This window comes from Hordeum vulgare, chromosome 6H (genome assembly GCF_904849725.1).
Source record: "Hordeum vulgare subsp. vulgare chromosome 6H, MorexV3_pseudomolecules_assembly, whole genome shotgun sequence".
Lineage (NCBI taxonomy): Eukaryota > Viridiplantae > Streptophyta > Magnoliopsida > Poales > Poaceae > Hordeum > Hordeum vulgare.
In genome coordinates, this window is record NC_058523.1 from 247,669,388 (window position 1) to 247,813,566 (window position 144,179).

Genomic DNA, 144,179 nt, shown 5'->3' on the forward strand with positions numbered 1-144,179 from the left:
AGCAAGGGACTCTCTCTCAATTCTCTTGTCCTGGTGCTCACGCTCAGAATGGCGTGGCTGAGCGCAAGCATCGTCATCTTCTTGAGACGGCTCGTGCATTGATGATTTCTGCCTCTCTCCAGCCTCATTTTTGGGTTGAGGCCATCTCCACCTCCACCTATCTCATCAATCTCTAGCCTTCCGCTGCTCTACAGGGTGGTGTTCCTTTCGAGCGTCTTTTTGATCGTTCTCCCGATTATTCGATGCTTCGCTTGTTTGGTTGTGTTTGCTATGTTGTTCTTGCCCTCCGCAAACGCACCAAACTGACCGCTCAGTCTATTGAGTGTGTCTTCTTAGGCTATAGTCATGAGCATAAGGGCTATCATTGTTGGGATCCTATCGGTCGTCGGATGTGTATCTCTCGGGACATGACTTTCGATGAGTCTCGTCCCTTCTACCCACGCCCATCTTCCTCGACCTTTTCAGTGGATGATATCTCTTTGCTCACTTTTCCTGACACACTGATGCGTCTCCGTCGTATCTACTTTTCCAAACTCTTTTGTCCTTGTTTTGGACTCTAATTTGCATGATTTGAATGGAACTAACACGGACTAATGCTGTTTTCAGCAGAATTGCCATGGTGTTGTTTTTGCACAGAAATAAAAGTTCTCGGAATGACCTGAAAATTTACGGAGAATTTTTCTAGGATTTATGAAAAATACTGGCGCAAGAATCAGCGAAGGGAGTGGAGCCGTGAGCCCACAAGCCCACCAGGCCCCCCTGGCCGCGCCTCGCAGGCTTGTGGAGCCCATAAAGCTCCACCGCCTCTCAATCCAGCTCTATATAGTCTGTTTCGTCCAGAAAAAATCAGGGAGAAGGATTCATCGCGTTTTATGATACGGAGGCTCCCCCACCTCCTGTTCTTCCTCTGGAGGGCAGATCTGGAGTCCGTTCTGGGCTCCGGAGAGGGGAGATCATCGCAATCGTCATCATCAACCTTCCTTCATCGCCAATTCCATGATGCTCTTCACCGTTCGTGAGTAATCTCATCATAGGCTTGCTGGATGGTGATGAGTTGGATGAGATCTATCATGCAATCGAGTTAGTTTTGATGGGGATTGATCCCTAGTATCCACTATGTCCTGAGATTGATGTTGCTACTACTTTGCCATGCTTAATGCTTGTCACTAGGGCCCGATTGTCATGATTTCAGATCTGAACCTATTATGTTGTCGCCAATATATGTGTGTTTTAGATCATATCTTGCAAGTTGTAGTCACCTACTATGTGTTATGACCCGGCAACCCCGGAGTGACAATAGCCAGAACCACTCCCGGAGATGATCATAGTATGAGGAGTTCATGTATTCACCAATTGTTAATGCGTTGGTCCGGTTCTTTATTAAAAGGAGAACCATAATATCCCGTAGTTTCCATTAGGACCCCGCTGCCACCGGAGGGATGGACAATAGATGTCGTGGAAGTTCTTTTCCCTAAGCACATATGACTACATATGGAATACATGCCTACATTAGATTGACGAACGGGAGCTAGTTACTTATCTCTCCGTGTTATAGCTATTACATGATGAATCACATCCGGCATAATCATCCATCACCGATCCAATGCCTACGAGTCTTTTACTACTGGTCCTTGCTACGTTACTTTGCCGCTACTACTGTTGTTGCTGCTAATGTTACTCTGTTGCTACTGTTGTTACTTTGTTGCTACTAGTTACTGTTGCTACTGCTGCTATCATACTACCTTGCTACTGATAATTTGCTGTAGACACTAAATCTTTCAGGTGTGGCTGAATTGACAACTCAGCTACAAATACTTGAGAATATTCTTTCGCTTCCCCTTGAGTCGAATCAATAAATTTGGGTTGAATACTCTACCCTCGAAAACTGTTGCGATCCCCTATACTTGTGGGTTATCAAGACCTTTTTCTGGCACCATTGCCGGGGAAGCCAAAGTGAAGAATAGTCTCCCATCAACGCACCTTTTTCTGGCACCGTTGCCGGGGAAGCTTAGCAGTATTCTCTGAGTCACTTGGGATTTACTTCTGCTGGTCACTATGAGGAATCCGATAGATCCAAGAACTAAAGTCTTGCCCTCAACTACGAGGACAGGTAAGAAACTGCCATCTAGCTCTACACTTGATTCACCTTCAGTTGTGAGTAAGTTTGCGACATCACCTCCTGCTAGAAATCTTGATATGTCGCCTGTGCGTGGTGATGCTACTTCTACTGCCCATGATGCTTATGATGATGCTATGCTTGATACTGCTTTGCCTGATGATGCTATGCTTGATACTGCTTTGCCTGATGATGCTATGCCTGATACTGCTTTGCCACTAGGTGCATTCCTTGATGCACAAATTGCTAGAGTTGCTGCTAGATGTGATGATACTTCTGAAACTGCTGGTACTAGTGAAGTAGAACCTACTTTGCCTGATATGCCTAGACGCTATGTTATGGAGGGAGAGATAGGTTAGGATTTTCTTGCGTGTAAGGATAGCTATGATGTTGAGAAATTACTACGCAAGTGGAAAGAAAAATCATTGAACGCTAGGATGAAATACGACCCAAAGTTTGCAACTTCGCCTATCTTTGTGACCGATAAGGATTATGAATTCTCTGTCGACCCTGAGTTAATCACTTTGGTCGAATCTGATCCTTTTCACGGTTATGAGTCTGAAACGGTTGTAGCCCATCTTACCAAACTGCACGATATAGCCACCCTATTCATTAGTGAGGAAAAGATCCGCCACTACTACATCCTCAATCTGTTTCCTTTCTTGCTAAAGTATGCCCATAAGAAGCAAGCTGCCTTGCAGGAAATATACAACTTTGCTCAAGCTGAAGAAGAGAGTCTCCCACAAGCTTGGGGGAGGCTCATCCATCTACTGAATGCTTTGCCTGATCACCCTTTTAAGAAGAACGAAATAATTGATATCTTCTATAATGGACTTACCAATGCTTCCAAAGACCACCTAGATAGTTGTGATGGTTCTGTTTTTAGGAAACGAACCGTAGAACAAGCTGAGATCCTACTGAATAACATCCTATGCAATGAGAATGCCTGGACTATTCCCGAACCACCTCCTAAGACAACTCCAAAGAAAAAAGGTATTCTATTCCTCAGTCCTGAAGATATGCAAGAAGCTAAGAATCTATGCGAGAGAAAGGCATTAAATCTGAAGATGTCAAAAATCTACCACCTATCGAAGAGATCCATGGTCTTGATAACCCGATACAGGTAGTAGAAGTAAATTCTCTGCGTAGGTTTGATGAGAGTGATATTCCTTTTGATAAACCTGCTAGCCTATGCCTGGATGAATTTGATAACTTTGTTGCCAAACAACACAACTTCAATGATTAAGTTAGCAGACAATTGGAACAGAATGCTCGTATGCTTAGTCATTTAAGTGCTTGTGTGGACAGAAATGTCAATGATCTTAAGCTCCTGAGTAAACATGCCTCTATGGTTACTACTTAGGTAGAACAAGTACTTAAGGCTCAAAATGACTTGCTCGATGAGTTGAATGACAATTCCGTTAGAGTCGTTACTAGAGGCGGTAGAATGTCTCAGGAACCTTTGTATCCTGAGGGTCATCCGAAGATAATTGAACAAGATTCTCAAGGAGTTAGCACTGATGCACTCAGTCATCCTAGAAAGAAGAAGAAAGATGATAAGAATTTGCACGCTAGCAACCCTGTTGCTGCTACACCTGAGAGTCCAAATGATGCCTCTTTCTCTGATGTTCAAACACAATCTGGTGATGACGATGAGCCTAATGATGATATCAACAGTGATGTTCATGATGATGCTCAACCTAGCAATGATAAGGATGTGGAGATTGAACATGTTGATCTTGATAACCCACAGCCTAAGAATAAGACATACGATAAGAATGACTTCGCTGCTAGGAAGCATGGTAAAGAAAGGGAACCATGGGTTAAAAAACCCATGCCCTTTCCTCCCAAACCATCCAAGAAAAAAGGATGATGAGGATTTTGAGCGCTTCGTTGAAATGATCAGACCTTTCTTTCTGCAAATGCGTTTGACAGATATGCTCAAAATGTCTATGTATGCTAAGTACATGAAAGATATTGTGACTAATAAGAGGAGGATACCTGAGGTTGAGATTTCCATCGTGCTCGCTAATTATACCTTCAGGGGTGGAACTCCTAAGAAACTAGGTGATCCTGGTGTGCCCACTATACCTTGCTCCATTAAAGGAAACTACGTTAGAACTGCGTTATGCGACCTTGGAGCCGGTGTTAGTGTTATGCCTCTCTCTTTATCATAGACTTGAACTCAATAAGTTGACACCCACTGAAATCCCTCTGCAAATGGCCGACAAATCAACTGCTTTCCCTATCGGCATTTGCGAGGATGTGCCTGTTGTGGTTGCTAATGTCACTATCTTAACAGACTTTGTTATCTTGGATATTCCCGAGGACGATGCCATGGCGGTCATCCTCGGAAGACCGTTTTTAAACACCGTAGGGGCTGTTATAGATTGCAACAAAGGCAAACTCACTTTCCATGTCAACGGTAATGAACATACAATGCACTTTCCGGAGAAACAATATCGAGTACATTGCATCAATGCTATCGAAAAAACTTCATCCATTCTTATTGGGAGCTTTGAATGCCCTATTCCTCCTGTTAAGACGAAGTATGATTTGCTTGTTGGGGAGATATCCCCATTGAGGTAACCTAGTGACTATTCGGAAATTCTCCGTTCTCTTTTGCGATTCGAAAAGGTTTGTCGAAGAGACTTGATCAACCTCATTAACGAATTTCTTTCGATGACCATGAGATGGATGAATCAAGGAGTCACAAACCTCTGTTCCAAGCTTTCACCTTCGGTTGCTTAGAAGAAAAATGATAGATTTAGTTTAGTTTTCCCTGTTTTCTATTTTAGCGTCCGATAGAAAAGTACCCTGAAAATAAAAGTTCTCCGAACGTCCTGAAAATCAAGTATGATTTTTCTGGATTTTTTGAAAAATACTGAGACGAAGAGCTAGTCTGGGGGCTGCACCAGTGGGCCACAAGCCCTGGAGGCGCGGGCATCCCCCCTGGCCGCGCCTACCTGGCTTGTGGGGCCCACGTGCACCTCCTTCACTCATTCTAGCTCCCATCTGCTTCTCCTACCTCCAGAAAAAATCGTTTCGCAGCTCAAACCCGTGTTCTTGCTCCTCTTGCTAGGATTTTCGATCTCTTTGCTCAAAGCATCATTCTCCGAACTGTTTTGGGGAAATTACTCCTTGGTAAGTGACTCCTCCATTGGTCCAATTAGTTTTTGCTCTAGTGCCTTATACTTCGCTTATTTTTGCTACCTTGGTGACCATGTTCTTGAGCTTTGCATGCTAATTTTAGCTGGTCCCAAGTAGTTTTGATGCGTAATATGGCCTCTAGGCACTTGTGGGAGTACTTGCTACGAGTTTAGTTGAGCCTTGTTCATTTTTCCTTTGGGTCACTGAAAATTTCAGAAAAGGAAGATGTTCAGGAGAAACTATCATGGTGGTTCCTCAAGCAAGAGATATCCCCGTCTTGCGATTCGGGAGCCTGATCCTTACCAACCAAGGGACGCGCAGGTACAACCATGTGAATGGCCTTCTGATGAATTCATGATTGAGGCAGGTTTCAAAGATGAGTTTGATGCACTTGTTCACAACGTCAGACTCAAAGAATTCATCTCCGATAAATGTGAACAGTATGTTGCTCTCACTGCCTCTTTTGTTCGTAGATTCAAATTTTCAGTTGGCCATGATACATATGTACTGTTTGATCTGTATGAAAAATCGTATACCATGGATTTAGAGGATTTCAATAGAATTTGCAAGATACCTATTTGGGGTAGTCTCAATGATCCTCCTAAGTCTTCGGTAAGAGATTTTTTCTCTGGTATAACTGTTGGAAAAACTAGAGATATTACGCAGGCTACCATGGGGAGCATTCATTTTCCCGCCTTGCATTATTTTGCTCTCTTCAAAGGCAGATGCATTAATGGCAAGATTGAGCATTGTCACGTGTGCGCAACCGACCTTAGTATCCTTAAGAGCGAAGTAACTGGTGATAAAAGTTTCAACATGGGAGCTATTATAGCAAGGAGGCTGAATAATAATGCTAATGAAGAGGATTTCTTTGATGGGATCTATGCCACTCGCATAGCAAATTTCTTGGAGTACCCATCCGCGAAGGAGATCCCCCGCTCCATACAGCTTTCCTTGACCGCGTCGCTTTGACACGCTACCAGTTCCTTGAGAGGGATGATGAATCCCACCTATACCGTTTCATATGTAACCGGCAGCGTGTTTTCCATATTACCCTTCTTGCTCCTGCCTTCTTTGACTTTCAGGTAAAATGGAGATATTACATAACCAGAGGAGAGGCAGAGGAGTATGAGAGGGAGGCAAAGGTTGCTCGTCTCCGAGAGGCAGCCATTCAGACAATGGCTGCAGCGCTCCCGTACAACCCGCATTATGATTTTGGGTGTCGCCAAGACCATCCTTGGGAGTAGACCAACTTAGGCCAAAAGCCTAAGCTTGCGGGAGTACGTGTTTCTCACCGACTTTACATTCTTGCTTATGCTTTCACTTTGTTCGTCGGTGTTCACACTTTGCCACTGCATCATCCATGCTAGTTTATTTTCTTTTTCTCGTTTTCGTTTCGTGTGTCTGTCTAGTTTGAAAAAAAACAAAAAGATTTTCTTTTTCTTCTTTTGCTTGTTGGGAGCTTTCCCATGTAAATAGTTTTCTTTTTCTTTGGGTCAAGGTAGAAGACCATGGTTACAATGTTTAGTGGTTCTCGCATGCATATCTGTTTATCTGTCAAAGAGCCATATTACTTTGTCTTCTCCTTTGTGTTTGCCTGCAGATTCCAGCGTAGTCCAATGCACGAGCACTCTTATTATTGTTCACATCGTTCGGTCGTGCAAGTGAAAGGCAATAATGATGATATATGATGAAGTGACTAAGCCTGGACTAGCTGGTATGAACTCAATCTATTTTGTTTTTGTAAATATGACTAACTCATCATGCCTGATTCAGCTTTGTTGTGAGAGAAACTTGTTTGCAATGACAACTTAGAGATCATAGTTGTTTACGCCATGCTTACTTAGCTAGGAGCTTATAATGGTTTGTCTTGGATGCCCACATGAATTTTGAGATGACTATGATGTAGTATGATAGGATGGTATCCTCCTTTGAATGATTCAAGTGGCTTGACTTGGCGCATGTTCACGCATGTAGTTGAAACAAAATCAACATAGCCTCTATGATATTCATGTTCATGGTGATTTATGTCCTACTCATGCTTGCACTCAATATTAGTTAATCTCATTACATTTTGATGACTGTTGTCGCTCTCTAGTTGGTCGCTTCCCAGTCTTTTGCTAGCCTTCAATTGTACTAAGCGGGAATACTGCTTGTGCATCCACTTCCATAAACACAAAGTTGTTCCATATGAGTCCACCATACCTACCTATATGCGGTATCTACCTGCCGTTCCAAGTAAATTTGCATGTGCCACTCTCTAAATCTACAAGAAATAATCTGTTTTGCATGCCCGAACCGCTCATGTGGTGACAGGGGCTATTAGTATCTTCCATGCTAGGCGTGTTATCCTCGATATGTGTTTATTCACTATCATTCATGAGAAAGAGGCCAGTAATTGGAATTCCCAGTTCCATGCTCAAATCGAAAAGATAATTGCAAACAAAACTCCCCTAGGATCGATGTTGGTATGGACGGGCACCCGAGGATTCGGCTAGTCGTGGAGTGTGATTGATTGGTGGTGGGGGAGTCAAAACTTTAACTTTCTATTTGGGAACCACCTATAGCATGTGTAGCGTGGAAGATGTTGAGAACTCTTAGGCATTGCGTTGACAATGAAAGCATGCCACCCAAAATTATTATCTCAATTTTCAAAGCTTGAGCTCTGGCACGTCTGCAAATCAATGCTTCCCTCTGCGAAGGGCCTGTCTATTTATGTTCCTGTTGAGTCATCCTCCTCTTATAAAAGCACCAATTAGAGAGCACCTCTGTCGTTTTTATGCTTTGCTTTTAACTGTGTTGAGTATGACTATGACTGGATCTTCTTTGCCATGAATTACAATGTTTAGTCAGCCCTTGGTCTTTGAAGGTGCTCTGCATTTATGTTTTGCGGTCTCAGAAAGAGCTAACGAGATACCATCTGTTCGTACTGCTTCATATTGTTTTGATTGAAGTGTTGACGTTTGAGACTTATTATTATTTGCTCGCTACTTGATTATGCCATTGATATGTGTTTACCGTGAGACCTTGATGTCATTTGCTTATGTGGTTAGCTTGTGATCTTCCTGAAATTCTGGTTATGAGTTAGACATAGTTGCAACAATAAGATCAAACAGAGTTCGTCAAAGTTTTTTCTTTTGTCTCTTTCAGTTTGTCAACTGAATTGCTTAAGGACAAACAAGGCTTTAAGATTGGGGGAGTTGATACGTCTCGGTCGTATCTACTTTTCCGAACGCTTTTGCCCTTGTTTTGGACTCTAATTTGCATGATTTGAATGGAACTAACCCGGACTAACACTGTTTTCAGCAGAATTGCCATGGTGTTGTTTTTGGGGAGAAATAAAAGTTCTCGGAATGACCTGAAAAATGTACGGAGAATTTTTTTGGGATTTATGAAAAATACTGGCGCAAGAATCAGCGGAGGGAGTGGAGCCGTGAGCCCACAAGCCCACCAGGCGCGCCCCCCCTGGCCACGCCTGGCAGGCTTGTGGAGCCCACAAAGCTCCACCGCCTCTCAATCCAGCTCTATATAGTCCGTTTCGTCCAGAAAAAAATCAGGGAGAAGGATTCATCGCGTTTTATGATACGGAGGCGCCGCCACCTCCTGTTCTTCCTCTGGAGAGCAGATCTGGAGTCCGTTCTAGGCTCCGAAGAGGGGAGATCGTCACCGTCGTCATCATCAACCTTCCTTCTGTTGTGTAACGTAGCATAAATTCAAAAAAATTCCTACGCATATTCAGATCTTCCTATGGAGAGACCAGCAATGAGAGAGGGGTGAGAGCATCTTCATACCTTTGAAGATTGCTGAACGGAAGCGTTACTAGAATGCGGTTCATGGAGTCGTACTCGCGGTGTGATTCCGATCTAGTGCCGAACTACGGCACCTCCGAGTTCAACACACGTGCAGCCCGGTGACGTCTCCCGCACCTTGATCCAGCAAGGAGGAGGGAGAGGTTGGGGAAGAACTCCAGCAGCACGACATCGTGGTGTCAATGGAGAGACGAGGTCTCCCGGCAGGGCTTTGCCAAGCACCGGCAGAGAGGAGGAGAAAGAAGGGCAGGGCTGCGCCGAGGGAGAGGCAAAAGTCTGTCTCCAACAGCCCCAAAACCCCCACTATTTGTAGGAGGAGGGGAGGGGGTGCACCACCCCTAGGGTCCCCCCTAGGTGGTGCGGTAGCCACCATATGGGGAGGGGGCAGCGCCCAGGGCAGGGGAAGGGGGCGCGCCCTAGGTGGGCCTTGGGCCTCCCCTGCGCCTAGGGTTCCCCCTCCCTCCCTCTCTCTGGTGCGCATGGGCTGGGTGGGGGGCGCACCAGCCCACCTAGGGGCTGGTTCGCTTCCCCACTTGGCCCATCTAGCCTCCCGGGGTCGTTGCCCCCCTTCGGTGGACCCCCGGGGCCACCTCTGGTGGTCCCGGCGGTCCCGGTACGTTACCGGTGACGCCCGAAACACTTCCGGTGTCCGAAACCATCCGTCCTACATATCAATCTTTACCTCCGGACCATTCCGGAGCTCCTCGTGACGCCCGGGATCTCATCCGGGACTCCGAACAACATTCGGTAACCTCGTATAACAATTCCCTATAACCCTAGCGTCATCGAACCTTAAGTGTGTAGACCCTACGGGTCTGGGAGACAGGTAGACATGACCGAGACATCTCTCTGGGCAATAACCATCAGCGGGGTCTCGATACCCATGGTGGATCCCACTTGCTCCATGATGATCTCATCGGATGAACCACGATGTCAAGGATTCAATCAATCCCGTATACGATTCCCTTTGTCTGACGGTATAGCACTTGCCCGAGATTCGATCGTCGATATACCTATACCTTGTTCAATCTCGTTACTGGTAAGTCTCTTTACTCATTCCGTAGTACGTCATCGTGTGACTAACTCCTTAGTAACATTGAGCTCATGATGATGTTCTACCAAGTGGGCCCAGAGATACCTCTTCGTCACACGGAGTGACAAGTCCCGATCTCAATTCGTGCCAACCCAACAGATACTTTCGGAGGTACCCGTAGTGCACCTTTACAGTCACCCAGTTACGTTGTGACGTTTGATACACCCAAAGCACTCCTACGGTATCCGGGAGTTGCACAATCTCATGGTCGAAGGAAAAGACACTTGACATTAGAAAAGCTTTAGCATGCGAACAATACGGTCTAGTGCTATGCTTAGGATTGGGTCTTGTCCATCACATCATTCTCCTAATGATGTGATCCCGTTATCAATGACATCTAATGCCCATGATCAGGAAACCATGATCATCTATTGACTAACGAGCTAGCCAACTAGAGGCTTGCTAGGGACACATTGTGATCTATTTATTCACACATGTATTACTGTTTCCTGTTAATACAATTATAGCATGAACAATAGACGATTATCATGAACAAGGAAATATGATAATAACCATTTTATTATTGCCTCTAGGGCATATTTCCAACAGTCTCCCACTTGCACTAGAGTCAATAATCTAGTTACATTGTGATGTATCGAACACCCATAGCATTATGGTGTTGATCATGTTTTGCTCGTGGAAGAGGTTTAGTCAACGGGTCTGCAATATTCAGATCTGTGTGTACTTCACAAATATCTATTACTCCACCTTGGACATGGTCCTGGATGGAGTTGTAGCGGCGTTTGATGTGCTTCGTCTTCCGGTGAAACCTGGGCTCCTTGGCAATGGAAATGGCCCCCGTGTTATCACAGAAGAGTGTCATTGGACCCGACGCGCTTGGAACCACTCCAAGGTCGGTGATGAGCTCCCTCATCCAAATTCCTTCATGAGTTGCTTCTGAAGAAGCTATGTACTCCGCTTCACATGTAGATGCTGCCATGACTTCTTCCTTGCTGCTCCACCAGCTCACTGCCCCACCATTCAAAACATATACGTATCCGGTCTGTGACTTAGAGTCATCCGGATCTGTGTCGAAGCTAGCGTCGACGTAACCCTTTACGATGAGCTCTTCGTCACCTCCATAAACGAGAAACATTTCCTTAGTCCTTTTTAAGGTACTTAAGGATATTCTTGACCGTTGTCCAGTGTTCCATACCGGCGTCACTTTGGTACCTCCCTACCAAACTTATGGCAAGGTTTATATCAGGTCTGGTACACAGCATGGCATACATAAGAGAGCCTACGGTTGAAGCGCAGGGGACAGAACTCATCTTCTCTCTATCTGCTGCCGTGGTCGGCGACTAAGTCTTACTCAATCTCATACCTTGCAAAACTCGCAAGAACCCTTTCTTTGAGTTTTCCGTATTAAACTTCTTCAATATCTTGTCAAGGTATGTACTTTGCGAAAGACCTATGAGGCGTCTCGATCTATCTCTATAGATCTTGATGCCTAATATGTATGTAGCTCCTCCAAGGTCCTTCATTGAAAAACTCTTGTTCAAATAGGCCTTTATGCTCTCCAACATTTTTGTATTGTTCCCCATCAATAATATGTCATCCACATACAGTATGAGGAAAGCTACAGAGCTCCCACTCACTTTGTTGTACAGACAAGCTTCTCCGTAAACCTGTATGAATCCAAACGCTTTAATCACCTCATTAAAGCGAATGTTCCAACTCCGAGATGCTTGCACCAGCCCATAGATGGAGTGCTAGAGCTTGCACACCTTGTTAGCACCCTTAGGGTCGACAAAACCTTCTGGTTGCATCATATACAACTCTTCCTTAAGGTTCCCGTTAAGGAACGCTGTTTTGACGTCCATTTAGCAAATTTCATAATCGTAAAAAGCGGCAATTGCTAACATGATTCGGACTGATTTCAGCTTCGCTACGGGAGAGAAAGTCTCTTCGTAGTCAACTCCTTGAATTTGTCAAAAACCCTTTGCGACAAGTCGAGCTTTATAAACGGTTACATTACCATTTGCGTCAGTCTTCTTCTTGAAGATCCATTTATTTTCTATGGCTCACCGGTCATCGGGCAAGTCCACCAAAGTCCATACTTTGTTCTCATACATGGATCCTATCTCGGATTTCATAGCTTCAAGCCATTTGTTGGAATCCGGGCCCGCCATCGGTTCTTCATAGTTCGAAGGTTCATCGTTGTCTAACAACATGATTTCCATCACACGGTTGCCGTACCACTCTGGTGCGGAGCGTGCCCTCGTGGACCTTCGCGGTTCAGTAGTAAGTTGATCCGAAGCTTCATGATCATTATCATTAACTTCCTCTTCAGTTGGTGTAGGCGCCACAGGAACAACTTCCCGCACTGTGCTACTATCTTGTTCGAGAGGGCGTGTAATTACCTCATCAAGTTCTACCTTCCTCCCACTTCTTTCGAGAGAAACTCTTTCTCTAGAAAGGATCCGTTCTTGGCAACAAAGGTTTCACCATCGGATCTGAGATAGAAGGTATACCCAATAGTTTCTTTAGGGTATCCTATGAATACGCATTTCTCTGCTTTGGGTTCGAGCTTTTCTGGTTGAAGTTTCTTCACATAAGCATCGCAACCCCAAACTTTAAGAAACGACAACTTAAGTTTCTTGCCAAACCATAGTTCATACGGTGTCGTCTCAACGGATTTGGACGGTGCCCTATTTAAAGTGAATGCTGCAGTTTCTAATGCGTATCCCCAAAATGATAGCGGTAAGTCAGTAAGAGACATCATAGATCGTACCATACCTAATAAAGTGCGATTAGGACGTTCCGACAATCCGTTGCGTTGTGGTGTGCCAGGCGGCGTCAGTTGTGAAATGATTCCACACTTCCTTAGGTGTGTGCCAAACTCGTGACTCAAATATTCTCCTCCACGATCAGATCGTAGACACTTAATTTTTCTGTCACGTTGATTCTCGACCTCACTCTGAAATTCCTTGAACTTTTCAAATGTCTCAGATTTGTGCTTCATCAAGTAGATATACCCATACCTACTCAAATCATCGGTGAGAGTGAGAACATAATGATAGCCACCGCGAGCTTCAACGTTCATTGGACCAGACACATCAGTATGTATTATTTCCAATAAGTCGGTTGCTCTCTCCATTATTCCTGAGAATGGAGTCTTAGTCATCTTGCCCATGAGGCACGGTTCGCATGTGTCAAATGATTCAAAATCAAGAGACTCTAATAGTCCATCAGTATGGAGCTTCTTCATGCGCTTAACGCCGATATGACCAAGGCGGTAGTGCCACAAGTATGTGGGACTATCATTATCAACTTTACATATTTTGGTACTTAGACTATGAATATGCGTAACATCACGATCGAGATTCATCAAGAATAAACCATTAACCAGCGGAGCATGACCATAAAACATATCACTCATATAAATAGAACAACCATTATTCTCTGACTTAAATGAGTAGCCGTCTCGCATTAAGCAAGACCCTCATACAATGTTCATGCTTAAAGCTGGTACTAAATAACAATTATTAAGGTTTAAAACTAATCCCGACGGTAGTGTAGAGGTAACGTGCCGACGGCGATCACATCGACCTTGGAGCCATTCCCGACGCGCATCGTCACCTCGTCCTTTGCCACTCTCCGCTTATTCCGCAATTCCTGCTTTGAGTTCCAAATGTGAGCAACAACACCGGTATCAAATGCCCAGGAGCTACTACGAGCGCTGGTAAGGTACACATCAATAACATGTATATCACATATACCTTTAACGTTGCCGGCATTCTTGTCCGCTAAGTATTTGGGGCAGTTCCGCTTCCAGTGACCTTTTCCCTTGCAATAGAAGCACTCAGTCTCAGGCTTGGTTCCATTCTTTTTCTTCTTCCCGGCATCTGGCTTACCGGGCGCGGCAACAGCTTTGCCGTCTTTCTTGAAGTTCTTCTTACCCTTGCCCTTCTTGAAACTAGTGGTCTTGTTGACCATCAACACTTGATGCTCTTTCTTGATTTCTACTTCTGCAGACTTGAGCATCGAGTACAACTCGGGAATGGTCTTCTCCATCCCTTGCATGTTGTAGTTAAGCACAAAGCCTTTGTAGCTTGGTGGGAGAGACTGGAGGATTCTGTCAATTATAACATCATCCGGAAGTTCGACTCCAAGTGAAGTCAGACGACCGTGCAACCCAGACATTTTGAGTATGTGCTCACTGATAGAACTGTTCTCCTCCATCTTACAGCTAAAGAACTTGTCGGAGACTTCATATCTCTCGACACGGGCATGAGATTGAAAAACTAGCTTCAGCTCTTGGAACATCTCATATGCACTGTGTTTCTCAAAACGCCTTTGGATCCCCGTTTCTAAACTGTATAACATGCCACACCTAACCAGAGAGTAGTCATCACTCCACGTTTGCCAGACGTTCAGAATGTCCTAGGCTGCTGTGGGAGCGGGAGGTTCACCTAGCGGCGCATCAAGGACATAAGCCTTTTTAGCTGCTTCAAGGATGAGCTTCAAGTTGCGAACCTAGTCCACATAGTTGCTACCATCATCTTTCAGCTTGTGTTTCTCTAGGAATGCGTTGAAATTGAGGTTGACGTTGGCCATCTACAATATTTATAAAGACAACTTTTAGACTAAGTTCATGACAATTAAGTTCATTTAATCAAATTAAGTATGAACTCCCACTTAAATCGACATCCCTCTAGTCATCTAAGTGATACATGATCCATGTTGACTAACCCGTGTTCGATCATCACGTGAGACGGACTAGTCACCACGGTGAGCAACTTCATGTTGATCGTATTCAACCATACGACTCATGTTCGACCTTTTGGTCTCTTGTATTCGAGGTCATGTCTGTACATGCTAAGCTCGTCGAGTCAACCTAGGTGTTTCGCGTGTGTAAATATGGCTTACACCCGTTGTATGCGAACGTTAGAATCTATCACACCCGATCATCACGTGGTGCTTCGAGACAATGATCCTTCGCAACGGTGCACACTTAGGGGAATACGTTCTCGAAATTTTAAGAGGGATCATCTTATTATGCTACCGTCATTCTAAGCAATAAGATGAAAAACATGATAAACATCACAATGCAATCATATAGTGACATGATATGCCCATTACCATCTTTGCTCTTTCGATCTCCATCTTCAGGCATCGCATGATCATCATCGTCACCGGCGTGACACCATGATCTCCATCATCGTGTCTCCGTGAAGTCGTCATGCCAACTACTACTATCACTACTACTATAGCTACCCGTTAGCAATGAAGTAAAAGTAGTAAGCACATGGCGTTGCATCTCATACAATAAATTAAGACAACTCCTATGGCTCCTGCCAGTTGTCATACTCATCGACATGCAAGTCGTGAAACCTATTACAATAACATGATCATTTCATACATCATACATGCAACATCACAACTTTGGCCATATCACATCACATGTCAAACCCTGCAAAAACAAGTTAGACATCCTCTAATTGTTGTTGCAAGTTTTACGTGGCAGATTTGGGTTTCTAGCAAGAACGCTTTCTTACCTACGTGACAGCCACAACGATGATATGCCAAAACTATTTACCCTTCATAAGGACCCTTTTCATCAAATCCAGTCTGACTAGAGTACGAGAGACAGACACCCACTAGCCACCTTTATGCACGGTGTGCATGTCTGTCGGTGGAACCAGTCTCACGTAAGCGTACGTGTAAGGTCGGTCCGGGCCGCTTCATCCCACAATACCGCCAGAAAAGAATAAGACTAGTAGTGACAAGCAATTGACAAATCATCCCCCACAACCTTTTGTGTTCTACTCGTGCATAGAATCTACGCATAGAAAACCTGGCTCGGATGCCACTGTTGTGTAACGTAGCATAAATTCAAAAACATTCCTACCATATTCTGATCTTCCTATGGAGAGACCAGCAACGAGACAGGGGTGAGAGCATCTTCATACCTTTGAATATTGCTAAGCGGAAGCGTTACTAGAACGCGATTGATGGAGTCGTACTCGCGGCGATTCAGATCGCGGTGTGATTCCGATATAGTGCCGAACTACGACACCTCCGCGTTCAACACAGGTGCAGCCCGGTGACGTCTCCCGCACCTTGATCCAGCAAGGAGGAGGGAGAGGTTGGGGAAGAACTCCAACAGCACGACGGCGTGGTGTCGATGGAGACACGAGGTCTCTCGGCAGGGCTTCGCCAAGCACCGGTAGAGAGGAGGAGAAAGAAGGGCAGGGCTGCGCCGAGGGAGAGGCAAAAGTCTGTCTCCAACAGCCCCAAAACCCCCACTATTTATAGGAGGAGGGGAGGTGGGTGCGCCACCCCTAGGGTTCCCCCCTAGGTGGTGCGGCAGCCACTATATGGGGAGGGGGCGACGGCCAGGGCAGGGAAAGGGGGGCGCACCCTAGGTGGGCCTTGGGCCTCCCCTTCGCCTAGGGTTCCCCATCCCTCCCTCTCTCTAGCGCGCATGGGCTGGGTGGGGCGCGCACCAGCACACCTAGGGGCTGGTTCCCTTCCCCACTTGGCCCATCTAGCCTCCCGGGGTCGTTGCCCCCCTTCGGTGGACCCCCGGGGCCACCTCCGGTGGTCCCGGTGGTCCCGGTACGTTATCGGTGACGCCCGAAATACTTCCGGTGTCCGAAACCATGCGTCCTATATATCAATCTTTACCTACGGACCATTCCGGGCTCCTCGTGACGTCCGGGATCTCATCTAGGACTCCGAACAACATTCGGTAACCTCGTGTAACAATTCCCTATAACCCTAGCGTCGTCGAACCTTAAGTGTGTAGAGCCTACTGGTTCGGGAGACATGTAGACATGACCGAGACACCTCTCTGGCCAATAACCATCAGCGGGGTCTGGATACCCATGGTGACTCCCACTTTCTCCATGATGATCTCATAGGATAAACCACGATGTCAAGGATTCAATCAATCCCGTATACGATTCCCTTTGTCTGTCGGTATAGAACTTGCCCGAGATTCGATCGTCGGTATACTTATACCTTGTTCAATCTCGTTACCGGTAAGTCTCTTTACTCGTTCCGTAGTACGTCATCGTGTGACTAACTCCTCAGTCACATTGAGCTCATGATGCTGTTCTACCAAGTGGGCCCAGAGATACCTCTCCGTCACACGGAGTGGCAAATCCCGATCTCGATTTGTGCCAACCCAACAGATACTTTCAGAGGTACCCGTAGTTCACCTTTATAGTCACCTAGTTACGTTGTGACGTTTGATACACCCAAAGCACTCCTACGGTATCCGGGAGTTGCACAATCTCACGGTCGAAGGAAAAGACACTTGACATTAGAAAAGCTTTAGCATACGAACAATACGATCTAGTGCTATGCTTAGGATTGGGTCTTGTCCATCACATCATTCTCCTAATGATGTGATCCCGTTATCAATGACATCTAATGCCCATGACCAGGAAACCATGATCATCTATTGACTAACGAGCTAGACATCTAGAGGCTTGCTAGGGACACATTGTGATCTATTTATTCACACATGTATTATTGTTTCCTGTTAATACAATTATAGCATGAACAATAGACGATTATCATGAACAAGGAAATATGATAATAACCATTTTATTATTGCCTCTAGGGCATATTTCCAACACCTTCATGAGTAATCTCATTGTAGGCTTGCTAGACGGTGATGAGTTGGATGAGATCTATCATGTAATCGAGTTAGTTTTGACGGGGATTGATCCCTAGTATCCACTATGTTCTCAGATTGATGTTGCTACTACTTTGCCATGTTTAATGCTTGTCACTAGGTCACGAGTGCCATGATTTCAGATCTGAACCTATTATGTTGTCGCCAATATATGTGTGTATTAGATCATATCTTGCAAGTTGTAGTCACCTACTATGTGTTATGACCCGGCAACCCCGGAGTGACAATAGCCGGAACCACTCCCGGAGATGACCATAGTATGAGGAGTTCATGTATTCCCAAGTGTTAATGTGTTGGTCCGGTTCTTTATTAAAAGGAGAACCTTAATATCCCGTAGTTTCCATTAGGACTCCGCTGCCACGGGAGGGATGGACAATAGATGTCATGCAAGTTCTTTTCCCTAAGCACGTATGACTACATACGGAATACATGCCTACATTAGATTGACGAACGGGAGCTAGTTACTTATCTCTCCGTGTTATAGTTGTTACATGATGAATCACATCCGGCATAATCATCCATCACTGATCCAATGCCTACGAGTCTTTTACTACTGGTCCTTGCTACGTTACTTTGCCGCTACTACTGTTGTTGCTTCTACTATTACTCTGTTGCTACTGTTGTTACTTTGCTTCTATTGGTTACTGTTGCTACTTCTGCTATCATACTACCTTGCTACTGATACTTTGCTATAGACACTAAATCTTTCAGGTGTGGTTGAATTGACAACTCACCTGCTAATACTTGAGAATATTCTTTCGCTTCCCCTTGAGTCGAATCAATAAATTTGGGTTGAATACTCTACCCTCAAAAACTGATGCGATCCCCTATACTTGTGGGTTATCACACACCTATCACACCCGTCGAGCCTTTGCCTGTTCGTTCCACTCCCTCTTCTTCTCCACCTCCAGTCGATTTGTCGCCATCATCTTCCACGATCTCCTTGCCTAGCATATCACCAGATTCTACACCTTCATCTCCGGTGACTTCTTCGTCGCCACTCCTTGATTCTACCTTGGCGATTCCTCCTTCCATTGTTCCATCTTTTCCTCACTATTACACTCGTCGTTCACGTTCTGTGGATGCCTCTATGGATGTGTCGTCATCCTCGTCTCAACCTACTTATGGCTTGCGTTCTCGTCCTCGTCCGCTTGTTGATCACTTTGGATTTTCTACCGCTGGTGCTGCTGTTCTTGAGCCGACTACCTATCATCAGGCTGTTGTTCATCCTGAATGGCAGTTTGCGATGGCAGAGGAGATTGTTTCTCTTGAGCGCACTGGTATGTGGGATCTTGTTTCCCTTCCTCCCGGAGTCCGTCCCATCACTTGTAAGTGGGTCTACAAAGTTAAGACTCGCTCTGATGGTTCTCTTGAGTGTCACAAAGCTTGTCTTGCGGCTCGTGGTTTTTAGCAGGAGCATGGTCGTGATTATGACGAGACGTTTGCTCCTGTGGCTCATATGACCACTGTTCATGCACTTCTTGCCGTGGCCTCTACATGCAACTGGTCTATCTGTCAGCTTGATGTTAAGAATGTTTTTCTTAATGGTGAGCTGCGTGAGGAGGTATACATGCAGCCACCACCTGGGTATTCTATTCCTGATGGCATGGTATGTCGGCTTCGTCGCTCTCTCTATGGCCTTAAGCAAGCCCCTCGTGCCTGGTTTGAGCGTTTTGCCTCTGTAGTCACTATCGCTTGTTTTTCAGCCAGTGTTCATGATCCAGCATTGTTTATTCACCTTTCTCCTCGTGGTCGGACTCTTCTTCTTCTCTATGTTGATGACATGGTCATCACTGGGATGACCCCGAGTATATTGCCTTTGTCAAGGCCCGCCTTAGTGAGCAGTTCCTTATGTCTGATCTTGGACCTCTTCGCTACTTTCTTGGGATTGAAGTCTCTTCTACCTCTGATGGCTTCTTTATATCCCAGGAAAAGTATATCCAGGATCTTCTTGCGCGTGCTGCTCTTACTGATGAGCGCATTGTTGAGACTCCTATGGAGCTCTATTTTCATCTCTCTGCTACTGATGGTGATCCCTTGCCCGACCCGACGCGTTATCGTCATCTTGTTGGCAGTCTTGTTTATCTAGGTGTCACTCGTCCGGATATCTCTTATCCAGTTCATATTCTGAGTCATTTCGTCTCTGCTCCCACATCGGTTCACTATAGTCATCTCCTCCGTGTTCTCCGATATCTTCGGGGCACGATCTCTCACTATCTATTCTTTCCTCGCTCCAGTTCTTTACAGCTTCAGGCCTATTCGGATGCTACGTGGGCTAGTGATCCTTCAGATCGCCGTTCACTTTCTGCTTACTGTGTTTTTTCTTGGTGGTTCTCTCATTGCCTGGAAGACGAAGAAACAGATTGTAGTTTCCCGTTCGAGTGCAGAGGCTGAGTTGCGAGTGATGGCTCTTTTGACGGCAGAGGTGACTTGGTTACGGTGGTTACTTCAAGATTTTGGTCTTTCTGTCACTACATCGACTCTGCTCTTATCTGACAGTACAGGTGCTATTAGCATTGCGCGCGACCTGTGAAGCATGAGCTCACCAAGCATATTGGTGTTGATGCTTTCTATGTGCGTGCTATTGTGCATGATCAGGTTATTTCTCTTTAGTATGTGCCTTCCGAGTTACAGTTGGCGGATTTCCTAACGAAGGCCCAGACTAGAGAACAACATGGCTTTTATCTCTCCAAACTCAGTGTTGTTCATCCACCATGAGTTTGAGGGGGGGTGTTAGAGTTATAATATAAGTCATGTACCCTTTTGTATTCATCCCAATATATAAGGGGTTTCCTGCGTATAGTCCATCACCGGTACATCTATATATACCGGCCTATGGCCTCATGGGAATACAAGTTGCTTTCCAAACAGAGGATAACTGCGTTTATGCAAAGTTCAAAAATGGGAAATACATTTTCCTAGTCTTGTATGTGGATGATATCTTGCTTGCTAGCAATGGTGTTAGTCTACTACAAGGAACGACGAAGTTTTTATCCTCAAACTTTGATATGAAATATCTTGGTGATGCTTCATATGTTTTGGGCATTGAAATTCATCGAGATAGAAAAAATGGAGTCTTAGGACTATCGCAGAAAGCATATTTAGAGAAGGTTCTCAAGAAGTACAATATGCATGCGAGTAAGGCCCCACCTGCTCCTATAGTCAAGGGCGACAGTTTTGGGAAATTCCAATGTCCCAAGAACCAGTACGAGCTCGATGAGATGAAAACAGTACCATATACTTCCGTTGTTCAAAGTTTACAGTATGCACAAGTGTGCACCCGCCCTGACTTAGCTTTTATCACCGGGGTACTCGGTAGATATCAAGAGAATCTAGGCCTAGAGCATTGGAAGATGGTAAAGAAAGCATTGTGCTATGTGCGAGGCACAAAGGACACCATGCTAACATACAGAAGATCTAATTCCCTAGAGATAAAAGGGTATTCAAACGCAAATTTTGTGGGAGATAGAGATGATAGAAAATCCACGTCAGGATATGTGAACACTCTCGCTGGAGGGGCTATTTCGTGGAAAAGCTCCAAACAGACCGTAGTTGCATCATCCACGATGCAAGCAGAGTTTATAGCATGTTTTGAAGCCACCGGGCAAGTGATATGGTTAAAGAAATTTATACCCGACTTGAAAGTTGTAGATTGTATTCACAAGCCACTAAAGATGTACTGTGACAACCAGCCCGCAGTATTTTATGCTCACAACAACAAGTCAAGTAATGCTACCAAGACAATAGATATAAAGTATTATGTTGTGAAAGATAAAATCCAGGATCACATTATAAGTCTCGAGCATATAAGGCTAAAGGATATGCTTGCGGATCCGCTAACGAAAGGTTTACCACCCAATGTGTTCAAGGAACACTTAGCCAACATGGGGTTAATGAAAAGCCTATGATTCATGGATCGTAAGAGGCCCAAAAGGAACAAAATTTGTTTCTGAACAAAACATATGTTGTAGCTGTATGATTCTATCGGCAATTAAGTTGTGACGATGAGACATGCTCTATGTACCAATATGTGATGGAACAAATAAACTAGAAAGTATAAAGTTAAAGTAAAAGATGAGATCAAGGGGGAGAATGTTAGGTTGATCTCTCCGCGTGGGCCCAACGTCCCACCGGACCCTTGATCCATATGCGCCCTGATCGGGGGTGCCCAACCCGTTATGGTTGGTGGGCCCCTGTGACCCGTGCTATATTAACAGAGGTGGTGGCAGGGGCACGAGATAAGAGGTTCGCCGCCGCCACTTTCCCCACCTACATGCCCTACCGATCTAGGGTTAGCACGGTGCTTACGGGAAGCACTACCGCCACCACATCCCTCTCTGTCACCGCCACCACCACCGTCACCACCTCACCAATGGAGGCCGGTGGGAGTTCCTCAAGCGCACGACAAGGTAAATCCACCGTCTAAACTACTGGGATCCTAACCTACACCATCTACCAATTCCATCACATCATAGCTATTTAGGGTGGAGGCACTCCACACTGTTTAGGAATGACACCTTGAACCTCCTCTGTGTCACATCCAACAACCAATCCAGATGGGAAAGACCCTTTTGGGACTACCCTAGCTAGCTAGCTCTCTCTCTCAGCTCACGGACAGGGGTGGAAGACGCACACAAGAATTGTTGGTGACGAACGCCCGGCTGCGCGTACGACCAGTTTTCTTCACCTCAAACTGTGGCAACGAACCATGGAGGATTACACATGTTGACAGAGATTTATACGCATGCGCTCACCCATGTCATGCATGTCTGTCGCGATCCGCATCCCACGCCTGCGCCAATGATGCCTTCGTGCGCGTTATACGCGGCTGGGCTCCCAACGGATCTCTAACGACTCTAACTCACTCAACATACACGAGCACAGACTCGTGCACACCCTCACGCAAGACCCGCACGTACAGCACTAATGCACACACGCATGCCATGATGCCCAGCACACCCAGGGCACACACACACTGGTCTCCACTGCTGGGTCGTGCTTTATTTTTTTAACAATCTCTCCCTAATATACGAACTACAGCAGTGCAGGTCCGTCGTCGTCGATGTCGACAAGGAGAGCCTTCTCTTCTGCCACCTTCTTTGCCTTCCGGCAGTCGCGAGAGAAATGCACATGCACACCGCAGTTGTAGCATCGACCACGCCGCCTTACTCCGCTGCCCGACGTCGTGCTGCCTGCGTCATCATTGTCATGGTCGAACTTGCCGCCTTGCTGACGTTGTCGTGTCGCCCATTGAGCCGCCGTGAGCATGAGCTTGTCGTCGCCTCGTTCGCCGCTGTCCTGAGTGCGCCGCCTTGTCCGCTCCTCGAACGCCTTCAGCCGCCCAAGCGCCTCCTCGAACGGCATGTCGTCGATGTCGCAGAACTGCTCAATTCCGGCCACCGCTGCATACAACCGGTCCGGCACGGTGTCGAGCAGTTTCTTCACCATTGTCGCGTCGTCAGCGTTGCTCCGAGGGCCACATACCCTGCCGCCATGCTGCTGATCCTCCTGGCCTACGTGTCCAGCTCGTCGCCGTCCTCCATGTGCAGGCGATCGAACTCGCCGCGGAGAGTGGAGAGCCGCGTCGCCCTCACCCGGTCTGCGCCGACGAACCGTATCTTGAGGCTCACCCACAGCTGCGTCGCCGTCTTCTTTGACGACACCTGCAATAGGATGTCCTCGGAGAGCGCTCCGAGGAGGTATGCCCTCGCCGATTTGTCCTTCTTGGCGATGACGGCGGCCATCGAGCCCTCCGCTGGAACCACCGCTTCCTACAACCCTTGCTCGTCGAAGTTCAACTCCACCTTGATCTCCCACACGGTATAGTTGTCACCGGTGAGCATCGGCACGGGGAACGACACCGTGCTCCCTCCGGCACCGTACGGGATGAGGGCCATGGCCGCCGATAGGATCACAACAAAGCTCTGTATACCAAAATTTGGAACTACCCTAGCTAGCTAGCTCTCTCTCTACCCTAGCTAGCTAGCTCTCTCTCTCAGCTCACGGATAGGGGTGGAAGACGCACACAATAATTGTTGGCGACGAAAGCCCGGCTGCGCGTACAGCCAGTTTTCTTCAGCTCAAACTATGGCAACAAACCATGGAGGATTACACAGGTTGACACAGATTTATACGCAGGCGCTCACCCACGTCATGCATGTCTGCCGTGATCCGCATCCCACGCCTGCGCCCATGATGCGTTCGTGCGCGTTAGACGCGGCTGGGCTCCCAACGGATCTCTAACGACTCTGACTCACTCAACACACACGAGCACAGACTTGTGCACACCCTCACGCACGTCCCGCACGTACAACACTAACGCACACACGCATGCCATGACGCCCAGCACACCCAGGGCGCACACACACTGGTCTCCACTGTTGGGTCGTGTTTTATTTTTCTAACAGACCCAACAGCGCCAAAAAAATAAGGAAGTAATATATGTCATTGCCAACTGTATGCAGATACAACATCTTATGTACTTTCATAAACCAACATAATTAAAGTTCAAAACACACCATCTTAAATCGGTGAGTGCCTTCACTGGGATCATCTCCTAGTTGTGTCGAGCTGCAAAATTACTATAGGGATCATCTTAAATTGATGAGTACATTCCATCACATGAAGCCATGTTTGATACTGCATGACACAAGTTCAAAATCAGCATACGCTGCTAAGAGAAGTGTGTTTCAGAAGCATAACCACTGAATGCAAGTGCATGGCCAAAAAGCCTAGCTTCACTGAACAATGGCCATTACCTCTGGCTATGGACCGAACATAGACGTGACTACCGCAAACCAAAAACAGGGGAAGTGATGAACATCAATAAGAGGCCACACAACCTCTTTATTTCCCAGGCTGATGGTGTATCCGTCAACCATTTCGCTTCTTTGCCCTCGACCACGCCCGACGCTGGCACCCGCCGCCCTGTTCATACTCCAAGTACTTGTCGTCCAGGTTCTCCATTGATTTCTGCACCATCAACGCAAATTCACAGTTAATGAAATATGTGCACGAAAGAATACGGGGATATAGAGGAGCTCACCCACAAATCTGCCTATGAACAGGCACCTTTTGCTCCTCCTATTGAGCGCCATGGAGGTGGCACGGCACAAGCAGCCGAGATTGCGTCCATCTCATGGCACCACAGACGGATCGGCCTCTTCATCTAAATGTGCATCCCATGCTCCGCCTGCCAAGTACGAAGAGATGATTAGGGAGGGGGAAACACACATGAGCAGATCGAGCAAAGGGAGGGAAATAAGGATGAGGGAGGAGAAGGCACCGGAATGGCTTACTGTTCTTCTTTCCTCTCCGGAGGTACGGCCATAGCACGAGCCACTCCAGCTGAGCACCGAGGAGCTCGGTGAGCGTAGCTGGCGTACAACGGTCGCACGAGTAGCAGCCCATGCCCCTCGGTGACCTTGTCGTCTCTGTAGCCCGTGCTCAAAGGAGTGTCAGGCTGTCAGACCCATCCTACTCCATGAACATATTCAGAGAAGAACAGGGAGCTCGAAGGTGTTATTCTTAGAGAATTGTGGAGTTCTTTCTTACAAACGGAGACTCCTAAGCCGGCCAGGGACACTGGCGGCGCAAGGGGAAACCCTAAAGAAGATACATGAGCTCCACGAGCTGAGAATTCATGGATTTATAGTCTTACAAGACGCAGTAAAAACGAAAAGCGACGGTAAGAAAGGTGGCCGGTGATCGGCGCTCGTGCCGGTTGGCTACATCAATGTGGGGAGGTATGGCACCTGTTGGATCTTCCATCAAGGGCTTTAGTTGCATCTGGCACACGATAACCGGTACAAGAGTAAAGTGAGCATCAGATCCATGATCAACGGCTGCGGTTGCTTGGCGCCATCGTTTGAATTCGAATGGCGACTGCTTCTTCCTCGCTGGGTCCTGACAACTCGCCCCATTCAACGTCAGACCTGTCCTTAGGGATGAATTGCGGGAAAACCTTCTGGATGAATGCAGCATCCTCCCAAGTGGCCTCACTCTCCTCCAAGTTGGTCCACTTAATGAGCCAGCAAACCACGGGAATTTGGATATCGCCCTGAGTTCTGGGGATGAGCTTTCCCTGGAGCAGCTTCTCTGGTTCAAGGAGGATGGAACCATTCTCATGAAGAAGAGGAAGGTTGGGGTTGGGTATTGCTTTTGAGCCCAAGTGTAGCTTCAACTGACTGACATGGAAGGTGGGGTGGAGTCTGCAATGGTCAGGACGGAGGAGCTTATAGGCCAGAGATCCCACCTTCTGTATGATCCTAAAGGGACCATAATATTTGGAATGGAGCTTGAGGCACATGTGAACACTTAGTGTTGTGTGCCTGTATGGTTGTAGTTTTAGGTAGACCATATCACCCACTGCAAGTGACCTTTCTCATCTCTTCTTATCAGCAAAATGCTTCATTCTTTCTTGAGCCTTGATCAGGTTAGCTTTAATTTGAGCAGCAACTTGTTCTGCAGTGAGGATGGAGTTGAACTCTTGGGTGTCCTCAGGGGGATAGAGGGCAGCTTCAGCCAGCATGGAAGGGGGCTTGTTGTACAGTGCTTGGAAGGGAGTAATCTTCAACGAGTTGTGATAGCTGGTGTTGTACCACCATTCAGCTAATGAAAGCCAGTGCATCCATTTCTTTGGTTGATGGAAAGCCATGCATATGAGATAATTCTCCAAACACTAATTTACTCTTTCTGTTTGCCCATCATATTGAGGATGGTAGGAGGTGCTTATCTGTAGTTTAATGCCCAGTTTTTCGAATAGTTCTTGCCACAGATGACTGGTGAAGATCATGTCTCTGTCTGTAACAATGACAGAGGGAAGTCCATGCAGTTTCAAGATGTTTTCTGTGAAAGCAGTGGCCACAGTGCTAACAGTTATTGGATGGTTCATTGCAATAAAGTGCTCATACTTTGTGAATCTATCCACAACCACCAAGATCATATCCTTGTTCTGTGAAGTAGGCAGTCCCTCAATGAAATCCATGCTAATGTGACACCAGACAAAATCAGGAACATGGAGAGGTTGAAGTAACCCAGGATATTTGAGCTTGATTAGCTAACTTTCACACTTTCTTATGACCAGGGAACCAAGATTCTTTGCACTTGTAGCAAATCCCTTTATTTCTTGCTTGTTGAATTATGGAGGCAGTGTTAATTGGGCTTGGTTTGCCAGGGTCAAACTGCAATTGTTTCCTTGCTTGGGAGGGGAAACCACGAGCAGGTGGTCGTTTCCTCTATGGTTGAGCCTGTTCCATTCTCCTAGCTAACCAGATAGCTTTTTGAAGATCAGGAGGCTCATGACATTGCACAATCCTAAGATGAAGTTGTGCTTGTAATAGTCATTTGGCAGGACTGGATTGTCTCTTCTCATTAAGTTCATAGCTTGTTCAAACTGGAGAAGATATTCATTAACAGTTCCAGATTGAGAAAGGTTGTGAAAAGCTCTCACATTGTCACAAACAGAGGTTTCTGAGAATCTGTCACCTACAAAGCTGCAAAATATGTACCAATGAATAGTATTGGCCACCATACCAGTGCCTCTCCACCACTCAATAGCTGGTCCTTTTAGGTAAGTCACAACAATCTCTGTTTTCTGCTCAGTTGGAGTTCTAGCAGCCTCAAAATGCATTTCAATTGTTTGGATCCAGGAATCTGTGCCCACACCGTCAAACTTGGGGATATTGGATTTAGTAGGCTTAACTAATGTGAGTGGCCTTCTGTTGTCTTGTGGTGTTCCCAACCTTCTGTCCAAGTTAATGTTAAGTCCATCTCTGTGTTCAGGGTCTAGCTGGATAACTTGTTGAGGCTGATTAGTTGCAGGTTGGGACCTAGCATCTTGTGGTAGCTGCTTCTCAACAAAGTGAGGGTGTTTGTAAGGTTTTTTAAGGCTCCCATCAAGATTGAGCTCTTTCCTTGTATGCTTATCCACTAATGTTGCTGATCCCACTGTATCAGGAGATTTCAGGTGGTCTTGCACTCTTTGGACTGGTCCTTGTGGTGCGTTGATCACAACTCTAGCTTCGGGAACATCCAGAGGATTGTGTGGATTTTCTCTGGGTTTAGTGAAACCAACCAATAATCCAGACAAGGAACCCTGGAGATCTGCTAGAGATTTTTGGACTAAGCCCAAATTTGTGTGAACATAATCTCTGAATTCCTCAAACTCCACCAGGTCCAGTTCTCTAGTCTTTTGGAGTAACTGGACATCTAGCTGAAGAGAAGTGAATTCTAGCTAATCTGTGGAGGAAGAATCACCAGAAGCCGCCATCGGAGGAACTACAGAAGGATTTAGAGCTGGCAGGGAACCAGTTTACCTTGTTGTAGAGATTGACAGTCACGAAAGGAAGGAATTTTACCACAGCCCAAGCTGCAACCCGACCCTTGTGATGTTAATCATGCCGCCGCCTGCACTGTCACCTACGCCCGCCGCCAAGTACACCAGATCTGGGTGGGAGGTGGGATTTTATCACGCTAGCAGGGAGCTTGTGCAACCACTTACCAACATCAAACCTGTACCGAACTTCACCGCCGCCAGCGCCGCCGACAACCACTGCCGCCGCGATCCAAGAGAGCAGGGGAATTTTACGGCTCCTGCAACCCCCTTTCGGCCTCCAGATCAAAGACGCCGCCAAGGAAACGAGGCTCTGATTACCACTTGTCAGACCCAGCTACTCCATGAACATATTAAGAGAAGAACAGGGGAGCTCGAAGGTGTATTTCTTAGAGAATTGCGGAGTTCTTGCTTACAAACACAGACACCTAAGCCGGCCAGGGACACTGGCGGCGCAAGGGGGAAACCCTAAAGAAGATACATGAGCTCCACGAACTGAGAATTCATGGCTTTATAGCCTTACAAGACGCAGTAAAAACGAAAAGCGACGGTAAGAAAGGTGGCCGATGATCAGCGCTGGTGCCGGATGGCTACAGCGACGTGGGGAGGTCTCGCGGCCATTGGATCTTCCAACAAGGGCTTCGGTTGCATCTGGCACACGTGAACCGGTACAGGAGTAAAGTGACCGTCGGATCCACGATCAACGGTTGCGGTTGCTTGGTGTCATTGTTTGAATTCAAATGGCAACTGCTTCTTCCTCGCTGTGTCCTGACACAGGCCAGGGTGCAGCGGCCGCGCAAGTCGTGACCCGTGCCCCTCAGTGACCTTGGCCGGCAGCGAGCGGCGGCTCGAAACCCTCATCAGTTTCTAGGGTTAGGGGCGACAGGAGGGGAGGAGGAAGGGTGCGACGGGGATGGTATGCGGGAGGAGGAGGACGAGCGGCGAGAGGGGAGGAGGCAGAGGTGGCGGCAATAGGGGAAGAGGTAGAGATGGTGGCGCGGTGGGCGGGAGATAGAGGGTGACAATAGGGGGCACGAGGGCGAGCGGAGGCAGCGGCGGCGTGGGGAGCATCTAGGCGGCGGCTGCCGGAGGAGGAGGCGGCTAGATCATCGGCTCATCGCCACAGCATCGCGCCCTTTTATACGGACGCACGTGAAATGACGTAACTACCCCCGTTGGGGCACCGAAATAACACGCGGTGGCACGAACGAGGTTGCACTGCTCACGGTTGTTCGATCTGACGACCGGAGTCATCCGGTGGCTCGATCCGACGGTCCAAAACGCATCAAGCAAACGACGGGACGGCCAAAAATCCTAAATCGGTGAGACCTTGTTTGCTAGAGGTGTATCGAAGGGGTTTTCAACGGATTTTCCTTGGGTGACCGAGAATCCTCACTTTGGCCCATTTGATACGCACGGTTTCGGCGTCCCAACCCTTTTCGATCTCCTCGTATACCCTCCCTTCCACGCGGTTTAGATCCCTCGAGGGGTGAGTCGTGGATTTGTAAGGAGACGAAGTCCTCGCCGACCGCGTGCTCATCACGCCGTCCATCCTACTCCTCCTCAACACACTGCCGATTGATGGCCTTCTCCCCGGAGGTAAGTCCTCCCTCCCCTCCTCGTCGTCGTTCCGCCCGACCATGGCTGCCACCTTGTTCTCCCCGACGAGCTCTCCAAGCACGCCGACTCTGAGGACACCAAGTTTCGTTCTCTAGTTCTCTCAGTACATGCATGCTAGCCGAGCACGCACGTTGTCACCATGTCCACCTCGTCCTAGATTGTTAGATAGGCTTTGTGTGTTTATCCGTAGTTAGCTGCTGGATTGTGTCCTGGCTAGAAATTGTCTTTGCAATGGAACAACATAAATAATTTTTGGTCTGAAGAAAGACATGTTGTTGCCTTGATGTTGGACCTGTTTTGATGGTTTGATTGATGTTTGTTGAATCCTTGTTGATGTCGTTGGTTGTGAGAACTGAATGATGTAATACAAACCTAGATTGAGAAATAATGATGCACTTCTGTATCAGTGATTTGATTTTTACTAGACGCTGGAATCAACAACTTCATTTTTACTAGATTAAGAATTAATGATGCACTTTGGTGTGTGGTGCAAACCAGACTGTTTTCCTTGCCATGTCATGTTCTTGTTTTTGTTCTCCAGTACTCTGCAATTAGTATACCAGCAGCAACAATAGCTCGTTTTAGTCATCGCTGACTTTCCTTATGTGTCTCAAAGTCGTGGTAGTAGCCGTTTGAGTGCTAGATGATTGCTACGCTTTGTTGGTTTGTTGGTTGTAAGGACTGAACTTGTTCTTTTTGCAAAGTGGTATCTATCTAGAATGTTGCAGTTTTGATTCTATATTTGTATCACTGATGGTTTGATTGATCTTTTCTTTTCTACTCATCTGAGCTGAACACAACCTTGTCTGGCCATTTGTATTTGTCTATGATTTCAAGTGTTAACTTTATGATGGAGCTAACTGATCCATTAGAGCATGAAGGTTATATGAAGTGCAGTTTTTTTCCATGAAGTGCAAAGTGCTATCTATCTAGAAGGTTGCATGAAGTACAGTTTTTTGCCCTGCTAACTAATAATGTTTGTAACTTCTTTTAGGTTGGTGTTATCATTGGAAAAGCTAGAGAAACTATAAAGCATATCCAACTTCAGTCAGGGTCAAAGATCCAAGTAACAAGGGACATGTATGTTCAACCCGGGTCACAAACAAGATTGGTTGATCTTTCGGGCACTCCTGACCACATAAGCAGTGTTGAGCAGTTGATAAGTGATGTTCTTGCAGAGGTACTGTGATATCTTTCTTATGGTCAGGACTTCAGATTTAGTTGTGCATGCATTTATTCAACTATACTTGTCATGTGACCTTCTGCAGGCTAATGATGGCTCATTTGGCACTATCCCTACTTGGAAGTACAATGCACCTCAACCTAGCGCTGAGCAATTCCAAATGCAAATTGCTAACAACAAGGTAAATTGATTGCTTTCTAGAACTGGCTTTGTTTGTCAAACTTTGAAAATCATACGATGCCCCAATATAGTAATGAGGGTTTCTTGTAAGCTTCCCAGCTGATATTATATCACTGACTTCACTTTCTTTGATGGTGAAAATTGTTGGAAATATGAGCAATTTACCATAGGATTTTATTAACACAAAAGGTAGATAAAAGATGACTATCATAATAGAGGTGAAACAAGTCATGTAATATAAAGAAGAGATAGCAAAAGGCATGTGCACATATGAACTAAAAGAGAACATATGTAGAACAAAGGCTAGAACCAGAAACGGTAGTGCAAGATACTGAGGTAAGATATTAAACAGAGAGAACACGAAGACATACGGAATAGCTCCGGAAGCACTTGTCTTGGGGTTGGTGTTCTCACCAGCCATGTCGTCGAAGAGGTTCTCGACGTCGGGGAAGAAGTAGTCGTCGGGGACTTAGTCATCGGAGGATATTAAATACAAATCCTTCTGTCGCCTCTTGAGCTTGCGTTGGTTTTTGCCTTGAAGAGGAAAGAGTGATGCAACACAGGAGCAGTAAGAATTTATAGGCGAAGAGGTAGGGCAGACGAGCCATAGGGTGCCCACAAGCCTGCTAGGCGCGAGCCCCCTGGCCGTGCCTAGGGGGCTTGTGGGGTCCCCTGGTGGCCCCTGCCTTGGTTCTCAAGTCTCGTGTGTATCTTCTGTTCCGGAAAAAATCTTTTCGGAAGTTTTATTCCGTTTGGACAACGTTTAAAATCCTCCTCTAAAAAGGGTCAAGAACACGGAAAAACAGGAGCTAGCACTTCGCACTGAGTTAATAAGTTAGTCCCAGAAAAGATATAAAAGGCATATAAAACATCCAAAGTTTGATAAGATAATAGCATGAAACCATAAAAAATTATAGATACGTTGGAGACGTATCAAGCATCCCCAAGCTTAACTCCTGCTCGTCCTCTAGTAGGGAAGTGATAAAGACTGAATTTTTGATGTGGAATGCTACCTAGCATAGTTGTCCTTTGTAACTTCTTTCATGTGACATGAATGTTCAGATCCCTAAGATTCAAAACAATAGTTTGCTATTGACATGAGAACAATAATACTTCAAGCAAACTAGCAAGGTAATCATGAACTTTCGAAATAACAAGGCCAAAGAAAGTTATCCCAACACAATCATATAGTCTGGCTATGCTCCACTATCCCCACACAACTAATTTAATTCATGCACAACCCCGGTATTGGCCAAGTAATTATTTTTGCATTCTTACTTTCTCAAACCTTTTTCAACTATCATGCAATACTTGAGCGTGAGCCATGGATATAGCACTATAGGTGGAATAGAGTGTGGTGGTGGTGGTGAGACAAAAAGGAGGAGATGGTCACATTGACTCCGCGTATCAAGGGGCTATGGAGCTGCCCATTAATAGATCTCAATGTGAATGAGTAGGGATTGCCATACAAAGGATGCACTAGAGTTATAAGTATGTGAAAGCTCAAAAGGAGAACTAGTGGGTGTGCATCCAACTTGCATGCTCACGAAGACCTAGGGCAATTTGAGGAAGCCCATCCTTGGAATATACAAGCCAAGTTATATAATTAAAATTCCCAGTAGCATATGGTGGTGACAAAACAAGAGGCTCGCAATCATGAAGAACATGGTGCTATTATGAAGCACAAGTGTGGAAAAAGATAGTAGCATTGTCCCTTCTCTCTTTTTCTCTCTTTCTTTATTTGGGCTCTTTGGCCTCTTTTTCTCTTTTTTTTATTTGGGCTCTTCGGCCTCTTTTTTTTCCTCACATGGGACAATGCTCTAATAATGATGATCATCACACTTTTATTTACTCACAGCTCAAAGCTTAGAACGATGATGACTCTATAGGAAATGCTTCCGGTGTAACGGATGTGCAACGATCTAGCTTGGCGTATGTCATTGAAACATCTCGCTAGCTATTTTACGATCATGCAATGGCAATATGAGAGTGACGGCACAAGTCATGAGACGGAACGGTGGGAGTTGCATGGCAATATATCTCGGAATGGCTATGAAAATGCCATAGTAGGTAGGTATGGTGCCATATCACGTTTCCCCCTCGCGCGCGCCCTCGCCTCCAGCGCCCCTCCTGACGCCTGCTCCGCCCTCGCCTACCGCCGGTCGCCAGCCGCCCTGCCGCCGCCGAGCAGCCCTGCCCGCCCCCGCTCGCCTCCCTGCGTCGCAGCGCCGGCATCTTCCCCGCGACCGCCTCGCCCCCGCGCGCCATGGCTGTCGCCCCCGCCATGGCCTTCGCACCAGCAACCCCTGCTCGCCGGTGCCTCCATGCCCGAGTGCCCTGCTCCGCCCCGCCGTGCTCCTCTCCTTGCCGCCGCCGGCTTCCCCATGACCTCGGCTCGCCAGCAACTCCTCCGCCGCCCTGCCCGTGCTGGCCTCCCGTCGCCGGTGCGCCGCCCCGCCAAGGCCTCTCCTCCGTCGCGCCGCCTGGCCTCGTCGGTCCCAGCGTGCCGCCTCGCCGCCGTTTTCCCTCGACCCGGCCTCCTCCTCCAGGTCATCCGTGCGCGCCAAGTTCTCCAGGCTCGGCCTCCTGCTCCTCCTGTCGTGCTGATGCCGCTGCTTGTCCCCGTCGCTATGCTGTTGCTATTGTGTGATGCTGCTCGCCCCGTCGCTGTAGCTGCTTGCTGTGTTTTGCTGTTGTGCGTGCTGCCCTATTGCGTGTAGCTGCAGCGTTGCTTGCTGCTGTGGTTGTGCCCGCTTGCTTGCCTTGCGAATTGTTGCTGCCGTGTAGCTGCGTTGGTGGCTGATGGCTAATTTTGCCGCTGCATGTGCTTGCCTAGTTACTCGTTGCTGCTTGGGTGCTTGGCTGCTGTCTGTAGCTGTTGCATGCATACCGCTTTGCTAGCTTGCTTTGCTAGCTTGCATTGCTGCGCTTTGCTGCTAGCCGTTGATGTAGTTTTGCTGCTTGCCTTGCTAGTTAGGCTAGGTGCTGCTAGCTTGCTAGCTTGCTGTGGCAAGTTGCTGCTGTTAGATGGTGGCATGTTGCTGTTGAGTCGCCGTTGCCTGCTTGTCGTACTGTGCTGATGATTGTTGCTGCCGCCGGTGTTGCTATGGTGTCGTTGCTTTCCATCCCCGAAGTTCGCAGCACCATCCCCTCCTTCATGGGACCGAGATGAACGGCGAGTACCACGACGCCCCGACGACCCCCGGACATCCACGGATTCGTGAACGTCTACCAACGCCGAAGACCTGAGAACCACGACACCGAGCGAACGACTACCGTCGACGAGACCGTGTACCACTACTTCAACTACCGGCGCGTGTACCACGACTTCCACGACGACCACGACGTCCGCTTCGACTGAACCCCTCCGACTCGCACGCGTCGAAGGTATACCGATGGGACATGTCGTGTACCGTGTGCTAATGATGTATGAAAGTATGAGTTGTTTGAGTTGAATGCATGTATGCACCGTATGTATGCACTGTTTGGTTGCCCGTGCACGTTGTCTTCCTTTTCGTCGTGCCCTCGACACATGGGAACCCGGTAGTCGGGATCACCCCATCTTTACTTAGCGTTCCCGCATGCGCTCCCTATTCGTTGTCACCGATAGCCCGTTGAGTTATCGGGACAGGAACGTTGCCGTGGCATCGTTTCCGATTTGCCGCCATGGTTTCCTCTCGCTCGCCGTGGCGACACCTTGCTTCTTTCCCTTCTTTCCGTGGTGTGATGTCTTGCATGCATGACGCATTCATGGCATATCTACCGTGTGCTGTATGTTCCTTGTGTCGTAGCTCCGATCTTAGTTCCGCGAGTTAAAACGACTAGGATGTCATGTAGGTTCGTCGCTTCACCCTTGCCATGTTAAACAACATTAATTTTGTCGTGTAAATAATCGAGAGTGAATTAAATAATTAAATGTGGAGTTTCATCGATATGCAACCCGTTGCATATCGAGCTTCACTTAAAGTGTAGTGTTTGCGTGAGGTGAATTGCCATGCCATCCCGTGCATCGATGATCTGATCATGCATCATGGTAGGTTTAGCATCATGTTGTGCATCGTGTGGTGAATATTTGTCTTGATGTTTCTTTCCGGTTTGCCCGTCTCGATAAAGCTCCGCAAGCGTGTCGGAATGTGAGGACCCGTTCGACTACGTTGGTTCGCCGACTTCTCGGAGTCATCCTTCTTCCAAGCGGGATCTCAGGCAAGATGATCATTTCCCCAGATACCATTACTATCATTGCCATGCTAGTTATTTCGATGCTATCGATTATGTCTCGTTGCCTACCACATGTTAAATACCAGCCTCTCACAATGCCATGATCACGTTCAACCTGTTCGACCTAGCAAACCACTCTTTGGCTATGTTACTGCTTGCTTAACCTTGTTGTTAGCGTTGCTAGTTGCAGGTGCAGATGCTTCCATGTGATAACATGGGTTCCTTGTCATATCACCATATTTAAATGTTATTTAATTTAATGCACCTATATACTTGGTAAAAGGTGGAAGGCTCGGCCTTTCTAGCCTGGTGTTTTGTTCCACCTTTGCCCCCTTAGTTTTCGGCTACCGGTGTTATGTTCCATAAACGAGCGCTCCTAACACGATCGGGGTTGTTATGGGGACCCCCTTGATAATTCGTTTTAGATTAAAGCTGGTCTGGCACGGCCCAACTTTGGTACTACATTTGCCTAAGAACTAATGAACTGCATAGGGAGTAATTAACCCGAGGAAATTTAATCAACCCCCAGGCCAGTGCTCCTCATGAGTGTTGGCTCCACCTGAGCGATGTCCGGCGCCCCTCTGGTCACCCGGAGGTTTAGCGATCCCGACGTCTAGCTCATCTGTCGTGTCCTGAGAACGAGGTACGCGACTCCTATCGGGATCGTCGACACGTCGGGCGGCCTTGCTGGATTAGTTTTACCTTTGACGAAATATCTTCTGCATCGGGATTCCGGTGATGCTTTGGGTAATCTCAGAGTTGAGGTTTTCCACTAGGGAATCCGACGAGATAGCTAGCTTCGTGATCGACGTTTTCTATGCGGCTTGTGGTAATTTGTGATGGACTAGTTGGAGCACCCCTGTAGGGTTAAATCTTTCGGAAAGTCGTGCCCGCGATTATGTGGCAACGTGGATACTTTGTTTAACACTGGTTCTAGATAACTTGAAGTTAACTTAACTAAAACTTGCCAACTGTGTACGTAACCGTGACTGTCTCTTTCGTGAGTTCTTTCTCCGATCGAGGACACGGTGGGGTTATGTCTGATGTAGGAAAGTGTTCAGGATCATTCATTTGATCATCAGTAGACACGTTCGTTATGCGTAGATCTTCCCCCTCTTATTTCTTGTACTCGTAAGTTTAGCCACCAAATATATGCTTAGCCGCTGCTGCAACCTCACCACTTAACCATACCTCACCCATTAAGCTTTGCTAGTCTTGATACCTTTGGAAATGAGATTGCGGAGTCCCCTGTGGCTCACAGATTACTACAACACCAGTTGCAGGTACAGGTAAAGGTTACTTAACGCGAGCGCGTTGATTGTTCATTTGGAGCTGCTTCTTCTTCTTCTTCTTCTTCTTCTTCATCGATCTAGGACGGGTTCCAGGCCGGCAGTCTGGGATAGCAAGGATGGACGTCGTTCTTCTTTTGTCGTTTGTTTTCGTCCGTAGTCGGACCCTGCTCTTACTCTTGATGATTATGTAATGTACTGATGTGACTCTGATGTAGCCTGTGGCGAGTGTAAGCCAACTCTTTTTATATCTCTTCTTTTCATTACATGTACTTGTAACGATATCCATTCTTGCGACACGACGAGATGCGCTTTTATCCCTGACGAGGCCCTCGTGCCAAATTGAGGATAGGGTCGCATCTTGGGCGTGACACACATAGAGCAAAATTATCTAGCTCAAAAGATATAAGTGAAGCACGATGAGCATTCTAGCAAATTCACAATGTGTGCATGTCTCTCTCAAAAGGTATGCAGCAAGGCTGATTGTGACACAAAAAAAATGGACTCCTACGATACAAGACGCTCCAAGCAAAACACATATCATGTGGTGAATAAAAATATAGCTCCAAGTAATGTTACCGATGGATTGAAGACGAAAGAGGGGATGCCTTCCCGGGGCATCCCCAAGCTTAGGCTTTTTGGTGTCCTTGAATTTGGCTTGTGATGCCTTGGGCATCCCCAAGCTTGATCTCTTTCTACTCTTTGTCCCTTTGTCCATGAGAACATCACCCAAAACTTGAAAACTTCACAACACAAAATTTAAACAGAAACTCGTGATATCATTAGCACAAGAAAACAAACTACCACCGCTTTAGGTAGTGTAGCAAACTTGATTTCTATTTATATTTGTGTTAGATTACTGTATTCTCACTTTTCCATGGCTAGTACCCCCCCTCCCCGATACTACCCATAATTTCATCAAAACAAGCAACCAACTCAACAAAAAACGGAATCTGTCAAAAACAGACCAGTTTGTAGCAATCTGTATACTTCGTATAGTTCTGATTCCTCAAAACTTCTGAAAAATTACGAATGCATGGGCAAAAGGCATATCAACCAGCAGCCAAAAGAATCAACTCAAAAGCTCTTTCCGAATAAAAATGAAAAATAATATCGTGAGCGAAAAGTTTGCGTCTTTTTCCAGCAGGATCAAACAACCATCACCAAGCCTAGTCATAAAGGTTTTGCTTGGCTCAAACACAAAAAGAAACACAAAAACAGAATCATAACAGAATTATGATGGTGTGGACGCAACAAAACAGAAAGAAAAAGATAAATTCATTGGGTTGCCTTCCAACAAGCGCTATTGTTTAACGCCCTTAGCTAGGCATAAGGCGATAGAATCACGTATCGTCGTCTTTGGTGCTCAAACCATAAGTAGTCCTCATCATGGATTCATAAGGCAATCTTATTTTCTTTCTATGAAAATGCTCCATGCCCTTCTTTAAAGGAAATTGAAATCTAATATTCGCCTCCTTCATATCGATGATAGCACCGATAGTCCTTAGGAAAGGTCTACCAAGAATGACAGGGCATGTAGGATTGCAATCAATGTCAAGCACAATGAAATCCACGGGTACATAGTTCCTATTTGCAATAATAAGAACATCATTGATCCTTCCCATGGGTTTCTTGACAGTAGAATCCGCAAGATGCAAATTAAGAGAGCACTCCTCAATCTCATTAAAGCCTAGAACATCACATAAAGACTTTGGAATCGCGGAAACACTAGCACCCAAATCACACAAAGCATTGCATTCATAGTTTTTGATTTTGATTTTGATAGTAGGTTCCCACTCATCATGAAGCTTTCTAGGGATAGAAACTTCCAATTCAAGTTTCTCTTCAAGAGATTTTATCATAGCATCGACGATATGATCGGTAAAGGCCTTGTTTTGGCTATAAGCGTGTGGAGAGTTTAGCATGGATTGCATCAAGGAAATGCATTCAATAAATGAGCAACTATAATAATTGAATTCCTTGAAATCCAAAGTAGTAGTTTCATTACAACTCAAGGTTTTAATATCTTCTACTCCACTTTCAATGCTTTTAGCATCATGATAGATGGACTCCGAATCATTGGGGCGTTTTTCAATCAAGGTGGATTCATATCCAGCCCCATCATCATTAGGTTTGACACAAGAAAACAAAGATTCAATGGGAGTCACACCAAGCACTTTAAGATCTTCGTGATTCTTCTCACGAGAACACGCCCTTTTAAGCCATTCTTGTCTAGCACAAATTTGGGCGGTTCTTTCTATGATCTCACTCATGGAAACACGCATAGCTTTCAAAGTTTCATCCATATTGAACTTGGGAGGAGCACATCTAACTTTCAAAGCATCAATATCACTAGACATTCTACCAACGCTCCTAGCCAAATCGTCAATTTTAAGTAGTTTTTCCTCTATGGACGCATTGAAAATCTTTTGCGAGTTGATAAACGTTTTGATATTACTCTCTAGATCAGAGGGTAATCTATTGTAATTTCCATGAGTATTGTTGTAGGAGTTGCCAAAGTTATTAGAGGGGTTACTAGGAAAAGGCCTAGGAACATAGTTTCCTCTAAAAGCATTGTTCTTGCCAAAATTATTCCTACCAACAAAATTAACGTCCAAGCTAGAGTTGCTACTCTCAATCAAGGAAGACAAGGGCATGTCATTAGGATCTAAAGGAGCACTTCTACTAGCAACCGAATTCATTAACTCATCCATCTTAGCACTCAACGAGTTAATTTCTTCTATAGCATGTACCTTCTTACTAGTAGGTGACCTTTCAGTGTGCCACTGAGAGTAGTTCGTCATGATATTGTCTAGGAGTTTTGTGGCTTCTCCTAACGTGATTTCCATGAACGTTCCACCTGAGGCGGAGTCCAAGATATTTCTAGAAGCGAAATTCAAGCCAGCGTAGAAGATTTGTATAATCATCCAAAGACTCAAGCCATGAGCGGGACAATTTCTAATCATCAATTTCATTCTCTCCCAAGATTGTGCAACATGTTCATGATCAAGTTGCTTAAAATTCATAGTATCATTACAGAGAGAGATAATCTTAGCCGACGGAAAATACATGGATATGTAAGCATCTTTGCACTTATTCCAAGAATCAATACTATTTTTGGGCAAACACGAAAACCAAGTTTTTGCTCGATCTCGCAACGAGAAAGGAAAAAGCTTCAATTTAATCACATCATTATCCACATCTTTCTTCTTTTGCATATCGCAAAGCTCAATGAAGGTATTAAGATGGGATGCGACATCTTCACTAGGAAAGCCGGAGAATTCCTATTTCATAACAAGATTCATCAAAGCAGCATTGATTTCGTATGATTCCGCACTAGTGGCGGGAGCAATCGGAATACTAATAAAATCATTATTATTAGTATTCGAGAAGTCATAAAGTTTGGTGTTTTCAGTCATGGTGACTTCAGCAAGCAAACAAGCACACAAGCGAACAGAAAGCAAGCGAGAGAAAAGGGCAAACGAAAAAGGCAAATATTTTTGTAAAATTTTGTTTTTCAGAAGTGGGGGAGAGGAAAACGAGAGGCAAAAAAAGTAAATGCAAAGGTTGAGTTTGCGACACTTACTTGGATGAGTTCTTGACTTGAACCTCCCCGGCAATGATGCCAGAAATTCTTCTGTTATGGCCACAGAAATCCTTCTGTCGCCTCTTGAGCTTGCGTTGGTTTTTCCCTTGAAGAGGAAAGGGCGATGCAGCACAGGAGCAGTAAGTATTTCACTCAGTTTGAGAACCAAGGTATCAATCCAGTAGGAGAATCGCGCCAAGTCTAGAGTACCTGCGCAAACACAAAAGAGCTTGCACCCAACGCTATAAAGGGGTTGTCAATCCCTTCAAGAATGATCGCAAAGTGAGATCTGAAGGCGGAAAGTGCAACGAAGTAAAATTGTAAGGCTGAAAATATGGTGTGAAGTAGACCCGGGGGCCATATTGTTCACTAGAGGCTTCTCTCAAAATAGCAAATAATACGATATCTAAGGCAATGATCATACATATAGGCATCACGTCCGAGACAAGTCATGACGATATCTAAGGCAATGATCATACATATAGGCATCACGTCCGAGACAAGTAGACCGATACTTTCTGCATCTTCTACTATTACTCCACACATCGACCGCTATCTAGCATGCATCTACTGTATTGAGTTAATGACGAACAGAATAATGCTTTAAGCAAGATGACATGATGTAGAGGAATAAACTCAAACGAATGATGAAAACCCCATCTTTTTACCCTTGATGGCAACAACATGATGCGTGCCTCGCTACCCCTTCTGTCACTGGGTGAGGTCACCACACGGTATGAACCCAAAACCAAGCACTTCTCCCATTGCAAGAATCATAGATCAAGTTGGCCAAACAAAACCCACAACTCGAAGAGAATTACAAGGATATGAAATCATGCATAAAAGAGATCAGAAGAAACTCAAATAAGATTCATAGATAATCTGATCATAAATCCACAATTCATCGGATCTCGACAAACACACCGCAAATAAGATTACATCGGATAGATCTCCATGAAGACCATGGAGAACTTTGTATTGAAGATCCAAGAGAGAGAAGAAGCCATCTAGCTACTCGCTATAGACCCGAAGGTCTATGGTGAACTAGACACGCATATTGGAGAGCTCATGGTGTTGATGAAGAAGCCCTCAGTATCTGAATCTCCCCTCCAGCAGGGCACCAGAACATGCCCCAGATGGGATCTTGCAGAGATAGAAGCTTGCGGCGACAGAAAAGTATTTTCATGGATCTCTCACGCAGTTTCGGAATTTTTCTGAATTTATAGGCGGAAGAGGTAGGGCAGATGATCCACAGGGGGCCCACGAGCCTGCTGGGCGCGGGCCCCCTGGCCGCGCCTAGGGGGCTTGTGGGGTCCCCTGGTGGCCCCTGCCTTGGTTCTCAAATCTCGTGCGTATCTTCTGTTCCGGAAAATATCTTTTCGGAAGTTTTATTCCGTTTGTACACCGTTTAAAATCCTCCTCTGAAAGGGTAAAAAATACGGAAAAACAGGAACTGGCACTTGGCACGGAGTTAATAAGTTAGTCCCAAAAAAGATATAAAAGGCATACAAAACATCCAAAGTTTGATAAGATAATAGCATAGAACCATCAAAAATTATAGATGCGTTGCAGACGTATCAACGTCGGGGAAGAAGTAGTCGTTGGGGAAGTAGTCGTCAGAATCCTTGATGAAGAAGTTAGTAGTCGTGCGGAGTGCTCCCCAAAAACCTTATCACTCTTCTCCCGTACAGGACTCAGAGAGGTGCGGTTTCGGAGGCCTTCTGTCCCAACCTGCGGTGCACGCTGCAAGCTGGGATGGGGAAGACAGCTGCAACATAGAGATTGGAACCGGTGGCGAGAGGAAGAAGTTCTGGTGCGTCTCCTCCCTTTTATAGGCGCAAGAGAACGAGGTGAGTGTTGGAAATATGCCCTAGAGGCAATAATAAATTAGTTATTATTATATTTCTTTGTTCATGATAATCGTTTATTTTCCATGCTATAATTGTATTGATTGGAAACACAATACTTGTGTGGATACATAGACAAAACACTATCCCTAGTATGCCTCTAGTTGACTAGCTCGTTGATCAAAGATGGTCAAGGTTTCCTGACCATAGGCAAGTGTTGTTACTTGATAACGGGATCACATCATTAGGAGAATCATGTGATGGACTAGACCCAAACTGATGAACGTAGCATGTTGATCGTGTCATTTTTTTGCTACTATTTTCTGTGTGTCAAGTATTTATTCCTATGACCATGAGATCATATAACTCACTGGCACCGGAGGAATGCCTTGTGTGTATCAAACGTCACAACGTAATTGGGTGACTATAAAGATGCTCTACAGGTATCTCTGAAGGTGCCCGTTGAGTTAGTATGGATCAACACTGGGATTTGTCACTCCGTGTGACGGAGAGGTATCTCGGGGCCCACTCGGTAATACAACATCACACACAAGCCTTGCAAGAAATGTGACTTAGTGTAAGTCACGGGATCTTCTATTATGGAACGAGTAAAGAGATTTGCCGGTAAATGAGATTGAAATAGGTATGCGGATACTGACGATCGAATCTCGGGCAAGTAACATACCGAAGGACAAAGGGAATGACATACGGGATTATATGAATCCTTGGCACTGAGGTTCAATCGATAAGATCTTCGTAGAATATGTAGGATCCAATATGGGCATCCATGTCCCGCTATTGGATATTGACCGAGGAGTCCCTCGGGTCATGTCTACATAGTTCTCGAATCCGCAGGGTCTGCACACTAAAGGTTCGGCGTTGTTTTATGCGTATTTGAGTTATATGGTCGGTTACCAAATGTTGTTCGGAGTCCCGTATGAGATCAAGGATGTCACGAGGGTTTCCGGAATGGTCTGGAAACGAAGATTGATATATAGGATGACCTCATTTGATTACCGTAAAGTTTTTGGTATTACCGGGAATGTACCGAGAGTGACGAATGGGTTCCGGATGTTCACTGGGGGGCATCCCACCCGGGGGAATCCCATATGCCTTAGGGGTGCCGCACCAGCCCTTAGTGGGCTGGTGGGACAGCCCAAGAGGCCCTATGCGCAGGAGATAGAAAAAATCAAAGAAAAAAAGGGGGAAGTGGGAAGGTAGAGAAGGACTCCACCTTCCAATCCTAGTTGGACTAGGATTGGAGGAGGACTCCTCCTCCCCCCCTTCGGCCGACCCTTGGGGCTCTCTTGAGCCTCAAGGCAGGTCCCTCCCCCTTCCTCCTATATATACTAAGGTATTAAGGCTGATTTGAGACAACTTTGCCACGGCAGCCCGACCACATACCTCCACGGTTTTTCCTCTAGATCGTATTTCTGCGGAGCTCGGGCGGACCCTGCTGAGATAGATCACCACCAACCTCCGGAGCGCCATCACACTGCCGGAGAACTCATCTACCTCTTCGTCTATCTAGCTGGATCAAGAAGGCCGAGATCATCATCGCGTTGTACGTGTGCGGAACGCGGAGGTGCCGTCCTTTCGGCACTAGATCGGAGCGGATCATGGGACGGATCGCGGGACGGTTCATGGGACGGTTCGCGGGGCGGTTAGAGGGACGTGAGGAGGTTCCACTACATCAACCGCGTTTCTTAACGCTTCCTGTTGTGCGATCTACAAGGGTACGTAGATCGGGAATCCCCTCTCGTAGATGGACATCACCATGATAGGTCTTCGTGCGCGTAGGAATTTTTTTGTTTCCCATGCGACATTCCCCAACAGTGGTATCAGAGCTAGGTTCATGCGTAGATGTTATCTCGAGTAGAACACAAAAGTTTTTGTGGGTGGTGATGTGCGATTTGATGCCCTCCTTAGTCTTTTCTTGATTCCGCGGTATTGTAGGATCGAAGCGGCTCGGACCGACATTACTCGTACGCTTACGAGAGACTGGTTTCATCGGTACGACCAACCTGTTGCTCAAAGATGACCGGCGAGTGTCGGTTTCTCCAACTTTAGTTGAACCGGATTTGACTGAGGAGGTCCTTGGAGAGAGGTTAAATAGCAGTTCATACATCTCCGTTGTGGTGTTTGCGTAAGTAAGATGCGATCCTACTAGATACCCATGGCAACCACGTAAAACATGCAACAACAATTAGAGGACGTCTAACTTGTTTTTGCTGGGTATGCTTGTGATATGATATGGCCAACGACGTGATGTGATATATTGGATGTATGAGATGATCATGTTGTAATAGTTAATATCGACTTGCACGTCGATGCTACGGCAACCGGCAGGAGCCATAGGGTTGTCTTTAAACTAACGTTTGTGTTTGCAGATGTGTTTACTATATTGCTAGGACGTAGCTTTAGTAGTAATAGCATAGCATACATGACAACCTCAATGGCGGCACGATGATGGAGATCATGATGATGGGGATCATGGTGTGGCACCGGTGACAAGAAGATCATACTGGTTCTTTGGTGATGGAGATCAAGGAGCACTTGATGATGGCCATATCATGTCACTTATGAATTGCATGTGATGTTAATCCTTTATGCACCTTATCTTGCTTAGAACGACGGTAGCATTATGAGGTGATATCTCACTAAAATTTCAAGACAAAATTGTGTTCTCCCTGACTGTGCCCTATTGAGACAGTTCATCATTTCGAGACACCACGTGATGATCGGGTGTGATAGACTCAACGTTCGCATACAACGGGTGCAAAACAGTTGCACACGCGGAACACTCGGGTTAAGCTTGACGAGCCTAGCATGTGCAAACATGGCCTCGGAACACATGAGACCGAAAGGTCGAGCATGAATCGTATAGTTGATATGATTAGCATAGAGAAGCTTACCACTGAAACTATTCTCGACTCACGTGATGATCGGACTTGAGATAGTGGATTTGGATCATGTACCACTCAAATGACTAGAGAGATGTACTTTTTGAGTGGGAGTTCTTAAGTAATATGATTAAATGAACTAATTGTCATGAACATAGTCTACTGGTCTTTGCGAATTACGATGTAGCTTGCGCTATAGCTCTACTATTTTTATATGTTCCTAGAGAAAATTTAGTTGAAAGTTCATAGTAGCAAACTTTGCGGACTGAGTCTGTAAAACTGAGGATTGTCCTCGTTGCTGCGCAGAAGGCTTATGTCCTTAATGCACCTCGAGCGTCGTCTGTGGATGTTGTGAACATCTGACATACACGTTTCTGATGACTACGCGATAGTTCAGTGCAAAATACTTAATGGCTTAGAAGCAAGGCACCGAAGACGTTTCGAAACGTCACGGAACATAAGGGATGTCCTAAAGAGATGAAATTGTGATTTCATGCTTGTGCCCTTGTTAAGGGGTATGAGACTTCCGACAAGATTCTTTGTCCATGAAGTAAAGGAGAAAAGCTCAATCGTTGAGCGTGTGCTCAGATTGTCTGAGTACGACAATCGCTTGAATCAAGTGGGAGTTAATCTTCCAGATGAGATAGTGATGGTTCTCCAAAGTCACTGTCACCAAGCTGTGAGAGCTTCGTGATAAACTATAACATATCAAGGATAGATACAATGATCCTTGAGCGATTCGCGATGTTTGACACTACAAAAGTAGAAATCAAGAAGGAGCATCAATAGTTGATGGTTAGTAAAACCACTAAGTTTCAAGAAAGGCAAGGGCTAGAAGGGATACTTCGTGAAACGGCAAAACAGTTGCTGCAATAATGAAGAGACCCAATATTAAACCCAAACCCGAGACTAAGTGCTTCTGTTATGAGGGGAACGGTCACTAAGGCAGAGCTACCCTAGATACTTGGTAGATAAGAAGGCTGGCAAAGTCGACAGAAGTATATTTGATACACATGATATTGATGTGTACATTACTAGTACTCCTAGTAGCACGAGGGTATTGGATGCCGGTTCGGTTGCTAAGTGATTAGTAACTCAAAATGAAAGCTGCGGTATAAACGGAGACTAGCTAAAGGCAAGGTGACGATACGTGTTGGAAGTGCTTCCAAGGTTGATCTGATCAAACATCGCACGCTCCCTCTATCATCGAGATTGCTGGTAAAACCTAAATAATTGTTATTTGGTGTTTGCGTTGAGCATGAACATGATTCGATCGTGTTTATTGCAATACGATTATTCATTTAAAGAGAATAATAGTTGTTCTATTTGCTTGAATAATTACCCTCAATGGTTTATTGAATCTCGATCGTAGTGTTACACATGTTCATAATATTGGTGCCAAAAGATACAAAGTAACAATGATAGTACCACTTAGTTGTGGCACCGCCACTTGAGTCATGTGGGTATAAGATGCATGAAGAAGCTCCATGCCGATGGATCTTTGTACTCACTCGTTTTTTAAACGTTTGGGACATGCAAACCATACCTGTTTGTATAAACTGCATGAAGAAACTCCATAGAGATGGATCGTTTGGACTCACTTGATTTTGAATCACTTTAGACATGCAAAACATGCCACATGAAACAAGAGAGTAACTTGTTGGGAGTAATGCATTTTTGATGTGTGCAGTCCAATGAGTGCTAAGGCACGCAGTGGATATCATTATGTTCTTACTTCACTAACGATTTGAGTAGATACATGAGTATTTACTTGATGAATCAAAAGTCTGAAATATTGAAAAGTTCAAAGCAATTTCAGAGTGAAGATCGTCGTGACAAGAGGATAAACTGTCTACGATATGATCATAGAGATGAATATCTGAGTTACGAGTATTTGGTACGCAGTTAAGACAATATGGAAATTGTTTCGCAGTTCATACCACCTCGAACACCATAGTGTGATGTTGTGTCCAAACGTCATAGCCGCGCCCTATTGGATATAGCGCATAATATGATGTCTCTTATCGAATTACCACTCTCGTATATGGGTTATGCATTAGAGACAACCACATTCACTTTAAAATAGGGTACCGCGTATTTCCGTTGAGATGACACAGTATAGACTAAGGTTTAGAGAAATCTAAGATGACGTTTCTTGAATGTATGGGCCTGCAATGCTTATGTGAAAAAGTTTCAGTCTGATAAGCTTGAACCTAAAGCGGATAAAAGCATCTTCATAGGATATCCAAAACAATTGGATACATATCCTATCTCAGATCCGGAAGCAAAGTGTTTGTTTCAAGAAACGGATCCTTTCTCGAGGAAAGGTTTCTCTCGAAAGAATTGAGTGGGAGAGTGGTGGAACTTGATGAGGTTATTGAACCGTCACTTCAATCAGTGTGTAGCAGGGCAGAGGAAGTTGTTCCTGTGGCGCCTACACCAATTGAAGTGGAAGCTGATGATAGTGATCATTGGAGCTTCGGATCAAGCTACTACAAACCTCGTAGGTCGACAAAGGTCGCGTACTACTACAGAGTGGTATGGTAACTCTGTCTTGGAGGTCATGTTGTTGAGCAACAATGAACCTACGAGTTATGGAGAAGCAATGGTGGGCCCGGATTCCGACAAATGGCTGGAGGCCATGAAATCCGAGAGAGGGTCCATGTATAAAACAAAGTGTAGACTTTGGAAGAACTACTTGATGGTAGTAAGGCTATTAAGTAAAGATGGATCTTTAAAAGGAAGACAGACGATGATGGTGATAAGTCGCTATTAACAAAAGCTCGACTTGTCGCAAAAATGTTTTCGACAAGATCAAAGAGTTGACTATGATGTGACTTTCTCACTCGTAGCGATGCTAAAAGTGTGTTGGAATTATGTTAGTAGTTGCTGCATTATATGTGAAATATTGCACATAGGAAGACAAAACATTGTTTCCTCGACGGTTTTCTTGAGGAAAGATTGTATGTGATACAATCAGAAGGTTTTGTCGATCCTAAGGATACTAACAAGCATGCAAGCTCCAGCGATCCTTCTTTGGACTGGTGCAAGCATCTCGGTGTTGGAATATATGCTTTGATGAGTTGATCAAAGCTTTTGGGTTTATACAAGGTTTGTGAGAAACTTGTATTTCCAAAGAAGTGAGTGGGAGCACTATAGAATTTCTGATTAGTATATGTGGTTGAAATTTTTTTGATCAGAAATAATGTAGAATTTCTGTGAAGCATAAAAGGTTGTTTGAAAGGAGTTTTTCAAAGGAATACCTGGATTGAGCTACTTGAACGTTGAGCATCAAGATCTATGGAGATAGATCGAAACGCTTAATAGAAGTTTTAACAAGATACATACCTTGACAAGTTTTTGAAGGAGTTCAAAATAGATCAGCAAAGAAGGAGTTCTTGACTGTGTTGTAAGGTGTGAATTTGAGTGAGACTCAAAACCCGACCACGGCAGAATAAAGAGAATAGACGAAGGTCGTCTTCTATGCCTTAGCCATAGACTCTAAAGTATGCCATGCTGAGTACCGCACCTGATGTGTGCCTTGCAGCAAGTCTGTTAAGAGGTACAGAGAGTGATCCAGGATTGAATCACTGATCAGCGGTCGAAGTTATCCTTAGTAACTAAATGGACTAAGGATTTTTTTCTCGATTATGGAGGTGGTTAAAGAGTTCGTCGTAAAGGGTTACGTCGATGCAAGCTTTGACACTAATCCGAATAACTATGAGTAGTGAAACGGATTCGTATAGTAGAGTAGATATTTGGAGTATTTCCGAATAGCACGTAGTAGCAGCATCTATAAGATGACATAAAGATTTGTAAAGAACACACGGATCTGAAAGTTTCAGAACCGTTGACTAAAACCACTCTCACTAGCAAGACGTGATCAGACCCCAGAACTATATGGGTGTTCAATTCGTTGAAATCACATGGTGATGTGAACTAGATTAATGACTCTAATGCAAGTGGGAGACTGTTGGAAATATGCCCTAGAGGCAATAATAAATTAGTTATTATTATATTTCTTTGTTCATGATAATTGTTTATTATCCATGCTATGATTGTATTGATTGGAAACGCAATACTTGTGTGAATACATAGACAAAACACTGTCCCTAGTAAGCCTCTAGTTGACTAGCTCGTTGATCAAATATGGTCAAGGTTTCCTGGCCATAGGCAAGTGTTGTTACTTGATAACGGGATCACATCATTGGGAGAATCATGTTATGGACTAGACCCAAACTAATGAACGTAGCATATTGATCGTGTCATTTTGTTTCTACTGTTTTCTACGTGTCAAGTATTTATTCCTATGACCATGAGATCATATAACTCACAGGCACCGGAGGAATGCCTTGTGTGTATCAAACGTCACAACGTAATTGGGTGACTATAAAGATGCTCTACAGGTATCTCCGAAGGTGCCCTTTGAGTTAGTATGGATCAAGACTTGGATTTCTCAGTCCATGTGACGGAGAGGTATCTCAGGGCCCACTCGATAATACAACATCACACACAAGCCTTGCAAGCAATTTGACTTAGTGTAAGTCACGGGATCTTGTATTACGAAACGAGTAAAGAGACTTGCCGGTAAACGAGATTGAAATAGGTATGCAGATACTGACGATCAAATCTCGGGCAAGTAACATACCGAAGGACAAAGGGAATGACATACGGGATTATATGAATCTTTGGCACTGAGGTTCAATCGATAAGATCTTCCTAGAATATGTATGATCCAATATGGGCATCCAGGTCCCGCTACTGGATATTGACTAAGGAGTCCCTCGGGTAATGTCTACATCGTTCTCGAACCCGTAGGGTCTGCACACTTAAGGTTCGGCGTTGTTTTATGCGTATTTGAGTTATATGGCTGGTTACCGAATGTTGTTCGGAGTCCCGGATGAGATCACGGACGTCACGAGGGTTTCCGAAAAGGTCCGGAAATGAAGATTGATATATAAGATGACCTCATTTGATTACCGGAAAGTTTTCGGCATTACCGGGAATGTACCGGGAGTGACGAATGGGTTCCGGATGTTCACCGGGGGGGCAGCCCACCTGGGGGAAGCCCATAGGCCTTAGGGGTGCCGCACCAGCCCTTAGTGGGCTGGTGGGACAGCCCAAGAGGCCCTATGCGCAGGAGATAGAAAAAATCAAAGAGAAAAAAAGGGGGAAGTGGGAAGGTGGAGAAGGACTCCACCTTCCAATCCTAGTTGGACAAGGATTGGAGGAGGACTCCTCGTCCCCCCCCCCTTCGGCTAACCCCTTGGGGCTCTCTTGAGCCTCAAGGAAGGTCCCTCCCCCTCCCTCCTATATATACTGAGGTATTAGGGCTGATTTGAGAGAACTTTGCCACGGCGGCCCGACCACATACCTCCACGGTTTTTCCTCTAGATCGTATTTCTGCGGAGCTCGGGTGGAGCCCTGCTGAGATAGATCACCACCAACCTACGGAGCGTTGTCACGCTGCCGGAGAACTCATCTACCTCTCTATCTCTCTTGCTGGATGAAGAAGGCCGACATCATCATCGCGATGTACGTGTGCGGAACGTGGGACGGATCGCGGGACGGATCGCGAGACGGTTCGTGGGATGGTTCGCGGGGCGGTTCGAGGGACGTGAGGACGTTCCACTACATCAACCGCGTTTCTTAACGCTTTCTGTTGTGCGATCTACAAGGGTACGTATATCGGAAATCCCCTCTCGTAGATGGACATCACCATGATAGGTCTTCGTGCGCGTAGGAAATTTTTTGTTTCCCACGCGACGTTCCCCAACAGTGAGAGGCCATCAACGGGAGCTGGAGGGACCAGGGGAGACAAAACTCGTATTCATTGTCCACTACAACAAAAACTTTCAGCTTCTGAGTAACCTTTCGTATACCAGTCGTGCGTGGCAAAATTTTAGTTCGGCTCGGCTCATTCCCACAACCCGCGGTGCCTCGTGACAAGGCGGGCGGCAGAGGAGGAGGAGCATCCGTGTATGTCTCTCTTGTTCTCATGCCCATACATGTGTGGAAACATCCTCCCTTACAAGGAGGTCCAACTCCCACTAATCTAGCTATGTGGGACTAAACTTTTCCACATCTTGCCTTGCACGAATGGGCTGTGTGGGCCTCTAGGATTTATTAGGAATTTCTGAAATTGTTATTGGGCTAGCCCAAAATAGACAAAAATTCCAGCAATCCCCCACCAGATCCGAGAGGCACACAAAAATTGCCTTTGGTTCCAAAACACTGTTTTATATACCGATACTACAGTGGAGACTGTTAAGTTGAACTTCCACCTAGAACTCTATGCTACACTAGTAAGCAACTTGAATGGTGGACTAGGCCTTGAACTGCATGTTTTGTGCGAATCTAGCTTCACACAGAGCCTTGACCGATACTAGGATACCGTGGGACTTCCCGTGGGAGGAGCTTATGCGTCATACTCTGAGACCTTTCATGAGTTTACTAGAGAGCACCCTACGTGTGATAGCCTGGCTTATTAGGGATGATAGACTACTCATATCAATAAGTAATTCCTTCTTTTCCGGGAGCCCATCCGAATAGAACTCCCAGGTTAAGCGTGCTCGGCTTGGAGTACTTTTAGGATGGGTGACCGACTGGGAAGTTGGTCCCGGATGCACATGAGTGAGGACAAAATTGTAGGATGTGTGACCGACCGAGAAGTTGGTCCCGGGTGCGCATGAGTGAGGACAAAATTCTAGGATGGGTGACCGACTGGGAAGTTGGTCCCGGGTGCGCATGAGTGAGGACAAAATTCAAGGATGGGTGGCCGACCGGGAAGTTGGTCCCGGGTGCCCATGAGTGAGGACAAAATTCTAGGATGGGTGACCGACCGGGAAGTTGGTCCCGGGTGCGGATGAGTGAGGACAAAATTCTAGGATGGGTGACCGGCCGGGAAGTTGGTCCCAGGTGCGCATGAGTGAGGACAAAGTGCGCAGAAAAGACTAGTATTGATATGTGAGGCCAGTCTAGATCCCGCCAAGAGTAACGGCCGTCGGTGGGTGTGTCCGGGGCGTTACAAGTTGGTATCACAGTCGACCCTCGCGGTTACACGGATGTTTGTGGACAGGTGTGTGGTCATGTTGTTCATGACGTTTGTGACCCGTGGTGTGACAGCCCGAGACCGACGCTCCAGAAGATTCCACTTTTATTCCGTTTTCGTCTTGTGGCTTTTTGTCTATCGCACTCATCATCGCATCATGCGCATCATCCGCATTGCATCAGCATCCCATTGCCGCCAGTTTTCAAAACTGTATCCGTTATTAGTTACCGGTCTCTCCATTTTCCATCGTGACCGTTTTGAGTCCGACCACACACGCATGCGCCCACGGCATCATTTAAATCCTTGTTTTTAAAAGTGTGTATAAAATAGTCTCAGATTGGGTTGAAACTTGGCGTGCGGTCTTATTTTAATGTAGGTAGGCCGCCTGCCAATTTTCGTCGCAATCGGAGTCCGTCTGGTACCCGAACGGTCGACCGTAGCGGCACCGTCTTCGGTTATTCGTCGGGCAATTTTTCGGTATTTTAAATCAAATTGTCGCGCCCAGCATTCCCTTCTCATCTCCGCCTAGCCACTCTACACAGCCACTTAGCTTGTCCCCGCATTCGAGACCGTCCGATTTAGATCACACGGTTGAAACCAGGGCGAAAAACTGCTAACCCTAGCCCCTCTGTCTATAAATAGACAGCCATTCTCTCTCTCCCTCGGTTCCCGTGCAAACTCTAGCCGCCACTCAGCTCCTCCCACCTCCTTCCAGCCGCCAGGCCCGCCGAAGCCCATCCAGGGCCCACCCAGGATCGGAGTGCACCGCGCCCCGATCTGTAGCTGCGAAACCCTAGCTTCGCCCCGCTCCCGCGCCTCCGCAGCTCCCCGCAGCCTCGCGTCACCCCGCACCGCGTCACAGCTCCTTCGCCGGAGCTTGCTCGCCGACGGAGCCGCCGCAAGCAGCAGCCGAGCCGCCGTTAGCCTCTTTTCCAGATCTCCCCCATGGATGTGATCCCCGAGCTCGCCGATCTCCTCGCGCCCGGTGCTGCCTCGAGCCATCGCCACCGGGAACGGAGCCCCCACGGCCGGATCCGGCGGGATCTACCGGTTCCCCGTTGCCTACGGTCCCTTTGCCGGTCCGACGAGCCGCCGCCTCGGCGCCAGGGAGCCGCCGCCTTGCACCTGTGCGCGTGTGGGAGAACGAACCCCGAGCGTTGACCGCGCCACCGCCTGTGCCGGCCTCCTTCCCCGCGCCGCGCGAGCGCCTCGGCCGGCCTCCTTCCCGCGCCGCTCCAGCGCCAGCCCGTGGGCCTCTACGCCAGCAGGCCGAGCTCGCCCCAGGCCAGCTCCTCTTCCGATCCGGCCTCCTTCGGCCTGAAGGTGAGCCCCCCAAGCCTGTATATCACGCCTTAGGCGCATAATAGTATTGTGCGTGCACCCCTGTTTCAGCCCATCATGCAAGATTAGGCCCGGTAGTACATTTTTAGGATTTTTCGGATTTATTAATTTCAGAAAATGCTAGATTTTTCTAACGTCTGTAGATATGAAACCGTGCATCGAACCGCGACAAATCATATATGTATCTCGTGTAGAATTTCACGTAGATTATGATTTTACAACTTGCATGCATGTTTGGAGTGGTTTGACCCGCTGTTTACCTAGTTTTGCATGGTGTCTTAATATGTTATTTATCCTGTATTTATTTTTGCGCATGTCCGGATTGTTCAAATCCCATAGATACAATGTTCATGTTGTTCGGGACCCTTTGCCATGTATTTTAGAGTAGTTGTTTGCAGTTTTGCATGTAGGTTTCGTCGCTAGTTTGCTATGTCGTGTTTAGGACATATTCTGGCATATACGTGTGGCACTAGTTTATTTTTGAACCCCACATATTATATATGTTTTTGAGGTAGAAAAATCCATAGAATTTAACTTTGCATTTAGTTTTAGCTTTTAAGCAAGTTAGTGCGCGTAATATTTTGCCATGTTGCCCTCTTGTTCATTTTGCGGGATTTATTTCGTGCGTGATATGCATAAGATGTGAACTAGAGATATGCCCTTGGATATGCATGCTAGCCCCTGGTAATTTTGGTTGCAATAGAAATCCATGTTTAGGTGTTGTTTGCTTGTTCTCAACATGCTAGAAAATAGTGCTGATTTGGAGATGCTGAAATATTTCTAAGTGTGAAATCTGTTATTTTTTGTTGATGTCTGGCCATAAGTTTTGCTAGTGATCTGTAGCTCTTTTGACGTTGGTTCATTGGAGTTAGTTGTAGCCCTAAAGATTCTATAGCATGTTGTCAATGTTCACGCCATTTGGTGCCCTGTAGCATATAGTTTTGCTGCTATCAATATGCCTTCAGATCGAAAACTGCAGTGTCAAAAACTGATATTTTCACTAAGTCTGAAACTGTGTGCGAGATGTCATGTTGTGAGTTCTTTTCCTAGTGATCCATGTTGCCATGCTAGATGTTATTAGTAGGGTGTTGAAGTGCATCTTGCCATCTACTGTCTCATACCTTGTTTGAGTATTTTAGATTTATGTACCTTGTTGTTTTGGGGTGTAGAAAATGCCATGTTGCTGTTTTTGGCAGATTATGACTATTTCTTGTGAGGCTTCTATTTGTTGAACCGTTGCTCCGTTTTGATCGTGTCCTATATGAAACTTTCTTAGAATCTTGTCTAGTTTCATAATATCTTGCTTCTTATATGTTTTGGAGTGCTTGTGACTGTCATTCATACATATCGCATTCATGGCATCATATCTTGCGGTGATCATATCTTTTGAACCGTAGCTCCGTTGGAGATGTTCCATATATGTAAATGGACTAGAACGATGCGTAGAATCACGTGAACCACTTTATTTTGCTGTTTAACAAATATTAAAACATGTTAGTTCTGACCTGGACAGAATTATAAATTAATGTATGGGGTCAATTTGGAGATGTTATAAGTCGTTTCCGACCTCATTTAAAATGCCTAGATATGTAGTTTAATTACGCTTCGCCTCTTGTCATGTTTAACCACATTTAATATTGCTGTGTACCAAATCGGGATAGAACTAAATAATTAAAGATGGAGTTTCGTCAATATGCAACTTGTTGCATATTGAACTTCACTTAATGTGTAGTGTTTGTTTGTTGTGAATTGACATGCCATGTCTTGCATATATTCAACTAATCATGCATCTTGTCGTGCATGTGCTATGGTGAATATCTGTGTTGATGCTTGTTCTCGGTTTGCTTCGTCTCGATAGAGTTCCGCAAGCGTGTCGGAAAGTGAGGACCCGTTCGACTATGTCGGTTCGTCTGCTTCATGGAGTCATTCTTCTTCCAAGCGGGATCTCAGGCAAGATGACCATTTCCCCAGATAACATTACTATCAATGCCATGCTAGTTGTATCGTTTATATCGCTATGTCTCGTTGCCTGCTACATGTTAAATGTCAGCCTCTCAACATTGCCATGAAAACCTTCAACCTGTTCACAACCTAGCAAACCACTGATTGGCTATGTTACCGCTTGCTTAACCATGTGTTAGCGTTGCTAGTTGCAGGTGCAGTTGCTTCCATGTGATAACATGGGTTCCTTGTTATATCACCCTATTAAATGTTATTTAATTTAATGCACCTATATACTTGGTAAAAGGTGGAAGGCTTGGCCTTTCTATCCTAGTGTTTTGTTCCACCTTTGCCCCCTTAGTTTCGGCTACCGGTGTTATATTCCATAATTGAGCGCTCCTAACACGACCGGGGTTGTTATGGGGACCCCCTTGTTAATTCGTTTTAGATTAAGACTGGTCTGGCAAGGGCCAACTTTGGTACTACATTTGCCTATAACTAATAAAAATGCATAGGGACCCGCAGAGTAATTCATCAACCCCCGGCCAGTGCTCCTCATGAGTGTTGGTCCAACCTGAGCAATGTCCGGTGCCCCCTGGTCACCCAGGGTTTAGCCAACCAGACGTCTAGCTCATCCGCCGTGTCCTGAGAACGAGATACGCGGCTCCTATCGGGTTCGTCGACACGTCGGGCGGCCTTGCTGGATTAGTTTTACCTTTACGAAATATCTTGTGCATCCATTTTCCGGTGATGCTTTGGGTAATCTCAGAGTTGAGGTTTTCCACTAAGGAGTCCGACGAGATCGTGAGTTTCGTGATCGAGGATTTCTATGCGGCTTGTGGTAATTTGTGATGGACCAGTTGGCGCACCCCTAAGGGTTAAATCTTTCGAAAAGCCATGCCCGCGGTTATGTGGCAACGTGGAAACTTTGTTTAACACTTGTTCTAGATAACTTGAAGTAAACTTAATTAAATCTTTCCAGCTGAGTGCGTAATCGTGACTGTCTTGTTTGTGAGCCCCTTCTCCGGTCGAGGGCACGGTGGGGTTATGTCTGACGTAAGTAGGTGTTCATGATCATTCATTTGATCGTTATTAGTTCACGTCCGCTATGCGTAGATCCCCCCCCCCCTCTTTATTCTTGTACTCGTAAGTTAGCCACCAAATAAATGCTTAGTCGCTTGCTGCAGCCTCACCACTTAACCATACCTCACCCATTAAGCTTTGCTCGTCTTGATACATTTGGAAATGAGATTGCTGAGTCCCATGTGGCTCACAGATTACTACAACACCAGTTGCAGGTACATCTAAAGGGTTACTTGATGCGAGCGCGTTCACTGTTCATTTGGAGTTCCTTCTTCTTCATCGATCTAGGATGGGTTCCAGGCCGGCAGCCTGGGATAGCAAAGATGGACGTAGTTCCTTTGTCGTTTGTTTTCGTGAGTAGTCAGACCCTGCTCTTCTTCATGATGTCTATGTATTGTACTGATGTGACTCTGATGTAGCTTGTGCTTGAGTGTAAGCCAATTCCATATATCTCATCTTTTCAGTACATGTACTTGTAATGATATCGATTCTTGCGAAACGACGAGATGCGCTTCTATCCCTATCGAGGCCCTCGTGCCAAAATAAGGATAGGATCGCATCTTGGGTGTTGGGGATATTACCCGCGGTGTAACCCATGCTAACTGGGTCGGGTTACTAAAGGGGCGACTCATACTTTGTTAATGCAAGCCTTAGCCCAGGGGACCATGAACCGGATGGCGGTTCAAGATTGATGCAGAAGATAAGCCGCCAAGGAGGTTTCCAGTCTTGGAAAGCACGACGACTTAGAGATATGGAAGGCCACGATCTGTAGCGTGGCTAGGATTCTTGTAAACCCTAGGGCCTCGACCTGTATATAAAGGCGAGTCTCTGGGGCAGATAGGGCAAGTTAGAAATCATCGAGAGCTAGGTTAGGCGAGTTATGCCCTCCTTGTAATCGAATCCACCATCAATATACACAAAGCAGGACGTAGGCTTTTACCTCTACACGAGGGGTCGAACCTGGGTAAATTTGAGTCTCGCTTCCGCTCACCCCCTTTAGGTCGCCACCAATGTGCAAGGAGTCCTTCACTAAGTCCTTTGACGAGGACATCTTCCATGACAAAACCACGACAGTTGGCGCCCACCGTGGGGCTAGCGCACGGTGGAGTTGAGTTCTCAAAGGGAGCCCTTCCAGGGTCAGGAAGCTATGCGGTCGACATCATGACGAAAAGCCATCGTGGAAAATACTACATCGACAACTCGCAGTGGGGGCCTGAAGCCGATTCGGTCGAATCTGGTTACACGGTCCCCTTTGGCAAGATCCACGTCTTCATCAGCAAGATCGGGGAACCCGTACCTGAGCCGGACATCTTCACCGACATCGTCGAGCCGGCCCGGTACGCCCACCCCGTCACGCGTCAGGACATGGGACGCCACCTTATCGTCGGCTTTATGCAGGGAACCAGCTTGCAGGACGAACCGATGGTTCAGGAGGTCACCCCCGTCAACTCTGACGACGAGTCATCCATGGGCGAGACAGTTTCAATCCACCCTCTCTATGAAGGACAACTCAGACGGTTGCTACGGGCGGCAAACTCCGAGGACTTTGCGGGACCCCGTCGACAAGTCGCCATCTACATGGCGGGGGCGGCACAACCTCAGCCAAACCCGGCCGGCAACAATGAGGCTGGCGAGTCGTCAAAAACACCGGCTCAAGCCATGGCGGACTTGGCGGCGGAAATCACCAAACTCATGGAAATTGTTGTAACAACGGAGAATCAGGAAAGGATCAATGCTGAACTGGGGAAGCTGCGGGAGGAGATGGCCAAGACTCAGCGGGGCGTGGAAGCGGAAGCCGCCAGGATGGCTACACAGCAGGCCCGGATCACCGCGGAGACAGAATGGCTGAACACCGAGGGTTGGCGGCTCGAGCGACAACAACGCGCGTCCGATGCTATTCACTAGAGGAGGCATCATGGTCGCCTCCCGGCCGATCTACATCTGACTCGCCTCTTCGACACCCCTCACACTCCCGGGATGGGACCTGATCGGCCTTGGCAGGCCGCTCCAGGGGAGGGTCCGGTTCAGCCACCGCCTAACCCGCCACCGCCTGAGCGAACATAGGCCCACGCACCCTGCTTCCAAACACCATGGGGGCACTTCTCGAATCCCGTGGATAACGTCCTGGCGGCAACCCGCCACTTGGAGTCCCTCCCAATTTACGGAAACTCCGCTGCCGAAGTGGAGGCGAGAAACGCCATCGAGATGCTCAAAACGGCGGTGGTCCAACATGCACAATATTCGCACAGCCGTGACCGGCTACAATCTACACCCCAGGCGAGTCACACCAGGAGTCTACATGAGGATCAGCCCACAGTGACAAGCGAGCAACGGCGTCCACCGTAGACCAACCCGCCCAGTATGCACAATACCTGAGCCCAAGACATTGTGGATGCAACGCGAGCCGCCCTCCTGATGGAGACGGCGATTGCGGCGGGTCAAGGCTATCTGGCTTGTACCCAGACCCCACCCGCATCGATTGATACAGGCGGCAGGCACGTTGGGGTGCCCTTTCTCATGCTCGCTCTCCGCAACGAGCGAATGCCAAAGGATTTCAAAGGACCGAGGAAGGTACCCAATTACACACCAGATCTCGAGCCACGGTCATGGATCGAGAGTTACGAGCTTGCAATGGATATGCTCGATGTGAATGAGGCGGTCTGCGCCAGGTATTTTACCATGATGCTTGAAGGAACGGCGCACACATGGTTGGAAAACATGCCGCCTAACTCCATCAACACTTGGGCAGAGTTGAAGGAACGTTTCATCAAGAATTTCCGAGGGACTTGCAAACGCCCAATGACCATCGTCGACTTACAACACTGTGTTCAACGACCGGACGAGTCGGCCCATCATTGGACGCGGCGAGTTGCAGAGGCCATTCATTCGTCGGACGGCATATCGGCGGCTCAAGCAGTGCTAATCCTGGAGAAAAATTTCCATTACGAGCCTTTGGTGCTGAAGCTTGGGCGACTCAAACGTAAGGTGCAGGACATGGGCGAGTTGATGGACACCCTGACCAGGTATGCCAAGTCAGACGACACTAAGGACCCCAGGGAAGATGAAGATAAGGTTAGCACCGCCAGGAGCGGCGAGTCATCCAAGGGGCAACCACAACCACGCCAGGCAAGGTAAGAGGAGACAACACGACGGTGCCACAGATTTCGTCGCCAATACAAACGCCAGCAATGGGAACCAGCTCTAGAAGAAGCGGGGCTTCAGTGGGAAGAAGCCACACAATTATCACGAGATGCTCAAAGGCCCCTGCCCGCAGCACGCCACCGCCGAAGGACCATCTACCCACTCTTGGGAGGATTGCTACGTGATGCAGGAATTTCGAGCTGAGGCACTCAAGAAAGGTCAAGGAGGTGATCAAGGCAGGCGGCAGGAACAATTCAACACACCCGGGTCATGACGAAACCCGTTTGATGGGTTCCCTAAGCCGGTCCCGCAGGGCGGGTCAGAGCCTAATAGTGGACAATATCAAGTTCACAACCAACAACAATATAACCCAGAGGGCGTGTTTCAGCAACCGCCCCTGCAAGGAGATCCCTAGCGGCAGGATGATAATGGCGGCTTTCAGAATAATCCTAAGCATTTGAACAGTGGACAGTATCATGTGTTCACCACGAGCACTTGCAAACGGGACCAGAAGGTGAAACATAGAACCTTTAGCGTGGTTCAGCCGGTGCTCCCTAGGTACCTCCATTGGTCTGAGTAGCCCATCACCTGGAGTAGGGAGGATCACCCGCCCCGAGTTGATAACCCTGGTGACTTAGCTTTGGTCATGTCTCCCCAAGTCGGAGGTTACACCCTTTCCAAAGTCCTTATGGATGGTGGCAGCAACATAAACATCTTATATTTTGATACCTTCCGAAGGATGAATTTCTCAGATAAAGACTTGATGCCATCTTCCACGTATTTTCACGGTATCGTTCCAGGTAAATCTGCATATTCTGTTGGGAGTATCAAACTTAACGCAGCTTTTCGTACGGAGTCCAATTACAGGAGCGAGTCCCTCTTGTTTGAGGTGGTCAAGATCAAGAGCCCTTACCACACATTGTTTGGAAGGCTGGCTTATGCTCGGTTCATGGCCCGCCCATGTTATGTTTACCTCAAGCTCAAAATGTCTGGTCCTAAGGGCCCTATTACAATCAATGGGACAGGAAAATAGCCCAAGAATGCTAGGAAAGAGATGCAGACTATGCCGAGACAACTTGCGCGACCGAGGAACTCAAGTTTCACCAAGCCAATGTTTACCCGGCAGATATGACGCCGCTCAAGAGACCAACAATTGACTCAGAGCCGTCCCTCAAGTTTAATCCCACAGATGACACAAAGGTGATAGACTTCACGCCAGGCGAATCAACCAAGCAGTTCACCATTGGGACGGGTCTGGATCCCTAATAGGAAAGCTCACTCATCGAATTCATCCATGGGAATCGGGACATCTTCGCATGGAAACCTTCAGACATGCCGGATGTGCCGAGAGAATTCGTTGAGCACCATCTTAATACTGACCCCAAGGTAAAGCCGGTTCGGTAGTATCTTCGCAGGTTTAACGAAGAACGGTGTAAGGCAATTGGAGAGGAAGTCGCTCGGTTTTTGGCCACCAGATTCATCATCGAGGCTTTTTCATCCTGAATGGTTGGCTAACCCGGTCCTGGTGCTAAAAAAGAACGACACTTTCCGCATGTGCATCGACTACACCGACCTCAATAGAGCATGTCCAAAGGATCCTTTCACCCTTCCCCGCATTGATCAAATCATGGACTCGACGGCGGGTTGCGAGCGTTTGTCTTTTTTGGATGCTTACTCAGGATACCACTGGATCAAGATGGCTGTGGCAGACCAGGAGAAAAAGTCCTTCATAACCCCCTTCGGAGCCTTCATTTACGTGTCTATGCCGTTCGGGCTCAAGAGTGCGGGGGCGACTTATCAGCGTTGCATCCAGAATTTCTTACATAGCCAGATCGGACGTAATGTCCACGCCTATGTTGACGACATAGTAGTCAGGTCCCAAAAGAAGGAGTCACTCTTGGAGGACCTCAAGGATACTTTTGACAATTTGCGCGTATACCAGATGAGGCTTAACCCTACCAAGTGTGTTTTTGGTGTTCCCGCAGGAAAGTTATTGGATTTTTTGGTGTCACAGCGAGGCATTGAAGCTAACCCGGATAAAATTGAAGCGATCACCTCGCTAGGCAAGCCGGCCAATATAAATCAAGTTCAACGCATGGCGGGTCGCATCGCGGCTCTAAGTCACTTTATAAGTCGCCTTGGGAAGAAAGTTATCCCTTTTTATCAGTTACTCAAGAAAACTGGTCGTTTTGTTTGGACGGATGAAGCCAACGAAGCCTTTGAAGCCCTGAAGCAACAATTAGCTAAGCCGCCAGTATTGGTTGTTCTGACGGACAAGGAGCCTATACTCTTGTACATCACGGCTAATTCTAAGGCAGTGAGCGTGGCAGTGGTCGTCGAGCGAAAGGAAAAAAGAAAGGAATATCCGGTTGAGCGACCAGTATATTTTATCAGCGAAGTCTTGACCCTCTCCAAACAACGCTACCCGCATTGGCAGAAGCTAGTCTTTGGGGTGTTTATGGCGAGCCGGAAGATGAAACACTACTTTCAAGAGCATCCATCACGATGGTCAGTTCTTCCCCCCTTGGTGATACTATACAAAATCAAGAAGCGACTGGACGGATTGCTAAGTGGGCCATCGAGTTAGGATCTCATCATGTGCGATATACCCCTCGTACGGCCATTAAGTCTCAAGCACTAGTGGATTTCATGAATGACTGGACCGAGTTGCAGATTCCAGAAGACAGGCCTGATCACACATACTGGACCATCCATTCTGACGGGTCTATGCAGTTGGAAGGCTCGGGGGCTGGCGTGGTGTTAACTTCGCCTCAAGGTAACAAATTCTTCTATGTCCTTCGACTCATGTTTCCGTGTACCAATTATGCAGCAGAATATGAAGCTCTGCTCCATGGGTTGCGACTCGCCAAAGAGATGAATCTCACCCGAGTGAGATGTTTGGGCGAGTCATATTTAGTGGCACAACAGGTTTCTGGCACTTGGGATTCCAGAGATCCCTTGATGGCGGCTTACACGCAATCTGTGTCGGACGTGGCGGGTCATTTTCATGGTTATCAAGTGGATCACATCGATCAGCGACTTAATGAAGCAGCAGATGCCCTTTCATGCCTCGGTTCACAACATAAGCCGGTTCCCCCCAATGTCTTTTTGGATGTGCTACATAACCCATCGGTAAGGCTGCCTTCAGAGAAAGATTTGGCGGTGCCAGATCCTGAGTCTCAACTTGTGGCGGCTCTTCGTGCTACCCCGGATTGGGCGGTTCCCTACATGGCGTATCTCACACGAGGCGAGTTACCCACTGATGAGTTGTTGGCTCGCCAAATCATCCGTCGATGCAAGTCCATGGTCATACATAACGGCGAGTTGCATAAGCGAAGCACTTCAGGAGTATTTCAAAGGTGTGTCACGTTGCACTTATTTCAAAACTGGGTACTGGTAAGCCAAAGAGGACCAAAGTTGCCACGTTGCACGGTTCAAACATGGGCGCCTTACATGATTTTGAGAACTAAGCCGGCTTACTTGGGGGCTACTAGCTCCCAAGTCATTTTACAGTAAGAGCGGATACGCTTCTGTAATCCTATGTCTGGTTTTTGCCCTAATCATAGGTCACTTGGGGGCTTCCACTCAGTGAGTTCAGCCTGAATACCCTCTTGGCTAGCGAAAAATTACCGCATTACAAATGGTTATACTGGACTATGTGTTGGACGAGTCGCCCTATGGATCCATGTACTCTTGGCGAGTCAATCCTCTTTTTGGACCATGAACTCGCCTTGGTTAAATCATGAAAGGTACCGGCCAGAGCCACACATGAAAAATAGAGAAACCATTGGTTCACTGAACCTGCTTCACTGAAGCTTGACTCGCGCTTGATCAGCCGATCTAAATAACTTGGGATGTCGCAAAAGCCTTCTTGGGGTAGCACTAGAGTTTTGCAAACTCGTCCTATCCTGTCGTAACTCATCGAGCCGACAAATTTTTATGATTATCTTTGTGGCACTGCCGCAAGGTTTCGTAAAGTATTTTTATGACTCGCCGCGATTCACTGAGTCGGCTCCTTATTTATAACTCGCCATGACCCACTGGGCTGGTTTATCTCTTGCTGCGACTCACTGAGTCAGCTTATGATGTTTTCCTTGGTAAATAGGTTGAAGAATTTTTTTGTCATACTATGACACTTTCTAACTATCAAGCATAAGGATTGGGAAATGCGATTCATGATTCACAAAAAGGAAAACAATTCAGAACTGTCAAGCAGAAGGCATGGCTGGAAGATTGTTTCCTTGAAACCTCAAGACTATTACATGGCTCACTAGGGCATACCGGGCATCATTTGCCAGTCAGAAAAAAGATCAAATTGCTTTTGAAGAACTGATTACATGCTGAGTAAACTCAAGCCGCCTCCGGGTCACCCTGCCTTGAGCTCTCTCCATCTTCGATTTGTAAGTCGCCCAGTTTCCAATTGCACTTGGACAAGGTGACAAATTCATCTTCATCGCTCAGGAAGGCAGATAGATCAACTTCAAAGTTGAAGGGGTTCTTACGCCGGCGGGGAGTGAGGCTGGTAACTTCAAATGAAGGAGGAGTCACCTTTTTATTAGTGTCGTCATACACAACCTGGTATTTCTTCAAATCCAAGTTGGCCGCTAGCTGAGTCGCCGCGGAGCGAGACTCTTTCACACACCGGTGGTAATCTTCTTCGGTGAACTCCGACTCGTCATCTTTCAATTCCGGATAACCAGCAGCTACCCCCTTTGGCTTAAGTTCGAGAGCATAGGCCAGGCACTGACTTAGGGTAGTCAGCGCTCCCTTGCGGGCGGCTGATCTTTTCAGTTCTTCTACTTGAGGTGACAGTGTTGACGGGCAACCCAGCATATGCTTGATGGATTTTATTAGCTCCTCGTTGCCCATCACTGCCTTCATCGTCATCATGCCTCCCGTATACAACTACTCTGTAAAGGTGTAAATCGCCTTCAGCTTCAAGATGCAGTCGTTTTGGAGATTGGCGACTCACGGACCTACAAAAGATAACATGTGACAGTTAGTATTTACAAACTGTATTGGACTTTCTTTTGAGACGAAGGTAATCGATCATTACCAAAGATGGCTTGGGTCATGTTGGAGATGTGCTTTTTTAACCCGGATAGCTCTTGAAGAGCAGCTTCTAGCTTCTCCTTAACTTGTTCTGCCCGCTTCATGATGGCGGCTTGATCAGCATGGGCTTTCTTCTCAAATTTTTGGTGACCAACCGTCATTTTCTCCATATCAGCAGGGGCCAACCTATATTTCTCTTCAGATTCGGTCTGATCATTCTGCTGTTCGGCTAAGTTTTTCTTCAAATCAACTTGGGATGACTCGGCCCGGGTCAAGGATTCCTGCAAAGAAATTTTGGTGAGGCAAGTTTCAGAACTGTTGCAAGCAACATCCCTGACACTTGGGGTCTAATGTATGATTCTTTTCAAAGTCATACAAAATTCAAGACCCGGCTCATCTTTCAAAAGATGACCCGGCCCTTGGGGGCTACAGGTTGAAGTTTTTATCCAATTCAAGACCCGGCTCATCTTTCAAAAGATGACCCGGCCCTTGGGGGCTACAGGTTGAAGTTTTTATCTAATTCAAGACCAAGATCATCTTTCAAAAGATGACCCGACCCTTGGGGACTACTGGTTGAAGTTTTTTATCTAATTCAAGACCTGACTCATCTTCAAAAAGATGACCCGACCCTTGGGGGCTACAGCTTGAAGTTTTTATCTAATTCAACACCCGACTCATCTTTTAAAAGATGACCCGGCCCTTGGGGCTACACGTTGAAGTTTTTATCTAATTCAAGACCCGGCTCATCTTTCAGAAGATGAACCGACCCTTGGGGGCTACACGTTGTAGTTTTTATCTAATTCAAGACTCGACTCATCTTTCAAAAGATGACCCGGCCCTTGGGGGCTATAGGTTGAAGTTTTTATATAACTCAAGACCCGGCTCATCTTTCAAAAGACGACTCGGCCCTTGGGGGCTACAGGTTGAAGTTTTTATCTAATTCAAGACCTGCCTCGTCTTTCAAAAGATGACCTGACCCTTGGGGGCTACAGGTTGAAGTTTTTATCTAATTCAAGACCCGGCTCATCTTTCAAAAGATGACCCGGACCTTGGGGCTACATGTTGAAGTTTTATCTAATTCAAGACCCGACTCATCTTTCAAAAGATGAACCGGACCTTGGGGGCTACACGTTGAACTTTTCATCTAATTCAGTACCCGGCTCATCTTTCCAAAGATGACCCGGCCCTTGGTGGCTACAGGTTAAAGTTTTTATCTAATTCAAGACCCGGCTCATCTTTCAAAAGATGACCCGACCCTTGGGGGCTACACGTTGAAGTTTTTATCTATTTCAAGACCCCGCTCATCTTTCAGAAGATGACCCGGCCCTTGGGGGCTACGGGTTGAAGTTTTTATCAAATTCAAGACCCGACTCATCTTTCAAAAGATGACCCGGTCCTTGGGGGCTATAGGTTGAAGTTTTTATCTAATTCAAGACCCGACTCATCTTTCAAAAGATGACCCGGCCCTTGGGGGCTACAGGTTGACGTTTTTATCTAATTCAAGACCTGGATCATCTTTCAAAAGATGACCCGGCCCTTGGGGGCTACTGGTTGAAGTTTTTTCTCTAATTCAAGACCTGACTCATCTTTAAAAAGATGACCCGGCCCTTGGGGGCTACAGCTTGAAGCTTTTATCTAATTCAACACCCGACTCATCTTTTAAAAGATGACCCGGCCCTTGGGGGCTACACGTTGAAGTTTTTATCTAATTCAAGACCCGGCTCATCTTTCAGAAGATGACCCGACCCTTGGGGGCTACACGTTGAAGTTTTTATCTAATTCAAGACTCGACTCATCTTTCAAAAGATGACCCAGTCCTTGGGGGCTATAGGTTGAAGTTTTTATCTAATTCAAGACCCGACTCATCTTTCAAAAGACGACTCGGCCCTTGGGGGCTACAGGTTGAAGTTTTTATCTAATTCAAGACCCGCCTCATCTTTCAAAAGATAACCCGACCCTTGGGGGCTACAGGTTGAAGTTTTTATCTAATTCAAGACCCGGCTCATCTTTCAAAAGATGACCTGGCCCTTGGGGGCTACATGTTGAAGTTTTATCTAATTCAAGACCCGACTCATCTTTCAAAAGATGAACCGGACCTTGGGGGCTACAGGTTGAAGTTTTCATCTAATTTAGGACCCGGCTCATCTTTCAAAAGATGACCCGTCCCTTCGTGGCTACAGGTTGAAGTTTTTATCTAATTCAAGACCCGGCTCATCTTTCAAAAGATGACTCGACCCTTGGGGGCTACACGTTGAAGTTTTTATCTATTTCAAGACCCGGCTCATCTTTCAAAAGATGACCCGGCTCTTGGGGGCTATAGGTTGAAGTTTTTATCAAATTCAAGACCCGGCTCATCTTTCAAAAGATGACCCGGTCCTTGGGGGCTACAGGTTGAAGTTTTTATCTAATTCAAGACCCGACTCATTGTTCAAAAGATGACCCGGCCCTTGGGGGCTACAGGTTGAAGTTTTTATCTTATTCAAGACTCGGCTCATCTTTCAAAAGATGACCCGGCCCTTGGAGGCTACGGACGGATATGGGTCTCCCAGGTAATGCAACAAACACAATTCATCAAACAAAACTAGTCTTTTGGAATGCTAATGGGTGGAACTAGAAGTAACAAAGGACGTACCTCATGTTTGATTCGCATCATTTTGATCAAGCTCTTCTTAGTTGCATAGCTTGTGTCCAGGTGACTTACGAAGCCAGAGCAGAGTTGCCCAAATGCAAGCTTCTCATAATTGGGAAGCTTCGGATTGGTGATGTCTTGCTCTGCAGAGGAATGGATCTCTTTGGATGCATGTTTTGATAACACCGCTGTTGCAGGCTTAGAGTAGCCGGTACGAGTAAGGATTACGGTATCTGGGTCTTCGGCCACCTTGGAAGAGCTTGGCAGGTTAACATTTTCAGTAGCCTCCTCCAGAGGGCTTGGAGGATCCGTCCGGACATCAGGAATGTCATCCACAAGGTCATCATGACTCGCCGTTGGGTCTTCGTCAAGTTCTGGGACAGAGGTGCTCATACCAAACACCTCAGTTGTTTTAGGAGCAGAAGACAAGTCGCCAGTTTTCCTCTTCTTTGCTTGTGCTCTAAGATGAAAAGACACCAAAGTTAGTACAGGTGTCATTGTTGGGAAGGAAAAAGGTTAATAAAAGAACTTACCCCTGTACACGAATCATTGGGGGAATAGCCGACATTACTAAGTTGCCGGATGAAGGAGGAGAGACCTGATGGACAAGAGTTCAAGGAGTGAACGAATTGCGGGTAACATTTTTCACAAGAAGGGAAAGGTGTTAACACGAGTATACCTCACTTTGTTGTTTCCGACCAGTTGCCTTTTCAGGTAATCCGGTAATTAAGTCGCCAGAACGGCTTCGGGTATGAAATTTGGGGTATACCTTGCCTTCTTCAAAAGGAAATCAGGGTCCAAATGAGAATTTGGGTGAGACATGGGAACTTTCCACAAATCCGCCTGGCCGGCCTAGGAGAAGAAGAAGTTGACTCGGAAGAAATAGAAATTACCTCGACGACATCATCTTGGCTCTCATAGTCATCCTCCTACGAACAAAGGTAACGGGGCATAAGCATAAGCCGGAATATAGTGAGAACAAGCAAAAGGGTAATTTTTTACCTCTGATTGTTCTTCGCTGGATCGAGATTTGCCCACGACGGATGACTCCCTGGTGGCGGATTTGCCTTTGTTCTTCTTTTTCTTCTTGGGAGGCGACTTGGTTGTTTTCTGGACAGTCACCTTTGGCCTTCAAGACCAAAATGCTGATCCTTTCTGACTCATAGAATAACAAGTTCAAATCTAGAACATTCGTGAATATATTGAAAGAATGAAAGGAGGCGATATAGATTGTTACCGCTGGAGCCGGGTTGGAGAGGCGGAAAGGCTTGAGCCCAATCTTGGCGCAGTTCTCCAAGGGCTCGCTGGTTAACTTCTTGATCATTTCGACAATGTCTTCTGGTACGTCCATTTTGCATCATGCTTTCATGTTGATGTTTATTGCTTTTTGGGTTGTTATTGCACTTCACGGTACAATACTTATGCCTTTTCTCTCTTATTTTGCAAGGTTTACATAAAGAGGGAGAATGCGGGCAGCTGTAGTTCTGGCCTGAAAAGGGAGCAAGTTTGAGATACCTATTTTGCGCAACTCCAAAAGCCGTGAAAATCAACGAGGATTTATTTTGGAATTTATAAAAAATACTGGGCCGAAGAACTACCAGAGGGGCGCCAGTAGGAGGCCACAAGCCTGCTAGGCGCGGCCTACCCCCTTGGTCGTGCCTAGGGGGCTTGTAGGCTCCCCGCTGGCCTTCTGCCCCCCCCCCTATTTTGCTATAAGGAGGGTTTCGTTCCGGAAAAAATCGAGAGGAGGCTTTCGAGAGGAATCGCCACCGCCAAAAGGCGGAACTTTATATGCTAGTTGGATTACTTGGTGGAAGATTATATGTTCAGATCTTTGATGCTACTCATTACCTCTCTGGTCATGAATATGATTATGCTTTGTGAGTAGTCACTTTTGTTCCTGAGGACATGGGATAAGTCATGCTATAGGTAGTCATGTGAATTTGGTATTCGTTCGATATTTTGATGTGTTGTATGTTGTCTCTCCTCTAGTGGTGTTATGTGACGTCGACTACATAATACTTCACCATTATTTGGGCCTAGAGGAAGGCATTGGGAATTAGTAAGTAGATGATGGGTTGCTATAGTGACAGAAGCTTAAACCCTAGTTTATGTGTTGCTTCGTAAGGGGCTGATTTGGATCCACTAGTTTAATGCTATGACTAGACTTTGTCTTAATTCTTCTTTCGTAGTTGAGGATGCTTGCGAGAGGGGTTAATCATAAGTGGTATGCTTGTACAAGTAAGGGCAGTACCCAAGCACCAGTCCACCCACATATCAAACTATCAAAGTAGCGAACGCGAATCATATGAACTTGATGAAAACTAGCTTGATAGAATTTCCCATGTGTCCTCGGGAGCGTTTTACCTCCTATAAGAGTTTTTCCAGGCTTGTCCCTTGCTACAAAAGGTATGGGCCCACTTTTCTGCACTGTTGTTACTTTTGTTACTTGCTACTTGTTGCGAATCACCTCACCACACATCTACTTGTTACCGATAATTTCAGTGCTTGCAGAGATTACCTTGCTGAAAACCACTTGTTAGATCCTTCTGCTCCTCGTTGGGTTCGACACTCTTACTTATCGAAAGGACTACGATAGATCACCTATACTTGTGGGTCATCAAGACTCTTTTCTAGCGCCGTTGCCGGGGAGTGAAGCGGTTTTGGTAAGTGGAATTTGGTAAGGAAACATTTATATAGTGTGCTGAAATTTATTGTCACTTGTCACTATGGAAACTAATCCTTTGAGGAGCTTGTTCGGGGTATCTTCACCTCGAACGGAAGCACAAAGAGTTGCTCCTCAACTTGCTGCACCTACTGAAAATATTTGCTATGAATTTCCTTCGGGTATGCTTGAGAAACTACTAGCTAATCCTTTTACAGGAGATGGAACATCACATCCCGACTTGCATATAATTTATGTAGATGAAGTTTGTGGTTTATTTAAGCTTGCAGGTTTGCCCGAGGATGAGGTCAAGAAGAAGGTCTTTCCCTTATCTTTGAGGGATAAAGCATTGACATGGTATAGCCTATGTGATGATACTGGATCATGGAACTACAACCGGTTGAAATTGGAATTTCATCAAAAGTTTTATCCTATGCATCTAGTACATCGTGATCGGAATTATATTTATAATTTTTGGCCTCGTGACAGAGAAACCATCGCTCAAGCTTGGGGGAGGCTTAAATCAATGTTATATTCATGTCCCAACCATGAGCTCTCGAGAGAAATTATCATTCAAAAGTTCTATGCTCGGCTTTCTCATGATGATCGCACCATGCTTGACACTTCTTGTACCGGTTCTTTTATGAAGAGACATATTGACTTCAAATGGAATTTATTGGAAAGAATTAAATGCAACTCTGAAGATTGGGAGCTTGATGAAGGTAAGGATTCAGGTATGAATTTCAAGTTTGATTGCGTTAAATCCTTTGTTGAAACAAATACTTTTTGTGATTTTAGCGCTAAGTATGGACTTGACTCTGAGATAGTAGCTTCATTGTGTGAATCATTCACTGCTCATATCGATCTCCCTAAAGAGAAGTGGTTTAAATATCATCCTCCCTTAGAAGCCAATGTAGTTAAACCCAATCCAGTTGAAGAGAAAGTCATTGCTTATAATGATCTTATAGTTCCCAGTGCTTACATTGAGAAACCACCTTCCCCTGTTAAGATAAAGGATCATTCTAAAGTTTCAAATGTGATACGTAGGGGCTACATTAGAACACCTACACCCCCTGAGAAGATTAGAGTTTAACCTAGCATTGCTATTATCAAAGACCTCCTGTCCGACAATGTTGATGGCCATGATATTCACTTCTGTGAAGATGCTGCTAGAATTGCTAAACCACATGCTAGAGACAAACATAGGCGTTTTGTTGGCATGCCTGTTGTTTTTGTTAAGATAGGAGATCATTGTTATCAGGGTTTATGTGACGTGGGTGCTAGTGTTAGTGCAATACCTCAATCCTTATATGATGAAATTAAAGACGAGATTGCATATGTCGAGATGGAACCTATTGATGTCACTATTCAGCTTGCCAATAGAGATACTATCTGCCCTGTGGGAATTGTTAGAGATGTTGAAGTCTTGTGTGCTAAAACGAAGTATCCTGCTGATTTCCTCGTTCTTGCTATCACACAAGATAGCTTTTGTCCCATCATATTTGGCAGACCTTTCCTCAACACTGTCAATGCTCATATTGACTGTGAGAAGCAAACGGTCACTGCTGGCTTTGAAGGCGTGTCACATCAGTTCAATTTCTCCAAGTTTGGTAGACAACCTCATGAAAAAGAGTTGCCTAGTAAGGATGAAACTATTGCCCTAGCTTCTATTGCGGTGCCTCCTACTGATCCTTTAAAGCAATACTTGCTTGAGCATGAAAATGATACGCATATGGATGAAAGGGATGATATAGATAGAGTTATCTTTGAAAAATATCCTATCCTTAATAATAATTTGTCTGTTGAACTGCTTGGAGATCCACCCCCACCAAAGGGTGATCCTGTGTTCGAGCTCAAACAGTTGCCTGATACTCTTAAGTATGCTTATCTCGATGGAAAAGAGATATATCTTGTTATTATTAGTGCTAGCCTCTCTCAGCATGAAGAAAAGAAGTTACTAAAAACTCTGAGGAAGCACCGTGCTGCTATTGGATATACTCTTGATGATCTCAAGGGCATTAGTCCCACTCTATGCCAACACAAAATTAAAACCGATCCTGATTCCAAACCAGTCGCTGATCATCAGCAGAGATTAAATCCTAAGATGAAAGAGGTAGTAAGAAAAGAAATACTAAAGCTCCTGGAAGCACGTATTATCTATCATGTTGCTCATAGTGATTGGATAAGTCCGGTGCATTGTGTCCCTAAGAAGGGAGGTATTACTGTTGTCCCTAATGATAAGGATGAATTGATCCCATAGAGGATTATTACTGGCTATAGGATGGTGATCGATTTTAGGAAGTTGAATAAAGCCACTAGGAAAGATCATTACCCTTTGCCTTTTATCGACCAAATGCTAGAAAGACTATCTAAACACACACACTTCTACTTTCTAGATGGTTATTCTGGTTTCTCCCAAATACCTGTTGCACAATCTGATCAGGAGAAAACCACTTTCACCTGTCCTTTCGGTACATTTGCTTAGAGACGTATGCCTTTTGGCTTACGTAATGCACCTGCCACCTTTAAAAGATGTATGATGGCTATATTCTTTGACTTTTATGAAAAGATTGTTGATGTTTTCATGGATGACTTCTCCGTTTACGAGTCTTCTTTTGATGATTGCCTCAGCAACCTTGATCGAGTCTTGCAGAGATGTAAAAATACCAACCTTGTCTTTAATTTGGAGAAGTGCCACTTTATGGTTAATGAAGGCATCGTCTTAGGACATAAAATTTCTAAAAGAGGTATATGAAGTCGATAAGGCTAAGGTTGATGCGATTGAGAAAATGCCATGCCCCACATATATCAAAGGTATAAGAAGTTTCCTTGGTCATGTTGGTTTCTATAGAAGGTTCGTTAAAGACTTCTCTAAGATTTCTAGGCCTCTTACCAATATCTTGCAGAAGGATATTCCTTTTGTGTTTGACGATGATTGTGAAGAAGCCTTCGAAATACTTAAGAAGGCTTTGATAACTGCGCCTATTGTTCAACCACCTGATTGGAACTTACCTTTTGAAATCATGTGTGATGCCAGTGATTATGTTGTTGGTGATGTTCTAGGACAAAGAGTTTATAAAAAGTTGAATGTTATTCACTATGCTAGTAAAACTCTAGACAGTGCCCAAAGAAACTATGCTACTACGGAAAAGGAATTTTTAGCAGTCGTGTTTGCATGTGAAAAGTTCAGATCTTACATAGTTGATTCCAAAGTCACTATTCACACTGATCACGCTGCTATTAAGTACCTGATGGAAAAGAAAGACGCTAAACCTAGATTTATCAGATGGGTTCTCTTGCTACAAGAATTTGATTTGCATGTTGTCGACAGAAAGGGTGCTGAGAACCCAGTAGCAGATAACTTGTCTAGGTTGGAGAATGTTCTTGATGACCCACAACCTATTGATGATAGCTTTCTTGATGAGCAATTGAGTGTCATCAATACTTCACGTAGTACACCGTGGTATGCTAATTATGCAAATTATATAGTTGCCAAATATATACCACCTAGTTTCACATATCAGCAAAAGAAGAAATTCTTCTTTGATTTGAGACATTACTTTTGGGATGATCCTCACCTTTATAAAGAAGGAGTAGATGGTGTCATTAGACATTGTGTACCTGAGCATGAACAGGGATAGATCCTACAGAAGTGTCACTCTGAGGCTTACGGAGGACAGCATGCTGGAGATAGAACTGCACACAAGGTATTGCAATCAGGTTTCTATTGTCCCACTCTCTTCAAGGATGCCCGTAAGTTTGTCTTGTCTTGTGACAAATGTCAAAGAATAGGTAATATCAGTAAACGTCAGGGAATGCCTATGAATTATTCACTTGTCATTGAACCATTTGATGTTTGGGGCTTTGATTATATGGGAGCTTTTCCAAAATCCAAAGGGTATACTCATATCCTAGTTGTTGTTGATTGCATTACTAAGTGGGTAGAAGCTATCCCAACTAGTAGTGCTGATCACAACACCTCTATCAGGATGCTTAAAGAAGTTATTTTCCCCAGATTTGTAGTCCCTAGATATCTAATGACTGATGGTGGTTCACATTTTATTCATGGTGATTTCCGTAAAACGCTTGCTAAGTATGATGTCAACCATAGAATTGCATCTCCCTATCATCCTCAGTCCAGTGGTCAAGTAGAGCTAAGCAATAGAGAGATTAAACTAACTTTGCAAAAGACTGTCAATAGGTCTAGAAAGAATTGGTCTAAGAAGCTCGATGATGCACTGTGGGCTTATAGAACTGCATATAAGAGTCCCATGGGCATGTCTCCATACAAAATGGTTTACGGTAAAGCATGTCATTTACCTCTTGAGCTAGAGCATAAGGCTTATTGGGCAATCAAAGAGCTCAACTTTGATTTCAAACTTACTGGTGAGAAGAGGTTATTTGATATTAGCTCGCTTGATGAATGGAGAGCTCGGGCATATGAAAATGCCAAATTGTTCAAAGAAAAGGTTAAGAGGTGGCATGATAAAAGGATACAAAAGCGTGAGTTCAATGTAGGTGATTATGTCTTGCTATATAATTCTCGTTTAAGATTTTTTGCAGGCAAGCTTCTCTCTAAATGGGAAGGTCCTTACATTGTTGAGGAAGTATATCGTTCCGGTGCCATCAAGATCAACAACACGGAAGGTAATTTTCCGAGAGTGGTAAATGGGCAGAGAATCAAGCACTATATCTCACGTACTCCCGTAAATGTTGAAAACAATATTATCAATACCATAACTCCGGAGGAGTACATAAGGGATATTTATCAGCCTGTTTCACACTCCGAAAACGAAGAGGTGTGTGATTCGGTAAATAAACCGACTCCAAAACTTTTCCAGTAGGAATTTTTCTCCATTTTGGAATTTTTAGAACAATTGAAAATTTTAAAGTAGTCCGGAAAGCGCACGAGGAGGCGACAAGCCTGCCAGGCGCGGGCCACCCCCTCGCCGCGCCTGGGGGCTTGTGACCACCTCGTGTGCCTCCTAGACTCCGTTTTCTTGCGGAGTAGTCCTTCTGGTCAGAAAAAATCATTATATATTCTCCCGAAAGGTCTGACCCTCGTATCATGCAAATTTCCTCTGTTTTCGTTTCGAGCCTGTTTCTGCTGCAGATCTAGATTGCTATGGCGTCCCCAAAAGCTCCGAAGGACAAGATCTTCGAGAAGGTCATCAATCCCTACCTCGCGTGAGTGCTGCAACACCCTCAATCTATCGAGATGCGTGAGGGGATGTTGCACATCCGTGATGTTGAGGGGCCCAAGAAGACCGGAAGCATGGAGGCAAGGCTCGAAGCAATGGAGCAACAAGTCTTCAAGTGCCAAGGGATGGTGGAGCGTCGACTCAACGCCAACCACATGATGATCACGGAATTTACCAACAAGCACAAGATCGATGCTAATGACATCGGGAAGCACCTCTCCACGCTCTATGACAGAATTGATCACCTCCAAGCCCAGATCTATGACCTGCAGAACCAAAACTGTGAGTATGAGTATAGATTTAAATTAATACGGTTGGCTGCAGATTTGAGGATTCTGGAGACTCGGTCATCTTTCCATGATGGAGCACCTATGCCTTGGAAGATGGAGGATCAAACCCATGTTGCAACAACTCCACCACCATCACCTCCAAAGGAAGACAACTAAGCATGGGTATGGGAAATCCCCTTGGCTTGTTCCAAGCTTGGGGGAGTTGCCCCGGTATTGTATCACCATCACATCTTTTGCCTTTTCCTTTTCGTAGTTCGATCCTTTTCGGTTTTATCTTTCTCTAGTAGAATAATGTTCTTAGTGTTTTAGGCTTGAGTTTTGCTTTGTGTCACCCCTGATGTATTCTAGTTCGTGAGTCATATAATAAAGAGTGCTTTAGTTAAGGGCCTTGCTTCATGCCATGATCAAGAGAATGATAAAAGAACCAAAGCATGAAAGATCATGTAATGATCTTATGGGAAGTAATGCCTTCACATATAAAAAGAATGATGATTGAAATTTCTTGAGGGTGGACAAACGTAGACCTTAGTCATTGTTGCAATTAATAGGAAGTGATAAAGAAGGAGAGGTTCACATATAAATATATCATCTTTGACACTGTCTATGATTGTGAACACTCACTAAACTATTACATGCTTAGAAGTAGATGTTGGACAAGGAAGACAACATAATGAATTGTGTTTGCTTGGTTCCGAACAATGTTATATGACTAGAGATCCCTTAGCATGTGACGATTGCTCCCACCTCATATTAGCCAAAACTTCCGCACTAAGTAGAGATACTACTTGTGCATCCATAAACCTTCAACCCAGTTTTGCCATGAGAGTCCACCATACCTACCTATGGATTGAATAAGATCCCTCAAGTAAGTTGTCATCGGTGCAAGCAATAAAAATTGCTCCCTAAATATGTATGATCTATTAGTGTGTGGAAAATAAGCTTTGTACGAACCTATGATGAGGAAGACATAAAAGCGACAGACTGCATAATAAAGTTCTTTATCACAGGAGGCAATATTAAATGACGTTCCTCCACACTAAGAGGTCGCACATCCAAACCTCAAAAGCGCATGACAACCTCTGCTTCCCTATGCGAAGGGCCTATCTTGTATATTTACCTTTTGCCCTTGAAAGAGTCATGGTGATCTACACCAATTCCTTATTTCACCTTTATCTTGGCTAACGTTATATGCTAGGGAAAGATCTATATTCATATGTCAACTTGGAATTAAGTATTCATGAATTATCATTATTGACATTACCCTTGAGGTAAGTAGTTGGGAGGCAAAACTATAAGCCCCTGTCTTTCTCTGTGTCCAACTGAAACTTTGATCTCATGAGTACGACGTGAGTGGTAGCAATTGTAGAAAACAAAAAGATGATTGAGTATGTGGATTTGCTTTACAAGCTCTTATTTGACTCTTTCCGATGTTATGATAAATTGCAATTGCTTAAATGACTAAAGGTTATCGGTTGTTAATTATCATTAAGCTTCTTGATCCTTACTTTACCTTGTGAAGGAATTGTCACTTTAGCATAAGAGTTCATATGATGGTATTGCTGTTCTCACTATGATCATGATGCCTGCATGTCCCTATTTTGTTTTGTCGACACCTCTCTCTAAACATGTGGGCATACTTATTGATCTCGGCTTTCGCTTGAGGACAAGCGAGTTCTAAGCTTGGGGGAGTTGATACGTCCATTTTGCATCATGCTTTCATGTTGATATTTATCGCTTTTTGGGCTGTTATTACACTTCACGGTACAATATTTATGCCTTTTCTCTCTTATTTTGCAAGGTTTACATGAAGAGGCAGAATGCCGACAGCTGGAATTCTGGCCTGAAAAGGAGCAAGTTTGAGACACCTATTCTGCGCAACTCCAAAAGCCGTGAAAATCAACGAGGATTTATTTTGGAATTTATAAAAAATACTGGGCCGAAGAAGTACCAGAGGGGCACCAGCAGGAGGCCACAAGCCTGCTAGGCGCGGCCTACCCCCCCTGGCCGCGCCTAGGGGGCTTGTGGGCTCCCTGCTGACCCTCTGGCCCCCTCTTTTTCTATAAGGAGGGTTTCGTTCCAGAAAAAATCGAGAGGAGGCTTTCGGGAGGAATCGCCGCAGCCACGAGGCGGAACTTGAGCAGAACCAATCTAGAGCTCCGGCAGGGTCGTCCTGGCGGGGAAATTTCCCTCCCGGAGGGGGAAATCGTCGCCATCATCATCACCAACACTCCTCTATCGGAGGGGACTCATCACCATCAACATCTTCATCAGCACCATCTCATCTCCAAGCCCTAGTTCATCTCTTGTAACCAATCTCCGTCTCGCGACTCCGATTGGTACTTGTAAGGTTGCTAGTAGTGTTAATTACTCTTTGTAGTTGATGCTAGTTGAATTACTTGGTGGTAGATTATATGTTCAGATCTTTGATGCTACTCATTACCTCTCTGGTCATGAATATGATTATGCTTTGTGAGTAGTCACTTTTGTTCCTGAGGACATGGGATAAGTCATGCTATAAGTAGTCATGTGAATTTGGTATTCGTTCGATATTTTGATGTGTTGTATGTTGTCTCTCCTCTAGTGGTGTTATGTGAACGTCGACTACTTAACACTTCACCATTATTTGGGCCTAGAGGAAGGCATTGGGAAGTAGTAAGTAGATGATGGGTTGCTAGAGTGACAGAAGCTTAAACCCTAGTTTATGCGTTGCTTCGTAAGGGGCTGATTTGGATCCACTAGTTTAATGCTATGGTTAGACTTTGTCTTAATTCTTCTTTCATAGTTGCGGATGCTTGCGAGAGGGGTTAATCATAAGTGGGATGCTTGTCCAAGTAAGGGCAGTACCCAAGCACCGGTCCACCTACATATCAAACTATCAAAGTAGCGAACGCGAATCATATGAACTTGATGAAAACTAGCTTGACAGAATTTCCCATGTGTCCTCGGGAGCGTTTTACCTCCTATAAGAGTTTGTCCAAGCTTGTCCCTTGCTACAAAAGGGATTGGGCCACTTTGCTGCACCGTTGTTACTTTTGTTACTTGCTACTTGCTGCGAATCACCTCACCAAACAACTACTTGTTACCGATAAATTCAGTGCTTGCAGAGATTACCTTGCTGAAAACCACTTGTCACATCCTTCTGCTCCTCGTTGGGTTCGACACTCTTACTTATCGAAAGGACTATGATAGATCCCCCATACTTTTGGGTCATCATATTCTTCGGTGAGTCTTGTATGGAAGAAACATTGGGGGTGGTTCTCGCTGCCGTCATACTCACACATCAGGCCACCCCGGCGACTCAAAGGAAGAATCCTCCACTCCACCCAACAACGGACTAGGTCAACCCCAGTAAGCCTATTATTGGTCAAAGAACTTAGCTGGCAGAAGACGGGGATAGAGGTTGATTCTTCTTCTTACGTAAGCTTCTCTGGCAGCTTGAAATCCATGGGCAAGCGATCTTATCTCTAACTCGGAAGTGGGTTATCGCCGAGAGGAGATGTGTCACAAAAATAAAACCATGACTCGGCCCAGCTTTTGGGATGGTTGGGCAGAATGACAGATGGGAACCCACATTCCCGACGTCGCTGGATGTTAACCCCCCAAGTTCCAAGTTAGGCCCGCTGGTGAATTCGGTCTGGCGGTTCAGATAGAAGAAGTTCCAGAACAGTAACACTGTGGGTTCTATCTACAGATAGGCCTCACAAAACACTTGGAATTGGCAGAGGTTGCTAATGGAGTTTGGCCGCAAGTCATGAGGGTGAACATTGAGGAAGTGCAAAGCGTCTCTAAAGACCTTTGACCCAGGAGGCTTGAAGCCTCGCTCAAGATGATCAACAAAAACGACTACCTCCCGCTTGGCAGGAATGGGCGTCACCTCGCCTGGGGTGGTCCGCTAGCCAACAATTTCTTTGGGATCAAGTTAACCCGCCATAACATATTTATCAAGATAGGCGTCATTGATTTTGGTTGGTAACCAGTTGCATTTCGAGATATTGCCCATGAATACAAAAGGAAGGAACAAGCCGGTTTATTAGAAACCATGTAAGTGGTAACTCGCTAGTTGAGTGATCTACAATATGTCTACAGGGACATTATGGCTCACCATTCAGCAATCAAAGGCGTATCTATGGGGATATTCTAACTCACCAGTTGAGTGATCTACATTATGTCTACAGGGACATTATGACTCGCCAATCAGCAATCAAAGATGTAGCTATGGGGATATTCTAACTCGCCATGGTGGAAGAAGGTGAGCAACGACTCTAAAAGGGTTTTTCCTTAGGGATATTCCCGGAAGGAAGATAAACATGTTTCTAAAAACAAGTAATAAACACTACAAGAAATAAGGTCAATTATGACTCCCTATATTGGTCATTGATTCGTCATTGTTGTCGTTTATTGACCTTTTTTGACCAAATTTACAACGTCAACAGTTGGCCGTCAAGAATGAACAAACATGACCTTTCTAAAATTTTGGTCAGAGGACTCTATCGACCAAAATTTTGATTTTTTTCATTACCCATTTGTGTGAGCCACGTAGGATCTAACGTGGCCAAGCTGACGTGGCATTGCTAGTGACCAAATGAAATCATCATAAGTTTCATATCCATGTCCACCAATCTAGCTACATGGGCCTGGCACGCATATCTGAGGATAGGCCCATCAAAAATAAGTACAACGGAATAAAAGATTGCAAATAAAATGTATATTTCATTTCAGTATCATATCACATCAAATACAATACATCATCCACCGACTCCACGCATTAAGGTTCAACGCCTAACAAGGGCACATCAAAATAATTTTACATGTACACAACAGAATACTTGTGGAAGTGCAAGGACCCAACAAATGCACAATTGCACATAAAGAGAGTTCCACAAAGATTGGATGAGAACCACAAGTTTCTTCTCATCCTCTTCCTATGCACAATATGCTCTTGCCATTGCCACCTGCAAGAAGAAAATGATGGTAAGGCTTTCAGACCAAAGAAACTAGTAAAATTGCACGCACGATAACCAATGATAAAACAGTAGAAAATTATTTTTCATTCATCTAGTTATGACTTATGAGGTCATAAAAGTATAAGTTGCTAGATGTATTAGAAAATTGCTACTGTCAGTTCAACTGCTAGATGTATTAGCATAAGTTACAAAGTTCCAATTGCGCCATGGGTAGTAGAATCTGTACTAGCAATGTTATGTGGTAATAAGAAAAGGACTGTTCACTGGCTATATGAATCAAAATGGGTTCCTAGGCATTTATATTAGCGATTTGCAAGGATATAATATGAAATGTGCATCAACCTCCCATCACACGAACTCTTGTTTTATAGTTGAATAGTATACACAAGCAATTCAAAACTGAGAGGTCGTGTATATTAAAAATAGTACAAAATGAGATTTCACAATGAACCCAACAAAAAAGAACTTTGAAAATGGAGGATCAATAAAAATGATAAAAACAAAGCTTGTTTCAACAATTATGCTACACGTCCAAACGGGAAGTCCAAGATTGTACATCCGTATATATTAGGGGAGGCTTCTAGTCGTTGATTCTTGTTAGTATATTCAGCCATAGATTATTGACATAACTATAGGTAGCAGGGAAGAATAATATACTAATCCAAAATGATTGGTATACAAATTTATTTGGCCTATAATCCGTTAATTGGAAAACTTAAAACAGAAAGTATGGAGAGAAGTGTTGCAAATTAACTAGGCACATCTCCAACTTTAGGATGAGTTTCACTACAGGTTACAACCATCATCATGTTATTTGAATAAAAACACACATGAGGTAAAAATGTGGTTTGCAGAATAATGACATAATGTTATTCAAGCAGTTAACAGAGGAGAGAACAACCAAGAAGATGATTTAACCTCATAGTAAGAAGTACAAGACACAGAAATAAACTAGGACCGATACACATCTCCATTCCTATTCTGCAAGATAATTGTACTAGTTTCTGAAGAAAAAAAGATTACTATGGGTCAGGCTCAAATCTTATCATTTGGGACAAACAGTGCAGTCGTCGGCACTGCCTATCAAGGGACCCAAAAAAGGCAATGATAATCAGGACCCTGTGCAGGATCAAACTAAAGCCTAGATAAACCTTCCTGCAGGATCAGGAAATTAAGTTTTGTACGTAGTTTTGTTCGTAAATATTGTAAAGCATGGCATATCATCACATACCTCCTCTGCACGTAGTGTCCAGTACTGATCGTTGATGTTTTCGATCTTTTCACTGGGTGCAAAAATCTGCAGCAAATACATGGTAACTAACACTTGTCTATTTTGTGGAACTAAATGAAACTAAGAGGTGTTATACTAGCATTTGTACCACCTTGTATATCTTGTGGTAGAATACTTCAAGCAATCTAATTATTCAATATCAGGGGAATGTTTTTAAATTCTGCCTCAAGGAAATTCAGTGCAAGCACCAAATCAATGCAGACAATATGAGCATGCAACCACTAAACTTGTCTGCGCCTACCTGTTCTAAAATATCCACAAATATTACGCCTCTTGCGCTTTAACAAGTAAAATTGGTACAAATTTCAGCTATCAAGAAATAGTTCATTCCTATATATAGCAACTTATGTGGCATTTAAATCCTACAGCAAGGAAAAGGGGAAAGCTAGCTCAGCTCAAATGAATTATCAGTTTTTGCAATACACACACCCAGAGTAGAGCGACGCCAAGATTCTTAATCTTGCTTAATTAATGACCAAGTATCGCCTCCCGTAGCGTCCTCGTTCGCCATCAAGTCAGGCCACGTCCCTCCCTGGTTGAACGCGCACAGGAGCAAGAGTCATTAATCACCAAGTGATAATAATAAGGTAACAAGAGAAAGATTTCCTGTTACAGACATGCATGCATCTACAGTTACGGCAGGAGCATCATTCTATCAAGTATAGGATGACAACGAATTATTCAATTATCACGGGGATGTTGTTAAATTGTGTCTAAAGGAAATTCAGTGCAAGCATCAAATTGATGCAGACAATATGAACATGCATGCACTGCACCTGTGTGCACCTATCTGTTCTAAAACATCCACAAATATGAAGCCTCTTGTGCTTTAACAACTAAAACCAGTACATGATTGAGCTATCAAGAAACAGTTCAATCCTATATATAGCAACTTCTGTGCCATTTGAACCCTACAGCAAGGAAAAGGGGAAACCTAGCATAACAATTCTGTGAGAGGCGTTTTTGGTGACAGTAAGAAAACATAGGCCAATAATTAATATTCTTGCATGAGGCATGTTTGGTAACAATAAAACGACAAAGCAGCATAACAATTCTGTGAGAGGCGTTTTTGGTGACAGTAAGAAAACAAAAGGAGTAAAACATGTCGTAAGTAAAGACCTGAAAGGCAATTAAATTTCACAAAACTATCAGGTTGTTTTACAACAGACGTTAGTGTGAAAGAGGTCCTTCCACACCATCTACGACAAACGTTAGTTTGAAAGAGGTACTTCCACACCATCTACAACAAACGTTAGCACCAACCAGATGGTAGTGTCGTATATGTAGCGAGCAATCAACGTTAGGATAATTGTTGATTGCTCGCTACATATACGACATTACCAACTGGTTGGTGCTACAAAAAAACAAGTTATAACTTGAATGAACTATATTGAGGGTGGGTTAAACTGAAAAAACTGCAGACTGGCAGCCAATAGTCTGAAAACCCACTGACACTTATTCAAACTTTTCAACCAGCTCGATCTCTCACAACCTCCAGATTATTGAGGACAAAGATTTTGACCCGTATATCACTTTTGGTCGAGAAGTGGTAATGGCCTTTAAATCTTCAAGCTTTGTCGCATACTAAAAATAACAAAAAAGACGACCAGAAGAAAAATATGGTTGAATTGAGTATCGTTGCATTTTACCATATCCATCAAAGTAGGAAGTTAAAACACTAGAGGAGACTGTAGCACATGGCACCATGACAAGGAAAGCATCCACTCCTATTTTCTGTAAGGAAGATGCATGCCACCATGAAAGAAGGTAACCTAAAACATATGAATAAAAGTCCCATAGCACCAAAAGATACTAATTTGTGTCACGGGCCTGCTTCTCCCTTCCTCCCTCCCTCCCTCTCCCCTCTTTCTCCCTCCCTCCACACCGAGATTTTAGCAGGAATCTCAGCACCAAATGAAAAGGAGCAGAAAATCGAATGAATGTGATTTTTTTAGTCGACTGTAAAATAACAAACATGTCAAAACTAACCCAAATTTGCAACTTCCGTGAATATTGACAGGCTGGGTGAGGGTCCAGTGGCTCAGTGCCCACCAGCGTAATGTTTCCAAGCACCCACATAAGAAAACTAGCTATTATACAATCATTTATCATTAGCCTTAAGCACAATGGAATAGGAGTTCTTACCTTATTAAAATAAGGAACCTCCACTAAGAAAGGGAATGGCTGATTAAGCACCCTCCAACAAAATTTCACTCTTACCCTATTTCCATGAGAAATTAATTAATTGAGTTAGTTCATCCAAAACAGTGGAATTCCAAGGAATAAAGAAGGAACAATTCATCTAAAATAGAGAATAAACATTAGTACCTTTGGCTAGAACAAAGAAGATACTCTAACATGATTCCTCATCCGCAGACTTGAGCTCATCTTATTCTTCTGTATGAGCTCCATCTGCACCTGAATTGATTCCATGGCAGGGTGCAAAACTCAGCATCACCCCCTTCTCCTGCACCGCTCCCAAAAACAAAGAACCCTAACCCTAGAAATTCAGAAATTCATGGAGGAGAGGAAGGAAATAAGAGGAGGAAGGAGATCTCACCAGCGAGAAGAACAACCGCCATGTAGAGGGACACCGGAGAAGGCCGTTGTCCCTGGAGAGCTCGGGCAGGACCATTGCACCACCCACGCCGCCTCCGGGTCACCACCGCATGACAGAAGATAGGGGAGTAGCCTGCACCTCCAGGTCGTCCCTCCGACGCCGTAGCTGCTGTCGCCTTCGCAATCTCTAGAGCGAAGGAAATGGGTGGACATAGGAATGCCGTGGAGCCGCCTCCGGTCACCGTGCGTTATTTGTCCTCATCAAAAGGTAGCGGATCACGCCCATGGAGCGGATCATGGAGCGGATCACGCCCAAATCTCGCAGTTCGTCACCATGGACAGAGAGAAAGAGGAGTACTCCAGACCATGGTGTGGTGGGATGCTACTTTTTTTTTCCTTCCTCCTTTTCTTTAGATGGATGGATGGATCGGTGGACGGTGGGATTGCTGGGAACGGATGGTAGGATGTTTGCCATGTCATCAATCCGTGGCACAAATTATTCCACCGATGAAAATTAAGCATATGTAATTCTGTGTTTTTATTTTGAGAATTAAGCATAGTTAATAAGAAAACGTTATACAACAACCGATGGATAATTTCGGTTGGATCCGCCCCTCAGTTATAGGGAATTAATGAGGCGGGGACGGGACAAGCGGGGGGTGCACGGAGATCGGTCGATGGTTGTTTTGCGAGTTGTTTGTTATTTCAAAAATTAATGTGTCAGGGAGGCGACCGAACCACGCCAGGAGTTAGATCGGACGGCTCGCGCGCGAAGATCCGAAGATTTTGGGAAACATTGAGGGAAATATGATACATTACAATGAGCTAAAATATAAAATACAAAGATTGCATTGTGAGCCTTGTCAACACCAATATATACAAGACACGTAGGTGAAATTATTGAGTTGTCTGCCTAGTAACCTCTATTTAAGCCTATTACCTTCTTAATATTGTCATGGAGGACCTATAATGCGGACATAAATAGAGCTACACATGCGAGTGACCATTTTATGCAATGGGATTATGACCTTCTTGATAGAGATGGTCAAAAATTTCTAGGGTTTGGACCCTCTTAGACACCTCATGACCTTTTTGTATATTTTGGTCATAGATCTATGACCAATAAAACCGCCGTCATTATTTTTTGTCATAAACGAGCTTATTTCTTGTAGTGAAATTACAGATCTACAGGTGGACCAAATTGAAAAAATAATGCATGTCAAAATTTCGGAAGCTATGAACGCAAAGATGCGAACAGGGATGCCATATGGATCTATGAAGTAAACATCAAATGGTCGGGAGATGCGGTGAAACTACCGTGATTTACTACTGCGAAGGATCTACCATAAGCATGTTGACAGATCCAAGATAGAGGGGAGATGTTCATCCCATTACTAGGCTGACCTAGAAGAACATGGGGTTCGAGGTCTAACCCTAATGGAGGAAGGGTGTTTACCCGAGAGAGGAAGACAATGCCAGGAGATGGATGAGGAAGATCTGTGGCGGAGACCGCACCTTCGATTGGCCTAGAGACGCCCGGACTGCAGTGGCTGGCGATGGAGCTTCGGGAGCGGCGAGATGGTCGAAGCGTAGGTGCGAGGAAGACGAAGCTGACGAGGAAGATGAAGTGGGGGTTGGTGATGGTGCCCCCACTCCCCCTGCGGTTATTTAAAGGCCGGGCGCTGGAAATGAAATGGCAGGCACGGGAATAGAGGCGACAGATTGAAAATCTGCAATGATGACGCCTAGATTTGAAGGATAACAAGGTGACGATAAAAAAAGATCCGTTGGGCAATTACGTCAACGAATCCCGAAACTGGAGGGAAAAGTGATGTCATCAATAACTACTTGGTGGCTCAGATAATCTATGAGGGATGGGGGCTTGTCATTTGTCAAAAGATGGAAGTAATACAAGTCGCCCAAAGTGAGCGTGGAAGTTCATTGGCATGAATAAATTCATGTCAATCTGGGCCTAATGTTGGAGATATTACCCGCGGTGTAACCCTCCCTAGCGGTCCGGGTCACTAAAGGGGCGACTCATACTTTGTTAATGCAAGCCTTAGCCCAGGGGCCCATGAACCGGATGGCGGTTCATGATTGATGCAGAAGATAAGCCGCCAAGGAGGTTTCCAGTCTTAGAGAGCATGGCGACTTAGAGATATGGAGGGCCATGATGTGTAGAGTGGCTAGGACTCTTGTAAACCCTAGGGCTTCAACCTGTATATAAAGGCGAGTCTGTGGGGCAGATAAGGCAAGTTAGAAATCATCGAGAGCTAGGTCAGGCGAGTTACACCCTCCTTGTAATCGAATCCACCATCAATATACACAAAGCAGGACGTAGGATTTTACCTCTACACGAGGGGCCGAGCGTGGGTAAATCCGAGTCTCGCTTCCACTCACCCCCTTTGAGTCGCCACCAAGGTGCGATGGCTCCTTCACTAAGTCCTTTCACGAGGACATCTGCCGTGACAAAACCACGACATTGGGCGTTACACGTCGTGGGACACGGCATGGCATATGTACTAGACTGGATGCACAGACGTTTGTGCCAAGAGGGAATGCTCTTGTGGCCCGACGAGGACGTGGTTCCTCTGAGTGGTGGTGTATGTGATAGCCTGGCTTATTAGGGATGATAGACTACCCATATCAATAAGGAATTCCTTCTTTTCCGAGAGCCCATTAAAACAGAACTCCTAGGTTAAGCGTGCTCAACTTGGAGTAGTTCTAGGATGGGTTACCGACCGGGAAGTTGGTGCCGGGTGCGCATGAGTGAGGACAAAGTACGCAGAAAAGACTAGTATTGATATGTGAGGCCAGTCTAGATCCCGCCAAGAGTAACGGCCACCGGCGTGTGTGTCCGGGGCGTCACAAGTGGTACAGATCAGAACTAGATGAGGTGGGAACCTCAAAATAATTAAAAGGATTGAAAACAAGAAACTTCTAAGATATATTCAACACACCGGATAGGATAAGGAGAGATGAAAAACAAGAAAGACCTGATAAGAATTCCAACACATGAATCATGAAAGGATGAAAAAGGATATGATAACACCAAAAGCTTGAATTGAATTCACCAGAAAAGATAACAAGAATGACAAATGATGAACTTAGAACCCCTAAGAATTACCATACACCAACAAAACAAAGGATGAGGCTTACGAAACAAGCCAGAACAAATTCATGGGTGAGGCTCGCACGGGCTCTATCCTACAGTAGCCAACATGTAAAAGGAAGTGCACACGACATACGAAGCGTCCCCGAGTCATAGCAAGCTACAAGTACTCGCTAAGACACAACGAGAACCAGTGTAAAATGACCGTGAACCAACCAATCCACTAGATGTAGAACCCCAACCTAACATCATGCATTTCTTGGAAGATTGTCCTATAAGTAACTACTTGAATTCCCACCTAAGAACATCCGAAATTTCTGGTCATGCAATCTGGTCCATGGATACAAGGAGTAATATATCACCCAACTCCTATACTAACCCGTCTAGTGTATACATCCGTCAACACATAACCAGAGATCTCCGAAACTCATCTATCCCAGATCCTCGTAATCACAACAATACTAAGTGTGGCGATACAACCGAATCTATCTACAGCAGTACTGGGGAAGACGGACTCCTCTCGCCACTACTAGTATTGAAACAATTTCGAACATCCTTCGTCGTGAGATGCTAAGAAATCTGAATGATAACGATGTGCTCAAGAATCCCCTGGAGCTCAACTCCCAAAAAGAAATCAAGTCAGATAGGAGGCACCAAGACAGAACTCCGTCACATCAACATCATATAGATTCCAAAAATATCCGCGTGATCCTAAAAAAATTGAGTGAGAAGAGGAGTAGAATTAAATTATTACATCAAGATTCCTCACCAGAGCATAGAAGAGGAGAAAAAAGAAGCCTACCCTCCGATATATAACTAGACTCAAAGTAGTTTTTCCCTAGACTCGACTCGGCCAAGTTCGATCAATCAAGGGGGCTCGTAGGTCAGTACAACTCTGATACCAACTTGTAACACCCAAGATGCGATCCTATCCTTATTTTGGCGTGAGGGCCTCGATAGGGATAGAAGCACATCTCGTCGTTCCGCAAGAATGGATATCATTAAATACATGTACTAAAAAGATGAGTATATGGAATTGGCTTACACTCGCCACAAGCTACATCAGAGTCACATCACTACAATACATACAATCATCAAGTAGAAGAGCAGGGTCCGACTATGGACGAAAACAAACGACAAAAGAACGACTTCCACCCTTGCTATCCCAGGCTGCCGGCCTGGAACCCATCCTAGATCGACGAACAAGAAGAAGAAACTCCAAATGAACAATCAACACGCTCACGTCAAGTAACCCTTTACTTGTACCTGCAACTGGTGTTGTAGTAATCTGTGAGCCATGGGGACTCAGCAATCTCATTTCCAAAGGTATCAAGACTAGTAAATCTCAATAGGTGAGGTATGGTTAAGTGGTGAGGCTGCACCAAGCGACTAAGCATTTATTTGCGGTGGCTAACTTAGGAATGCAAGAATAAATAGAAGGATGATCTACGCATAACGGACGTGAACTACTGATGATCAAATGAATGATCCTGAACACCTACTTACGTCCATAACCCCATCGTGTCCACGATTGGAGAAGGAGCTCGCGAAAGAGACAGTCACGGTTATGCACTAAGTTGGTAAGTTTTAATTAAGCTCTAGAACGGGATGTTAAACAAAGTTTCCATGTTGCCACATAACCGCGGGCACGGCTTTCCGGAATATTTAACCCTGCAGGGGTGCTCCAACTAGTTCATCAGAAATTACCACAAGCCGCATAGAAAGCCTCGGTCACGAAACTCGTGACTTCGTTGGATTCCTTAGTGGAAAAACCTCAACTCTGAGATTACCCAAAGCATCACCGGAATCCCGATGCACAACACATTCGTCAAAGGTAAAACTAATCCAGCAAGGCCACCCGACGTGTCGACGATCCCCATAGGAGCCACATATCTCGTTCTCACGACACGCCGGATTGTCCAAACTTCCGGTAGGCCAATCACAGAGTTGCCCTGGTAGCCACGGGCGGTTGACAGGTTGGACCAACACTCATGCAGATCACTGGCCTGGGGGTTGATTAAATTTCCTCGGGTTAATTACTCCCTATGTGGTTCATTAGTTATTAGGCAAATGTAGTACCAAAGTTGGGCTTTGCCAGACCAGTTTTAATCTAAGACGAATTATCAAGGGGGTCCCCATAACAACCCCGATCGTGTGAGGAGCACTCAATTATGGAATATAACACCGGTAGCCGAAACTAAGGGGAAAAGGTGGAACAAAACACCAGGCTAGAAAGGCCGAGCCTTCCACCTTTTACCAAGTATATAGGTGCATTAAATTATATAGCAATTAATATGGTGATATAACAAGGAACCCATGTTATCACATGGAAGCAACTGCACCTGCAACTAGCAACGCTAACACATGGTTAAGCAAGTGGTAACATAGCCAATCAGTGGTTTGCTAGGTTGTGATCAGGTTGAAGGTTCTCATGGCAATCTTGAGAGGCTGACATTTAACATGTGGTAGGCAACGAGACGTAGCGATAGAAACAAAACATCTAGCATGGCAATGATAGTAATGGTATCTAGGGAAATGGTCATCTTGCCTGAGATCCCGCTTGGAAGAAGAATGACTCCGTGAAGCAGACGAACCGACGTAGTCGAACGGATCCTCACTTTCCGACACGCTTGCGGAACTCTATCGAGACGAAGCAAACTGGAAACAAGAATCAACACACGATATTCACGACGGCACATGCACGACACAAATGATGCATGAGCGGTTTCATTTATGCACGGTATGACATGGCAATTCACACAATCAAACACTACACATTAAGTGAAGTTCAATATGCAACGAGTTGCATATCGACGAAACTTCACCTTTAATTATTTAGTTCACTTCTGATTATTTACACGACAATATTAAATGTTGGTTAACATGGCAGGAGGTGAAGCATAATTAAGCTACCTATCTAGGCATTTTAAATGAGGTCGGAAACGACATATAGCATCTCCGAACTGACCTCATACGTTAATTTATAATTCTGTCCAAATCTGAACTAACATGTTTTAATGTTCGTTAAACAGCAAAATAAATAGGTTCACGTGATTCTATGCAACGTTCCAATCAATTTACACATAGGGATCAATGCAAACGGAGCTATGGTTCAAAAGATATGATCACCGCAAGATATGATGCCATGAATGTAATATGTATGCGAATAACAGCCACAAACATTCCAAACCAAGAAGGCAGCCACATAATATGAAACTACATGAGATTCTCAGCAAGTTTCATATAGGACACGATCAAAAAGGAGCAACGGTTCAACAAATACAAGCTACACAAGAAATAGTCATAATCTGCCAAAAACAGCAACATGAAATTTTCTACACCCCAAAACAACAAGCTACATAAATCTAAAATGCTCAAACAAGGCATGAGACGGAAGTAGTCAAGATGCACTACAACATCCTCCTAATAACATCTAGCATGGCAGCATGGATCACTAGGAAAAGAACTCACAAAATGGCATCTCACGCACAATTTCAGACTTAGTGAAAATAACAGTTTTGACTGTGCAGTTTTCAATCTGAAGGCATATTGACAGCAGCAAAAATATTTGCTATGGGGCACCAAATGACATGAAAGTTAACAGAATGCTAGAGAATCTTAAGGACTACAAATAACTCCATTGCACCAACCCCAAAGGAACTGTAGATCACTAGGAAAACTCATGGCAAGACAACAACAAAATATTACAAATCTTAGACTTGAAAATATTTCAGCATCTCAAAAGAGCACTACTTTCTAGCATGTTGGCAACAAGCAAATAACCTTAAACATGGATTTCTAGAGCAACCAAAAATACCAGAGGCTAGCCTACATATCCAAGAGCATATCTCTACTTCAAAACTAATTCATATCACGCACGGAATAAATCCCACAAAATAAGCAAAAAGGGCAACATGGCAAAAATTTAATGCGCACTAACTTTCTCAAAAGACAAAACTAAATGCATGGTTAAATTCTATGGATTTTTCTACCCCGAAAACATATATAATATGTGGGGTTCGACAAATAAACTAACGCCACACATTTATGCGAGAATATGTCCTAAACACGACATAGCAAACAAGCGACGGAGCCTACATGCAAAAATGCAAACAACTACTCTAAAATACATGACAAAGGGTCCCGAACAACATGAACATTTTATCTACGGGATTTGAACAATCCGTACGCGCACACAAATATCTACGAAATATCTAACATATTAGAACATCATGCAAAACTAGGCAAATGGCAGGTCAAACCACTTCAAATATGCATGCAAGTGGCAACATATGAATCTACGCGAAAAACTACACAAGTTACATATTTAAATCATCGCGATCCGATGCACGGTTTAAAATCTACGAGCATTTGAAAATCAGCTATTTTCCTGAAAACGAAATAAATTGCAGGTTATTCTAAAACATCTAGGGGCCGAAACTGGGCAGGGCGCATCTTACTATCTTGCGCCAAGAGCGAGAAATAGAGGGGCACGGGAGGTTGCTCACCATGGGCCATCGGGTCGGTCGGTGGCGAGGCTAAGGCAGGCCGGGGCTGTGTCCAGCTGCAGAAGATGGGTCGGGGTGAGGCAGGCCGACTCGTGGCCTCGTGCTAGGCCGGATCTGGCGATCACACGCAGGGGCCACGCGAGGCGAGGAGGCGGTCAACATGTTGGCGAGCGGCATTGCACGGGCGAAGCGCACACTAGGCCACGCTTGGTCAACAACGAGTGGATCTGGCGATCCAGATCGGCGCGGGGCGGGGTCTCGCATTGAGAGGCGGCATGTGCTGGGTCATCTCGCACGCGCAATAGAGCTGGCTGGGAAGGGGCGGCTGGCCTGGATACGGCAGGGCGGCATAGTTGCAGGCGACGGGATCTGGCGAAGGTGCGGGGCGGCTCGGCCCTGTGCGAGAACTGTGGCGGCTGGCGGAGACGGACGAAGCTTCGGGCGATGGGGCAACCTCCAATGAGGGTACCGGCAAGGGGTGTTGCTAGATCCGGTGCGACACAGTAGTCGGCTCGATGGGGTGCCTCGGGAGCTGCGGCTCGGGACTCGTCCTTCGGGTGCGCATGGCAAAGCGAGAGCGGATGAGCGGGAGGCGGGCCAGATCTGGGCTCCCGGGTCCGACGGCTGAGGTGGGAGGAGCTGGCTGCGGGAGAGGCTGCGCTAGGATTTGAGGGGCGCACAGATTTCGAGGGGTGGTTAGTGTCTGGTTGTCTATTTATAGAAAACGGGTTAGGGTTATCCGAATCCGGCTCCGTTTTCGACCACGGGATCGCGATCGGACGGCCACGGACACGGGAATGGCTAGGTGGGCAGTGTACAGTGGCTAGCTGGAGAAGAGAGGGAAAACGGGCACACGACAACATATTTCTTTTAAACACCGAAAAACGTCCAACGATAACTGAAAACGGTGCCGCTATGATCGACCGTTCGGGTACCAAACGGACTCCGATTCTGACGAAAATTGGCACGCGACCTACCTATATCTAAATAAGACCGCACGCCAAGTTTCATCCCAATCCAAGAATGTTTTAAATACAGTTTTAAAAACAAGGTTTTGACGATGCCGCGGGCGTGTGCGAGTGTGGCCGGGCTCAAAACGGGCAATGACGAGAACCGACACCTAATAACGGACGCAGGTTTGAAAACTGGCGGCAACGGAGTGCCGATGCAATGCAGATGATGCGCATGATGCGATGATGAATGCGACAAACAAACGAACCACATGACGAGAATGGAATAAAAGGGGAATCTTCTGGAGCGTCGGTCTCGGGCTGTCACACTACTCTCATAGATTGCAACGTTAACAATCAGACTCATATAGGTGTGTTCTTCAAAAAATGTTCTGCAGGACAACATCTCTGCTTCATTTATCCAATTAGAACATATTGAGATGTATATCAACCTGCCATGCAGTTTAGGAAAGTATTGCATCTTCATGGAGTGATATTTATGAATGGTAAGGATACTTTCCTCTCATTTGACCAACAACTTGTCTTCCACATCTAATTCACGGGATCTCCGATGACATAGAATATGTCACCACTCCGAACAACTCATATTGTGGGTCTCATACCCATCTCCTTCGCTGCATTATCTATCACATTACGTGATATACCCTTAGTAAAAGGATCTGCCAGATTTTTAGATGTTCAGATATAATCCAATGCAATAACTCCGGAGTTTCTCATTTTCCTCATAGATTTTAACCTTCTCTGAATGTGTCTTAATGACTTCATGTTATCCTTTGAGCTGCTCATTTTCGTGATCATAGTTTGATTGTCGCAGTTCATAAGGATACCCGGTACAAGTTTCTCAACAACCAACAATCTACTTCGATCGTAGTTGTATCTAGTGTTGTGAATTCTGCTTCCATTGTTGACCTTGTTAAGATGATCTGCTTGCAAGACTTCCAAGAAACAACACCACCTCCATGAGTGAATACATATTCGCTCGTGGCCTTTAACTCATCAGCATCAGAGATCCAATTTGAGTCGCTATACCCTTCAAAAACCTTTGGGTGTCCAGTGTAGTGAATTCCATAATTCTCAGTGCCTTTCAAATAAGGCAAGACTCTCTCTAGAGATTTACAATGCACATCTCGTGGTTTTGAGACAAACCGACTCAGTTTGCTAATAACAAAAGAGATGTCAGGTCTTGTAGCACTGGCTAGGTACATAAGCGAGCCAATAATCTGAGAATATTTCAATTGATCTCTAGCAATTCTTTGATTCTTTTGAAGTAGCACGCTGTCATCATATGGTGTTGGAGAGGGCTTGTAGTCACTATATCCAAAGCGACTCGAGATCTTTTCCACATAGTGAGATTGAAGCAATGTAATCCCACCATCATCGTACCTCAACAACTTGATGTTCAGAATGACATGAGCCACTCCTAAATCCTTCATCTCAAAACGGTGAGATAGAAATCCTTGACCTCCTTAATAACATTCATATTTGTTCCGAAAATTAGTATGTCATCAACATACAAGCAAACGATAACTCCCTCGCTCCCACCATGGCGATAGTACAGACATTTATCAACTTCGTTTACAACAAAACTTGTAGTTGTTAAAGTTCTTTCAAACTTCTCATGCCACTGCTTGGGTGCTTGCTTAAGTCCATACAAAGACTTCAGCAACTTGCACACTTTTCCTTCCTGGCCATCTACTACAAACCCATCTGGTTGTTCCATGTTAATTTCCTCACCGAACTCTCCATTTAGGAAAGAAGTCTTAACATCCGTTTGATGAAAGAGAAGACCATGTGAGGCGGCTACTGAAAGTAGTACTCGAATAGTGGTTAGTCGAGCCACAGGTGGGTAAGTATCAAAGAAGTCTTCACCTTCCTTTTGGGTATAACCCTTAGCCACCAGTTGTGCCTTGTACTTCTCGACAGTACCATCAGGCCCAAGCTTCTTCTTGAATACCCATTTGCATCCTATAGGTTTGCACCCATAAGGACGATTAGTGATCTCCCAAGTTTCATTTGCCAAGATGGAATCCATCTCACTACGGGCCGCTTCCTTCAAGTAGTCACCATCTTCAGATGCATAGGCCTCTGAAATAGAACTGGGAGTGTCATCTATGAGATACACAAGAAAATCATCACCAAAGGACTTTGGAGTCCTCTGTCTCTTACTCATGGTAGGAACTTATATGTTCTCCTCCACAGAATTTTCAAAGTGTTCCATCGAAATGGTAGGTTCAGTAATTGTAACTAATTCATGATTTGATGAAGTATACATCTCTTGATTAGATGAGGTAACCATATCCTTCATGGGAAAGATATCTTCGAAGAAAGTCGCATCATTCGACTCCATGATTGTACCGACATGCATGTCAAATACCTTAGATTTTACAACCAAGAATCTATAGCCAATGCTATGAAAAGCATATCCCAGGAAAATACAATCCATAGTTTTTAGTCCCAGCTTGCGCTTCTTCGGAATTGGTACATTGACTTTCGCCAAACAACCCCAGGTTCGTAAATAAGAGAGTTTTAACCTTTTCTTCTCCCATTCTTCGAATGGAGTTATCTCTTCGTTCTTTGTGGGAACTCGGTTTAGGACATGAAATGCAATCAATATCGCCTCCCCCCACCATGCCTTGGAGAGACTCGATGTGTCTAACATGGCGTTAACCAAATTAATTAGAGTACGGTTATTTCTTTCAGCTACCCCATTTGACTGAGGTGAATAGGGAGGCATCGTCTCATGGATTATACCATGTTCCGCAAAGAAGGAATCAAATTCATTTGAAAAATACTCTCCACCACGATGAGACCTAAGCCTCTTGATCTTTCGATCAAGTTGGTTTTCAGCTTCAGCTTTATAGATCTTGAAATAGCTCAAAGCCTCATCCTTAGATTTTAGAAGATACACATGGCAGTATCTAGTAGATTCATCTATTAATGTCATGAAATATTTCTTTCCACCTTTTGTCAAAATACCATTTATTTCACATAGATCTAAATGTATGAGCTCTAGTGGAGCAAGATTTCTCGTTTCCGCAATCGTGTGAGACTTACGAGGTTGCTTAGCTTGCACACAAACTTGACACTTAGATCCCTTGAAAGTGGTGAAACTAGGGATTACGTTAAATTTGGCTAGTCGTAACATGCAACCAAAATTAACATGACAGAGACGTGAATACCACACATTTGATTCACTATTGTTGTAAACATGATTAACAACTTTATTGCAAACATCTCACAAGGATAAACGGAATAGGCCTCCTGACTCATAGCCTTTACCAACAAAAGTTTCATACTTGGATATTACAAATTTATTCGACTCCAAGACAAGCTTGTAGCCATCTCTACATAGAAGAGATTCGCTGACACGATTTTTATTGACGGAGGGGACATAATGCACGCTCTTTAGCCGCACGATCTTCCCCGAAGTAAACTTCAAATCGACCGTGGCAACACCACAAACAGAAGCACTTGAACCGTTGCCCATCAGCATGTTGGAAGTCCCTACTATTCGATAAGACGAAAACATGGAAATATCACCGCATACATGCACATTAGCACCGGTGTCAATCAACCAATCGGGGGAATGACATACTGAAAGAATAGTGGGAAATATACCATACCCAACATCTTCACGTCAATGTCACCAATGACAACATTAGCGGTCTTGCCGCCTTTCCCAAGATGACGCTGGTCATAACGATTAGGGAAATTAGGAGCCCAATGGTCAGGATCTCCGCAAACATGGCAAACACCTTTCTTATTGTCATTCTTCTTCTTGAAGTTGATGTGTTGTAGAGCCTTGTTCTTCCCATCAAACTTTGCTTGACCATCAAACTTGCCCTTGTTCTTAAACTTGTGGGGTTGGAAGTTTTTCTTTTGTACCAGATTGGCACTAGATCCTCCCTCAATACCTCGAGCATGTGTGTCTTTTGCTCTCGCTGTTTCTTCCACATCAAGAGTACCAATGAGATCCGGAAAGGAAAACTCCTGCCTCTTATGCTTCAGAAAGGTAGCAAAGTTCCCCCACGATGGAGGAAGCTTAGTGATGACGCCTCCAGCAACAAACTTGTCCGGTAGCATACAATTGAAGTGCTCAAGTTCTCTAGCAAATTACTGTATCTCGTGAGCTTGCTCAACCATGGAGCGCTCTTCAGTCATCGTGTAGTCATATAATTGTTCCATGATGTACAACTCAGTACCAACATCCGAGACCCCAAACTTGGCCTCGTGTGCATCCCACATATCTTTTCCATTATCAGTTGACGCATAACCATCAACTATGTTCTCACCAAGAACACTCAAAACAGGGTATCCATTTTCTGAAAGGCTTGTTACTGTTGAGCATCATGATCTCCTTCAGGTTTGGCAAGAGTGGCGGCATAGTAGCTCATGGTTTGAAACCATAGAATGGCGCTCATGCGCCACCTCTTATAGTGGATACCCTCAAACATAGGAGGTCTCATGTCATGTAATATAAAGAATAGACACCAAAATGCATGTGCACATATGAACTAAAAGAGAACATATGTAGAACAAAGGCTAGAACCAGAAACGGTAGTGCAAGATATTAAACAGGGAGAACACGAAGACATACGGAACAGCTGCGGAAGCACTTGTCTTGGGGTCGGTGTTCTCACCAGCCATGTCGTCGAAGAGGTTGTCGACATCGGGGAAGAAGTTGTCGTCGGGTTAGTAGTCACGCGGAGCGCTCCCCAAAAACCTTATCACCCTTCTCCCGTACGTGACTCGAAGAGGTGTGGTTTCGGAGGCCTGCTGTCCCGACCTGCGGTGCACGCCGCAAGCCGGGATGGGGAAGACAGTAGCAGCACAGAGATTGGAACCAGTGGCGAGAGGAAGAAGTTCTGGTGTGTCTCTCTAGAGAGGAGCGACCTTCCTTTTATAGGTGCAAGAGAAGGAGGCGAGAGGCCAGCGACGGAGCTGAAGGGAACGAGGGAGACGCATCGAACAGACATCAGACGAAGGGCACAATGTTTGTATTCAATGTCCACTACAGCAAAAACGTCCAGCTTCCGAGTAATCTTTTGTATACCAGTCGTGCGTGGCAAAAAAATAGTTTGGCTCGGCTCATTCCCGCAACCCGAGGCAAGGCGAGGCGGGCGACGGAGGAGGAGCGCGCGTGTATGTCTCTCTTGTTCTCATGCTCATACATGTGTGGAACATCCTCCCTTATAAGGAGGTCCAACTCCCACTAAACTAGCAATGTGGGACTAAAATTTTCCACCTCTTGCCTTGCACGAATGGGCTGCGTGAGCCTCTAGGATTTATTAGGAATTTCTGAAATTGTTATTGGGCTGGCCCAAAATAGACAAAAATTCCAGCAAAAAACCTTGCGTATTAATTTCATGTATGACCCTTTTTTGGCGAGACTAAAAAATTCATGCAGGCCAACTCTGGAGATTGTATATAGGTTTGCAAAAATTCTTATTGCAAAGTCTAACATAAATTTGCTGGCTGAACCTGGCATAACTTACCATTGAATTTCCTTAATAACTTAGCACCGTGTAATGTATTTTGTTGTTGCATTTTTTTCATTTTGCTTATGATTTACCAAGTATATTAAAATCCAAGTTCTAATTTTGCTCAACTAGAAGTACAACTCATGTCCCTTTCATCTTCATGTAGAACTCATGCTCCTTTTATCTTCATATTTATCTATTTATTATTCTCCCTTTTCTCCTTGTTAGTTAGTTATTTTGTATCATCTTCATCATTACCATCGGTAAAAACAATAGTAATATTTGATTTGTCCTCAAAAATCCTTTTGCAGGTCATTCCTTTCCATTCGCCTCCTGGTGATACTTCAACTAAAAGAACATTGTATATTGATGGTACTACAGAGCGAATTGAAATAGCAAAGCAGCTTGAGTGAGGTTACCAGTGAGGTCAGATTTCTTTCTCTTTTCACGCCACCTCCTAACTGTTGCACGTATTTGTTATTTTGCAGTGTTGTTAATATCATGTGGGTTTAATTATCAATTTGTTATATGTTAGTGTATTTTTTGTCTCGGTTTATGTTTCCCTACTTGACCTATTTTTTCCATTGTTTGCTTTTGAAACTCTTCTCTTTAGTTATGATATACCCTATATTCTTGTGAAATGTACATGTCCAAAATGTTATCTCAATGGGTTGTCTTGTAAAACGAGGTGGTCATGGAGCAGTAGCAGTATGGCTTTGAGGTGATTGTATACATTATACAATTGTGTGCTTGCTTCTGAGATGTTTAGAGACGCACACCCAATCTGAAATTATATTTGTAATTTGCACGATCTCTTTGTCTAGCTGTTATGCTCTGTGTGGTTTCTCTAATGAAGATACTAGAAATATTTGAACAATCACAGTTAAATACTGGCAAATCCATACTTGGAATGGGAGGTTTATATACCCTATCACAACGTCTTCACTACATATTATACCGGTGCTTGTGGTGTTATCCATATATCCCAGGCCATACTCTCTATTGATCATTATCTTGACATAAGACCAAATTAGTGCCAGTAACTAGTTCTCAGGCATGCACACATCAATCGTGGAGGCAGATTTGTTACTACCTAATATTAATATACTTGAGGTTGATGGATGAAAGATAAAATTATGAAGTGCTGCCTTTGTTTTGGTATAGAAGTCCCATGAGTACCATTGGAGTATACCATTAGAATATAATACATACATCCAGGAACATGCCTGGTCTTTCTATATCGGAATAGAAGGAACTAGTTTGTATTTGGATTATATGATTGGATTTCATATACCTGGTCTTGTCCTCTCAAATTTATTTTTGCTATTTCTGTACATCTTTGGGGATAGTCGATGCAAACCTCTATGCAGGTGATCAGTCTGCACACTTCAACGATGGATCGTGCACTCTAGTAGATGGTATTTAGGCTATTGATATTTTTTCTCACTCAGGAATAATTCTTGATGCTTAATTTTTCAGCCCATTCTATCTGTTGCTAACACCACCCTCTGGGAGCAACATGTAACAAATAAGAATGTTAGAGTTTATTGACTAGGCAAGAAACTTTGGAGATTATGACCAAAAGCTTCCTTAACACTTTGCTTAAAATGTTCCTTTGACATTTTGCTGTTCACCTATAATATGTTTTTTTTGGAGAGACATGCAGACAGAATTGTTGTTGTGTATGTTGTGTCATTTAGCAATATAAGTGGATGCCACACAAAATTATGTATCACTCTCTCACCATCCATATTTGGTAATTTGTCAACACCTAAACTGCAAGGCAATCTTTTATTGCTATTCAATATATATGTGTGTTTATCTAGCTGCCTGATCTTCATTAGGTCCCACTAGTCGTCTACCCGTGCACCGGCATGGGCTAGTCATTTATTTCTAAACACATACTCTTCAAAAAAAAGTTCAATCTATCGTATAAGAAAATCTTACGATTAAATATTTTAAGAAGCATGTAATTTTTGGCCCTGAGAAGTTTTACCATTTAGGAGAAATTGATTTATTAAATGGCAAAAACCATAGCCATTTAATGGGAGATTTTGCATAAATGGGAGGTCCTTTGCACATATAATTACGTAAACATTATAACAACTTCAAAAGGATATTCCAAACTTGAAAGATAAATTAAAGCACGTAGTTTGAAGTTGTTTAAAAAAATATTTGGGACAATTTATTATTGCAAAATAACACAAATTTGACTATTTGTTAGTCCGGAGTATTTATATACCTAAGAACAGACAACATGACGTCAAAAAAACTAAATTACATGGAGGTAATCCTCTAATGTCAATTAGTCCTACTGATTAAATAGCTTAAAATTAATCAGAAAGTTTCTACACAAAGTTGACTCACCTTCGATTCTTCCATTTTTTATATAGAATAACTGATTGAGCATGATAATATAATTACTTACCCTTGGCCGTAGGCTCTCACCGATGGGGTATATGCTGACAGCCATCATAACTTGGCATACCAAACATTCATATAGGACAAATTTAGTATATCTATTTTAGTTTGAGATTATAATATGTGCATCAATGCTATTGCTCCACATGCAGCGCATCTGCACTTGGAGCAAAAAGGTCACTATTGAACACATCAGTAATACAATCGATCGGATTGAGGCAATTGAAAAATACAAACCCAAAAGACCTGATTATTTGGATAATCATTCTATAGAAAGGGATTAAGAAATTTGAATAAGTCATTATGGATATGAATACAAATATCGCCGTTAAGAAGTATGTCATTAAAAAAATTAGCTCGTAAGATACAACTTTCTGGTAGTTATACTTTTTGTCGCGAGGTAATTATTTGATAATAATTCATGTACTCATAGGAAAAATTGGGTAATCAGACAAACACCAAGACGTAGGCTTGTCTAGATATATGTACGCAAGCATGAGCCATCTGCATATGCAAACGGTCATATTGTCGGGAGCCCGATCCTAAGCCATAGGAATCCAGCCTGTAACACATCTGATCACTTTGTGGTCTCACGCACGGTTAACCCCACGGCTGCCACCTTACCTTGGTCGGCATCGTTTGTGTTTTTTGACTCACGTATGCAAGTGTGTCGCTAGCATTCCAATGTCAAAGAACCCGGGTCGACATAATTAGTTATAAACCCAAGCGGCACATCCGTACAGAGACATGCATACATAACCCAGCAAAGCAGGTGTCGGTCATCCACGAGTGTAGACGAGTCTTAGCAAGCTACAAGGACTCCATTACACCGCGAGACATTTCCCCGAAGGGACAAACACAACAACAAAAAAGGATACATGCCGGTCAACCAACGTGTCCGGAGCAGTAGCAAGCTAGCAAGGCTCGATGGAATCACAAAGGGACATTTCTCTGTAAAGAGTACTACTAAAGGCGCACAACTAGGTGTGGAACCCCACACATATCACAGCACATCACGCGTACGCATGACATACTCAATATGCATAGATACAACAATGGCATTACAACATAACCATACAACATCACAACATTTATTTCAAAGGCTCAAAAGATCCTTGCATAATAAGTTCATACATGTAGGGGGCACATGACCCGACACTCAAGTCATACACACAAAGTCATACAAGCCATGCAGAAGCATTAAAGTTGTTTGAGTACAGACAGACAAAAGGTAAATGGCGTAAAGCCTGCCTTTCTACAGTTCCCTTCCAAGGGACCAGGTCGTAGCTGGGACACTAGCTACTCATCATCATCGACATCTAGGTAGAACCCACCAGATGGTTCGTGAGTATCTTCTGCAACAGTTATTAAGCAAACATGAGTACGAAAGTACTCAGCAAGACATTAAATCAGATATATCTACTCATGCACATGTATCAACAAGGGGGTTGTGGGGTTTTATGCAGCAAGCCAGCTTTGACTCTTGCCTAACCTGTACTACGTGTACAAGTATTTTTAAACAAGTTTTGAGAAGTTGTACACTAGTCCACTATCTCCACAACAATACACTATCATTGATCCTTTCTCGTCTCCCTACAAGAATGCCATCCATGACACTCACACTTATCTTGATACTTTTATGAGTAGCCATTAATGTTATCTATGAACAACATATGTTTCCAAGCAGTCCATATCCACGGACGCGGATATTCAAATAGATCATAACCATGCAGGGGTGTACTTCTTCACACACGGTCTCGCCACTTATCGCCATGTGCACTTCACGCACCTCGACAACCTTCAAGCGGAATCCCAACGAGGGAGTCAACCATGACTGTTAACCACGCTAACACCTAGTCCATGTTTATCACCTATTTGAGACTAAACTCGCATGGAAGTTCAGCCTAAGTTTCCGCTATGGCCTCAAACGATGTGTGCAGGGTTCCCAAGCCCACCATCCGGGTGCCACTTGGTACACCTTGCCAGTGCCTACCATCTCACAGCCCACCTCTAAGGTCAGCACTATGCACGGCCTAGAGCATAACTACAAACACCAGAAACTACTTGCAACTCCTTGACCGGGTACTAGGCGATTAATAAGTCGAGAGGGTCCATTGGTTTCGGGCCCAATGTATGGTAGCGGTGATACGTCCATTTTGCATCATACTTTTATATCAATGTTTATTGCATTATGGGTTGTTAATACACATTATGGTGCAATACTTATGCCTTTTTCTCTCTTATTTTACAAGATTTACATGAAGAGGGAGAATGCCGACACCTAGAATTCTGGACTGGAAAAGGAGAAAATATGAGAGACATATTCTGCACAGCTCCAAAAGTCCTGAAAAGTTATGGAGAATTGTTTTGGAATCTATAAAAAATAATGGGCGAAAGAAATACCGGAGAGAACCCACCAGGAGGTCAGAAGCCAAGGGGCGCGGCCTACCCCCTACCGCGCCCTACAGGTTTGTGGGCCCCCTGACATTCCTCCGATCCCCATGTTCTGCTATATCAAGGGTTTTGACCTGGAAAAAATCACATCAGGCCTTTCGGGACGAGGCACCGCCGTCTCGAGGCGGTACTTCGACAGAACCAATCTAGAGCTCCGGTGGAGCTATTCCGCTGGGGAAACTTCCCTCCAGGAGGGGGGAATCGAAGTCATCGTCATCACCAACGATCCTCTCATCGAGACGGGGCCAATCTCCATCAACATCTTCATCAGCACCATCTCCTCTCCAAACCCTAGTTCATCTCTTGTATCCGATCTTTGTCTCAAAACCACAGATTGGTACGTGTGGGTTGATAGTAGTGTTGATTACTCCTTGTAGTTTATGCTAGTTGGTTTATTTGGTGGAAGATTATATGTTCAGATCCTTAATGATTATTAATACTCCTCTTATTATGAACATGAATATGCTTTGTGAGTAGTTACGTTTATTCCTGAGGACATGGGATAAGTCTTGTTATAAGTAATCATGTGAATTTGGTATTCGTTTGATATTTTGATAAGATGTATGTTGTCTCTCCTGTAGTGGTGTCATGTGAACATCGACTACATGACACTTAACTATTATTTGGGCTTAGGGGAAGGCATTGGGAAGAAATAAGTAGACGATGGGTTGCTAGAGTGACGGAAGCTTAAACCCTAGTTTATGCGTTGTTTCATAAGGGGCTGATTTGGATCCATATGTCTCATGCTATGGTTAGATTTATCTTAATTCTTCTTCCTTGGTTGAGAATGCTTGCGAGAGGGGTTAATCAGAAGTGGGAGGTTTGTCCAAGTAAGGGCAACACCCAAGCACTGGTCCACCCACATATCAAATTATCAAAGTAACGAACGCGAATCATACGAGCATGATGAAAACTAGCTTGACATAAATTCCCATGTGTCCTCGGGAGCGCTTCTCCTTATATAAGAGTTTGTCGAGGCTTGTCCTTTGCTACAAAAAGGATTGGGACACCTTGCTGCACCTTTATTATATTTGTTACTTGCTGCCATTACGAATTACCTTATCACAAAACTATATGTTACCGATAATTTCAGTGCTTGCACAAAATACCTTACTAAAAACCGCTTGTGATTTCCTTCTGCTCCCTGTTGGGTTCGACACTCTTACTTATCGAAAGGACTACAACAGACCCCCCTACACTTGTGGGTCATCAAGAATCTTTTCTGGTGCCGTTTCTGGGGAGTGAAGCACCATTGGTAAATGGAACTTGGTAATGAAAAATTTATATAGTGTGCTGAAATTTACTTTCACTTGTCACTATGGAAAATAATCCTTTAAGGGGCTTGTTCGGGGTATCTTCACCCCGACCGGAAGCACAAAGAGATGCTCCTCAACCTGCTGCACCTACTGAAAATATTTATTATGAAATTCCTTTGGGTATGATAGAAAAATTGCTAGCTAATCCTTATGCAGGAGATGGAACACTACATCCTCATTTGCATCTAATCTATGTGGATGAAGTTTATGGATTATTTAAGCTTGTAGGTCTGCCCGAGGATGATGTCAAGATGAAGGTCTTTCCTTTATCTTTGAAGGAAAACGCGTTGACATGGTATAGGCTATGTGATGATATTGGATCATGGAACTGCAACCGATTGAAATTGGAATTTCATCAGAAGTTTTATCCTACGCATGTGGTTCATCGTGATCGGAATTATATTCATTATTTTTGGCCTCGTGAAGGAGAAAGAATCGCTCAAGCTTGGGGAGGCTTAAGTCAATGTTATATTCATGCACCAATGTTGAGCTCCCGAGAGAAATTATTATTCATAATTTTTATGCTCGGCTCTCTCGTAATGATCAATCCATGCTCGACACTTCTTGTGCTGGTCCTTTATGAAGAAAGATATTCAATTCAAATGTGACTTATTGGAAACAATTAAACGCAACTCTAAAGATTGGGAACTCGATGAAGGTAATGAGTCAGGTATAAGCCTGAAATTTGATTGTGTTAAATCCTTTATAGACACGATGTTTTTCATGATTTTAGCACTAAATATGGACTTGACTCTGAGGTAGTAGCTTCATTTTGTGAATCTTTTGCTACTCATGTTGATCTGCCCTAGGAGAAGTGGTTTAAATATCATCCTCCCATTGAAGTTAAAGTGGTAGAACCTATTAAAGTTGAAGAAGAAACTATTATTTATAACGATAATCCTGTTGTCCCTACTACTTATATTGAGAAACGATCCTTTCCTATTAGGATAAAGGAACATACTAGAGCTGCAACTATGGTTCGTAAGAGTTGCACTAGAACACCTATACCCCGTGAACAAATTAAAGTTTAACCTAATATTGCTATGGTTAAAGATCTCTTGGCTGATAATACACATGTGCATGTTAGTCATTTCTGTGATGAAGCTGCTAGAATTGCTAGACCTGATACTAAGGGTAAACATAGACCTATTGTTGGTGTGCCTCTTGTTTCTGTTAAAATAGGAGATCATTGTTATCATGGCTTATGTGATGTGGGTGATAGTGCGGGTGCAATTCTCTTTACTTTATACCAAGAAATTATGAAATTGCACCAGCCGAATTTGAGGAAATTGATGTTACCATCAAGCTTGCTAATAGAGACACTATTTCACGAATTGGGATTGTTAGAGATGTTGAAGTATTGTGTGGGAAAATAGAGTATCCTACTGATTTTCTTGTTCGTGTTTCCCCACAAGATGATTTTTGTACCATTATATTCGGTAGACCTTCTTGAATACTGTTAATGCTAAGATTGATTGTGAAAAAGAAACGATTACTCTAAGATTTTGTAGACAACCCCATGACAAAGAATTGCCTAGTAAAGATGAAATTATTGGTCTCGCTTCTATCGCCGTGCCTCCTACCGATCCTTTACAACAATATTTGCTAGACCATGAAAATGACATGCATATGAATGAAAGGAATGAAATAGATAAGAATTTCTTTGATCAACAACCTATTTTGAAACACAACCTGCCTGTTGAAATACTTGCGGATCCTCCTCCACCCAAAGGTGATCCCATGTTTGAGCTTAAACAATTACCTGATACTCTGAAGTATGCTTATCTTGATGAAAAAGAGATATATCCTGTTATTATTAGTGCTAACCTTTCATAGCACGAAGAAAACAGATTATTGAAAAGTCTGAGGAAGCACCGTGCCGCTATTGGATATACTCTTGACGATCTTAAGGGCATTAGTCCCACTCTATGTCAGCACAAAATTAATATGGAGCCTGATGCTAAACCAGTTGTTGATCACCAATGACGATTAAATCCTAAAATGAAGGAAGTGGTAAGAAATGAAATACTAAAGCTTCTCGAGGCAGGTATAATTTATCCTATTGATGATAGTAGATGGGTTAGTCCCGTTCATTGTGTCCCTAAAAAGGGAGGTATTACCGTTGTTCCTAATGATAAAGATGAATTGATCCCGCAAAGAATTGTTACAGGATATAGAATGGTAATTGATTTTAGGAAATTAAATAAAGCCACCAGGAAAGATCATTACCCTCTACCTTTATTGATAAAATGCTAGAAAGATTATCCAAACATACACATTTTTGCTTTCTAGATGGTTATTCTGGTTTCTCTCAAATACCTGTGTCAAAAGAGGATTGAGAGAAGACCACTTTTACTTGCCCTTTCGGTACCTTTGCTTATAGACGTATTCCTTTTGGTTTATGCAATGCACCTGCTACCTTTCAAAGATGTATGAAGGCTATATTCTCTGACTTTTGTGAAAAGATTGTTGAGGTTTTCATGGATGATTTTTCCGTTTACAGAACTTCTTTTGATGATTGCTTGAGCAAACTTAATCGAGTTTTGTAGAGATGTGAAGAAACTAATCTTGTCTTGAATTGGAAGAAGTGCCACTTTATGGTTAATGAAGGCATTGTCTTCGGACACAAAATCTCTGAAAGAGGTATTTAAGTTGATAAAGCTAAAGTTGATGATATTGAAAAAATGCCGTGTCCAACAGATATCGAAGGTATAAGAAGTTTGCTTGGTCATGCTGGTTTCTATAGGAGATTTATTAATGAGATCTCTAAGATTTCTAAGCCTCTCACTAATCTTTTGCAAAAGGATACTCCCTTTGTTTTTATGATGATTGGTAGAAGCATTTGAAATTCTGAAGAGAGCCTTGATGACCGCAGATGTTGTTCAACCACCTCATTGGAACCTATCCTTTCACACTATGTGTGATGCTAGTGATTATGTTGTTTTTGCTGTTCGAGGACAAAGAGTTGATAAGAAATTAAATGTCATCCATTACGGTAGCAAAACCCTAGACAGTTCTTGAAGAAACTACGCTACCATTGAAAAGGAATTTTTGGCAATCGTGTTTGCTTGTGATAAGTGTAGACCTTATATTGTTGATTCCAAAGTAGTTGTTCACACTGATCATGCTGCTATTAAGTACCTTATGGAAAAGAAGGATGCTAAACCTAGACTTATTAGATGGGTGCTTCTGCTACAAGAATTTGATGTGCATATTATTGATAGAAAGGGTGCTGATAACCCCGTAGCAGATAACTTATCTATATTGGAGAACGTTCTTGATGACCCACTACCTATTGATGATAGCTTTCCTGATGAACAATTAGTTGTCATAAATGCTTCACACAATGCTCCTTGGTATGCTGATTATGCTAACTACATTGTTGCTAAATTTATACCGCCTAGTTTCACGTACCAACAAAAGAAAAAGTTCTTCTATGATTTAAGGCATTACTTTTGGAACGATTCACACATTTATAAAGAAGGAGTAGATGATATTATTAGACGTTGTGTACCTTAGCATAAACAGCGACAAATCCTATACAAGTGTCACTCCGAGGCCTATGGAGGACATCACGCTGGAGATAGAACTGCACACAAGGTATTACAATCTAGTTTTTATTGGCCTACTGTCTTCAAGGATGCTCGTAGGTTTGTCTTGTCTTGTGATGAATGTCAAATAACTGGTAATATTAGTAGACGTCAGGAAATGCCTATGAATTACCCTCTAGTTATAGAACCATTTGATGTTTGGGGTTTTGTTTATATGGGACCTTTTCCAAAGTCCAATGGGTATACTCATATTCTAGTTGTTGTTGATTATGTTACTAAGTGGGTAGAAGCTATTCCAACTAGTAGTGCTGATCACAACACTTCTATTAAAATGCTGAAAGAGGTTATTTTCCCTAGATTTGGAGTCCCTATATATTTAATGACTAGTGGTGGTTCACAATTTATTCATGGTGCTTTCCATAAATTGCTTGCTAAGTATGATGTTAATCATATAATTGCATCCCCTTATTATCCTCGGTCTAGTGGGCAAGTAGAATTGAGTAACAGAGAAATTAAATTGATCTTGCAAAAGACCCTTAATAGATCTAGAAATAATTGGTCTAAGAAACTTGATGATGCATTATGGGCTTATAGAACCGCTTACAAAACCCCATGGGTATGTCTCCTTATAAAATGGTTTATGATAAATCATGTCACTTACCTCTAGAGCTAGAACATAAAGCTTATTGGGCAATTAAAGAGCTTAACTATGATTTCAAACTTGTTGGTGAAAAGAGGTTATTTGGCATTAGCTCACTTGATGAATGGAGAATCCAGGCCTATGAGAATGCTAAGTCGTTTAAAGAAAAGGTTAAGAGATGGCATGATAGAAGGATACAAAAGCGTGAATTCAATGTAGGTGATCATGTCTTGCTATACAACTCTCGTTTAAGATTTTTGCAGGAAAATTCTCTCTAAATGGGAAGGGCCTTACATTATCGAGGAAGTATATCGTTCCGGTGCCATCAAGATCAACAACGCTGAAGGCACAAATCTGAAGGTGGTAAATGGACAAAGAATCAAACATTATATCTCACGTACTACCATAAAATGTTGAGACTAATATTATCAATACCATAAATCCGGAAGAGTACATTAGGGAGACCTATCATCACGTTTCGCACTTCGAAAAGGAATAGGTATGTGTTACGGTAAGCAAACAGACTCCAAAACTTTTGCAATGACAATTTTTATCTGTTTTGGAATATTTAAAAAATTAGGAAAATTTAAAGCATTCCGAAGCGTGCACAAGGAGGCAACAAGCTAGGAGGGCGTGACCTACCCCCTGGATGCGTCCTATAGGCTTGTGGCCACCCCGTGCACCCCCGAACTCCATTTTCTTACGGAATACTCCTTCGGGTCGGCAACAATTCATTATATAATCTCCCGAAGGTTTTGGCCATCGTATCTCGACAATACCTTCTGTTTTTGTTTTGAGCTATTTCTGCAACAGATTTAGAGTAAGATGTCGTCCCAATGTTCCGATGGGGAGAGCTATGTATCACACTATCTTGCCAATCCCAAGCTATACGGGGACGTAGATCCCTATGTATTGTGCTCGGAGGAGGAATCACTACTAGGAAAAGGGCTATAGATGATATAGACACTAATGGCACACCACACAAGTAGTGCGCCACTACTATATAGCAGTGGCGCACCATGTGCAGATGGGCCATTAGTGTGATGGACACTAATGGCGCACCACACACTCGGTGCACCACTACTATATTTTTTTTGCAAAAGTACTAATGGCGCACTGGGGTAGAGTGCGCCATTACTAGTTTAACTAGTAATTGCGCACCACTGTGCGCCACTACTATAATTTTTTTTCTTTTTTGTAAAACTATTAATGGGGCACCACCAGCTGGTGCGCCATTAGTAACCAGGGTTACTAATGGCGCATTTATAGGTGGTGCGCCACTACTATTTTTTTTTGTAAAACTACTAATGGCACACCACCAGCTGATGCGCCATTAGTAACCCTGGTTACTAATGACGCATTTATAGGTGGCGTCATTACTATAATTTTTCTTTACAAAACTACTAATGACGCACCACCTGTTGGTGCGTCATTATTAACCAGGGTTACTAATGACGCATTTATAGGTGATACGTCATTAGTAGTTTCTCTATTAATATGCTCCCGCGCGCCTTTCTAGAATTATTGCTGCTCCCGCGCGCGCCCAAGGCAAGTAAAGAAGGTGATATTTGAAAGGAGAGAAGAGAAGGAAATCCAAAACAAAAAAACCCCACCCAATCCAACCAGGCCCGCAGCCGCTTGTGTCTTCTCCACCCAACTCCTCTCTCTATCTCCCCGGAGCCAAAGCTAGCCGACACCGCCTTCCGCAACCTCGGCCTCCACAGCACCGCCGCACTAGCGACCGCCCCTCCTTCTCCCCTTGGACGCGGATCCGCTCGAGCTGCTCACCCGTGGTCGGATGCGCGCTCCCTCCCTCCCACCCTCCTCGCGCAGGAAACCCTAGCCGCCGGCCATGGCGACCGACGGTGCTATGGTATGGATCCCTCCTTCCCTTCTCTCTCTCTATCTCTGTCTCTGACCCCCATCTTGTGTCGTCTCTTCTCTCTAGGTGAGCTAGCAGCTACAGCTAACAGCCAATGCAAGGGTTCTCCAGTGAGCTCTGCTCCTTCTCCACCAGTAGAGAAAGAGACGGGGCCCTCCTTCTCTCGCTGCTTCGACCCTGCCAGCGCCGACGCCATTGAAGGTCCCCCTCCCCCTCTGCTCTCTCTCTCTTTCTCTGTTCGGCTCCCTCGCTGTTCTAGGACGCCATGGACTCATTTTTTTGGTTCTTTCTCCCCTTTCTATTTGAACATGAGCAGCGTCAACCATCTATATATGTGTCTCACATGTTGTATCTTCTTATTGCTGCGATTTAAACATGAGCATGAGTCAGATCCTTGTAATTATAAAATATCGGGGAACAAAAGAAGCCGCAACACACATTCTCCGGGACAAGCACCAAGTACTGGGCCACAGTGGACTGGGATAAGATAAAAAATTCAGAAGTGAGAGAAACACGTCACGCAAGTATCATCATCTTCGCTCACAATCTCCGAAGTTTGGGGTGGAGACAGATCACTATATATGTTAGTCGTGTTATATCAGAAATACAGGTAATTTGGGGGAGATAGATAGTTATTGAGTCTGTGTTCCTGAACTGACAGTAGCAGTCTCCTGAAGCAAAGCAGATTGTGTTTTGATTGTTCAGATTCAGGCCAGACCACGGAGCAGAATTCTCATGTCAATTGCTACTCAAGCATAATTAATCACTACTTCCATCTTATGTTATGCAATTGTGTGTAAGATTTAATTGTTCAGATTCAGGCCAGAGCACCGGGTAGTCTCCTACAAAAACTTGGTGATTGTGTGTAAGATTTAATTGTTCAGATTCAGGCCAGAGCACCGGGTAGTCTCCTACAAAAACTTGGCGATGTCCATGGTTCAGGTTCGAACCAGCATGAAAGGAAACATCTAATTGGGCTGATTTATGTTCTGTGCTACACAGATGCAGTGCTCCGGCAAGCGGATATGGTGGTCAAAGTGTGTGCTGTTCATGTGTTGTGCTGCAAAAACAGGAGAGGTATTCAGAGCCTGCTATGTTAATCATATGCTAAACTGCTCTTCAGTTTAAGAACACTCTGTTTTTATGTGCTCTAAGTCGCACACTGAATCTTCCTCTTACCTAACTGATGTTGACAAGTTCTCTTGTGCAGTTCATATGATAGTTTTGTCGCACAACGGGATTCGATGCTTGTCTTGTTGCGACCCAACCAGGCGCAGCTAACTCTAGCTGACACCGCGGATGCCGGCGCCTCAAGGGATCTTCCACGACCTCCTTGGCGAGGTGACGCCTCCTGGCCACTCTCCACCGCGCGGACGGGATGGTCGGCCTCGGCTACAGATATCAAAGGTGTTTATCTCCTTCCACTTGCTCTAGGCATATATATAGCTAGCTGTGCACATGGTGGTCATGGCTACTTCATTAGGTTTCGACTTGATGACCTCAACTGGTCCTCGAAAAATGATGTGCTAACTGCTAATGGTGGTTGTTAAATGATTCGGTTTTTGATTAATGGCCCATTAGGTAGCAGCTAGCTATGTAAGGCGGTAAATTTGGATAAGTGGTATATCTCACCCCATGTGTAACTGATGAAACGAGTGGTTGTTGGTAGGGTACATAGGTACACACGAGTAATAGCAGTGTTTAAAGCCTATTGTTTGCTTTGGTGAGAGTACTACAATCTGATCTACCATTTTTGTCCGTATATGGTAGTAGTAGTATAGCTCAGTTGGGTCGGACCTGAGGTAGTCTCGTCAAACCTTGGCGAGCTTAGCAATGTGTGCTACATACTGTACCAAGCAGCGGTACTTCTCTCAGTTCCTGTTTCCAACTAGCTTGATAAACCTTGCGTGCAGATTTTCAACTTGTCCCTACATCCAACTTTGTTCGTTTATCCAATAGGAATGGAAGTTGTCAAAGATTAAGGTGTTGTGTTGTTCGAGAGAAAGACACATTTTTCAGTAACAGTCTCTATGTTTTCCAGTGTTTAAAACTGATTGTTTGCTTTGCCAAGAGAGTATTATAGTCTTCACCCTTTGTGTCCGTGCTTGTACCAGTAGTACAGCTTCAATCAGGTTTTACATTGGAGGTAGACTTGAGTTTAGCAGTGCCCTTCTCTCGGTCCCTTTTTCCAATTTGGTTGATTGCAGGTTCTGACTTGTGCTCTCTCATATATCACATTGTTCTTTTTTCCAAGTAGGAATATAAGTTCAAAAAAATTTAAGGTGCTGTGTTGTTCTAAAGAACGATGCTTTTTAAGTACTAGTCTCTGTTTTTGCTTGTGTTGGGATGATTCATGGAATGTTCTCTCTCATGCGTTGTGCGCCCACCCTCGTCGAGCCATGGTAAATCTCAGGCTGGCCATGGAGCTATGCCAATTTCCAGCGTCTTGGGTTTGTTCGTGACCTGCCTGTGGTGATTTTGTTATTATAATTAGTGTCATCGATTAGTGGATTACTGTGTCCTAGATAGAGTGAGTGGTTGCGGCATCATGAGTCTGCACTAAATGATGCATCATGCATACCAGAGCCTTTAAGCGAGACATTTTTTGTGCAGGAGTAACATCAAGTAGTTTGTAGTATACATACCACATTGTTTAAAGTTGACCACTTGCTTTGTTGAGAGAGTATTGCAATCTCCAACCTTTTTGTATGTGCTAGCATTAGTAGTACGGCTCTGTCAGGTTGGGCCTTGGAGGCAAACTTGATACGATGCATTTGAGTTAAAACTGAATTCGTCTGGATTAAAATGGCAAAACTGGTCTCTGGAGAGAATAAAAAAGTTAGATGTCCAAGGGTTCAGTTCATTGTGCCACTTGTTTGTTCATGCCGTCTTCCTGTGTGGTGGATCCATCCAGCTTCGACGTGTCTACGAAGTCGCTCCTGGTCACGTCGAACACTCTCTTGCTGATCTGGTGTCATGAACAAACAAGTGGCTGGGTGAGACGTTGTAGTCGGTTTTTACTCTTGATTGCATCTAGAATGGTAAGAGTGACGGTATATATGATGTATAAGCAAGCAAATAGTGTGACAAAATTGGAATCCTTAGACAAGGCAGATATTACCATTATATTCCTGAACAGAACCATGATGACATGGGCAGAGATACTACTACGATTGCGATGTGGAGTACAACCTATCTCTCTATCTAGTATCATTAGTAATCATTCAGTAGTACTAGTTGGCACCACCACTAAATTGGGGCACTGCACTCAGGAGAACAGATTTTACAAAAGTGGATGTAGGATGTGTAAGAAGCAAACAGAGAGTGTAAGAATTGTGATTTATTTCAAACAAGGCGGGTAGTATTATACCGGGGAACACAAATTAACCAGCTTGATTCGGATGTAAGAATTAATGATGTATGCTGGTCATGTTGGACACTCCTTACTGAATCATGGTGACAACGATAGAGACAGTAGTGTGCTCTGTGCTGAGTGTAATCTAACGATTCAGACTGAACTCGGGAAAAATATACTTATATGTAAACTGGATCATGAGACTATCCATCTATCCAAGTAGAGAAAACAAAATCGGCGGACAGATTGGGGGAGAAGCAAGCAGGAGGGGGACCTTGAAGGCGTTGCGCGGCTTGCAACCCATGAGCTGGAGAGCGCTCTGCAGGACGGGGCGCGTGTAGCGGAAGCCGCTCCCCTGGCGGCCGTCGGCGACGGCAATGTAGAGTGACGACTGCTGCGGCCCAGGTAACGGTGCAGCCTGCCTGGGTCCAGGGCCTTCTCTTGGTTGGTTGGCTGAGAACCTCATTAGTGAAATTCTGTGGGGCGCTCTTACCCCACCTGCAGTTTTTTTGTAGTAAAAAAGCTTCCTTTTTGAGGGCAATGAAATTGCTGGGACGTTTGGCCATTCATGAAGATTTGAAATAGTTAGTCAGCGTAAGTAATAACACAAAAATAAATTGCTTGTTTGTTCCTCTTATTTGTTCCACAGGTTGACAAATGGAAAGTATCTCGTGAAGATAAAATTAAATTCTCTCATCGAACTATACACTTTCTGCTCCCGTGGTTGAAAAACTTCCACCACGAGCAGATGCAAGAGAAAATTGTTGAGGCAACAATTAAAGGTATTACTGTTGGCTTGTTAAAACGTTAGTTTGTCAGTTTCTTGCTTAAGAACACGATTCTACCCTGTCCCTTCGTCGTTTCAGGCATTGATTTTTTCCAATAGAACCCAATGATCATTTATTTTTCTATTGATCTGAAGTTGATACTGTAAAAAATATCAAAATATTTCGGTGTTCAATAGTTATCCAAATTTCAGAATTTTGACTGTATGCATTTCAGGATGGACTTGTCATTTATTTAGGAATAAGAAGTAAGTCAATGCTCCGTTGGCTCTGCTATTTCTAATGTTGCTTCCATAACAGGCACTGGTGCATGCGAAGTGAAGGTTCCACAAGCTAATTGTGCAAAAAATGAAAGGATATTCTGGTTAGTCTTGCTTCATTTTTGAAGTGTGCAAATTAGTTGTTTTTGGTTATCTAATTCGTTGTTTTCTCTAGGATAGTAACAACTGCAGAACATCTATAGTTGACTTCCACAGAAGCTGTACTAAATGTTCCTATGATCTCTGCCTCATTTGCTGCCGGGAGCTTCGTCTTGGGCGTTGTCCTGGTGGTGCTGCTGCAAGTAACATGGTCCTTACACAACCCGAGGTAGAAGGCAAGGAAGATTTGCAACAGACACGTAGTGATGATAACGGCGTGAGTCAAAAGATTCCTGATGGAGAGAATGGCCTGTTGAGGAACAGTGCAGTTCCTGTTGAGGATAGTGCTGCTGCTGCAAGTAGCATGGTCCTTACACAACCTGAGGTAGAAGGCAAGGAAGATTTGCAACAGACAAGTAGTGATGATAACTCTGTGAGTCAAAAGCTTTCTGATGGACAAGAGTACAAAGGGTACACCACAAGGGCGGAGGCGGAAGTTAGATACGCACGCTATCTAGCAGGAGAGAGGAGGGAGCGTTGGAAGAACCGGATGAAGACCAGTTTCATCGCGATTATGCTCATCGTGATGACCGCAACTCTCTCTTCTATGTGATGGTAGTTGAGATGATTGATATCGACTTGTAATGTGAAGACAAACTCGCTACTCGCGGTCTCGAGACTTGTAATGTTCTAGCTTTGTTCGGTATTTTAAATTCGGAGACTAATATGATGAATTGTATTCGGAGACTAATCTTCTATTGTATTCGATAAATCTGTTGTTTATATGTTATGCTCTTTATATTCTGTGCAATAATATGTTTTGTAACCTGTGCAAATATCAGAAAAAATAAAAATAATACCTAATATTCATACTAGTGGCGCACCACTCAGCATTTTAGTGGCGCACTATAAAAAGCACACCAGTGGCGCATCGTCAACTACTGCGCCATTAGTAAGCCAGAGCACATGGTTAAATATGCCCTTGGGAGACATACTAACGGCGCACCATGAGTTATACTAATGGCGCACTGCCTGGTGCGTCATTAGTATACCAGATACTAATGACGTATCATGAGCTATACTAATGGCGCATTGCCTGGTGCGTCATTAGTATACCAGATACTAATGGCGCACCATGAGCAATACTAATGGCGCACCATGAGCTATACTAATGGCGCACTGTCTGGCGGGCCATTAATATACCAGATACTAATGGCGCACCTATGGTGCGCCATTAGTAAAAAATTCTAATGACGTGATGCTAGTGGCGCACCTGTAGTGCGCCATTAGTAGTCAAAACAGGTGCGCCACTAGCAGGCCTTTTCCTAGTAGTGAATGGGAGATATGCAAGTATGCAGAAGAAAGCTCAGACAAAGAGGAGATTCCCTTTCCTGGACCCAAATATATGCATGTGGAGTTCAAGAAGTCGAGCCTTCCAAATACAAGGAGAAAACCCAAGGTGCTATTTATCCCTTCTCGTTTTCTGCAGGTGAGCAAGGGTGAATTATGTCAAAGATATTGAGGCTCGAGAAGGAAGTAGACGATCCGAGGGAACAAATTTCATGCTTAAGAGTAAACTTGATAAGCTTTTAACCTCACCCACAACTCCTACATCACCACCTCCGAAGAAAGACAACTGAACACATGGGTATGGGCACTCCCCTTGGCTTGTGCCAAGCTTGGGGGAGGTGCCCCCATATCGTATCACCATCACACCTATTTAGTTTTTAGTTTTTCTTCGCTCGATACTTTTAGTTATATCTTGATCTAGTAGAATAAAGTTTTAGTGTGATCTAGTTTTGAGTTTTTCTTTATGTTCCCCCTATGTAAGCAAGTCCGAAAGTTATATAATAAAGAGTAGTTTTGAGTCCCGAGCTTTACTTGCTGGCTATGATCTTGAGAAAAATAAATAGAAAGAAGTATAGTATAAAAGCAAAAGAGCATACATAATGACCATAAGGGGAGTGATATCTTCACATATTAAAAGTATGTCGATTGAAATTTGTTGTGAGTTGACAAACAAAGCTATTGGTCATTGTTGCAATTAAAAGGAAGCAATAAAGAAAGAGAGGTTCACATATAAATATATTATCTTGGACATGCATTAAAATATTATATGTTAAGAAGTTGATGTTGGACAAGGAAGACAACATAATGAGTTATGTTTGCTTATTTCCGAATAGAAGTTATATGGTTGTGGATCCTTCGACATGTGTCACTTGCTTCCACCTCAGATTAGACGAAAACTTTTGCACCAAGTAGAGATACTACTTGTGCATCCAAAAACCTTTAACCCAGTTTTGCCTTGAGAGTCCACCATACCTACGTATGGATTGAGTAAGATCCTTCAAGTAAGTTGTCATCGGTGCAAGCAGTAAAAATTGCTCATTAAATATGTGTGATTTATTAGTGCAAGGGAAATAAACTTTATTTGAAGTTGTGATATGGAAGAAATAAAAGCGATGGACTGCATAATAAAGTTCTTTATCACAAGGGGCAATATAAAGTGACGTTCCTTTGCATTAAGGGATATCACATTCAATTATAAAAGCACATGACAACCTCTACTTCCCTCTACGAAGGGCCTATCTGGTGATCTTCACCATTTCCTTTATTTCGCCTTTATCTTTTGGCAAGCGTCATGTGTTGGGGAATGATCTAGACAAATATATCCACTCGGATGTGGGTGATCATGAGTTATTATTGTTGACTTTACCCTTGAGGTAAACAGTTGGCAGGCAAAACTATAAGCCCCTATCTTTCTCTGTGTCTGATTGAAGCTTTGACCTCATAGGTACCGCATGAGTGTTAGCAATTATGAAAGACTATAAGATGATTGAGTATGTGGATTTGCTTTACAAGCTCTTATATTGACTCTTTCCTACGTTGCGATAAATTGGAATTGCTTCAATGACTGAAATCATAGTTTGTTAGTTCTCAATAGAGTTCTTGATTCATATTTTACCTTGTGAATGAATTGTTACTCTAGCATAAGAAATTCTATGTCAATATGTGTTGGTGTTCTAAAGATAACCATGATGCCTTCATGTCCGTATTTTATTTTATCGACACCTCTATCTCTAAACATGTGGGCATATTTATTGATCTCGGCCTTCGCTTGAGGACAAGCGAGGTCTAAGCTTGGGGGAGTTGATACGTCCATTTTGCATTATGCTTTTATATCAATATTTATTGCATTATGGGATGTTAATACACATTATGGTACAATACTTATGCCTTTTCTCTCTTATTTTACAAGATTTACATGAAGAGGGAGAATGCCGACAGCTGGAATTCTGGACTGGAAAAGGAGCAAATGTGAGAGACCTATTCTGCAGAGCTCTAATAGTCCTGAAAAGTTACAAAGAATTGTTTTGGAATATATAAAAAATAATGGGCCAAAGAAATATCGGAGGGGACTCACGAGGAGGTCACAAGCCAGGGGGCACAACCTACCCCCCTCGTCGCGCCCTGCAGGCTTGTGGGCCCCTGACAGCCCTCCGGTGCCCATCTCCTACTATATTAAGGGTTTTGACCTAAAAAAATCATATCAGACCTTTCGGGACGAGGCACCGCCGTCTCGAGGCAGAACTTTGACATAAACAATCTAGAGCTCTGGCGGAGTTATTCCACCAGGGAAACTTCCCTCCCGAAGGGGGAAATCGAAGCCATCATCATCACCAACGATCCTCTCATCGAGAGGGGGTCAATCTCTATCAACATCTTCATCATCACCATCTCCTCTCCAAACCCTAGTTCATCTCTTGTATCCGATCTTTGTCTCAAAACCTCAGATTGGTACCTCTAGGTTGCTTGTAGTGTTGATTACTCCTTGTAGTTGATCTTTGTCTCAAAACCTCAGATTGGTACCTCTAGGTTTGCTTGTAGTGTTGATTACTCCTGGTAGTTGATGATAATCGGTTTATTTGGTGGAAGATTATATGTTCAGATCCTTGATGATTATTAATACTCCTCTGATTATGAACATGAATATGCTTTGTGAGTAGTTACGTTTGTTCCCGAGGACATGGGTTAAGTCTTGTTATAAGTAATCATGTGAATTTGGTATTCGCTCGATATTTTGATAAGATGTATGTTGTCTCTCCTCTAGTGGTGTCATGTGAACGTCGACTACATGACACTTGACCATTATTTCGGCCTAAGGAAAGGCATTGGGAAGTAATAAGTAGATGATGGGTTGCTAGAGTGATAGAAGCTTAAACCCTAGTTTATGTGTTGCTTCGTAAGGGGCTGATTTGGATCCATATGTTTCATGCTATGGTTAGATTTATCTTAATTCTTCTTTCGTAGTTGCGGACGCTTGCGAGAGGGGTTAATCATAAGTGGGAGGTTTGTCCAAGTAAGGGAAAAACCAAAGCACCGGTCCACCGACATATCAAATTATCAAAGTAACGAACGCGAATCATATGAGCATGATGAAAACTAGCTTGACATAAATTCCCATGTGTCCTCGGCAGAGCTTTTCCTTATATAAGAGTTTGTCCAGGCTTGTCCTTTTCTACAAAAAGGATTGGGACACCTTGATGCACCTTTATTATATTTGTTACTTGCTGCCATTACAAATTACCTTATCACAAAACGATCTGTTAGCGATAATTTCCGTGCTTGCAGAGAATACCTTACTGAAAACCGCTTGCCATTTCCTTCTGCTCCTCGTTGGGTTCGACACTCTTACTTATCGAAAGGACTACAATAGATCCCCTACACTTGTGGATCATCAAGCAGCTAGTCTTGGATCACATACACGGGGCTCAATTGCTAAGAACGGTTCCAATGAGATAACCCGGCATGTACTCCTAGGTAGCCTCTCATCGGCACCTTTACGAAATCAGGTTTAGTACTTAACTTTAAACACCAGAACACATTCATTCACTCTAGTTCATCATCCAAATCAAACGGGCCTGACACAACTCTAAGCATAGCAAGGTAAAGCACATCATGGCTCAAGCAACTACAATGTATGTTAGGTTGCATGGTTTAGCTATTTAATGAGATAATGACATGTCATGCAGAGGAATGGGTTCAACTACGGAAGCAAAAGCATTTGTAATGATGTGTCCTAATGCAATAAATGAGAGCAGGAGCGGGAACATGGGATTTTATCGGAATGCTCAAAAAGGGTGCTTGGCTTGTGGATCAACGAAGGGATACACTCCTTCAGTTGGATACTCCTAAGTATCGTGTGGAGCGGAGCCTACCGAATACAAACGGATAACAATCAATATACGACAAGTGCAACAATATGATGCATGATCATGGCATGAAAAGAATATGTTGGATGAGCTAATGCATCTATTAATGAATTGGTTGAAGCTGGTTTGAACCAAAGATACAAATGTCACTTCAAATAAGGTATTTTCAAATTACCTTTAATTGATTTGACCTGATGCTCAGGTATACCTTGTTCTATCATGCATGATAATAGCACCAATGGATTCCTTGGATTTTTCTGATACATTTTTCATATATGAATTATTTCAATCTGAGTTGCAAGTTATTTTCTATGAATTTTAGATGTTTTACACATTTTCCGAAATTGTTTTTTGAAAACAGAAAATCAATTATTGCGCGAGCATTGCATCATCCTGATGTCAGCTGGTCAGAGCGCCTGAGCGAGGTTAAACCTAACCAATGGAGCCCACTAGTCAGTGGCTCAGGGCTAATCCCGCACTGACCAGGGGTTTGACCTACCCCACGACCCACTAGTGAGTGGATCGGAGGGTTAATTAGCGGGGGAGTTAACCCAGCCAAGTCAGCATGTCGGAGGTAGGTCGCGACGACCTTCCAGGGCGGCACTGACACGCCGGAGACATGCAAACGACATTGGGTTAGCGCGCTAAGGGCACCAGGCCGTAGTCCTTGCCCGTGCACATCTAGGGGAACTCTCAGGAGGCTCTGGGAACGCCGGAGGGCTCGTCGGCAAGCACAACCACCACGATGCCCACACGAGTCCGACGGCGCAGGGGGGACAGGGCACGGGGATCCCATCTAATGGGACCTACGGCTCCCTGGGAGCATCCGAAGCACGAGGGCGAGCTCGAGAGAAGCCCGTGATGGCTATGGCCACGACCACATCGCTACCGGCGATGAGAAGCTTAGGATTCAACGGGGAGGCTAGCTAGGGGCGCTCGTGTCAGCAAGAAGGGTGGGGATAGGAAAAGAAGCTCACAGGGGATGCGTCTCGGTGGTCAGCGGGCTCGAAGACGTCCTGGAGGCGGCGAATTGACGAGGTCGGTCGCCGGTGGCCGGTGGAGGAAAACGGCGATGACGACGATGCAGAGGGCTTCCTGGCACGATTCCTATGGCGCGGAGCTTCGGGGCATCGAGGCGGAGCTTCTGAGCTTGTCAGGGGCGAGAGGGGCCGGCGGAGCTACCCTAGCGACGGCGAGCTCGAGCGGTGGACATGGCGAAGCGGAGAGGGGAAGAGAGAAGAGAGGGCGAATGGTGAGGGAAAAAATGGACCCGACGGCTCCTGTGGAGTCTATCCACCATGCCAGCACGACGAGGGAGCCACGCAGGCGCACAGCTGCGTGCCAGAGGCACAACAGGCGGCGACCAGCTCCACCTCTGCCAGTCGACAGGAGGAAGACGACACGGGAGATCCAGGTGGGCTGGGCCATAGTGCTAGGTAACTTCTATTCCCTCCTTTTTTTCATTTTGTTTGAGTTTTACAATTCCAACATCTGTCTAATTTTGTTTGGGCTCAAATTTTCAACAAAAAACCCTTAAATTAATTATGGAGTGTATTTGGAATATTTCCAAACTCCTCAAAATATTTCAGCATTTCTGAGATACCTAAAATATTTATAGCTATTTATTTTGACAATTTCGGTTGCTTCTGTGGATTATTTAAAATGCCAAAAGTGCTTGTAAAATAAAATGCATCCCTGAAATCTTGTTGCCAACGTTTATCAGAAAAGATGAACATTTTTAAGGCCATTTTGGGTTCATTGAAAATCACACCATTTGAATTGTTTTATTTAGGATGTGGTGCTAGGGTTTTCTTAATCGCCATTTCAACTTAGGAAAAATTAAAAATGATGCACACACTAGCTAGTCACAAAGCAAAAGAAAACCAAGGATGTGACACATATCTATGAACTCGTGCTCTAAGATATAAATTATACTCCCTCCATTACTAAATATATTACCTTTTTAGAATAATCAAATTCTTTAGTCAGGGGAAAAATTAATGAATTTACACTACTAAATATAGGGGAGAAATAATCAAATTCTTTAGTCAGTTTAGCAGGTATGTAGACCAAACCTGGATGATGGAATACCTTTTGCCACTGTCTAGTGGCACGTAGGTGCCGCTGCCATCAAGTGGGGTACTTGCCACAACTTATTGGAATGGGCCTCCTGAGCCAATCATTCATTATGTTCTCAGGTCCACAAACTATGGCAGCAAGTGATAATCCACCTTTAGTTTGTTCCTACCAAAAACTACTAAAGATGTTGATTACATATATAAGAAAATAAAATGCAAAACATCCGCAAAAGTATGGATTGTGTTGTTATGGTGTGTAGGGATGGCAGAGCAGCGCACGCTTATGACCCATTGTGTGGAAGCGCTACCCTGGCCTCTCGCCTGCCACGCTTTCTAACACATCGTGCCATCGACGCCATGGATTACGACAGGACATACCTGACTTTAACATAGATCTATCAGCGCCAGCCTGTTGCACCCGCGATTCTGAAACTTTATTGTGCGTGAAGTTACTGTTCTTGATTGTTTGACTTGTAGCATAGGCGTCCGAGTGCGTTCATATTTGATTTCGTTCGAGAGAATATCTCATCGCTCAAGGAAAAAAAGAGTCTAGATCAAAACCGGCTAACTGTTTTTTTCTTCAAATGCAGTGCCTCTTTTCTCGTTCAAGGGGAGATTGCATCGTTCAAGAAAAAATGAGTCCAGATCAAAAGCGACTCAATTTTTTCACGGGCATTGTTCTTTTAGTTTGTTCCCACATGCATGACCCATTGACGATATTGTGCGTATAGTCACGTCCTATCAAATCGCCTTTAATGTGGGCCATAAATTTAAGATCTAACAACATAATTAATTATGATGATGTGGATTAATGTGGAGGCTTCATTATTGCTTCTAATTAGTAAATAGATAGATAGTTCTGCACATGGGAGATGCTAGATGGGCATCACCAATGTTACTTGAGAATCTTGCTCCATGAGTTAATCCCTCCATTTTTCTTGGTGGTTCTGCAATTTCTATATATTACATTGCTTTGTCTTTGGATATGTTTTGTCTCGGTTGCACTTGTTATGCATGGTACATTGTATGTTGTGGTCTATACATATTCTGATGTGCAAACTATATTTTTGGAGAATCGCGCAAGAAATCCAACAGGGCTACCACCCTCCCCGCCCTCGGGAAAACTGGGGTGCGCGTGATACACCAACATTACAACAACATGTTTACATGAAACCTGGAGCTTATCCTGGTGTTCCACCATAGTATGGCCAGCAAACTTATGGCAGAGCAGCCCCCCTGCACTGGCTATGACTACTATAACCAACAGGAGCAATCCCAACAACAACAGTCTGCCATTGGAACTGCTGCGCCTGTTGATGCTAACAGCTACAATTACAACCATCGTGCTACTCATGTTTCACAAGGGTATGCTGATTCTACGTACTATTAGTAGAGTGGCGGACAACAAGCTTATGATTACTCTAGTTATCAGTCCCAAGGGATGTCTTAATCGCAGCAGCCTAGATATTAATATCAGAACTGTGGGGCATCTGGCTATGGGGCATCAGCTGCTAATTCAACTCAGGATGGTAGTACTGCACCGAGCTATGGTGGTTCAAGTAGCGGTGGTAAAGCATCTTCAAGGCAACAATATTCAACTCGGGTTATCCTAATAAACCACCTATATTAGTGTTGATGTATCAAGCTAAACGGTGCAAGGTTTTGCCCCTTGATATGGATACGTTGCTCCACAAACACAGCCTCACCATGATATGCAGCCACCACCACTTGGCACATATGGCCAGGGTGCTTATGGGTAGCCTCCGCATGCTCAGAAGCTGCCTTCATCTGCTCCGTATGGACAGGCACCGCCTACTCAGGCTGGTTATGGGAAGTATGGATACAGCTAGCCACGCTATGGTGCACCCACTACTAGCCGACCAAGCTATGGCGAGTAGCAGTCTGCTACTTCTTGAGCTTGCATTGGTTTTCCCTTGAAGAGGAAAGGGTGATGCAACAAAGTAGATAAGTATTTCCCTCAGTTTGTTGAGAACCAAGGTATCAATCCAGTAGGAGGAACAAGCAAAGCCCCAATCATAGTAATTACACAAACAATCAAACACTTGCACCCAACGCTAAAAAGGGATTGTCAATCCCTTCAGAGTTATTTGCAAGGATAAGATCTGATAGAGATAGATATAAAAGATTGTGGAAACAAAAGTAAATAAATTGCAGCAAGATATTTTTGGTATTTTTGGTTTATAGATATGAAAGTATAATATGGAAAATAGACCCGGGGGCCATAAGTTTCACTAGAAGCTTCTCTCATAAACGAAAATAATACGATGGGTGAACAAATTACTGTCGAGCAATTTATAGAAAAGTGAATAATTATAAATATATCCAAGGCAATGACTAGGCATATAGGCATCACGTTCGCGTCAAGTAGACCGAAACAATTCTACATCTACTACTATTACTCCAAACATCGACCGACTCCTTCCTGCATCTAGAGTATTAAGTTCATGAAGAACAGAGTAACACATTAAGTAAGATGACATGATGTAGAGGGATAAACTCACGCAATATGATGAAAACCCCATATTTTTATCCTCGATGGCAACAATACAATAGGTGCCTCGCTACCCCTACTATGTCACTGGGTGAGGACACCGCAAGATTGAACCCAAAACTAAGCACTTCTCCCATTGCAAGAATTACCAATCTAGTTGGCCAAACCAAACCAGTAACTCAAAGAGACTTGCTAAGATATGAAATCATGCATATAAGAATCCTGAAGAGATTCAATAATATTTATAGATAATCTGAACATAAACTCACAATTCATTGAACCTCGACAAACACACCGCAAAAGAGTATTACATCGGATAGATCTCCATGAAGATCATGAAGAACATGGTATTGAAGATCAAGGAGAGAGAAGAAGCCATCTATCTACTAGCTATGGACCCGTAGGTCGGTGGTGAACTACTCACGCATCATCGGAGGGGCAATGGAGTTGATGTAGATGCCTTCCATGATCAATTCCCTCTCCGACAGATTAATAAAAAGGGCTCCCAGATTGGATCTCAGAGGAACAGAGGCTCTCGGCGGCGGAAAATTATTTTCTTTTCTCTCTTTAGAGATGGGGGAATATTTGGGAATTTATAGGTCGAAGAATACGGTTAGGAGACCTGCAAGGGACCCACAAGCCAGGGGTGCGACCCCCCCCAGTGCGCGCCCTGCAAGCTTGTGGCGTCCCGGCAGGTGCCCTGCCCCTACTCGAAGGCTTCTGGATTTCTTCTAGTCAAAGAAAAATCATTCCAGAGATTTTATTCCATTTGGACTCCGTTTAATATTCCTCATCTGCAATACTCAAAAACATGAAAAAGCAGAAACTGGCACTAGGCTCTAGATTAATAGGTTAGTCACAAAAATAATATAAATTAGCCTATTAATGCATATAAAACATCCAAAACAGATAATATAATAGCATGGAACAATCAAAAATTATAGATACGTTGGAGACGTATCATCATCCCCAATCTTAATTCCTGCTCGTCCTCAAGTAGGGAAATGATAAAAACATAATTCTTGATGTGGAATGCTACCTAACATATTTATCCATGTAATATTCTCTATTGTGGCATAAATATTCAGATCCATAAGATTCAAAACAAAAGTCTAATATTGACATAAAAACAATAATACTTCAAGCATACTAATAAGGCAATTGCTTCCTTTCAAAATAACATGGTCTTAGAAAGTTATCCCTATAAAATCATATGGTCTGGCTATGCTCCATCTTCACCACACAAAGTATCTAAATCATGCACAACCCCGATGAAAATCAAGAAATTGTTTCCTACTTTTTACGTTCTCAAAACTTTTCAACTCTCACACAATACATGAGCGTGAGCCATGGATATAGCACTATAGGTGGAATAGAGTATGATGGAGGTTGCAAAAAAAAGAGGAGAAGATAGTCTCACATCAACTAGGCTTATCAACGGGCTATCGAGATGCCCATCAATAGATATCAATGTGAGTGAGTAGGGATGCCATGCAACAAATGCACTAGAGCTATAAGTGTATGAAAGCTCAAAAAGGAAACTAAGTGGTTGTGCAAATGATGTAATTCCACTAGTTATATGAAAGTGATAAAATAGGAGACTCTCTATGAAGAACATGGTGCTACTTTGGAGCACAAGTGTGGAAAAATATAGTAGTATTGTCCCTACTCTCTTTCTCTCATTTTTTTCACTTTTTTGGGTGGGCTTCTTTGGCCTCTTTTATTTTTTATGGGCTTCGCTAGCCTCTTTTATTTTTGTAAAGTCCGGAGACTCATCCCAACTTGTGAGGGAATCATAGCTCCCATCATCCTTTTCTCATACGGGACAATGCTCTAATAATGCAAATCATTACACTTTTATTTACATACAACTCAAAGATTACAACTCGATATCTAGAACAAAATATGACTCTATAAGCAATATGGAAGTGATGGTGCATGTCATAAAAATGGGACGGTGGTGTTGCATGGCAATATATCTCGGAATGGCTATGAAAATGCCACAATAGGTAGATATGGTGGTTGTTTTGGGGAAAATATATGGTGGCTTTTTTTACGAAGGTGGGTTTAATGTATCGGCGAAAATTACGTGGTACTAGAGAGGCTAGCAAAGGTGGAAGGGTGAGAGTGCGTATAATCCATGAACTCAACATTAGTCATAAATAACTCACATACTTATTGCAAAAGCCTATTAGTTATCAAAACAAAGTATTAGACGCATGCTCCTAGGGGAAGGGTTGGTAGGAGTTAACCATTGCGCGATCTCGACCTCCACACAAAGGTTGTCAATCATTAAACAAATCATTCTCCAACTTCATCACATAACGGTTCACCATATGTGCATGCTACGGGAATCACAAGCTTTAACACAAGTATTTCTTCTAATTCACAATTACTTACTAGCATGACTCTCATATTACCATCTTCATATCTCAAAACTATATGCAAGGAATCCAACTTCTCATCATATTCAATGCACTTAATATGGAAGTTTTTATTATATCCGTCTTGGATGCCCATTATATTAGGACTAATTCATAACCTAAACCAATTACCATGCTATTTAAAGAACTCTCAAAATAATATAAGTGAGGTACGGGAGTTTAATAATTTCTATAAAACACAACACCGCCATGCTCTAAAAGATACTCCCTCCGTCCCAAAATAAGTGTCTTAAGCTTAGTACAATTTTATACTAGAGCTAGTACAAAGTTGAGACAGTTATTTTGAGACGGAGGGAGTATAAGTGAAGCACTAGAGCAACATTGCCTAGCTCAAAAGATATAAGTGAAGCACAAAGAGTATTCTAATAAATTCACGATTCAACGTGTCTCTCTTGAAGTATGGGTGCATCAAGGATGACTGTGGCAAACTAAAAAGTAAAGACTCATATCATACAATACGCTCCAAGCAAAACACATATCATGTGGTGAATAAAAATATAGCCACAAGTAAATTTACCGATGGATTGAAGACGAAAGACGGGATGCCTCCCGGGGCATCCCCATGCTTAGGATCTTTGGTAACCTTGAATATGGCTTGGGGTGCCTTGGGAATCCCAAAACTTAGGATCTTGCCACTCCTTATTCCATAGTCCATCAAATCTTTACCCAAAACTTGAAAACTTCACAACACAAAACTCAATAGAGGACTGATGAGATCCGTTAGTATAAGAAAAATAAATCACCACTTTAGGTACTGTTGTGAACTCATTATATATTTATATTGATGTAATATTTACTATATTCCAACTTCTCCATGATTCATACCCCCGGATACAACCCATAGATTCATCAAAATAAGCAAACAACACAAAGAATACAAAATCTGTCAAAACAGAACAGTTTGTAGCAATCTGTTTACTTCGAACACTTTTGTAACTCCAAAAATTCTGAAAAATTAGGACAATCTGGACAATTTGTAAGTAAATATTTTGTAAGAAATTCAGATCAAAATCACGTTTCAGTGAATTTACAAACATCCTGGACTGAGGGCGAAAGTTTTTGTTTTTCAGCAAAATCAACTTGCAAACACCGTAGACCATCCGAAAGGTCTTACTTGGATCAAACACTAATTAAAACAAGAGAACACAATTATTACAGAGGTAATAATGTGTGCAGCACTAAAAACATAAGCAAAAACAAAATCATAAAAATAAAATTGGGTTGCCTCCCAACAAGCGCTATTGTTTAACGTCCCTAGCTAGGCATATTGCAATAGATCTAGGTATTGTCATCTTTGGTATGCAATCCATAAGTAGCTCTCATAATAGATTCATAAGGTAATCTTATTTTATTTGTATGAAAGTGCTCCATGCCTTTCCTTAATGGAAATTGGAATCTAATATTTCCATCTTGGGAAAATCTAATGGGCTTCCTACGCACACATGTTCTCCCGTGCAGCGGCCGCGCGCATGTGTGAGATCTTAAAAGTACGGAGACGATTTACCAATTAGCATAATGTAGTACTGGTTAGTTTAATAGGAGTATAAGAGGGAATCTACTTTTTGCACTTACACGCTGCTGAGTTATACTAGCTATTTACATTTTTAAAAAGATTTATCTTCCAAACCGTTATCTCAATTAATGATCCGCTTTCACGAGTGACTTTATCGCGACGAGATCTTCGAAACTAGATCCCATATTAACATGTTTCGATAACTTTTGTTTTCGTCGATAATTGCCAGATTATTATGACTTACTTGTCATATTATTTGTTATATAGTTCTCACATTAAATCAACTTGGTTATCACGTTCATGAATGAGTAAAAAACTTGATTCATTATACTTGTGCTGGTTCAAGCATTTGCTTGCCTATTATTAGTGTTTTAATAATAATTTCTTAGCTTCACAGAATACTGCAATACTTAAAAAGTATAAAATTATTATCACGATAACTATGTATAATTTTTATGACAATTGTACATCCGTAAGATGACAACTATGATGACATAAATGTGGCAACTAGGAGCGATGAAAAAGAATCAACGAAACATGTCAACATGGGATCTTATTTTGAAGGTTTTGTCGAGACGAACCTAACGGTGAAGGAGAATCTCCAATCAAATTATTAATTTGTGAGATAAAATATTTTTAAGATTGACAATAAATATGCATAAAATGTTGACTAGGACTGGAAAATATTTTGCATGCATGCGCTGCCAAAATGCTTCATCATTGAGATGCATGCAACAGTACAATGCATGCAGCAGTACAAGAGCCGTACTTGTATAGTTTTTTAATCCCCAAACATGTGCTTAAACGCGATTTGCGTCGTGGTCAGCGAGCCGCCGCCGCACGGGAAGGCAGCCGTGCGGCGCCGCTAGGTAGTGAGCTCCTTCCATCTTTCATATCAATAATTGCACCTATCATTCTAAGGAAAGGTCTACCAAGAATAATAGGACATGTAGGATTGCAATCTATATCAAGAACAATGAAATCTATGGGCACATAATTCCTATTTGCAATAATAAGAACATCATTAATCCTTCTCGTAGGTTTCTTAATTGTAGAATCAGCTAGATGCAAATTTAAAGAGCAATCATCAAATTCACGGAATCCTAGCACATCACATAAAGTTTTTGGAATCGTGGAAACGCTAGCACCCAAATCACACAAAGCGTGGCACTCACAATCTTCAATTTGAATCTTAATAGTAGGTTCCCACTCATAATGAAGCTTTGTAGGTATAGAAACTTCCAACTCAAAGGTTTATTCAAAAGATTTCATCATAGCATCCACAATATGTTTAGTTAAAGCTTTATTTTGATTATAAGCGTGCGCAGAATTCAACATGGATTGCAACAAGGAAACACAATCAATCAAATATCAACTATCATAATTAGAGTCCTTGAAATCCAACAGAGTGGGCTCATTGCTCTTTAAAGTTTTGACCTCTTCCATCCCACTTTTATCAATCTTATAATTAAGATCTATAAACTCCGAATCATTGGGACGCCTTGTAACTAAAGTTGACTCATCTCCACTCCCATATTTTTCAAGATTTATACTATAAAACAAAGATTCAATGGGTGTCACATCAACCACTTTAAGATCTTCATCATTATTATCACGAGAAAACACCTTTTCAAGCCATTCACGCTTAGCACGTATTCTAGCGGTTCTTTCCTTACACTCATCAATAGAAATTCTCATATCTTTTAAAGACTCATTAATATCATGCTTGGGTAGAATAGATCTAATTTTCAAAGAATCGATCTCAAGAGAAACTCTATCAACGTTCCTAGCAAAATCATCAATCTTGAGCAAATTTTCTTCAATCATAGCATTGAAACCCTTTTGCGAGCTAATGAATTACTTAATATTATTCTCAAGATCGGAGGCCATATTATTATAATTTCCATAAGAATTGTTGTAGGAATTACCATAATTGTTAGAGGAATTACTAGGAAATGGCCTAGGATTGAAATTACCTCTATACGCGTTATTGCCAAAATTGTTCCTACCAACAAAATTAACATCCATAGATTCATTATTATTTCCAATCAAAGGAGACAAAGGCATATCATCGGGATCAATAGGAGCACTCTTACTAGCAAACAATTTCATAAATTCATCCATCTTTTCACTCAAAGTATTTATTCCTTCAATAGCGTGCACTTTTTTACTAGTAGGAGATCTTTCGGTATGCCGAGTATTTTGCCATAATGTTATCTAGGATTTTAGTAGCTTCTCCTAATGTGACTTCCATAAAAGTACCACCCCCAGCAGAATCTAAAATATTTCTAGAAGGAAAATTCAACCCCACAATTTTTTTTGTATAATCATCCATAAACTCAAACCATGCGCGGGGCAAATTCCTAATCATTAGTTTCATCCTCTCCCAAGATTGTGCAACATGCTCATGATCAAGTTTCTTAAAATTAATTATATCGTTCCTAAGGGAGATAATCTTAGCGGGCGGAAAATACTTGGAAATAAAAGCATCTTTACACTTATTCCATGAATCAATACTATTTTTAGGTAAGGATGAAAACCAAGTTCTGGCACGATCTCGTAGTGAGAAAGGAAATAGACTGAATCTAAAATTTTCATTATCCACATCTTTCTTCTTTTGCATATCACACAACTCGATGAAAGTATTTAGATGCGACGCGACATCTTCACTAGGCAGGCCAGAAAATTGTTCTTTCATAACAAGATTGAGCAAAGCGGCATTAATTTCACAAGATTCCACACTAGTGGTGGGAGCAACTGGAGTACTAATAAAATCATTATTATTAGTAATGGAGAAGTCACAAAACTTGGTATTCTCTTGAGTCATCGTGACAAAGCAAGCGGTCTAGCACACAGGCAAGCAAACGAAGAGACGAAAGAAAAAAGGGCGAATAAAAAGGCAAATATTTTTGATATTTTCTGAAAATCAGTTTAGAAGTGGGGGAGATGAAAACGAGAGGCAAATGGCAAACAAAGTAAATGCAAGAGATGAGTTTATGATGGGTACTTGGCAGGCTTGATCTTGCTATGTATCCTCCCTGACAACGGTGCCAGAAATCCTTCTTGCTACTTCTTGAGCTTGCGTTGGTTTTCCCTTGAAGAGGACAGGGTGATGCAGCAAAGTAGATAAGTATTTCCCCTAGTTTGTTTAGAACCAAGGCATCAATAGAGTAGGAGGAACAAGCAAGGCCCCAATCATATTACCTACACAAATAATCAAATACTTGCACCCAATGCTAAAAAGGGTTTGTGAATGCCTTCAGAGTTATTTCCAAGGATTAGATCTGATAGAGATAGATAAAGAAGACTATGGAAACAAAAGTAAATAAATTGCAGGAAGATATTTTTGGTATTTTTGGTTTATAGATCTGAAAGTATAATATGGAAAAAAGACCCGGGGGCCATAAGTTTCACTAGAGGCTTCTCTCATAAAGGAAAATTATACGGTGGGTGAACAGATTACTATCGAGCAATTGATTGAAAAGCGAATAATTATGAAGATATCCAATGTAATGATTATGCATATAGGCATCACATCCGTGTCAAGTAGACCGAAACGATTCTGTATCTACTTCTATTACTCCACACATCGACCGATTCCTGTCTGTATCTAGAGTATTGAGTTCATGAAGAACAGAGTAACGCATTAAGTAAGATGACATGATGTAGAGGGATAAACTCAAGCAATATGATGAAAACTCCAGCTTTTTATCCTCGCTGGCAACAATACAATACGTGCCTTGCTACATCTACTATGTCACTGGGTGAGGACACCGCAAGATTGAACCCAAAACTAAGCACTTCTCCCAATGCAAGAATTACCAATCTAGTTGGCCAAACCAAACCAATAACTCGAAGAGACTTGCTAAGATATGAAATCATGCATATAATAATTCAGAAGATATTCAAATAATATTCATGGATAATCTAAACATAAAGTCACAATTCGTCGGATCTCGACAAACACACCGCAAAATAGTTTTACATCGGATAAATCTCCATGAAGATCATGAATAACATGGTATTGAAGATCAAAGAGAGAGAAGAAGCCATCTAGCTACTAGCTATGGACCCGTAGGTCTATGGTGAACTACTCACACATCATCGGAGGGGCAATGGAGTTGATGTAGATGCCCTCCGTGATCAATTCCCTCTCCAGCAGATTATCGGAAAAGGCTCCCAGATTGGATCTCATGGGAACAGAGGCTCTCGGCGACGGAAAGGTATTTTCATTTCTCTCTTTAGCGATGGGGGAATATTTGGGAAACTATAGGCTGAAGAATAGGGTTAGGAGACCTGCAGGGGACCCACAAGCCAGGGGGCGCGACCCCCCTAGGGCACGCCCTGTAGGCTTCTGGCCTCCCGGCACGTGCCCTACCCCCTACTCCAAGTCTTCAGGGTTTCTTCTGGTCCAAGAAAAATCATTCCAGAGATTTTATTCCGTTTGGACTCCGTTTAATATTCCTCATCTGCAATACTCAAAAACATGGAAAAACAGAAACTCGCACTAGGCTCTAGATTAATAGGTTAGTACCAAAAATAATATAAAACAACATATTAATGCATATAAAACATCCAAAATAAATAATATAATATCATGGAACAATAAAAAATTATAGATACATGGGAGACTATCACAGTCATACTGTGAACGCTATGCTACTGGTAGCCATGAGGAGCCTACAATGTATTCTACTCAAGTTACAACACGTGTTGCGTCCAAGGATCGATCCACCATCGGACCTATGCCTACCACAACAACTTCCATTCGTGCTCCTGCTAATAGTGCCCCCCCAAAAAAAACTCTCCGAATTAAATACCTGCTCCTGCTTCAGCTGCATTCTGGTTTCCTTGGCGCCGCCACTTGAAGTAATATCCTCTAGTTTTTCCATATAATCTTATTTATTATTGCATGATTGTGAACTTTGTATATTGTTTGATTATCCTGATTTTGCTTCTCATGTGTGGCTTGTGTGATCGCCCCAATGCAGGTTTAAATCAGTGCATAACTGAAGGCGTATTTCTCCTTAATGACTTCGACGTTGCCTTCCCCCCTTGTGCAGTACTGTTTAATCAGGCAGACTTGTGCTCGCTGACAATACCATTTCTCTTTCTCTAAAATGCAGGGTAATTTCAAAATTCATCTAAAATTTCCCTCTATCCAATGATACTACTCTCATAAATTTTGTAGCATTTTGCACATATTTTTTATTGATTGGGTGTTAATTTTATTTTTATATCAGTAGGAATCATTATCTTTTGAAAAATCAAAAGATTCAAGGACGCTCGAGGAATGTCCAGAACCATTTAAGACTTTGTTGAGCGAGGAAAGCAACCTACTTTGATCATGTTGAACCCATATTTGCATTACACTTAGAATTATTTTTCATGCATAATGTACTGTTTACTAGTATTGTTATTTTAAGTAAATTAGCTAGGGTTTAGCTATGCCCTATGTGCTTGATATTGACACCACTTTCACATTCTTATGCTAAGTAAATTAGCTAGGGTTTAGCTATGCTTTATATGCTTGATATTGACACCCTCCATTGGTATTCTTAATACCACTCCTTTCTAACCATGTGGGTCATATGTGCAAGTTTAATAGTAATTCTTAGCCATGCTAGTCTGTCGGGACCCCGATGCTAAGCCATAGGAATCCAGCCTGTAACACATCACATCTCTTTGCAGTCTCACGCACGATTATCCCCACGGCTGCAGCCTTACCTTAGCCGGGACCGTTTGCGCCTTTTGACTTGGGTATGCAATTGTGTCGCTAGCAATCCAATGACAAAGAACCCGGACCGACATGTCTAGTCATAAACCAAAGCGGCAGTTCCGCACAGGGACATGCATACATGACCCAGCAAAGTAGGTGTTGATCACGAGCGAATGTAGACGAGTCGTAGCAAGCTACAAGGACCCCATTACATCGCGTGACATTTCCCCAAAGGGGACAGACACATCAGCTAAGAAGGACACATGCCGGTCAACCAATGTGTCCGGAGCAGTAGCGAACTACCATGGCTCGTTGGAATCACAAAGGGGCATTTCCCTGTAAGGAGTGCTACTAAAGCCTATGGCTAGGTATTCGAACCCCATACATATCAAGTACAACACACGTACGCATGTCATACCGATATGTATAGATACATCGATGGCATCACAACATAACCATAAACATACAACTTTATTTAGAAGGATCGGAAGAGCCACACACATAATATTACAAGGTAGGGGTCTCACGACCCATCATCACAAGTCATACACACAATTCTTACAAGCCAACGGAAGATTTAAAACTGTCTGAGTACAGACAGAGGGAAAGATAAAGGCACATGGCCTGACTATCTATAGACCCATCCTAGGGCCAGATCGTAGCTGGGATACCAGCTACTCGTCGTCGTCGATGTCTAGGTAGAACCCTCCATTAGGGTCATTAACAACCTCTGCAACAATTTATTAAGCAAACGTGAGTACAAAAGTACTCAGCAAGACTTTATGATAAACTATCTACTCATGCAATGTATCAATAAGGAATTGTGGGGTTTCATGCGGAAAGCGAGCATTTGAGTCATGGCTAGACAACTTGCATTTTTAAATAGTTTTGACAACTTTGATCTCTCGCACATGAGTCCACTAACACCACAACAATACTCCATCGTGGAATCATTCCGCCTCCATACGGAAATGCCATCCACGACACTCTACTCTTATCTTGACAATTTTATGAGTAGCCATTATAGTTATCTATGAACAACATATGTTTCCAAGTAGTCCATATCCGCAGACGCGGCTATTCGAATAGATCATAACCCTGCAGGGGTGTACTACTTCACACACGCTCTCACCACTTATCACCATGTGCACATCATGCACCTCGGCAACCTTCAAGTGGAAGCCCAGCGAGGGAGTCGGCCACGACCGTTAACCACGCTAATACTTAGTCCAGGTCTATCGCCTATTTGAGGGTAACCCGCACGGAAGTCCGGCCGAGGTTTCCACCACGGCCCCAAACGATGTCCGCAGGGTTCCCAAGTCCACCATCCGGGTGCCACTTGGTACACCGTGCCACTACCTACCGCATCATAGCCCACCTCTAAGGTCAGCGCTATGCACAGCCTCCAGCATGACTATAAACACCCGAAACTACTTGCAACTCCTGGACTGAGTACTAAGCGATTAATAAGTTGAGCGGGGTCATATTTCAGGGCCCAACATGTGGTAGTATGTCGTCTTGGATTACATACACGGAACTCAGTTCCTAAGGACGGTTCCAATGAAATAACCCGCCATGTATTCCTACATAGCCTTTCACCGGTACCTTTACCAAATCAGGTTCAACACACAACCTTATTAAATGAACACATTCTCATGATCCTGTTCATCACCCAGATGACAGACCAGACACAAGTCGAAGCATAGCATGCATAGCAGGATAAGACACATCATGGCTCAAGCATCTGCCAGGTATGCTAGGTTGCAAGGTTCAGCTATTTACCATGACAAGGACAGGTCATGCAAAGGAAGTGGGTTCAACTAACGTGGTAAAAGCAGTGAAAGCATTTTGACCTAATGCAATAAGTAAGAGCAGGAGCGAGAAAATGGTTGCTTGCCTTGTTGCTCAGCAGAGGGACAATATCCGTCAGTCGGATATTCGATGGAATCCGGAGGAGCGGGGCCTATCGGTAAAAACAATATCAATCAATAACAATCATAAGCAACAAGATGATGCATGAGCATGGCATGAAAATGAAAGGTGGTAGGCTAATGTAGCTACCATTTCTTATGTTGAAGTTGATTTGAATCAAGATTCAAATATTATTTCAAACAAGGTATTTTTCTAATACCCTTTTAATTGATTCGACCTGATGCTCAGGTAATCTTGTTTTAGCATGCATGATGATGGTATGTTGGGCTGCTGGTTGTGCTTGATCATGGTTTGGTCATAATATTTGAAGTGGAATTCAAATGTATTTCAAATTCCAACTCCAAATTATTTAATAAGGTTATCCTATTCATCATTTTATCTGTTTGGTGATGTTAACATTTTCAAACATGTTTGAAAATATCAAAATCAGATTCCTTGGATTTTTCTGATCATTGTTCATATATAAATTATTTTCATTGGAGTTACAGATTATTTTCTATGATTTTTAGAAGTTTTGGGCATTTTCGGGAATTCTTTTAAAACAGAAAATCTCTTTATTGCGTCATAACTACGTCAGCAGGTCAGCCGACGTGGTCATGTCAAACCTGATAGGTGGGGGCCACTGGTGAGCGACACAGGAGACAATCCCGCGCTGACCAGCCCCTAAGTGGGTTTGACCCACTGCTAGGGCCCACTGTCAGTGACTAATTAGTACTAAACAACAGGGATTAGGCCGGCCACGTCGTCCCGTGCCGGAGACTAACTGACGGCGACTAGATCCGCGGCGGATCTTCACCGGAGATGCACCAGAGCTTGCTATGGTGCTCGGAATCGAGTGCTGAGAGCACTGGGATGATCCCGAGGCTCGACATCATCCCCTACGGGCCTCAGGAGGGGCTGAGGGTTGCCGGAGGATGCCCGCGACGAGCCGAGGTGGCTGACGGAGCTCGGGCTCGTCGGTCTCATGGCTAGAGTGCAGGAGAACGAGGGGAAACAGGGGGGAAATGCTCGTGAGCTCACGGTGGAGACGATGGAAGGCTCAAACGGCTCAGGGAGGTGCTGTAGCCGGCGATCCAACGTCGGTTTGCCGGCGGCCGGAGGTTGAAGACGACGGCAATGGGGTGTTGCAGAGCTCGGGGAGGTCGATTCCTTTGGCGTGCGCGTCGAGCTCGATGAGGCGGAGAAAATGGAGCACTCGGAGAGGGTTCCCTGGGGCTAGAGGGCTCGGGCTCCTCGAGCTCAAGCTCCTCCTAATGGCGGCAGGGAGAGGAGAGAAGAAAACCGAGAGGAGAGGGAAGAATGGAGAGCGGGGGAGGATAAGGACGCATTCGGGGAAGTCATTCCCGACGTCGTGCTGTCCTCGGGGCACCGGGGAGTGCCACGGCGAAGCAGGAGGTGGAGGGGAGCCGCCGTGGTAGATCTGTGCTCTGCCAGAAGGCACAGGAAGAAGACGACCTTGCCCCTGGTGGGCTGGGCCTTGTAGGTGAGCGTACGATAGGTTTTTTTTCCTTTTTCTTCTATTTTAGTTTTCTGTTTTACTTGCTGATATTGATTGCTATTTATTTTGGCTTCAAAAAGCAATTCAAAAATTAGTTTGAATAGCCCTGAGTGTTAGTTGGAATATTCCCAACTACTCCTAAAGTTTTCAATATTTTTGAATTCAAATATAAGGTTGAATTCAGGGCCTTTCTGATTTTAAATAAAATGCCAAAAGTGATTTGAAAATAGATTTCACCCGTGATAACTTATTTTGAATATTTATCAGAAAAGGTGAACTTTTAAGAAGGCCATTTTGGGTTCATTGATTTTGGCACGATTTGAATTTCCTTTGAATAAGAAGTGGCTAGGTTTTTTGGTTTGAGTTTCACCACTTCCTTTGATTTTGTTTCAACTTCTTGAATGCAATGGAAGAAGACATGAGCACAAATACTAAAACCTAGTTAGGGATCGAGGGATGCGACAAGTCACCCCCACTCAAAAGAATCTCGTCCCGAGATTTGGAAGTCGTCGGGAAAAGTGCGGGATACTCAAGTCGGAGACGATCCTCCCTTTCCCATGTTGCCTCCTTTTCAGAATGATTTGACCATTGAACTTTAAGAAACTTGAGGTTTCAACGTCGAGTGGTACGCTCAGCTTGATTTAGAATACGCAGAGGGTATTCTCGGTATGAAAGGTTATCTTGGAGATCAAGCGTTTCGTGGTCCACTTCACGGATAGGATCCAAAAAGCAATGCGTGAGTTGCAAGACGTGGAAAACATCATGAACCTTGGAAAGATGCAGAGGAAGTTCCAACTGGTAGGCAACTTCTCCTCGTTTGGCAAGAATGCGAAAAGGACCAATGTAACGAGGAGCCAACTTGCCCTTGATACCGAATCGATGGGTACCCTTCAAAGGTGTAACCCGAAGGTAAGCCTTCTCGTCAACTTCAAAGGTCACAGCCTTATGATGACGATCATATTGGCACTTTTGACGAGACTGGGCTGTTTTCAACTTTTCACGAATAATGCGAACCTGCTCTTCTGCATCCTGGATCATATCCGGGCCAAAGAGTTGCCTCTCTCCGGTTTCTGACCAATTAAGAGGTGTTCGACATCTTCCGTCCATAGAGATCTTCAAAAGGAGCTTTGCCCAAGCTTGATTGATAACTTTTCTTATAAGCAAATTCAGCGAATGGAAGGCACTTCTCCCAATTCATACCGAACGATATAACACAAGCTCGGAGCATATCTTCTAGGACTTGATTCACTCTTTCTACTTGACCACTTGGTTGTGGATGGAAAGCAATGCTAAAAGATAAGTGAGTCCCCATAGCATTCTGAAAACTCTCCCAGAAGCGAGAAATAAAGATACTTCCACGGTCTGAGTTAATTTCCAGAGGAACAGCATGAAGAGACACTATTCGAGAGATATATAACTCTGCTAGCTGGCTAGCTATTATACTGTCACGAACTGGAAGAAAATGAGCTACTTTGGAAAGACGGTCAATGACCACAAAGATAGCATTATTTCCTTTCTTGGTCTTGGGAAATCCGGTGATAAATCCATACTGACTTTATCCCATTTCCATTCAGTAATAGCTAAGGGTTGAAGGGTGCCAGCAGGCCTTTGATGTTCTGCCTTAACTCGACGACAAACATCACAGTTAGCAATGAACTCAACAATTTCTCTCTTCATCCTAGTCCACCAAAACCTGTGGCGTAGGTCCTGATACATCTTAGTACTACCAGGATGAATGGTGAGAGGAGAATCATGAGCTTCCTTAAGGATTAATTGCCTTAGATGTGGATTCTTAGGAACCACTAGACGATTCTGGAAGAACACAACACCTTGATCATTCATGGAGAGTTCATTAGCGTTTCCGCTAATAATATTCTCCTCGATCCGTGATATACCCTTATCACGCTTCTGGCCAGCTATGATTTGACCCTTAAGAGTAGGCTTCGCCACCAGGGTAGAAAGGAATCCTTGAGGAACAATGTGAAGATTTAACTACCGAAATTCCTCATAGAGATGTGGTTGACCTCGTTGTAGCATCAAATTGTTACAATAAGACTTACAACTTAGTGCATCAGCCATAACATTGGCCTTCCCCGGGGTGTAAGTTATCCCTAAGTCATAATCCGTGATCAACTCAACCCACCGTCTTTGCCTGAGATTCAAATCCGTCTGGGTGAAGATATATTTCACACTTTGGTGATCAGTGAAAATTTCGCAACGATTACCAAGAAGGTAATGTCGCCAGGTTTTAAGTGCATGGACTACACCTGCAAGCTCAAGATCATGTGTGGGATAATTATCCTCATGTGGACGCAACTGTCGAGATGCGTATGCAATCACATGATGATCTTGCATGAGAATGCAACCTAATCCTTATCGCGAGGCGTCGTAGTAGATAACAAAGTCCTTAGAGAAATCTGGTGCCCTTGGAGAAATTCTCGACAAAGCGGCAACAGTAGCTCGCTAGACCAAGAAAACTCCTAACTTGTGTAAGTGCATCTAGTGCCCTTAGCGATTTTGGTGGTTTGAGGACTTATAGGTTAAGTATCTAATGTGTTTGTGAGTGTACACAGGATCTATAAGTCATTGAGGAGTTTGAGATATTTGAAGAATATCGACCCCTAAAAATGTATGTCTTCAATTGAAGAAATTGGTCTGAAGCTGAAGAAATGAATTGCGAGGAATCTGTGATGAAATTGATATTCCTCATGAAGATACTGATATTGAGAAGTCCGGTGGCTCCTGAAGAAATTCATTCTGAAGAATTTGAAGCGTGAAGATTTACACTTTCTATTTTACTTTCTTCGCATTTGAGTAATAGGAACACCGTACTGTTAAAGGGGGTCGAAGTTACACTATGGAATGGATTTCCTCATGATGCTCAACCCAAGCCTAATCCTACCAAAAGCCTCAAGTGAGGAATATGAGTGACATGAGGACTCTCACAGTTGAGGGTTCCGACCGTTTCGATAACCACGCGAAGTCACTGGTCTTATCCACTCCAACGGTCATATTATTTAAGGGCATTAGTGTCAAATCATGTCGGGATGCTCCCAGGCTATAAATAGCCACCCCCCACAACCACTAGCTGGTTGGCTGCTCCGTTAGAAACTGACACTTGTCATAAGAGCAACCCAAATTCCTCAAAGTCTTCGAGAGTAATTCATCAGTGAGGAAATACACCACCCACCGAAACCACAAACCAAACCTAGTGATTGAGCATCACTGAAGAAGTTGTTCCTGTGTGGGACTGAAGCCCTTTACCTTTGAGGACTGTGCATCCTCCAGACGGTTAGGCTTCATGGTCTAGAACATTCCAGCAGTTAATTGTGGATCATCGAGTGACCAAGTTTGTGAGGGTTTGGAAGTCTGCCCTGAAGACTTACCACGAGTGTTGGGCGAGGACTATGTGTCCTTAGCTCAAGGAGAATACGGTAGGGACTGTGTGTCCCGGGACTTGGTGTCCTTTGGTTTCAATACCAAGCTGCTCCAAACCAGATGTACAATTGGCACAACAGTTGGAACTGGGTCATCAACGACTGTCTTCACTGAGAAACGGGTTTTAATTCCTCAACTCTTTACCTTCTCTGTATTATGTGTTGATGACTTTCACTGTGACTGTTTGAAGAATTTGCTGAAGACTTTCTCTTAATTTCCTCAACCCCAAATTCTTCACAATAGTTAATCATCATCTGTATTCTGCGTGCCTGCTTACTGTGCAATCTGTTTTCACATTCTTCACTCTGAAATACTGCTGGTGTGAACGTTTGCATGTCTGATCCTTTACTGTTTCCGCTGTAAGTTAGTCATCAAAGAGGAATTTCCTCAAAAGGAATTTCCTCAATGATGAAATTCTAAAAATGTCCTATTCACCCCCCTCTAGTCGATATAACGCACTTTCAATTGGTATCAGAGCAAGGTACTCCCTTGTTCTGTGTGATTTTGGTTTAACCACCTGGAGTTTTAGTTATGTCGACTGCAGGCATGTTTAAGGTGACTGCAGCATGTCCTACCTACGAAGGGAAGAACTTTCCCTTCTGGAAGAACAAAATGCAAATGCATCTACAAGCTATTGATAATGATCTCTGGTATATTATGGAAAATGGCGTCCCCATCATTTCTGCCAGTGTCACTGCGGCTGATGTGAAGAAATTCAAGCAACTTGATTCTCAAGCGAAGAACATCATCTGTGGCCATCTGAGCCCTGGCCAGTTTGGAAGAGTAAGTGCTTTGGGCTCTGCAACACTGATCTGGGAGAGACTGTGCAAGGTAAATGAAGGAGCATCAACCCAACGTGACTCTCGTGTTGATATTCTTCACAATCTCTTCAATCGCTTCAAGAGACATGACAATGAAAGCTACCAAGACACCTTTGATCGCCTCACTGACATATCAAATGAACTGCAAGCACTGGGAGCTCGAGACATCACTGATCACGAAGTTGTGAAGAAACTACTGAGATCTTTGGATTCTTCATTTGACACTCTAGTTCTGATGATTCAAGAAAGACCAGACTACAAGATTCTGGATCCAGCTGATATACTTGAAAGGCTAAATACTCATGAATTCCAGCTAGAAGAAAAGAGAGATCTATATGGACAAAGCTATTCCAGACCACGTGCACTGAAGGCTAGAGCAATTTCCTCATCTGAAGAAGAAGACACAGATGACAACATTTGTGACCCTGAAGAATTTGGACAGGAGCTTGCAATGCTTGTGAGGAAATTCCAGAGATTTACACGAGTGGTCAGTTCGGTAAATCTTCAAGAAGAGACATGAGGAAATCAGAATCTGCATCTGAGGACTACAAGAAACGAACCTGTCACAAGTGCAAGAAATCAGGTCATTACATTGCTGGTTGTCCTCGTTGGGGAAAGGAATCAAAGAAGAAGAAATACAAGGATGACAATTCTGATGACTCTAAGAAGAAGAAGAAATCTTCAAAATCCTCATCTTCAAATCCCTCATCACACAAGAAGACTAGTTTCAGAAAGGCTCGGGCACTTATTGGCAAGGAAATGGACTCCGAGGCAGAATCAGAGGAATGTGATGAAGAAGAGGGTTCTGGAGAAGACTCAGAATCTGGACACGCTAGTCTTGCACTAGCAACCACTTTCGTCAGCAAGTCAATCTTCAATCTTGAAGAAAATGATTGCACCATCCAGACTGATGACTATGCTGATGACTTCGCTCCAACCTATTGCTTCATGGCAAAAGGATCAAACGTATCAAATAATGCCTCCTCCTCTGATTCAAGTGACTGTGAACCTAATGATTATAAGAAACCAAGTTACAGTAAACTTGCTATCATTTCCACTAAACAACAAACTACTCTGGAAAAGCTTCAGAAACTGCTAGACAAAAGTGATGATTTGTTGAATGATGAAATGAACCTTACCCAAATCCTCACTGATGACATGAAAAGTCTTCAGTCTAGATTTGATAATCTTCAAGATCGTTATGATACACTCCTCACTGATCATGAGAAGCTTTCCTATGAATTTCTTCAAAGGAAGCTTGATCTTGAAAAGCTGAGGATGTCTCATGATGATCTTCGTATGGAAAATGATTCATTACTAGCTCAACAGATCAGCGCTAGTCAAGTTGAATTTATTCCTCCATGTCTTAAATGCATGGAACGCGAAACTGCTAATTCCTCACCAGAATCATCAAATGCCACCATTGCTACAAATTCTTCAACTGCACCTGTTGTGTCTATTTCCTCACTTGAGGAAAACACAAATGTTACTGATGAAAATGCAGGGTTGAAGGAATTGTACGTGACAGGCATGTACAAAAGCCTCAAAGGACATCAAACCCTTTGTGATGTGCTCAAAAAGAAGATCTTGAACAGGAACCCGAGGAAAGAAGGAATTGCCTTTTGAGAGGAAATTAAATGCTGATGGATCTTATTGGAAACCCGAGCAGTATTCAAAAACCTCATGGGTTGCTGCTAGTGGGCCTCCTTTTGATCCATCTAATCTAACTGGTTTTTCATGTGAATTATCCTATTCCTCGGATGAGTCATTTGATTCCAACTATAAACTGTTCCAAAATCAATCTGGTGAAGTATTTGCTCGATATGTTGGAACTAACTGTAGGAATGGCCCTCCTCTGAGGAAAATCTGGGTTCCCAAAAGTTGTCTTGAAAATCTTCATGTGAATGTCCTCATGAAACCACCACTGAAGAGTCTGAACCCAGATCAAATTCCTCAGGAGGACCAAAGTCTTCAAGAGGATCAAAATCCTC

At 43.9% G+C, this 144,179-nt stretch overlaps 1 protein-coding gene and 2 pseudogenes across 8 annotated transcripts; all 3 read left to right on the top strand.

Moving 5' to 3' along the window:
* The first annotated feature begins 29,733 nt into the window (after window positions 1–29,733).
* On the top strand, window positions 29,734–98,682 carry LOC123405356 (annotated as a pseudogene).
* Window positions 98,683–110,230: 11,548 nt separating this feature from the next.
* Window positions 110,231–115,831, top strand: LOC123406318. Of its 8 annotated transcripts, XM_045099803.1 has the most exons (7): window positions 110,242–110,512; window positions 110,588–110,722; window positions 111,524–111,598; window positions 111,732–111,928; window positions 114,526–114,658; window positions 114,962–115,025; window positions 115,102–115,653. In XM_045099803.1, exons 4-7 carry the CDS (start codon window positions 111,821–111,823, stop codon window positions 115,631–115,633), a joined length of 837 nt encoding a protein of 278 aa, XP_044955738.1. In that variant the 5' UTR covers window positions 110,242–110,512; window positions 110,588–110,722; window positions 111,524–111,598; window positions 111,732–111,820; the 3' UTR covers window positions 115,634–115,653. The 8 variants fall into 8 exon arrangements, with proteins under 8 accessions (XP_044955746.1, XP_044955738.1, XP_044955739.1 ...); XM_045099804.1 differs by having other exon boundaries at window positions 110,243–110,722; window positions 115,102–115,831; XM_045099806.1 differs by lacking the exon at window positions 114,526–114,658 and having other exon boundaries at window positions 110,244–110,512.
* A 5,474-nt stretch (window positions 115,832–121,305) lies between these two features.
* Window positions 121,306–133,653, top strand: LOC123405357 (annotated as a pseudogene).
* Window positions 133,654–144,179: the final 10,526 nt, after the last annotated feature.

Excerpts from the sequence above, each read along its gene's own strand:
- LOC123406318 (XM_045099803.1), top strand. The coding sequence starts at position 111,821 with ATGCCGGCGCCTCAAGGGATCTTCCACGACCTCCTTGGCGAGGTGACG. Across the intron at positions 111,929-114,525 it reads CTCGGCTACAGATATCAAAG|GTTGACAAATGGAAAGTATC; the intron begins GTGTTTATCTCC and ends TTTGTTCCACAG. Across the intron at positions 115,026-115,101 it reads AAAAATGAAAGGATATTCTG|TAACAACTGCAGAACATCTA; the intron begins GTTAGTCTTGCT and ends TCTCTAGGATAG.